Source organism: Zalophus californianus, chromosome 1 (genome assembly GCF_009762305.2).
Source record: "Zalophus californianus isolate mZalCal1 chromosome 1, mZalCal1.pri.v2, whole genome shotgun sequence".
NCBI classification, from domain to species: Eukaryota; Metazoa; Chordata; class Mammalia; order Carnivora; family Otariidae; genus Zalophus; species Zalophus californianus.
Window position 1 is genome coordinate 103,701,003 of NC_045595.1, and position 144,179 is coordinate 103,845,181.

Here is a 144,179-nt window from a genome sequence, read left to right on the forward strand (position 1 = left end):
AATATCTTATAGTAAAATGTATTCCCCATAGGTTTAAATGCAAAATGAGAACCCAACTTTTTATTACTCGTTAAATGAAATGTGCAGTCTTTTTCCCCTTTTAAGGTCAAGTATGCAGTATTTTGGAAAACAAACCATAAAAACATGATTAGAGAGAACAGAGGAAGTCATTATTTTCTCTAGTCATGAAGAATGCAGCATCATTCTATCAATCTAATGTATCTTTGTAACGGCGGTGGCAGCATGTGGCAGTGCTTAAATTGCAAATACAGTATTTAAGAAAAAGCTTGAATTAAAAGAGCACCAAGATGAGCTGGAAAATATCCACATGGATTAGATGATTTTTATAAATTCCATCTTCTTCCCAAAGACCCACTTAACATTGTATATTGCCATATTCTCTACCTACACGGAAATAATGCATTCATCATGGCCCAAATTATAAAGTAAATCCAAATGTACATAGTGAATGGCTAATGGGGAGAGAGTCCAAGTTGTGATATATGGTACAGGAAACCAAAATACCTGTGAAATCCGTGTAGAAAATGTTGAATCTGAATTGATAAATGTACATAACATCTCTCGGTTTAGTTTGGTCTCTAGGAATGATTTATAACAAAATCCGAAGATAGCAGGATGCACCTACTCGTGTCACCATCAGGACAGACTCTATGCAAAAACTTATCACAAAGACAAATATTTCAGAGTGTGTGGTTGCTGCAAAGCACAGCTTCACTGTTGAGGCAGTTCCAATGCAGCCTCAGTTTTGCAACAACAGCGGCTAGCTATCTGTCATATTTAGGGCAGTTCTGCTTTTGAGATACTCTGCTAGAGGCAGCTGGATCAACGTGAAACCAATTTGAAAAACATGTTTAGGAAAGTAAAGGAAATGACGTGTAACTTTATAAACACACCACATCGTACATGAGATTCTCACCAATCTAGCTCTATCAAGTCAGGTTATCTAGGAGGGAATGAATTTTTAAGCCACCATTCAGGCTCAGGATTTCATGTTTCAGGACTTAGTGATGGCTTCCATTTCCAATCTATCTTCTTTCAAATGATGTATGGCATTTGGGGCAGGCCCTGGTTCTCAATAAAAGAACAAGAAGGTAAATCCTACCAACAGCTTCACCCCCTACAATGCATAACAAGCAACATCATTCTGACTGAGGAAGAGCATAGAACAACTACGAGATTTTGCAAAATCCATAGGAGAGGACTTTTTGTTTTCTTGGTTGGTTGGTTGGTTGGGGCTTTTTTGTTTTGGTTTTTGGTTTTTTGCATACCAAGTGGCGATGTTGCAACCTTGTCTCATATACTAACATAAATTAACAAAGTTGCTTCAAGCCCTGACCAGTTTGTTTCTCACCCCAGTGGTTAACGTAATGAACAAGATAAATAGTCTGCCTAAGAAATAAAACTGACCTCATGGATAAGCTAAGGAAATGCCAGGCCCCACTTGTTACTGAAAACTCAGCAGAAACCTACACAGACCCAGAATAATTGGAAGAAGGCCAAAGGTGCAGGCGCCAAACAAACCGAAAATTCTCCTTCAGGCTTCAGTTTATTTTTTCTACACATTTCTACAAATCTCCATAGTAAGACCCAGGATTTGGCTAGTCACTGCTAAGTAAGAATGTTGATCCCATTAAAAAAAAAAATATTGGCATAAGAACATCAAGTCTTTTTATTTCTAAAGCAGTTTTTTCCGTACACTCTTAAACTAGATGTTCACCAGACTCAAAGTTGGTGGCCAGACTGAAAACTCGAACATTTATGTCTTCACTTTTTTTTAAATAAAATTTCTATTTGGCATTTTAGAATTAGTAACAGTAAGATTAATCTCACCTCCAAGCAAATTAAGAAGAAAATAGTCCCAGCTTTTCCTTTGAGCCATTCTTGGTTCACAGATCAGAAATCCATTTCTAAGGTGAGATGCAAAAGGGCAGATAGGACAACACCTAAGGTGTCCAGGTCCACAAAAATGCAGGTGTGCCCATGAGGAGAAAGAGTCTACAAGCTCACCCTACAACCTGAGCCATAGCTCAGAATCTGCGTTTAGCAAAGTAATCAAGAGCTGAAATAGTCACATAGACAAGTCAGTCTTAGTAACAATACTATGCACTGTATCAATCAGTGCTTTTATTTGTGTGAGATCATACTCCAACATACAAAATCTTAGTAGGTTCAGTAGACAATACTAGTATGTTGTACATTTTATTGGCCTAAATATTGTTGGCCTAAACATTGTTCTCACATGTTCCAAATGCTGCTGGAATCTGATTCCTTGTGATAATTTGATAATGTACCTTCAGGAGCCTGGTTCGATGTGCTGGACAACCGATAAATGCAAGCAAAGCTGAAGGCTCATGAAAAGACGGATCCGAGAGTGTCAACTCTTTGTCTCTCTTTGTCATTCTTAATGATAAAGTAAAGTTAAACTATACAACCAGATATGAATTTAACATTCATTCAACAAATATTTTTGCGTACCCAGCATTCCTAAATTGTTGGATATAAAGCACTTAAACATTAAAAAAAAAATACAAGAAACAACCTCTGCTATCACAGAAATTGCATTCTAGAAGAAGTAAGAAGATAATGAACGGGATCAACAAGTAAAATAAGTAGAATATAAGTAAATAAAATATATAGAACATATGAGCGGTAAATACTATGGAAAAAAATAAAGTGGGCAAAAAGATAGTGATTGCCAGGGTTAGGGGTGGGGCAGGGATTCTGTTGCAAATAGGGTAGTATCAGGGAAGACCTCATTGTGTGACCTTGAACAAAGGTAATGAGAAGTCAGCCAGGGTAATATCCAGGAGAAGAGCATTCCAGGCAGAAAGAATGGCAAATGCATGTGCAAATTTTGCAGTAATTATGTGGGTTATTACAAGGGTTTTTATTCTAAGTAACATTACAGTAGAATTTTTCTGGATTCCTTCTGAACAAGGAGAGATATACTTCTACACAAATATGAAAAGCCCCATATACATAAGTACATAAGTATACTTGTCTGTTATCCTCATAGAATATTAAAGGATAGTGGCAAGTTTGGGATGGGTCACCAAACTCCCTGGTTTGTAAGTCAGAGAAAGAGAGGCCCAGAGGGATCAAATGGTTTCTCAAGATCACACCCTTATCTGGGTGGCAGAGCCAAATCAGAACTCCAGTGTTCCCCACTCTGGAATTTTTTCTTACTTGAATTAATCATAGTAAAGCTCTGGATTCATTCAGAATTATGGTGGGAAATCATTGGAGCATTTTAGGGAGAAGAGGTCATTATTGGCTTTACTTTTGTAAAGGCTCACTCTGGCAACTCTGTGGAGAATAAACATTCTACATACATTTAGGGCCACATTTAGGGCAAAGGTGCACACAGAGAGGCCAGTTAGGAAGCTGCTGGGGTGTCCTCTACACCTAGAAAAATATTTGTCAAATCAATGAATGAACATAGATAAGTGCTTCACAAGAGATCAAATATTATTTCTTAAAAATTGTTTTTAAGAAACACTTTGCATATGCATTTGAAAGAGTTGGAAGTACCAAAGGAATAATAAAAATATAGCTCCTGGGGATCTGCACTTCTGGGAAGACGGAGTAGAGGTGCTTTTCCCTATTCCTCCCCACTAAGTACAACTAAAACCATGGACATTATATATAAGATAAAACCAAGAAGACTCTGAAAGATGGAGAGAAGCCAGCAGACTGGATAGGGACTTCAGGACCATAGGAAAAACATGATACTGAATTCCTGGGGTTTCTTTCTGAAGTTGAATAATATGACAACACAGAAACATCAATGGGCACAAACAAAAATTAGCGCCAACAAAAACTTGCTCTCTCTAACCAGAGGACTAGGAAAAGGGCAGCTAGAAAAACAGGACACTTTTAGATAATAACTGCTATACTCCCGATAAATTCCACAGAAAAAAACTGTGGCCTCACTCCCACCCACACCAGGCAAAGGCCAAACACAGAGCCTAGACTTCCACCTGCATGAGGCTGTAATGAGGTGCCTCAAAAGCGCTGCCAGGGTGCACTCAGTCAAGTAGTGAGCTGGGACTTTCATCTCCTCTGGCCAGAAAGAAGGTCCTCCCATAATGTCAGTAAAGACCACTGGGAAGCTTGGAATTCTACCCTCTCCTCTCAGTAGACACCACATGGTAAGCCCCCACCCCTCACTGCTGTAAGGTTAGAGCCCCCACCTCAGGTGTCAGAATAGGCTAAGTGGGAAACCTGAACTTGTAACTCCCTCTGGCAGCAATGAGGTAGCACCGTGCCTTCCCCTGACATAGTAGCATCGGAGAGAGCCAGATGAATCAGAAGGCTTAAATAAGATCTGCAGTCTCACAATATCATGTCCAGGCTCCAACAAAAAATCACTCATCACACCAAGAACCAGGAAACTTGAAACTGAATGAAAAAGAAAATCAGTAGTTGCCAATACCGAGATGACAAAGATGTTAGAATTATCTGACAATGATTTTAAAGCAGCCTGTGTAGAAATGTTTCAATGAGCAATTATGAACACCCTTAAAACAAATTTTTAAAAAATTAAAAACTTCAACAAAGGAAGAAAGACTCAGCAAATGAACAGAAGATATAAAGAAGAACCAAAAGGAAATTTTAGAAGTAGCAAATAACCAAAATAAAAATCTCAATGGATAATCTCAACAGCAAAATGGAGGGGACATAGAAAAGAATCATAGAAATGAAAGAACAATAGAACTCACCCAAGATGAAAAAGTGAGAAAACAGATGGTAAAAAATAAATAAATAAACAGAGCCTCAGGGGCCTGGAAGACTATTACAAAAAATTACACATTCATGTCACGAGAGCCCCACAAAGAGAGGAGAAAGAGGGGTCAGGGCTGGAAAAAAAAGTAGTCAAAGAAAAGATGGCTTAACACTTTCTGTATTTTGGCAAAAGTGATAAACTTACAGACACCAGCAAAACTATCCTAAAAGAATGGCTACAGGATGTTCTCTAAATAGAAAGCAAATGATGAAAGGAACAAACCTGGAACCTCATGAAAGAAGAAAAAACACAGTAAGAAAAAATATGGTAAATACAATAATTTCTCCTTCTCTTAAGTTTTCTAAATTATGTTTGACTGTTAAGGAAAAAGTATAACAGTATCTGATGTGGCCCTAAATGTATGTAGAGAAAATATTAAGACAACTATAAATGGAGGAGGGTAAAGTGACAATAGCAGTAGACTGTGAGCAGTTAGGTACACATAATACCTAGAGCAAATACTAAAAAAAAAGCTAAACAATATGATACACTCAAAAACACTATACATAAATAAAATACAACTCTTAAAAACTGTTCAAATGACCCACAGAAGTCAGGAAAAACAGAAAAATGAAAAACAGAGAGAACAAACAGAAGACAAAAAAAGAAATAAAACAAGCCCTAACCTAACAATAATGACCTTAAAATCTATATTGGTTTTCTGCTGCTGCTGTAACAAATTACCACAAACTTGGTGGCTCTAACAACAAAAGTTTATTATGCTATGGCTCTGTAGGTCAGAAGTCTGACACAGGCCTCCCTGGGCTAAAATTAAAAGCTAGAAGTCAGCAAGTTTGCCTTCTTCTATGAAGGCTGTATAGGATCTGTTTCCTTGCCTTTTTTCAGCTTCTAGAGGGTGTCTGCATTCCCTGGCTTGTAGCTCCCCTCTCCATCTTCAAGGCCAGCAAAGACAGGTATCTTTCTCACACTGCATCACTCTGCCCTCCTCTTCTGCCTTCCTCTCCCACTTGTAAGAACCTATATGTTTACATTTTGCCTACCCTGATAATCCAGGTATCTCCATGTCAATGGCAGCTTATTAACAACCTTAATTCTATTTGATACCTTAATTCCCCTTCGTTATGTAAGGTAATATATTTGTCATGTAAGGTAATAGGTTCCGGAAACATTTTCTGCCTAATACAAATGTAAATGATCTAAATATATCAATTAACAGACAGTAGCCAAGTGGTTTTTCAAAATATGACCTAACTATATGCTGTCTACAAGAAACTTACTTCAAATATAATGATATAGGCAAGTTGAAAATAAAAGGATAGAAAAGATATATCATCCGAACATTAAATCAAAAGAAAGCAAGGGTGGCTATGTTAATATCAAATAAAGTAGACTTCAGAGCATAGAAAATTACCAGAGACAGGGGCACCTGGGTGGCTCAGTCAGTTAAGCAACCAGCTCTTGATTCCAGCTCAGGTCATGATCTCAGAGCTGTGAGATCCAGCCCCTCATTGGGCTCCATGTACTGAGCATGGAGCCTACTTAAGATCTCCCTCTCCCTCTCCTCTGCCCCTCTTCTCCCTCAAAAAAAGAAAGGAAGGAAGAAAGGAAGGAAGGAAGGAAGGAAGGAAGGAAGGAAGGAAGGAAGGAAGGAAGGAAGGAAGGAAGGAAGAAAGGAAGGAAGGAAGGAAGGAAGGAAGGAAGGAAGGAAGGAAGGAAGGAAGGAAGGAAGGAAGGAAGAAAAAGAAAATTACCAGAGACAGAGAAGGACATTATATACTAAGAAAAGGATCAATCTACCTAGAAGACATAACAATCCTAAACGTGTATACACCAAACAACAAAGCTGCAAAATATGCAAAGCAAAAACTGATAGAGCTGAAAAGAGGAATAGACAAGTTCATAATTATAATTGGAGACTCCATCACCTCTTTCTCAACCACTGATAGAAAAGAATAGGCAGAAAATCAGTAAGGATATAGAACTCAACACCAGTAAGGAAAGAATCTGATATTTATAAAATACCCCATCCAATAATAGCAGAAAGCCCACATTATTTTCAAGTACCCATGGAACATATATCAAAATAGACCATATCCTAGGCCAGAAAATAAACCTCAACAAATTTAAAAGAATTGAAATCATACATAGTATGTGTTATGAACTGAATTATGTTTCCCTAACCCCCAATGTGACGTTATCTGGAGACAGGGCCTTTAAAGATGTAATTAGGGGCACCTGGGTGGCTCAGTCCATTAAGCATCTGCCTTTAGCTAGGGTCATGATCCCGGAGTCCGGGGATTGAGACCCTCATTGGGCTCCCTGCTCAGCGGGGAGCCTGCTTCTCCCTCTGCCTCTCCCCCTGTTGTGCTCTCTTGCTCGCTCCCTCTCAAATAAATAAATAAAAATCTTTTAAAAAGAATAAAGAGGTAATTAAAGTTAAATGAGGTCATAAGAGTGGGACCCTAATCCAATATGATTGGTGCCCTTATAAGAAGAAGAAGAGATGCCAGGGATGTGGTACACAGAAGAAAGGCCATGTGAGGACACAGTGAGAAGGTGACCATCTGCAAGCCAAGGACAAATGGCTCTAAACCTACCAATACCTTGATGTTGCACCTGCAGCCTTCAGAATATATTTCTGTTGTTTAAGCCACCCAGCCTGTGGTATTTTGTTATGGCACTGTCAGCAAACTAATCTGGTGTGTTCTCTGACCACAGTGGAATCATACTAGAAATCAGTAACAGAAAGATAACAAGCAAATAAATCTCCAAAAAACTTGAAAAATAAACAAGATACTTCTAAATAAACCATGGGTCAAAGAGGAAGTCTCAAAGGAAGGCAAGAATTTCACTGAACTGACTAACAGTGCAAATATATCAACATCTGCAAGATACAGGCAGTGTCAAGATGTAAATTTATAGTACTAAATGCATATATTAGTAAAAAGGAAAACTATCAAATCAATAATCTAAGCTCCCACTTCAAAAACATAGAAAAAGAAGAGTAAATAAACCCAAAGGAAATACAAGGCAGGAAGTAGTAAAGAGCAAAAATAAGTAAAAATATAGCTCCAGCTTTCTAGGAACATATAGCTTATTTTTAGGGAGATGGTATTTATAAGCAGCACAAAACAATGGAGAGCCAAAGTTTATAAAGGCCAAGAGGGCTCCAGAACACTTCTGTTTTTGAAGCTCCAGTATATTAAGAAATAAAAAATGCCAAAACAGAAGTTTTGGGGTTGTGGTATATTTTAAAGCTTTAAATTTTGTAAATAAATCTTTAAAAAAACAAGGAAATGCAGTAATTGCACTTCTCACAAAATAATGACATAAACTATGAACACACGAATTTAGAGTATACTTCAAGGAATCCAGTAATGGGAAACACGTTAACCGTATCCTAAATGTGTTCTTCATTAAGCCTGTCTTAGTACATGTGACTGTACCTTATAGTCTTATTAAGAAATAATATCACAAATCTGCATTCAAGAACCTACAGATCATAAAACATAAGATAAACCTCCAATTATTCTATTCTAATATTTCTGTGGAAGATGTCTCAACCAATAATAAGCCATTGAAAGTCACACTTTTTCCTTTGCCACTATTTGCAAAACCTGCACACAGCCAAAGGGTCTACCATTTGTGTTATTATCATAAATCTATATTCTAAAATTGCATCAGTCTTCTTGAGAATGACAGTCATGTCTATTACACATAAAAATGTCAGTATGCAAATTGAGCAGCTAAAACACCCAATTACCCAATACGCATGCACAAAATGCAAGTTTTGCATGTGAAAACAGTATCAAAAATATTCTGTGGTTGAGCTTAACAGAATTGTCCTTGAGGGAAACCCTAGGCATCTGACCATATGAACCAGGAACTTATTACCTCTACTTCCACTATCTCATCAGCCATTGGTTACCATGGAGGCATGTAGCCCCCATGGAGATCAATTTTGCCATTGGTTCTGTCTATTCCAGAACCACAAGGGAACAAATTTCAGTAAGTCAAGGTAAAAAATGTTATCAGATCAAGGGTCTGCCTCTGTGAAGCTGCTGTCTTGATTCCAAGCTTAAAGGGCATATTTGTCTACTTCAAGCTAGAGTAGATTGCAAGAGTTCCATTCTTCTATGCTGGCAGACTCAACTGATGGACATAGTCTTCCTGTAGATACAGTGGGAGGTTCATGTTTGGTTCACCAGGAGGACTCTGGGTGCAGTGGAATGGGCCATTTAAGTCTTTGTTCAATCGAGCATGAGTCATGTACTCTTAAAACAAGTCACTTCATCTCTCTGAGCTTCAATTTAATCATCTGTCAAATAGAAATACTGGCTCAACCTCAGAGTTATTGGAAAGGTAGAGCAAATTAATGTGTGGTAAAGAACTTGGTAGGTATCAGGCCCTCAGTAAATGTTAGTAATATCAATGATAGCTGTCTGTTTCAAGCAAGAATGCCAGAGGGGAGATATGAAAGAGAGCATCTTCCTGTTTCCTCAACTTGAGAAAATGGAAAAATAAAATGTCCACCCCTAGGTGGTCTTAAGGAGCTTAAAGATGAATCCTGGGTTACAAACAGCCTCTGTCACTATGAGTTCCTAGTTGATTTACTATCCCTGTTGCACTTTTCCAGTACCAGGAAAATGGAATTACCCCCTACTAAGTTTCTCACCACTGTGATAAGAAATCAAGAGGTTACTTAACCTTCACAACTGCCATAAGAGGTGAATAATAGTATTTCCATTTAAAAGACTGAAACTCTGAAAGGCTGGGAAACAGTAAAAATTTGACCTTTACTCAGTCTCACGCCAAAGCTCACGCCCTCTCCTCTATACCACACTGTTTTGTGATGCATTTCAATACCAGCATTAATATTCTTCTGAAAGTGACCCAAGTATCACTGACACCTAATATTTACTAAGTATTATGTGCCAACTACTTTCATACATCATACATTAACTTATATAATTCCCACAACAATCTTATGGGATAGATGAAGTTATTGTTATCCTCATAATACAAATGTGAAAATTGAGACCCAAGAAGTAAACCAGCAATATGCCCAAGGTCAAATGACTGGTGAGCATTGAGGCTCAGATTCAAATCCAGACAGACAAGCTTCATCCATGGTGTTCTTTTTTTTTTTTTTAAGATTTTATTTAGTTACTTGAGAGAGAGCGCATGCACAAGCCGAGGGAGAGGGAGAAGCAGACTCTCCACTGAGCAGGGAGCCCGATGCGGGGCTCTATCCCAGGACCCTGGGATTATGATCTGAGACAAAGGCAGATGTTTAACTGACTGAATCACCCAGGCGCCCCTATCGGAGGTGTTCTTAACCAGTACTCAAGATGGATGTACCAGATAGAACCATGATTCTCAGCATTTATCATATAACATTTTCCCCAGGGAGATATGGCCAAGAATTATGAACTTCATTAGAGAAACAAAATGATTTGCCCAAGATCATAGAGTACCAAGACCAGAATTTAAACCAGGACTTTGTTGATATTAATAATAACTACTATTTATGGGGAGCCTACCAGATGCCAGGCATGGAACTAGGTGCTTGATGTCTCAGAATGACCCAATCTAGTTAGTATTATTTTCTTCTTTTCATAGAGAAGAAAAATGGAGTCAATAGTTATGGAAATTACATGAATCCAGGTAGCCAGTAAACTGGGAATTTGGGATTTGAACCCATCTCTTTTTATCTCCAAATCTATGCCCTTTCCAAAGATCTCAGATTATTCCCTTGAGCCTCACTCAGTCTACTGTTCTCTCCACTATTTATAATTTATTGCTTTTACCCAAAAAGAAAGACTTTGTTCCCCAAGATCTTATTTCACAGAGTTTGCCCAGGTGTTTTTAAGATGAAATATTCCAAGGAACAAAGATCTTTTTTTCTTTATCAAATTGTATCTAGTATTATTTCTTATAAATTACTATATTTTTCCCTCAGAGGAAAATGTCCCCACAGATCTTGGAATTTGTGAAATACTCATGAAGTGCCGAAACCTTAAATTAGATGCTCTATAAGTGAAGTAAAATCACCTCACAGGAGTGGAAATTCGGTAGGTATTGTGATTAAGATATAAGGAACTGGAGAAATCACCCTCAGTTTGAAAGATGAAAGAGAAAATTTTGAATATCTGGTAGTTCTCACTAAAAAAGTAATATTCCTGGTCCAAAGATACCTTCACAATCATCTATTCCAGTACTCATTTTATTTGTCCATGCTTGTTTATGCAGAAAAAAAGATCTGATTGGAACATATAAAAAAGATAAGTGAACTAGAGCATTTAAAGATAAAAGATAAATAAGAACCATATAGAGGAAGGGAAGAGATCATTCCATCAGGAAACTAAAGAAAGATCATAATTGTACTTGGATATCAATTCCATTTTGGCAGCAAAGACAAAAACAGAAAGTGTTACTTCCATATGACAATTTATATTATGTAATAATGTGAACAGCTTATATACGTAAGAAAGGCTAAGGTAGTGCCTAGCATAAAGTGGGTTGCTCAGTAAATGTTTACTTCTTCCTGCTTCCCCCTTAAAAGAGCCTTTTTTCTTTATTTCACAGAAACTGGAGATTAGAAAGTAGCATCCCTTTCTCAAATAATATGGTTTTGAGACTATTTTCTCCAGGGAATTGTTCCTGGACACAGTTCTTTCCTTAAAATAAATAAATTAACTCCTTATGCTGTAAGATAAAACTCAAAATATGAGAGAGAAATTCTTCACAGCCTTAAACTGCTCAAAAGACTAGATTTAAGAAGAGAAAGAGGAAAGGAAGGGAAGAGGAGGGAGGGAAGGAGAGGAAAAGAGAGCAAGGTAGGATGTAACCATATAAAACTAGCATCTAATATGTGTGCATGTTTATAAAAGTGTAAGTAAATTTCCTCAAGATCTCAAGATGCAGTTGACAATATATTTCCCCGAAACACTCGAGATAACTCACCCACAAGCACCCAGCGACTCCAAGAAAGCCACACCCATTCACCTATAAATGTTGATGAGGACTAGTGACATAAGGTGGTGACCATTCTTAAGAGCTATATGCATTTGAGGATTTCAGTATTTATTCAAATAACTTTATACATTTTAAGTGTTGGTTCAATCACTCAAAAGTTTAAAGTTTTAATAAGTACAAAAATGGCTGAAGCATATGAGAGTTTCAGACCCCATAGGTGAAATCCTAGTGAAACAGACACAAGATGGAATCATGCAAGGCTTCCCGACTGGCATGCCACTTCCAAGGGCACAGGTGTGCCAGTGGGGGACAGGTGATCTGAGAAAGTGGCCCCTCAGCCTCAAGGCTACTGGATCAAGCGGCCTTGCTCCTTTACCCCAGTGTGTAAAAATACTATCATTTTCCATGTATGAAAAAGGATGGGAAAGTACCAAAAGAGACTATGAAACAGCAACAGTGAAGATGGAAGAACTGTTGTTGAGAAGAATTATTTGAAACAGAAGAAAAAAAAAATCATTGGAAAAACTAGTTTCAAATGATTATGGAGATGCAGTCAATTCAAAAGAATACAACAATTAGAACTATGACTTACAGTTGAGAGCATTTCTAGGCAAAATAATAGGGTAAAAATTCAACAAGCAAATAAATACATTAAACACTCTAATGATGGTAAAGTCTGAAACAATGACTTTATTATAAAGTCTGTATCTGGGATACATGCAGAAGCATATTTTGGTTTTGTTCAGTTTGGTTATTTTTCTTAAAACTGTACAACTCAAAACTGCATTTACTTCAGTGTACTCTAAGATGAAATCACCAAATGGACACAGTTACTCAACTTTTAATTATAGGTACAGCCAGATTTTAAAATGCATTATTTTTATTAGTAACTATAAAAATCTATTTGAATACAAATAAATATATATGTTATTCCATGAACTGATAAATAGTAGCATTTCTTATTTTAGTCAGTGTAAAATTAAAATTTTAGTCCTTGGGGCACTAAGGAAAACAAAAGACTGGCTAAGTTACAGAATTTTATTTAAACTTAATTTAGTTAATCATATGAAGGTTATTTCTTCTGGTAAAATACCTTTGAGAATGTTTACAATGGTTTGAAACCAAAGTACTTTCCTCATTTTCAAAACTCTTTATTCAATCCTAGATGTAGGGAAAACCATACAATTAAACCTCCTAAAAACTATTTTTATTTTTAAGGTATAGTGAGTCAAGACATAAAGTCTTCACAGCCCTTGCATACTTTTTGCATTTCTTTCATTATTTATTTTTAAAGTAATATCAAAACGGAAAGAATAAGATCAGTTAGTTCTCAAATCACAATTTTAATTGCTTAGTTCTCCCTAGTCCTCAACATCAAAGTATTTTATTTCAACCAATATCCAGATAATTACCTAATATTGGAGTTATAAAGTACCACTGGTATTGTTATTATTAATATTTGAGGAATTCTATGGAATTTTTAGGAATATTTGTCAGTTACTTCTCTGTTACTTCTACAGAAAATAAAATTAATTCAATAATTATCCTACAAGCCAGAGCTTTACTCTTAACATTCTAGTATGTTCTTATAAATATTTTTCTTACATGTCATTTCTATTGTTTTATATAATTAACATCCTATAATTTCATACCATGTTTCCTAACCTAACATTATAAGCATTTCCTATCTACTTAATTATATTTCAACTACATTATTTGTAATAGTTACATCTTATTCCATCTTACACTATAATTTATTTCAGCATTCCACTACTGTTAAACACTTTAGCCATTTATAATTTTTCATCACGAGAAACAATACAGACTTCCCTGGTCAAAATATTAAAATGTGCACTAATATGTAACAAAAAAATCAAAATGAAAAACTAGTTTAATATATAACCAGTTGTATAAGATAGGGAAATTCCTAGGTGCCAGAATCAAAGGGAAAACTAAAAGTCATAAGGACAAAGAGGAGACGAAACCACTCACCAGGGGTATGAGAATCAGATACAGGCCACAGGGGCCAGAGGCTGGAATTTTAACATGTCAGGAGATAGGAAAATAGAAGTCATACCCACAAGAGTCAGAACTAAACTTTGCATAAAACCAGGAGCCCTAAAAGGCTGTACTTTCTATTCTACAAGTTCTGCTTGCCAGCCTCAGAAAGCTACAAGGAAGCCGGCCGTGCATGTAGATTAAAGTTGAAAAAGAATCACGTTCAGGAAAGCAGAACACCAAAGATATGCCACTCAAGGGGACGAGGGTCATAGTCTCTGGGTATGGAAATCTCAACGTGAGAAATAATTAGAATAGTTTGTCCAAACCTGTAAAACTCATAAATTCTTAGAAGAGACAAATAGAAAATCATTCCAGAGGAATGACTCTACAGGAACAATTCCACAACCCAGGACACTGGGACTTTTGTGTAAACAACCCCTACTGAAGAACCACTGACAGTAAAAATTATAAGCCCTACACAGAAATGAGCTACACTGAAGCAGAGTGGGTAGATGCAACTAACAGGATCATTTGAACCCTAAGAATGGAAGATAATAGAGCAGTCCAAAAGAAACTTACAAATAAATACAAAAGCAAGTTTCAAATGATCAAAGAAACAGAGAAAATAATAGAAACTCTGTCAAGAACAGAAGATCATGCATTCTGATTGGCCTGCCTGCCTTGCCTATTGGTCTCCCAGTGGCCCCACACCCTTTCCTAAGAATCACTTCTTCAAAATAAACTATCTGCACACACATGCACATGGGTATATGCGTGTGCACACACATACACACAATTTTTTAAGAGATTTAAAAAAGAGATTCTAGGAATAAAAATATATTATCAATGTAATTTAAAAAAAAACTTTAATGTTTCAGTTCAAAAGTCATTAAGTGCTTCTGAGTAAGATGGGTGTCTGTGTAAGGTCACTGAGTGGGGGGTACAGCAGCAATGAGAAAAAAATAAAATGTATTGGAAATGAAGGTACCAGTGAAACTCATAATGTCAATATAGACAGTTTGGGAAGTAAATATAGAAGTATGTATTTATATTTATGTATATGAAGACAGAGAGAGGGACAGAGGGAGAGAGAATGTGAGAGAACTTGGGAATAATAGCAATGATTGCACTTAACACTCAGATCTTACTTTCTACATAACCATTCTCCACTGAAAGGAACCAGGGTTCCTTAGAAAAATGGTTGTTTCCAGAGCGGGGCAAAGAAAGTATAAGGTGAGCCTAGAACATCTCTAGGACAGAAAGTAAGAAAATGCTCAAAGAATCATGGAGAAATATCAAAGACACAAACACAAGTGTAAAGAAACTCCTAGCCAAATTTTGTACAATTTGAGCATCAAAATAATTATTGCAGGGGATTATAGTCCATTGCATAAAAGAAGAATTCATGAGTCCATGCTGATATAAATAAGAGAATATCTAAATGTGGAAAAAAAAAGAAAACTTTTCCCTACAGACTTCCAATTAATAAATGGAGATAAAATAAACAAATCAGCAAATCATAGTTTCACAACCATCAGAGTAATAATTAATTCGGCTAAGAGGGTGCCTGGGTGGCTCAGTCGGTTAAGCGCCTGCCTTCGGCTCAGGTCAGGATCCCAGGGTCCTGGGATTGAGTCCTGCATTGGGCTCCCTGCTCAGCGGGGGGCCTGCTTCTCCCTCTCCCTCTGCCTGCTGCTCTGCCTACTTGTGCTCTCTCTCTATCTCTCTGTCAAATAAATAAATAAATAAATCTTTAAAATAAAATAAAATAATTAATTCAGCCAAGAAACATCAATGGCTAAAGCTACTTGGTAAAAGTTTAATGATGAACAATGGTATATTTATATAGCTTCAAAGTATTTCTCGACAAAATCCTTATTAATTACAAAGAGATAAAGGGTACCTTTACAGTGGAAAATCCTGATAGATACCACCTTAATCATGATCATGATTACCAATAATGGGACAAATCAAAAGCATGTGCCACCTGATAGAATGCAATGAGAAGAATATGGTACGATTTCTGTAATATTACTATCAAAATATATAATGTGGGTCTAACCATGATAAAAACTGAAGGACATTACACAAAATAACTGGGCTATAATCTTCAAAAGCTTCAACATGAAAATCAAGGAAGACTGAGGAACTGTTCCAGACTCAAGAAGACTAAAGAGATCTGAAAACCATATGCAGTACATGATTCCATGCTCCACCCTTTGCTACAAAAGGCATTACCGAGATAACTGGAAAAACTGGAATGGAGTCTGATTAGATGGTAGTTATGTATCTATGTTAATTTCCTGATTTTGATGGTTGCTTGTGGTTATGGAGAAGAATTTCTTTGCAAGAATTACACACTGAAATAATCGTAAGTGATAGGGCATCACTTAATCTTAAATGTGTCACAAAAAAAGTTCTTTATCCTATCTTACAAGTTTTCTCTAGGTTGAAATTATTTCTTATTTAAAGAAATGGAAATGTTAGGGGCACCCGGCTGGCATAGTCAGTTAAGCATTTGACTCTTGGTTTCGGCTCATGTCGTGATCTCAGGGTCCTGAGATCAAGCCCTACATTAGGTTCCCCACTCAGCGTGGAATCCACTTGGGATTCTCTCTCCCCCTCCCTCTGCTCCTCCCTCCCACGCTTGCTCTCTCTCTCTCTCTCTCAAATAAATAAACCTTTTTTAAAAAATGAAATGTTAAACAGCAGAACAGGCACAACTAATAGTGAATTAATCGTTTGAAACCTAGAACAGAAATGATTTTAAAACAAGGGGACTAAAATATAGGACGAGACAAAGAAAATGGGGGGAGATTTCAGAGTTAAGGATTTGATATTGGCTCAGAGGAGAATAGATGTGTTGTTTAGAATTTTAAAAGGCACATAAATATTGAAAAGTAACAAAGTAGAAAAAGAATGAAAAACTTTCAAATTAGTAGAGGAAAAAGTGAAGAGTAACAAAAACATGATGAATCTTATAGAAAGCTGGATAAAGAATAAAGCCATAGAAACTGAATAAGTTTTATTTTTTATTTAAAAAATAAAAGTTAGCAACACCATCATAAACATCCTTAGATATAAAATACTATGTATGTGTGGGTTTGTATGTATGTATATAAAATCATGTCCTTAGAATTCTTAGAAATGGAATAACTGCTAAAATTTATATAGACTATTTCATTATAGACATAATAACTTTTGATTCATGAACAAGTAAACTAAGGTTTTACTTTACAAACCTTTTTTTTTTAATTTTTAACTGTGTATCTCTTAAACTCCACTTTACCATACTCCACCCTATTGATGATGCCCCAGCCACACTATTCGGCCAGCTCCCACAACATGCCAACCTCTTTCTTGTCTAAGGCCTTTGCATACGCTCTTCCCTCTGTCTACACTGATCTCCCTCTTTTCCCCACACCCCAACATAAACATGCTCCTTTCGGCCTTCCCACAATCACCACATTCCCAGAGGAGTCCTCTCTTAATTCTTCTTTAGGTAGCCTCTCCTGGAAGATCACCTCCCAGATGATCAGCTACACTCCGCAGAAAACTTTCCACAACTTTCTCTCCTAAAACTGAGGAATGTAGTGTCACCTTCTTACGTTAATTTTTACAGCAAAGTCCCTCTCCTTTGACACACTATATTTAACGGTTTTCTTTCATAAATCCATCTGCTTAGTGCTAATAAAACATGTAATAAAGAGGTAAATGACCTCTGTATTAATCTTAAGTACTGCCACCTGTAATATGATTTTTAAAACTATATTCTCAAATTACATAAACCCTGTGGGACTTATTGTCAATGTCTTTCATACATAAGAAAGCCTCATTGTGGCTGCCATATAACTTATGCAAAATGTTTTCTTCTCTTAAAAAAAATACCTTGTTATAAAGGGAATTTGTGAAATTAGTGCAGGTGAAAAAAGCCACACTAACAGTCTTTGTGACCTCACCATAAACCAAGGAGAAATACTTTCTTATAGCACTGATATACCTCACAGGAACTTCAGAATACCCACAGTTTTCCTGCTAACAATCAGCTACTACTAGTGAAAGCTTTTGTCATTCATATTTTTGCCATTTCCAGTTGGAAATGACCTGGATTTTGGCAAAGCAACTGGCTTTAAGGGTCTGATGGCTGCCAGGCATGAGCCGATGAATTATTAACATTACCAGACGTGACTGTAGCACTTCGGATTTTCAGGGTGTTTTACAATCCCTTTCCTTAGTCATACATCCTAAACTTGTGAAAGAGGCAGCTTCTGTCATTTTTGCTTTGCAATTTGGATGCTGATCCATGGAAAGGTTAAATAGCTTTTCCAGGGTCACCACAAGTTTTCCTGACAGAGCCTACTTAAGCATTCAGTGCCTCTGACATCGGGCTCTGGGAAGAAGGCAACAGATGAGGTGAGGAGAAGCCCTGCACGCACAAGAATGCAACACCAGAAGCACATCGCTGGGGACAGCCATTCTCATAAACCGCTAAAGACAACTATACCATAAAATGGCCAATTATGTCCCATTCTTGATAATATTAAATAACATCCTGAAGATTCCTGAGGAACAGCAAAACTATAAACTGAAACAGAATGGGAGAGGGGATGAAAGGAAGTAAACTGACTTTTTAAGTGTGTGCCAAGATATACTACTTATTTTCTATTTATACCATGTTGGTGCTAACATGTATAGTTTATGTTTACAAACACTAATGTAGACCTGATATATGTGCTTGAAAGCTTACGGCATTGTTAGACTTTCTGTCTAAGGTTCACAATAGGATCTTATTGTCAAAGGAACCCTCTCATTTTTCAGAGTAGTGCACTGTGTTCAGAAAAGTTAAGTGCCTTGTCCAACATCACACAGCTACCCACTGCATCTTGCCTCCAACTCCATGCTCTGTCCCTAAGCCATGTTATCTCCCTCTGGCCTTCCTCTTGTGGGCATTACTGACGACCTTAAATATGTGGAAAACAAGATCCATGAGGACATTTTAATTTGGGGAAGGGCATGAATAGAGGGAATCAGTCAGCAACAAGAGCTACTAGTTAACTGCAAGGGATTTGATGAAAATGCTCAAAATACCCTGAATCACATGACCTGAAGACTGTTAAGGAGAGGAACTCATCCTTGCTCAGTAATCACCAATCCCTGTGTACCTAATGCTAAGAACATAGACAAAGAGGAGGTTGATAACCCAGATTAGCTCTGGAGGCAAGCTCTGACCCCATCCTAGGTTCTTAGTCCTCATAATCATTTGTTTAATGAGTCTGTCTTTTGCACAATGGAAGGTGCAATAATGGCTAGTTTTTTTTTTTAAGATTTTATTTATTTATTTGACAGAGAGATAGAGAGAGAGCACAAGCAGGCAGAGTGGCAGGCAGAGGGGAGAGGGAGAAGCAGGTTCCCCTCTGAGCAGGGAGCCGGACACGGGGCTCGATCCCAGGACCCCGGGATCATGACCTGAACCGAAGGCAGCCACTTAACCAACTGAGCCACCCAGGCGCCCCTAATGGCTAGTTCTTATAGAAAACAAAGTAAAAGCATACAGATAAAATCTCTAGTCTTTGTTTATCCCAGACACTAACTTCTTTCCATTGCACTGTGGTTCATGAATATATTTGATCACAAGAACTTGGCAGCTCTTGGGAGTTAATGCTGCTTAACCTAGAGTAGAATGGATATCAAGGCAGGGTCTAGGGCTCCTGAACAGACTTGGACCTTCAAGAAATTCCTTTCAGTCACACCGTCCTCTAAGTATAGTCCAAACATGGCCCTTTCACTCCTGCCTTCAGCAACAAGCCACAGACTTTTCACAGTGGGATTTCGGAGTTTGGTTCATTTTCCCTTAGCCCTATGATCATGACTTTCTTAGCATGTGAACAAGTTCACTGCCTCTCTGCTAAATTCCCCAATTGGTCCCCAAAGAACAGACTTGGCACCCAAGGCAACATAGTTAGGCAGACCACAAATTCTCCAGAATAAGGAAATGTTGGAAGCAGATAATATATTCAGCTGAGCATTCTTCCTGGCAGTGTGAACAAGAGCCTCATTTGGATCGTAAAAGCTTAGTGGCAACAAAAAATGAGCATTGGCCTGGAAAATCCGCTTCCTCTCAGGCAAGACAAGGTAGGTAATATGAAAATAAGTTTTATGTATATGCTGAATCTATCTGCATTTAATAAGGGTGGGGGAAGGGGGATCACACTCCCAAATAGGCCACTTTCATGGAGTCATTCAGCTCCGCATCCCTTGTGTGTAATCCAAAGCTCTTTGCATCTCTGACTGCTTCCCAGTACCTGAGGGTCAAGTATCCCACTGACAGCTTGGAAATAGAAGCCAAAAAGATTTGGAGCTGGTGTGGGTGACTGTCGAGCACAGATGGCCGGTTATCAATGTAATCTGTGTATCTGGGAGGCAAGTGCTATAAGGAGGCAGCTGCTAAACCAAATGAATCAAGCCATAGTTTTTAAGAAGAGAGAGAATGTGGATTGGAAAAGGACAGAAGTTATAGATGCATGCAACTGTATAGGGCTATGATCTATGGTTAAAAATCAGGATTATATGGACTAATTGATTGAGGGTTTCCCAAAATGCAACACTATCCTATGGAGGGTCAGAGCAATAATCTATTTCCGGGTCGGGAGAAGGGGAGGAGTGTTGTGGGGAGTAATTATGCAAGTTCAGCTTTAACTCTCTAGGCCCATTGTTTTCCTGGTATGCCAGAATGTGTTATATTACTATTGATGCTCTGTGCTTTGGGATAGCAGGTCCAGGTTTAAAAAAAGGTATTGACCTGCCATTTTCCTATGGAGGGGGAGCAAGAAATGCTTTTACTCCATTTATTGATCACTTAGTTCTGTGGCTTAATCTGTAAAGCTGGGTAAATTCTGAATTTTCAATCTATGGTGTAACCCATAATGTTAGTGGAAAATGAGCCAACATTACTTTGTTCTGGCTATGTGAGCAGCACTGAACTCTAATTGTGTTGCTCTATCTAAGACCCAGAATGGAAACAGCCAAGATCAATTCATTTTGATAAATCAACTGTTTCTGATGGCCATCGACACTGAACTACAGCTGCTGTGTTGTTGTTTTTTTTCCTAACAAAATTATTATGAAGCAAGTGTGTTCCAACTATTTTTCACATTGTTTTACTGAACTAATGAATTGCTCTGGGAAGCCTGTTATGAAGAATTTTGATCAATTATCGCACACAAACTGGTTAAAAGAAAATACATCATAATTAGGCTAACAAATCTGCTGTGACGCTCCCTCTCCTGATGAATGAATTCCTTGGAGATGGGGGAGGGGAGGCACAGAGGGGTATTTTGCATTTTTCTAGTTATTGATTTTCATACTTTATAATATGATGAATTAGCCAACACTGGCTCACAATTGCTCTTTGTCCAGAGTTTAATGAAGGAAAAAAAATACCTTTTGGTTCCTTTAAAAGAAAATCTTCTCCTAGATGTGTGAGAGGAATAAGCATATGGTCTCCAGCAATACTACTGAGAACATTCACGTAGATCAAAATGAGGAAATGCATTTCAGCTGTCACTACCATGTCATTACAGCCCCTCTTCAACTGCATTTATGTTGCCAACAAGAATCCTCACCAGATCAAAATGATTGGAATCAGGCCCAAGACAGCTGTGGCCTAGATAAAGAAAACCAAATTATTTTCAGTCTCTTAGATACCGAGAAACAAGATATGTCATCGATGGCCAGTTAGTGATCTCGTTCTATACTTCAGTACTGCTCATCTGAGTGTGACATTTTCAGTACAGTCCTTGGACTATCATTGTTGGTTAAAGAGAAAAGATTCCATTTTCTTTGAAGCTTTTTACTGCAAAATTGGGGACTTGGACAGCAAGTGACACAGAGGAAAATTCAGGAGCCCATAAAAAAACCAACAATCCAATCAACTATAATTCATTATCAACTACAATTTCATTATTCAAAACTGAGGGGGCACTGTCTGCAAACATATTATAGACTAGAGACAACCAAATGACATCTGAAGTGTGACTATGGATTTCTTAAAATTTGACCTTACATATTACATAAAAAGAGGGAAAAGAACTAGATGAAGAGAAAGTCACCAGTCAAACTTTTCACAAAAAGTTTTGAGCAATGATAAGAAATTACCCCCTTTTATAGCTTCCTACGTTTAAAGACACTGTTAGCATTATGCTCTATGAAATACACAGATTACATTGATAATTGGCCGTCTGTGCTCAACAGTCACCCACACCAGCACCATGTATGATATAATTTGAACAAGTAAGATGTCTTTGGAGGACCAGAGCATTAAAAGACTGAAATCCCTAGTGACTTAGATAAGTGCTCCCCAACCTTTCTCACATCCTAGTATACATGAAGTTAATGTTTGCACAGGCAAGGCTGTTTGAGGCCCTGCCATGCTGGAGACTGAAAGAATAAATATCTCAGGCATACTGCAAACTATTCATATGAGAAGCTCTGCTGTCCAGCAGAGGTTCTTAAACTTTTTTGTGCCACAGACCCCTTTAGCATCTAGTGCTGCCTATGGAAACTTTTTCAGAATAATATTTTTTAAATACATAAAATAAAATTCATAGGATTGAAAAGGAAACTGATTATATTGAAATAGTTATAAAATATTTAAAACCAAAAGTATGATATAGTATATGTGCTTTTTTATTAAAGCATTAAAAAAGAAGATCCAGTGGCAAGTCTAGTAACGACCGTAATTTCAAAGTAGTTAAGAGTGTAAGTAATATTTCAAGGTATCTGTAATAATACCATTGTGATATGAAAATATTTGTTATTTCTATGAAAGACAAAGCCATCAATGTTGCTAATACTACAGTGATTTGTGGCTTATATTCACAGTTGAGGGAAATGCCAAATTTCTTTTAGAAGTGAGAGAAAATGAGGATGTAATTTTTTCAAATCCCAACTCATGGACCCCTTGAATTTTCTCCGTGGATCCCAAGTTGAGAATCCTGCCTTAGAAGAAGAAAGCTACAGAAGAGTCTTCTCTGTTCCCTTCTATTCCTCCCTTTCCCCAGACTTGTCCTGAATCTCTTATTCCCTTTCTCTGTCCCCTTTTCCTGCAGTTTCTATTTCTTCTCTGTATTTGTCTTTCCTTACTTCCTCCTCCCATTCTCTTCCTTTTCATTTTCTTTTCTTATTTTCCATAATCTACTTCTCAGTACACTCAGCACATGATCACCAGGAGCAGGCCCTTGAATTGGTCTGTTCATGGCAAATAGATGAAGTTTGGGCAAAAAGGGAAATGCACCCTGACACGCAGCCAAAGTATGAGATGGATGTAGCTTGCTCCAGGCCAGGCCTCTTCATCATAAGTAAAAGAAAGAAAGCAGCTTCCACAGCTCAGAAAGAAAATGGGCACTTATTTGCTCATTTTAGTCAATATATAATCAGTAAAGTTATCCAAACTCTAAAGTAGAATAATTACAGGTATAATTTTAAATATCAAATTCTTCCTATAGAAATTAAGGTTTCATTAGTTAATCCCATATCATAATTGAAATTAATACTAGCAAAAATAAAAATATTTCTGGACAGTCAAAAAGACTCAAAAACTTCAAACACTTAAAATTATTATCCACATACCTCAAATACACAACCATATTACTGGCACTCAAAAATGTAATCATACTTCACACACACAATTACCACCCTCCTCCTCAAATAATATTCTAGAAGCATCTTATATGCTTATTCTCTTAGAGGCCACTGAATTTTCTGGTCAGTGTTCTGAACCGCTGCTGAGTAATCCAAAAAACCATTAAGTCCCCCAATACGTAGTTAAAGAAAAATACTGAATAAATATGGAAACAATAGGAAAACAAGAGGCTCATGAATGAAATATATTTTTAAATTGTACTGAATAGATTAGACTTACCAATGAGGCAAGGGAACTCATTAAATGTTAAATATTTCATTTCAATAAAGCATGTGTAACAACATTTCATGTAATTTTGTGTAAGACCATCTGAACTATTCTTGCAACAAAAAAACTCAGCCACCTGGGTAGAAAACTGAAAAAAATAACAATAATTTATAAGAAGGCCAATTGGGGAAAAGCACTTAATACCATGCCGTTTAGCCAAAGAAAATGAGAACTATCCAATTACTTCAATGCTCTGACATGAAGCTTTTTGCATTATTTTGTTCATAATTTCTCATGAAGAAAAGCCCATCAGTAGGGAGGTAGAAGCATCTGTGTCAAAGTCACACCTAAATCTGCACACTTCTTTCTCATATGACTCATCCCTTTCCAGACTACATAAGTCTCCCTGCTTGTTGTTTCAAGTACAAATAAACATGGTGTCTCTGATTCAAATCTTGGCTCCTGACCAGTTGTGTGACCTTAAGCAGTTACTTTTTCCTAAGTCCCAGTTTCTTCAAATATAATATAGGAGTAATTCAAGGGGTGATTATGAAAATCAATATAAACAGTCCACATTAAGTTGTTAGTTCTGCACCTGGCAGAGTAAGTTCTCAATAAATAATACAGTGATAGTCTTTAGCTGACCCACTCAACTAAGCAGATAATATTTTCAAACTATGAAAAGGAAGCAGAACTGAATTTGGTTTAATGTGGCATGCCTTTTACCTGTATAGAAATCTATTCTGTTCCCCTTATATTTGGTGAAATATATACCAGTGGTGTGCCAATGGTGTGCCATTTTTCACACATTAAAATTGGTAGAAGTATGATTTTAACTTCAAGTGTAAGCACCTCTTATTGTGCCTAGGACTGTATCACCTGCCTTGATACAACATAAAAAAAAAAAATCACATCCACCTGGAGAGAGAACAGCTATACCATTCTTTCTGTTAGAATAAATTAAATTTTGTAAAGAGGGCACATATTGAATGGAGCACTGGGTGTTTATGCAAACAATGAATCTTGGAACACTACATCAAAAACTAATGATGTAATGTATGGTGATTAATATAACATAATAAAAAAAGAATAAATTAAATTTTGTGATTTCTGTATTTGAAATACAAAGTATATTGGCTTAGCCTGAGGATTTCCAAACCAATAATTTTTTAAAGTAATAGTAATCTTTAAAACTAGGAAAATGATTAAAATTCCATCTCCTTTATTCAGCCCATTCAAACATAATATCTATAAAGGCTTTGTGTTGTGGTAATAATCCCTTACTATTTCCTCTCTCTCCTTGGTCTTTTCATTTATTCATTTCCCATTAATCGTAAAATTGAAATAAAAAGAGAATGAATTTTTTAAAGTCACTTTCCATTCTGGAGCTTTGTTAATTTCTTCTAAGTGCACTTTAGTGCTGTTTAATTTGTATCTAGGGGTAGTGCACTATTACTGCACTATTTGCTTATTCCTCTAGATAGAAGCAATTAGTTGGGCTAGCCAAATCCTCCACCTGGCCACCATCAGCATATGCATAGCACCAGGAGAAAACAGGAGGCTGAGTGTTCCTTAGGGCCTGTTTCCTTTGGTATTCAAAACCCCCACTTCCTCCAGTGGGCCTGCAGTTGTGGAGGTGTATTTATGGAACTCAGATCTCTCTGATCCTAATCCCAGCAGATGATGAACATAGCTGTATTTTCATTCTAATATTTCAGTACCAAATTCTATTTAAAAGCTAAACTGACAAATAATGAAATCTTTAAAATGCACTTACTAATTTGGCATTGGTTGATATTTCTGATGTGTGTGTGTGTGTGTGTGTGTGTGTGTGTGTGTGTGTGTGTGTGTAGGGGTGGGTGGTGAGTGTTGTTAACACCACCCAAGCAATTTTCTGTGACACCAGCTGGGTGTCCTACAATTTAACTCAATTCTGACACTACCTGGAGATAGCATCAGATCCCAATATGGTTCTAGGGCTAATGGCTAGGTTAAGGGCTCAGTCCCACAAGACTGCCCCCACACCAATTCTAAGTCCACGTTGTCATTTGCACTTCTGGCCAACTGGCTATAGACCAGAGTTCCCATAGCCCCCTTCCTTGGGTTCCATTAATTTGCTGGAGTGGCTCACAGAACTCAGAGAAACATTACACATATTCAATTACCAGTTTGTCATAAAAGGATGTAACTCAGGAACAGCCAGAAGGAAGAGATGCATAGGGCCAGGTAAGTGGGAAGTGGGTCAGAGCTTCCATGCTCTCTGAGCAGGCCATTCTCCCTGAATCTCCACGTGTACGTCAACCCAGAAGTTCTCCAAACCGTAACCTTTTGGGGTTTTATGAAGGTTTCATTACATAGGCATGACTGATTAAATCACTGGCCACTGGACATTGATTCAACCTCTACCCCCTACCCCCTCCAAGGAGGTCAGGGAGGTTGGACTGAAAGTTCCAACCCCCTAATCAAGGCCCTGGCAACCCATTCGCACCCTTAGGTACATTCCAAAAGTCACCTCATTAGCCAAAACTCAGATGTGGTTGAAAGGGGCTTGTTTTGGATATCAAGACATCTTTATCACTCTCATCACTAAGAAATTCCAAGGGTAACTCAAATGTGGTTGGAAGGGGCTTATTTTGGGTATCAAGACATCTTTATCACTCTCATCACTAAGAAATTCCAAGGGTAACTCAAATGTGGTTGGAAGGGGCTTATTTTGGGTATCAAGACATCTTTATCACTCTCATCACTAGGAAATTCCAAGGGTAACTCAGATGTGGTTGAAAGGGGCTTGTTTTGAGTATCAAGACATCTTTATCACTCTTATCATTTAGGAAATTCCAAGGGTTTAAGAGTTCTGTGCCAGGAACAGGGACAACGATCAAATATATATTTCTTATTATAAATCACAGAATCACAATATGGATCAATGTTTGTTAATATTATATAAGAAAAGTCTAGGAAAAAACAGGAGTGATCTTGGTGTGGCTCCACCAGGATTATGTATGTCCACACTTTGGAAAATATAGATATTGTACTATGGTAAGATTGTCTTTGTAAGGCGACTGGACAACTCCATACCCCTTTAAATTAGAATTCGTTAAGTCTGAAGTGTAACTTGATATATACCTATGTGGAAAATGGCTTTCCTCTTAGATAATAGCATCATTAGTTTCTAGGCTTTCTTCTCAACACTTAGACTAGCATTTTCTCTAATTTATAAGATATTTCACTCCATAGTTGTCACCTGATGAGTGCTTGTTGTGATTCAGCAAAGTCTGAATTTAAAAATTAAATTATGCTTCATCTGGAAATCTGGTACCCAAGTGAGTAACCATTTTTAACTCAAGATCTATTGTGTCACATTCAACTGAAGCAAACACTAAACATCTTGTACAGTATCAATAGTGTGAGAAAATGTGCAAGAATTTTAAATATGTAGGACAGAGCACAATATTTTTTACTCCATATGAAGTGTTTGTAATTAACCTCATATTTTTATTTTTTTTTAAGATTTTAGTTATTTATTCATGAGAGACAGAGGAGGAGAGAGAGAGAGAGAAGCAGAGGGAGAAGCAGGCTCCCAAGGAGCAGGGAGCCCAATGCGGGACTCGATCCCAGGACCCTGGGATCACGACCCGAGCCGAAGGCAGACGCCCAACCATCTGAGCCACCCAGGCGCCCTCATATTTTTATTTTTGAGCAATATTTATATGTTTCTCCTTAGGTTTCAACAAGAGATGTAGGGTTCAAAAGAGCTCATCTTGGAGGTATTGGAACTTTCACCTTAGAGAACGATTCTTCTTATTCTCAGTCATATTTTTCCTGGTCTTAGAAGCTGCTAAATACCAAAGCCACAGGTTATTCAGGAAAAATGCCCACCAAGTTATTCCACCAAAGAGGCAAAGGGAAGCCCCAAAGATCCTTAAATCAAGTAACCAAAAGTTACAAATTTCTTCTCCTAAGGCAAATTAAGTTTCTTTAAATTAGTTGGGAAAATCATCTGCTAAACAGCTTCTTTCTTTGCTGTGTACAATTTAAACTGCTGTTCACATTTGTCATCTAGGTACTTAGTTTGGTGCCTTGCACATGGAAGATGCTACACAAATATCTTTGGAAATAATAAAAGGCTAGTTTAGTAATGGATGAGTGAATACCATACTCTGAATTTTAATCGATTGCTAGCAATTTATAGCAGAAATGTCCTGAGAAGTGTTGTTGTTAATGTTATTTTAACATTCGTCATCATAACATTTTCCCTATTCATGCTGTCAAAAGTGTGCAAATGTAGAATTAGGCTCTACATTGCTCTGCAGTGTAAAAGGTCAGGAAACAGAGCAAATCAAGATGGGGAAAATTTTCAATCTCTTAACTTCCCTGGTAAATTAATAAACTATCTGGCATGTTTTTCTGGATTTAGAAAGGTTTTAAAGCAAATTACTTTTTTCCTCTTGGTCCCTTTAAGAATCAATCTAAATCCCAGTTTTCAAATGTGAAATGCCCTTCAACCATAAAAGGACAAAAAGGGAGGGAATGAAATGATATACTCAAGGACACAGTTTTAAAGAATTAGATTGCTACATCACCTCACAGCAGACAGTCTGGAAATGACAATTGCTAGGCTTTTTGATGGTATTAGCAGAGTAGTAAATATAATGTATATGTCAATTTTATTCCAGACAGGAAGACTGGAGGTAGTTACCAGTGAATGACAGTAAATTGTACCAGATGCCAAGTAAATTTTAACAGCCTTTTAGCTGCGCTTCTCATATTCATATACTCATTAGTATTTTAATTTTTAGGTGCATAACTCAAAGTCTCAAAACAACCCCACGTAAAAAGAAAATTTCAAAGATGTCTATAGAACAACATCTTGCTCTTAAGACAAAAATCCATAGTTTGATCAAGAAATTATTCTGTCTCTACCCAAGAGAAATGAAAACAAATATCACACAAAGATTTAAATGTGCATGTTCTTAGTAGCATTGCTTATAATAATAACCAAAAACTAGAAGCAATCCAACTGCCCATGAACTAGTGAATGGATAAACAAAATGTGGCCCATCCAGACAATGAAATAGTATTCAGCAAAAAAAAGTTATGAACTACTGATAGATGCTACAATATAGATGAACCTCAAAAACATTATGCTAGATGAAAGAAGCCAGGGGCAAAAGACCCATTTTCTACTATTCCACTTAATTGAAATACCCAGAAAATAAAAACCTAAGAGATAGAAAGTAGAACAGTGATTACCTGGAACTTGAGGGTGGGAGCAGGAATTGCCTTCAAAGGGGCCTGAGAGATCTATCTAGGGTAATAAAAAGGTTTTAAAATTGAATTTTGGTGATAGTTACCCAACTTTGTCAATTTACTTCTTCATCAATTCTTAGTTTACATGACCTCTCAGTAGTTTGGGCCTTAGGGTTGATGCTATAATGTATTGAGATTTGGGGGGATGTTGAGATGGGTGAATGTATATTGCACCTTCACCTCTCCAAAGACCCCATCACTTCCAAATGCTTACTGCACATTTCCATTTGGATAACACACTGGCAGTTTACATTCATATACTGTATTTCATCAAATCTAAATCACCATCATTTATAAAATAAATCATTATTTTATATACATTGAGAAAAAAGTCACCAATTCAATTATGACATGGTATTCATTGTAAGAACCACAGCTAATTGAGACATATTAAAACTGGAGGGGGAGTGGTTTGCAGGGAACACTGTGCTCTGAGTTCAGCGACTTCCAGTAAGGAGGTGAAAGTATTTCAAGCAGCTGCCAGAGCATGAACAGAGGCACGGATGTTTGAAAATGCAGGGTCTGTTTGGATGACTATGGAATCTGGAATGACCAAAGGCAACTTGAAACAGATCTATTATCAAAAAGATCTAAACACTTAAGCAGGCTTTCAACAACTATCCATAATCTCCTACCTCTGAAATGTATCTCAGCATCCACATTCAAACACTCACTAAACACAGTCTCATTTCAAATGACAATGTACCATTCACCTCAGTCTTGAAACTACCCTCTTTTAAAATCACCTAGTGAGCAGTTACACATTTTTAAGAATTCTGTAACTCAGAAATAAGCAAATTACATTAGTTCTTTAAAATTCTAAATAGTTTTCTTTTAAAAATGTGTTAAGAATGAAAGAAGAAAAAGCACATAAACAAGGAAGAATGTCTAGTGCTTGTACAGATTTTAACTAACAGTATTAAGCAGGCCAAAGTCCAGAATGTTCTACAATCAATGGGAAAATGTCAAGGACAACAAAAATCCTTTACTTGGATCATAAAGTGACAAGAATTAGTAAGAAATGGGTCCATCTTCTTCACTTCACTTTTGGGAGATAGTATCATAACTAAACAAAAAAAAGGAAGTAGACACAAGTACACAGGTCCTGGTTGCTCCTGTCCCAGCTCGTCTTCACCTAGAAAGGGTAGAAGGAATTCAGCCCAGGAAAGATAACGAATAGTAAGAAGTATCCAGTCTATTTACTATGGTCACAGCCTCTAGGCTCAGTGGGACTGTGCAAGGAACTCAGTTTCCCTGAGGGACTAGAAGCACTTGGAGATCTTTAGAAGGAATGAATGCATGCAACGTTAAAGAAATAACTCTATTCAAGAAAAGCCTCCCACTCAGTAACTGCTGCCTTCTTTGTAGGCAACTTGTCACATCTGAGCTTCCACTCTTCAAGCCATGCTTAAGGATTTCTTTTGCCCTGGGTTGTTCCATTTCATCTCACAAAACCACAGCCACCTACGAGACTGCCAATCTCTCTCTCTCCCTCTCTCTCTCTCTGTTCTGCACAGTTCCAAAGAATAATATATTGGAGGAAGCATAATTTTCCTGCTAGCATGTAAGTACCTCATTGTTGCTGATACGGTCTTGTGATTTAACGCTTTAATAGGTTTTTATTATGTTGATGGAGCCATCAAATAGCCATGACCAATGTCTAATCTAAACATACTACACATATAACTGTTTCCTGATTTGTCTCTCCACCTATGTCTACAATCTTACTAAATTTCAAGGAAGCCTTAGCAGGACTTGGAAGCAAGCTAATCCTATCAGTGGGCCAGTGGTTCTCAACAGGAGAAACTTAGCCCTGAGGAGACATTAGGCAATGTCTAAAGACATTTTTGGTTGCCACAACTTGGAGTAAGGGAGATTACTGCTGGCATCTAATCGGTACTCTCAAGAAATAGTACTAAACATCCTACAATGCACAGGACAGCCTGCAAACAGAGAATTATCCAGCCCAAAATGTCAACAGTGATAACATTGAGAAAACCTGCAGTAGTCTAACAAAATGTTACTAAGTCCATGACTATAAAGTCATTCCCATTTGACATGTATTCTTGGTGTATAGAGTTACAGTACCTGCTTTCAAAGATTAAACAATAAATGAGCCAGAATACAAATCTGTTCTGCATACCTGCCATGCATACATTTAAACCATGTTCAGAGATCACCAGCCATCAGATAAAATAATGCATGTTAAAAACATTGTTGACTTTTTTAATATTATTCCCAAAATACATGTAAGCTATTAAGATGAATAAATCATTAACAACTCATTTAATAAGTGCATGAAAAAGGAGTTACTAATGGTTCCTATGCATAATTTTCATTTATGAATCTGTCTCCAGATTGTTTGTTGGCCCCATTTAAGCTTTATCAGCATTAAACATGATATCCCCTCACCATAACCAGGAAGAATATATGGAGTCTCTCTTTCGTATCAGGAGATCTGAGCCACACGCCTGACCTTACATGGCTGGAATGTATATTCTGGATTTGCCTAATGCCCATCATGTTGCTCCCTCACTATGTACTGATTTCTGTGAACATTTTGTTTGTTGGATAACATGCTTAGTAGAAACATGAGCAGATACATGGTTTAAAAAAACATGTATATATGATCCAGCAATTGCACTACTGGGTATTCACCCCAAATATACAAATGCAGGGATCAGAAGGGGTACATGCACCCCAATGTTTATAGCAGCAATGTCCACAATAGCCAAACTGTGGAAAGAGCCAAGATGTCCATCGACAGATGAATGGATAAAGAAGATATGGTATATATATATATACAATGGAATATTATGCAGTCATCAAAAGGAATGAGATCTTGCCATTTGCAACGACGTGGATGGAACTGGAGGGTGTTATGCTGAGTGAAATAAATCAATCAGAGAAAGACATGTATCATATGACCTCACTGATATGAGGAATTCTTAATCTCAGGAAACAAACCGAGGGTTGCTGGAGTGGTGGGGGGTGGGAGGGATGGGGTGGCTGGGTAATAGACATTGGGGAGGGTATGTGCTATGGTGGGCGCCGTGAATTGTGCAAGACTGTTGAATCACAGACCTGTACCTCTGAAACAAATAATGCAATATATGTTAAGAAAAAAAAAAGAAGAAGATAGCAGGAGGGGAAGAATGAAGGGGGGGAAATCGGAGGGGGAGACAAACCAAGAGACTATGGACTCTGAGAAACAAACTGAGGGTTCTAGAGGGGAGGGGGGTGGGGGGATGGGTTAGCCTGGTGATGGGTATTAAAGAGGACACGTTCTGCATGGAGCACTGGGTGTTATGCACAAACAATGAATCATGGAACACTACATCAAAAACTAATGATGTAATGTATGGTGATTAACATAACAATAAAAATTTAAAAAAACTAAATCTGTAAGAAAAAAAGAAAAAATTAAAAAACATGTATAAGTGAGAGAGTGAAAAAGGAAGAAAACTGGGAACAAAAAGAGAGAGAGAAAGAGGTTTTGTGTGTGTGTGTGTGTGTGTGTGTGTGTGTTGTTGTTGTTTTAAATCATCAAGGCTTATACCAGAGATGTTGGGGATTACTTCAGCTGTGTCCTTAGCTCTGACTCTGAAGCCCTGCCATTGTCCACAATTGGTGACCTGATCCTGTATTTCTCTTGATCAACTTGTCTGTCAGTTAAAATTTGCCATCAAACAAAAGTTTTACCAAATGCTACCCTTATGCCCATTGGACTTAAACCAGCTACTCTTCCCCACATTTTATACTCTGAATTAAATTGTGTGTGAAAATTACCTTTTATTGACTTTAGTAAGAGCCTTATACAAACAACTGAGGGCAGATTTCAACTGCCCACTGCCAAAATAGCCCTCTGTCCCATCTGTTGGTTGCACATATCATTAAGACTTTTATTAGCCTCAGAAATAGAGAACTCATTTTATGGTGTTAGCTAAAAATCTATGAAAGTCCTTGAAAAGCAGCTCTTACTGGTCCTGGTAACCACTGCATCTCAGCAAATGCTGCTAAAGAACCAGACTAGCGATAGATATCAAAAGTTTAAAATGCTTCTAAATGATAGAACCAAAATGTAATTTCATGTCTAGCAATTCATAATTTATATTAAACTGCTCAAGGAAAACCTATCTACTGTGCCTCCAAAAGTGGAGACTTTTTAAAATTTAAGTTTTAAAGGAATATTAAGAAAAATTCCTCAGAAACACTGGAAAGACAATGTCTTACAGAAATCACTATGAAGTAAAGACATGGCATAAGAGTCACCATCAGAAGAAATCAAGAACTTTCTTGGAAATGAAAAGGTTGTAAAAGGCTTAACCATTAGGGGCCCATGGAGAAGTAATGACCTTTTACCAGAAGAGAATAAAATCATGGAAGCCTAATATGGCTTTTTACAGTTCTGCTTACAATTACGCATTAGACAATTTACCCCTTGTGGATGAGTTCCTAAAGCCTGCTGAGATGTTGCACTCGGAGAAACGAATACATGCTGTTTTTTCTTCTGTTGTGGTTCATTTTTATTAAAACAAAAAACACACAACAACTAAAAAAAAAATTACACTTTTGCTGAATTTTACTCTTTCCAAGAAGACTGACAGCATGGATGAACATTTGTCCAATATTTGTAGTAAGTCCGACAATAAAAGACAATGGCTTACACATTCATGCCCAGTCAATGTCCTATGGGCTGGAATTCATAAAACAAAGGCAGCAGATGGCATACCTAAATTTAATTTGCTATTTGATTTATCCTTGTGTTACCATTCTGAAATGCAGACACTGAATGTTTTCTAACAGTGTTAGAAAACACAAGACCATGCTTTGAGGAAGTTTATCATATAATCTGATGCTGGATCATCAATCCTGAAAATGAAAACTGTAGCCCATCCACAGAGGCACTCTCCTCAGATTAAAGGGGACCTGTCAACAGCCAATATTCCATGTATCAGGGATGCCATTTCATGCAGTTTGGAATCACTCCTCGTGGCAGTATAGCAGTATCAGACACCATCAAAAGGAAAAATGTGTTTTTGATTCTGCTGGTCTAATTTGAAATTAGCGGGGATATTTCTTATGTTTCAAACTTACCTTCCAGTGTTTCCCGAGAAAACTGGTGTTTTGTTTGATTAATGTGATCACTTTTCCTTGTGTGTTCTTCTCTTGAATACTGTGCTACCGTCTTTGATTGCCCATTAATATGTATACAGATCAATATTCTAGGCTACCATATTCTAAAATGAAAACTTCTTGAGCCTTATGTTACTGCTGCTGGCAGCTGTCAAAATAATTCCTGCTGACATCATGTTTAACAGACCTGCCTCCATGTCAGATCAGCGTTGGGGAACAGCATGTAGTGCTGCAAAATTAGGTCATTAATTGTGAAGCAACCTCAACCCTCCTTGCATTTGAAGACCAAAACTTCCAAGGTAAAAGGAAACTGAACAATTAAAGATTCTGAATCTTTTTTTGAAATCTCAATCAAGGTATCAATTTAGATATTTAATTCTCAAAATTCTTTGGAAGGATTTTTAAAGCATGGTGATAAGATATCTTATCTTCAAAGGGACGGTAGAACATTCCAACATTAAAACATATCCCACCTAAAGGGTGAAAATCCAAGGGCGAATATCCACTGTACTGATTATCTTTCTAAGCACTTAAATGTCAATTTTTTTCTAATGACTCCAGGAGAATCTGTTGTCAACCTGTTACCCTCAAATGTCAACCAGACTGGTTGTCATAGGGTTAGCCTATCAAATGACTTCATAGTAAAATAATAGAAACACAAGCGTCTCAATGAGTTAGAATCTGGGAACAGAAAAAACAATCTGGTAGTTAGAACCAGACCGCCAAATGACAGCATCAGCTACATTATCTGTGTGCCTGGAGGTTGCCCTTCCAAACTAATTTTAAGAATAAATTGAAATTGAACTGGAGCCATGCAAAGTAGAACACAGACCTTTTCGAAGATTCATATCAGGTAAATATTAAACAGGCTGTCAGAAAATATCGATGTTTTCTTTTATGAATTGATCTTATGCTTTTATTTCTCTACCCATACAGCATTTTATATTATTAACATTTTATTTATTAAAACCCTGTCCTTTCCTCAAAAGGTTTTAAGGAACTCACAGCATTTTAAGAATAAAGATAATTCCCCTCTACCTTACAAATAGCATGAAACAAACATTTCTTGTATTTGAATTAAAGGTAGAAAGGTACATCTTCCTACAAGTTTGTCTTCAATAAAGTAAAGACATTAATATGGAAATATAACATTTAATTTATTCATTTAATAATTGGAAATACCTTGGAATTTCTTCCTAAAATACATAATCTAATACACAAATATCAAAATATTAAGATGGTCTATAAGAATTAACAAAGATAAATGTAGGTACAAAAACAAGTTGATTTATTTGGCACCATTCCAATTTACCTCCCCACTCTTCTGTCCTGATTAATTGCCCTCAGCAAGGAGCTGGAGCCTAGTTATGCTGTTCCCTTAATTCCTGTTGATGGAGTGTTGATATAAGGATAGAAAGAAAACCAACTGCCTTTGAACCAACCCATTCTTCAAGAGTTAATCAGTCATAACCTGTCCATTTTAATTATCTCCCAAATTCCAAAAAGAGTTTGTTTGCAGTTTCCAAATATTTGCTTGATTAAAGATGTTTTCCTTGTTTCAATAGGAACCTCAAATTGATGAGTCAGGTGGTAAGATTTATGGGATGAAGGAGTCCTGTTTATCTTCCAGTTTTCAAAAAATACTGGTCTGCAATTCAATAACAAACAACATTCCCCCCAGCTATATGAAGACTATACCCATTAATGATGATGATCGTGTTTAAAAACATATATATAAATATATATCAACATCGTAGATGCCAGAGAGAAAAGCCTGCCAAGAAAATGTTTACTAGCCTCCCTCTTCATATCCATAAAAAAGCAGTTTATTGGAATATTAAATATAATTACACAAAGCTAACAGGCCATTGGTGCTCCTGGATAACATTTTCTGGTTGTTTTTGCCCTCCTTAGAGCAATACCAACAGATAGGGTCATCAATCAGTTATACCCATCAAGTTACAGGGAAATTCTGGCTGCCTCACAAACAACCGGACAGTTCAGTTAAGATAAGAATTTGAGCAGAATTTTCCCTGAATTGACTGAACTAATCGGTTGTCTTAATTAGATGCAAACAAAAACAAAAGCTTTCCCTCTATCACCTAAAATCCTATTGTGTTTGTAACATCAGAATCAAGGCACCAAAGTTCTCCTTTCATAGTAAATGGTCTAGCAATGATGACAGAATATGATGATAACGATGACGATGATGATGATGATGATGATACAAGATTTCTGAAAAAATAATTTTTATATAAAATTTCTCCTATTTAATATCAACAGACACAAATACATGTACAAAGTACTCAAACTCCTCCAAGTCATTAAAATTGTTTTCGCTGACTTAACAGAAATTACATATTCTCTAATTTATCTCTCTTCCCATATATCATTCAGTCCTTTAACAGTGAAGAAGAGCCCTCCTCCACTGGTTCTATATAGCTTACAAGTTGAGAGAATGGTTTACCCAGAATCATCAATTGACCCAACTGTTGAACCCACTCTTTAAGAAGGAAGACGTCAAGAAAACTATTCCTTTAATATTTATACCTAACCACTTGAATGCTTGGCACAGCAGGGCTTGAAGAGCAAAAATCAAGTCCTTTTCATCTCTGGGTACTCCATAGCACTTAACCCAGTGACCTTAACATTGAAGTCACAATAAACTCTTTGGCCTTGAACAAAACAGACCAAGAATCCACAGAACCAAACTTTTAAGTTAATGTTATTCCATTTGTGAACTCAGTCTAGAGTTTTGCAAAATGTGTTCCTAAAATCACTGGTCCTAATTGATGCTGTTGAAGAAATATGTTTCACAGCCAAACATATTGGAATGTAACAATGGTCCTAAGTCTTCTAATTTTACCTAGACTTAACCAACCTGGCACTCTATTGTGAGATACATTTGGGAAATGCTGTCAGAGTCCCTTTTTGATGATTTATCATACATATTAAAGACTCTAAAAAGCCCTACACTAAAGGAGTTTGTTTTAGTGTAAAGCAAACACATTTGACCTCAGAACCCCTTCTTATTTAACACCATGGAAGGTGTTTGGAGAAATCTTTTTCCAGAAACTGAGACATCATATAGGATGAATTATAACACCATGGGGCAGTTTACAGACTCTCCAAAATCTCACGCTGTTACATGAAACACAGACACAAAGGTGCCTCTGGGCTTATTAATCACCAAGTTGTAGATAAAAAAGAATTTAAATATATAAACATGAGATGGGAAGCAGAAATTTTAATATCTATGGAAAAAGTATTACAATTAACAAAAACAAATTTTAATTACTAACTGAAAATCCTAATTGCCTTCCTCTTGCATTCACAGAGCATCAACTAAAATAAACTGTTTACTATGTTTAAAGTTCCAGGTACAACACCACACGTCATCCATAAATAATGATGTCCCCCTTTAGTGTATATTTGTCTTTCTTTTTACTTTAGTGTATCTTTGTCTTTCTTTTTAACTGGCCAAATCTGAACCCCTTCTCTAAGTTTGGAGAATGTTCTAGCTAAAGAGCAATATAAGGCTCCCACTTTGAAAGTTAAAATTCGAAATCCCACTTTCCCAGCCTCTCTAGAAGCTAGGGCACTGACCTAAGATCTTGACCTTGACTTGGGAGCTAGTGACATACACAAGTGAGGACTGCTCAAGATTCATCCTGGGAAGGGTGACAATAGCAGCAGTAATAGCTAATTAGATATTTTGCATGGGGTATATGCAAAGGTTCTAGGGGGTGGTCAAATGACTTAGGCTTGGCCAATCAGCACATCCCATCATCCTGACTATAGAATTGCCTCAAGGATAGAGAGGTGCATGTGCCAAGTCAGTCCAGTAGGATTTAATCTGAAGATCTGAGTTAAATTTTTGAGAAAAAACTATCTTTCCAATAAATATATATAGACACACACACACATATATATATTATATGTATATATGTGTATATGTATATATATGTATGCATATATACATGTGTGTATATATATACATGTATGTATATATACGAAAGTGTATGTGTATATATATGTATATGTGTGTATATATATGTAAAAACATAAATATCATCAACTGAACTTGCGAAGCCAGCACTATTGCTGAGCACTTCAGCTGCATGAATAATGAGTTTTCTCTTTCATTCAGCTAGTTTAGACTATGGTTGTTATGCATGATAGAATTGCCATAGACTCTCTCCTTGCAGGCCATGGTAGAGTTTCTGCAGTAGCTAATAGATCCTGTTGTAACCGTATTATTGCCTCAGGGAAAGTGAAACAGTCAATACTGAAACTGAAGAAGAAAGTTACCTGGCTTTCTAAAGCAGACACTGATGGTGTATGGAATCTGTTCAGCTGGTTGAGTCTGGTACCCTGGAGAGGAATGGCTGAGGTCAATGTTACAGATTGGTTGCATCATGCTGCTTAGAGTCCTATTGATACTAACCTTAATTAAACAGCACACTAAATAAATTGAATGAGTTTGGTCCTAGCCCCTGTCAGTAAGATTAATCAGAGTGACCAACAGAGTAGCATACTCATAAGAAAATTCACCAGAAGTCAAGAGCATATAGAAAAGGGTAGGTATTGTTGAGAGAATTCTCCATGGATCCCTCTGTTTCTGCACATCCTGTGACAGCTTTTTTTTTATTATTTTTATTGTTATGTTAATCACCATACATTACATCATTAGTTTTTGATGTAGTGTTCCATGATTCATTGTTTGTGCATAATACCCAGTGCTCCATGCAGAACGTGTCCTCTTTAATACCCATCACCAGGCTAACCCATCCCCCCACCCCCCTCCCCTCTAGAACCCTCAGTTTGTTTTTCAGAGTCCGTCTCTTGGTTTGTTTCCCCCTCCGATTTCACCCCTTCATTCTTCCCCTCCTGCTATCTTCTTCTTTTTTTTTCTTAACATATATTGCATTATTTGTTTCAGAAGTACAGATCTGATTCAACAGTCTTGCACAATTCACAGCGCTCACCGTAGCACATACCCTCCCCAATGTCTATCACCCAGCCACCCTATCCCTCCCACCCCCCCACCACTCCAGCAACCCTCACTTTGTTTCCTGAGATTAAGAATTCCTCATATCAGTGAGGTCATATGATACATGTCTTTCTCTGATTGACTTATTTCACTTAGCATAACACCCTCCAGTTCTATCCACGTCATTGCAAATGGTAAGATCTCATTCCTTTTGATGGCTACATAATATTCCATTGTGTATATATACCACTTCTTCTTTATCCATTCATCTGTCGATGGACATCTTGGCTCTTTCCACAGGTTGGCTATTGTGGACATTGCTGCTATAAACATTGGGGTGCACGTACCCTTTTGGATCCCGACATTTGTATCTTTGTGGTAAATACCCAGTAGTGTAATTGCTGGATCATATGGTAGCTCTATTTTCAACTTTTTGAGGAACCTCCATACTGTTTTCCAGAGTGGCTGCACCAGCTTGCATTCCCACCAACAGTGTAGAAGGGTTCCCCTTTCTCTGCATCCCCGCCAACATCTGTCATTTCCTGACTTGTTAATTTTAGCCATTCTGACTGGTGTGAGGTGGTATCTCATGGAGGTTTTGATGTGGATTTCCCTGATGCCGAGTGATGTTGAGCACTTTTTCATGTGTCTGTTGGCCATTTGGATGTCTTCTTTGGAAAAATGTCTGTTCATATCTTCTGCCCATTTCTTGACTGGATTATTTGTTCTTTGGGTGTTGAGTTTGATAAGTTCTTTATAGGTTTTGGATACTAGCCCTTTATCTGATATGTCATTTGCAAATATTTTCTCCAATTCTGTCGGTTGTCTTTTGGTTTTGTTGACTGTTTCTTTTGCTGTGCAAAAGCTTTAAATCTTGATGAAATCCCAATAGTTCATTTTTGCCCTGGCTTCCCCTGCCTTTGGCAATGTTTCTAGGAAGAAGTTGCTGTGGCTGAGGTCGAAGAGGTTCCTGCCTGTGTTCTCCTTTAGGATTTTGATGGACTCCTGTCTCACATCTAGGTCTTTCAACCATTTGGAGTCTCTTTTTGTGTGTGGTGTAAGGAAATGGTCCAGTTTCATTCTTCTGCATGTGGCTGTCCAATTTTCCCAACACCATTTGTTGAAGAGACTGTCTTTTTTCCAATGGACATTCTTTCCTGCTTTGTCAAAGATTAGTTGACCATAGAGTTGAGGGTCCATTTCTGGGCTCTCTATTCTGTTCCATTGATCGATGTGTCTGTTTTTGTGGCAGTACCATACTGTCTTGATGATGACAGCTTTGTAATAGTGTTGGAAGTCCGGAATTGTGATGCCGCCAGCTTTGTTTTTCTTTTTCAACATTCCTCTGGCTATTCGGGGTCTCTTCTGGTTCCATACAAATTTTAGAATTATTTGTTCCATTTCTTTGAAAAAAGTGGATGTTATTTTGATGGGGCTTGCATTGAATGTGTAGGTTGCTCTATGTAGCACTGACGTCTTCACAATGTTGGTTCTTCCAGTCCATGAGCATGGAACGTTTTTTTCATTTCTTTGTGTCTTCCTCAATTTCTTTCATGAGTATGTTATAGTTTTCTGAGTACAGATCCTTTGCCTCTTTGGTTAGATTTATTCCTAGGTATCTTATGGTTTTGGGTGCAATTGTAAATGGGATCGACTCCTTAATTTCTCTCTCTTCTGTCTTGTTGTTGGTGTATAGGAATGCCACTGATTTCTGCACATTGATTTTATATCCTGCCACTTTACTGAATTCCTGTATGAGTTCTAGCAGTTTTGGGGTGGAGTCTTTTGGATTTTCCACATAAGGATCATATCATCTGCAGAGTGAGAGTTTGACTTCCTCCTTGCCGACTTGGATGCCTTTGATTTCTTTTTGTTGTCTGATTGCTGTGGCTAGGGCTTCTAATACTATGTTGAATAGCAGTGCTGATAGTAGACATCCCTGCTGTATTCCTGACCTTAGGGGGAAAGCTTTCAGTTTTTCCCCATTGGGAATGATATTCGCTGTAGGTTTTTCATAGATGGCTTTTATGATATTGAGGTATGTACCCTCTATCCCTATACTCTGAAGAGTTTTGATCAAGAAAGGATGCTGTACTTCGTCAAATGTTTTCTCTGCATCTATTGAGAGGATCATATGATTCTTGTTCTTTCTTTTGTTAATATATTGTATCATGTTGATTGATTTGCAGATGTTGAACCAACCTTGCAGCCCAGGGATAAATCCCACTTGGTCATGGTGAATAATCCTTTTAATGTACTGTTGGATCCTATTGGCTAGTATTTTGGTGAGAATTTTTGCATCCATGTTCATCAAGGATATTGGTCTGTAATTCTCCTTTTTGATGGGGTCTTTGTCTGGTTTGGGGATCAAGGTAATGGTGGCCTCATAAAATGAGTTTGGAAGTTTTCCTTCCATTTCTTTTTTTTGGAAGAGTTTCAGGAAAATAGGTATTAATTCTTCTTGAAATGTTTGGTAGAATCCCCCTGGGAAGACATCTGGCCCTGGGCTTTTTGTTGGGAGATTTTTGATGACTGCTTCAATTTCCTTAGTGGTTACAGGTCTGTTCAGGTTTTCTATTTCTTCCTGGTTCAATTTGGTAGTTGATACATCTCTAGGAATGCATCCATTTCTTCCGGGTTATCTAATTTGCTGGCATAGAGTTGCTCATAATATGTTCTTAGAATTGTTTGTATTTCTTTGGTGTTGGTTGTGATCTCTCCTCTTTCATTCATGATTTTGTTGATTTGGGTCACTTCTCTTTTCTTTTTGATAAGTCTGGCCAGGGGTTTATCAATCTTGTTAATTCTTTCAAAGAACAAGCTCCTAGTTTCGTTGATCTGTTCTCCTGTTCTTTTGGTTCCTATTTCATTGATTTCTGCTCTGATCTTTATTATTTCTCTTCTCCTGCTGGGTTTAGGCTTTATTTGCTGTTTTTTCTCTAGCTCCTTTAGGTGTAGGGTTAGGTTGTGTATTTGAGACCTTTCTTGTTTCTTGAGAAAGGCTTGTATTGCTATATACTTTCCTCTTAGGACTGCCTTTGCTGCATCCCAAAGATTTTGAACAGTTGTGTTTTCCTTTTCATTGGTTTCCATGAATTTTTTTAATTCCTCTTTAATTTCCTGGTTGACCCATTCATTCTTTAGTAGGATGCTCTTTAGCCTCCATGTATTTGAGTGCTTTCTGACTTTCCTCTTGTGATTGAGTTCTAGTTTCAAAGCATTGTGGTCTGAAAATATGCAGGGAATAATCCCAATCTTTTGGTACCGGTTGAGACCTGATTTGTGACCTAGGATGTGATCTATTCTGGAGAATGTTCCATGGGCACTAGAGAAGAATGTGTATCCCATTGCTTGGGATGGAATGTTCTGAATATGTCTGTGAAGTCCATTTGGTCCAGTGTGTCATTTAAAGTCTTTATTTCCTTGTTGATCTTTTGCTTAGATGATCTGTCCATTTCAGAGAGGGGGGTGTTAAAGTCCCCCACTATTATTGTATTGTTGTCAATGTGTTTCTTTGCTTTTATTATTAATTGCCTTCTATAATTGGCTGCTCCCATGTTAGGGGCATAGATATTTACGGTTGTTAGATCTTCTTGTTGGATAGACCCTTTAAGTAGGATATAGTGTCCTTCCTCATCTCTTATTACAGTCTTTGGTTTAAAATCTAATTTGTCTGATATAAGGATTGCCACCCCAGCTTTCTTTTGGTGTCCATTAGCATGGTAAATAGTTTTCCACCCCTTGACTTTCAACGTGAGGGTGTCTTTGGGTCTAAAATGAGTCTCTTGCAGACAGCATATCGATGGGTCTTGTTTTCTAATCCAATCTGATAGCCTGTGTCTTTTGATTGGGGCATTTAGCACATTTACATTTACATTTTTGATTGCACCTCATTAATAGCCTTTTTGATTTCGACTTGGTTAGATTTTAGTTCTTTTATTTCTCCAGGAAAGGTTTCTCTAATAACTTCCATGCTTTTTTCAAGCCCAGCTAGTATCTTTAAAATCATGATTCTGAACTCTAGGTCCGACATCACACTAATGTCCATATTGAGTAGGTCCCTGGCAGATGGTACTACTTCTTGTTCTTTTTGTTGAGGTGATTTTTTTTGTCTTGTCATTTTGTCCAGAGGAGAATAGATGAATGAGAGAACAAAATGCTAACAGGTTAACAATGTCCCCAGAAAATATACTCTAATCAAATCAGAAAAGACCTGAAACCAGGGGAAAAGAAAGGGAAAGAAAGAAAAAAAAAAGAGGAAAAAAAACGATAAAAACAAACAAAAGCAGAACAAAACAAAAAAAAACCAACATGATCAAATATGATCAGGCTGGTGCATAGATCAGTGCCACACACTAGACTTTGGGTGTATTTTAGTCTGTTAGAAGAAAGTGCCTCCTAAAATTTTAAAGAAAGAAAGACTTATATATGTACAAAATAAGGGTTGATACGATGAAGGGATGGAATATGACTGTAAAGATGAAAATTATAAAAAATTTTAAAAAAGGAATTGATAAGAAGATGTTTGAAAAAAGAAAGAAGAGGATTTTAAAAAAAGGAAAGAAAGAAAGAAAAAAAAGGGGGGGAGAGAATGTGATCAGGCAGGAGACTAGAACAAAGCCATACACTAGAGATTTAGGGTATATTTTGATATGTTAGAAGAAACTGTATCTCACAATTTTAAAGAGAGAACAACTTATATACCTATCTGCCAAAAATAAGGGTAACTACTATGAAGGGATAGAATATGACTCTAAAAATGAAAAATAAAAATGTTTTTTTAAAAAAAGGGATTGATAAGATGTTGGATAAAAAAGGGAAAAAGAAAAATTTAAAAAAATTTTTAAAAAATTAACTTTAAAAGACTAATGCATCATGGTAAAAAAAAGCCATGAATTCTATGTGCAGTATTCCCCTAGCTCTGGAGTTCTGTCGTTCTCATTGATCGGTAAACTTGGTATTACGATACCAAATATAGAGTCGTATATGGAAAAAAAAAAAAAGCGGCAGAGGAGCGAGCAAAGCAGTTCGCGGGAAGGAGCGGGTGCTCGCAGTTCTCCTCGCAGACCCCCGGACCCACCTCCGAGATGTCCTATATGCTCCCGCACTTGCACAACGGCTGGCAGGTGGATCAGGCCATCCTTTCAGAGGAGGACCGCGTGGTGGTCATTCACTTTGGACACGACTGGGACCCCACCTGCATGAAGATGGACGAGGTGCTCTACAGTATAGCCAAGAAGGTTAAAAATTTTGCAGTTATTTATCTTGTGGATATTACAGAAGTGCCTGACTTATGAGTTATACGATCCGTGTACTGTCATGTTTTTCTTCAGGAACAAGCACATCATGATTGACCTGGGTACTGGTAACAACAACAAGATCAACTGGGCCATGGAAGACAAACAGGAAATGATAGACCTCATCGAGACTGTGTACCGGGGTGCCCGGAAAGGTCACGGCCTGGTCGTGTCTCCAAAGGACTACTCCACGAAGTACAAATACTGAGCTCAGCCCAGCCTCCGTGCACAGAAATGGTGTGCAGTCGTTTTCATGTGGAAATATTGGAAACTATTTAAAGCCTTAGAGAAAGCGTTTGGAGGAGAATACAAAGATGAAGGGGTTGGAGGGTCTGTGCAGTAAGGGTTGCATGGCCTCAACTCTCCGCCAGCCTGGCTGTTGTATTTTTATATTAGCAAATATCTGTAAATATCTAGCCGAAATAAATATGCAGTAGTGGAAAGTCATAATTGCTTGTTTCTTCTTTTAATTGCTTAAAATTAAAAGTCGTAATTGCTTCTTCTTCTTCTTGGCTGGCTGTTCGCGCTGATCTTCTGGGGGAGGGGCCTGTTGCCGCGGTTCCCAAATGTCTTTGCCGGAGGCGGAATTGCCCCACCCTTGTCGGTCTGGGCTAAGCAATCTGCTCGGGTTTGCTCTCAGGAGCTTTTGTTCCCTGCAAGTTTTCGGTACAGCTTTGGAGGACAAGGGTGAAAATGGTGGCCTCCCAATCTCTGTCCCGGAGGAGCCGAGAACTCAGAGCCCCGCTCCTAAGTGCACCCCCAGAGAAAAGCAGTCAGTCACTCCCGTCTCCCCGGTCTCTGGCCGCACTCTGTGCTCACCCGGCCTATGACCGAGCGTTTCTATCTCTGGCACCTGACCCTGTGTGGAGTCTCCAAACCCAGCAGATCCCTGCGGTGTGCTCCCGTGCAGCTCCTCCTGTGGGAGGAAGGGGCGTCTCCCCTGATCTGCCGCTTGTTGGGTCCCTGCTGGAGGAGCAGTGGCCCAACTGGGCCGCGGATCACGGTTTATGGCAACCCTGAGCTGAGAGCCAGCGTCTTGGCTCCGTCTCTGCAGCCGGCTTCCCCGCTCTGATACCTGGGAGCTCTGCCACACTCAGGCATCCCCGGTCTTTCTGTGACCCCGAGGGTCCCGAGACCACACTGTCCCACGAGGGTTCTACCCCCCGCTTAGCCACTGGAGCGACGTCCCTCAGCGGAAACGACTTCTAAAAGTTCCGATTTTGTGCTCCGTGGCTCTATCACTTGCCAGAAGCGGCCCACAGAGGCCCCCTCCCCCGTCGTCTATCCTCCCGAATATCGCCTCGGATTCATTTCTCTGCATGTCCTACCTTCCAGTAAGTGGTCGCTTTTCTGTTCAGAGAGTTGTTCTTCGCTCTTCTGTTCTTCGATCTCCTGTTGAGTTCGTAGGTATTCAGAATGGTTTGATCCCTATCCAGCTGAATTCCTGAGACCAGATAAAATCCAGGTTTCCTACTCCCCCACCATCTTGCTCTGCCTCTCACACCCCTGTGACAGCTTTTATTCTTGACTTTCCAAAAATGTTTATATAGCAAACATCTTGGAAGATAGAAATGACATCTCCCTTTGGGGCAAAGGAAAGTTCTGTTTGCCCTCCAGGACAATAAAGCTAATGTCTCCCCTAAGGCAATGAGCAGATTTGCTAGCAGCCCCCTCATGAGACTGAGAGTTTCCTAAACTCGGTATACCTCAACTGACACAAACCTCTGTACCCAGTATCCAGCTGGGACAACTTCATATCATCCCCCATGGGACGGGGAAATTAAAGGACTGACACAAACATAAAGTCTATGTTGCCTGCTATGTCATGCATAATAAAGCCCTTTGAGTCTGACCCAGAAGTTTCACATCTTCTGCCAGCATCTATGAAACTGGAAGGATAACTTTGTATCTTCTAAGTAGGATAAAATCTCAGACCCTTCCATTTTTTGACAAACACCCAGATAAATATATAGAGATAGCATGTGTATGACTTGAAAGACTAAATATTGTAATTCTACCAGTTCTCCCCAAACTGATCTGTAGATTCAGTGCAATCCCAATCAAAATTACAGCAAGATTTTTCATAGAAATTGATAAGTTAATACTAAAATATAAATGGAAATGTACTGTATTTAGAATCAAACTTGGAAAAGAATGAAGTTGGGGGATTTACATATTATTTGACCTTAAGACTTACTATAAAGTATGATAATCAAGACATTATAATAGTTGTATAAAACTGACAAATAGATCAATGGGACTTAATAGAAAGCCCAAAAGTACGCCACACATATATGGCCAAATAAATTTTGACAGAGAAACCAAAGTAATTAAATGGGTAAAGAAGACTTCTCTATATACAGTACTGGATCTACCAGATATCCATATTTTAAAAGTTTTGTTGATCCCTACCTTACACCATACATAAGACCCAAATGACAAAGCTCTTATAAGAAAATGTAGGCAAATATGTTTGAGACCCTGGGATAGGCAAAGATTTCTTGAAAAGAATGTAAAAGGCGTGAACTATGAAAGAAAAACATGGATGAACTGAAACTCCATCAAAATTTAAAACTTCTGTTCATCAAAAGATAGAATTGAGAAAATGAAAATGAAGCCCACATACTGAGAAGAAATATTTGTGATATATATTTCTAGTAAAGGACTTGTATCCAGAATGTATAAAGAACTGCTACAAAGCAATAATAAAGCCAAATAACCAATTTCTTTAAAAAGGCAAGGGACTGCAATAGATCCTTCACGAAAAAGGATTTACAAATGGTCAATAAATATCTGAAAAGATATTCAACATCATTATTATCAGGGAAATACAAATTAAAAGCACAAATACCACTGCATGCTCACTAGGATTGTCAAAATTAAAGACTAATAATACCAAAATGTTGGAGAAAATGGAGAGCTACTGGATACTGGTAGAAGCTTAAAATGGAACAACTACTGTGGGAAAATGTTTGGCAGAATCTTATAATGTGAAACCCTCACCTACATTAATATTTAACAATTCCACTCTTAGATATTTACCTCCCCCAAAGTGAAAACATATGTCAACAAAAATTCTGTACAAAAATGTTTACTGCAGTTTTATTCATAATAACACAAAATTGGAAACAACACAAATATCCATCAACAGGAAAATGGATAAACAAATTGTGGTATATTCATACAATGAAACATTACTTAATATTAGAGAACAAGCTAATAAGGCAAAAAAAAATACTAATATATCTCAAAAACATTATCTTGAATGAAAGAAGCCAGACACAAAGGAATATTTATGGTATGACTTTATTTACATGAAGTTTTGCCTGAAGTACAGGCAAAATTAGTATATGAAGCTAGAGATCCAAATAGTGATTGCCTGAGGGAAATACAGAAAGAGACTGGAAAGGTACTCAAAGAACTTCTTGGGGGGGGTGAAAATGTTCTATACCTTGACTGGGATCTTTGTTACATGACTGTGTGCATTTGTCAAAACTCATCAACTGTTACACTTAAACCTATATATAATTCATTGTATGTAATTCTCAATTCAAAATGAAAAAAAAAAATACTACCAAAAAAAGAATACAAAATGGATTTTATTTAAAACTCATTTAGCTCCAAACTATTCAAGGTCTCACATTCAAATTGAGATTATTTGCTCTGTATCCACAGGTGTTGAGAAAGATATCCTCTCGGACTTTACACAGCTACCAAGGCAACAACATTAGGAAAACCATTAATCAAAATTTGATAGTGCCTATCTGCAATCAGAAGAAAATAAAGAACACCTTGGACTATAAAAGCAGGTGAAACACACCCAAAGGACCTAGTCAGTCACAATGTTGGTGTTCTTGCTTCTTGTGACTTTGGCCCTAGCATCTGCTCACCATTCTGGTGAGCACTTTGAAGGGTAAGTAAGCAACTCCTTAAATGAGTAAGTCCTCTTGCTTGCTATCCCCAAAATTTGAATGCATTACCCAATTTTAAATTTTCTCTTCTTTTTCTATGTCACCATTCAGTGAGAAGGTGTTCCGTGTCAATGTTGAAGATGAAAATCACATCAACTTACTCCATAAGTTGGCCAGCACCACCCAGGTAAATAATGATCCAATAATATAGGTTTGCTTTACACTTACTTTAAAATCATAGAATGCACTGTGATTCCATCAAAGGAAGAATGACTAAAATCTTAACCATAGGAAGGAATAACTTGAAAAACATTTAATGCCACAATACTTTCTTTTTCTGCCTAAACTAGATTGCCATAGCCCTATAGTATTATAAATCCATGATAACTTCTTAAGGAGCTGACAGGACATGACAACTGGATGAGATGGAACTGTCACAAAGGTCGCAGAACATCTAATGTACAGTCACTTCCCTTCTAAGGCAAAAGTGAAGAATGATCAACTTGGATATTACTGAAAAACTGGGCTTCTGTCCAACTTGAAATTCATTTCCACATCCCATGTATCATCTGTTCCCTTTGATTTTCTTTCATTCCAAATCAAACAGCTTGAGTTTTCATGACCTTGATTCAGGACCTCTTAATGATATGACATGACATGAAGGGGTGGGGGGGAAAGGAGGTAAAAAGCCATGAATGATTTTTGTATTTTTTTACTTTCAAGAAACCAAAATCTCTATGCTACTTTAAAAAATCCACTGTATATGGGATGAGAACTGATCATTTTAATTATATATGTACATAGCAGGAAGCTATTGCTGACCACAAATCGTTCACTTGGGCCAAACCTGTTTCTTCATGAAATATAAACCAAAAACATAATTTTCTAGCCCCCAAATAGCCATCTGTCTATATCTATCTATCTATCTATCTATCTGCCTACCTATCTTTTTTTAGGTTTTTTTCTTTTAGCTTTTAAGGTATGGGGGGGAAGAAGATACAGTATCATAATCTGAAACAGATTCGAAAGTCTAGAATTGAAAGAAAATAAAAAGTCATTGATTCCAGCTTTCCACTCAAATCTGGAATTTCCTCCGTAGAAACACCATCCCTAGTTGCCAGCCCTAATAAAACCCGTTTGAGTACCTCCAGGGATGGCTGAAATACTGTTTTTCAGAGTAGTCCATTTGCCTTACAAGTCCATTCCAGGACTTTAAAAACTACTAAGTAGTAGCTAAAAGTACTAAGTTTAAAAGTAGTAGCTAAAAGTAGCTAAAAGCTACTTTCTCTAACTCTAGTCCACTGGACCTAGCTGAGCCAAATACTGTCTCACCTCTAAGATTTATTTCTTCCAGGCCTTCTATAATCTCTCTTAGCACAGGTTTATAGACACCTGATCATTCTGGTCACCTCTGGATATAGCTCAATTTTTCTGTCTATATTTCCTTTTTAAAATGTAGCTTTCTGAAATGACAATGGACCTCTAGGTTTGCTCTGATTAATACATACTACAGGACCATTGCCTGTCTTCATCTGTAAAGCAGACATTTATTAATGGGGCCTGAGATTCTTTTCAACATCTTGAACAGTTATAGAATAATCTTAGGTTATAACAAACATATTGGCCAATCGAAACCATTAGGTTATTATTTTTTCACATGAATCACCCTCAAACAAGGTATTATTTCTTCTTGCCTATTTATTTTTTAACCTAAATGCAGGATTTTAGATTAACCCTGTTAAAATGTATCTTTATAGCCTGTTTTCAGCATGTTGAGATCATTTTAAAAATGAATTCAGTCATCCAGGGAAATAATTCATCCCCCTAACTTTGTGTCACCAGCAAGTTTGACAAGCATGCTTTCCCAACTTTTATCTTTGTCACTGATAAAAATATTAAGTTAATCAGGGGTCACCACAGAATTAGAGGCCTCCCTCATAGTTCATTCATTCAATACACATTTATCATGAGTTTCCAGTGTGTTAAGTACTGAAAGTGATGCATTAACCAACTAACCTCAGATAAGTTTGTTCAAGTATCCACATTACTGTTAGCTGTAGCTAACACTGTGCTTTCCAGCTTATAAAGAAGAATACAAATGCAGAGACTTGGTCAAATATTTTGCTAGGATTCAGATTCAGCATTCTATCAGGCTAGTGGTCTCTTTCAATAATAGGATGAAGTTAATTAGGCCTGACTTACACTTGCTTTAAACCATGCTGGCTCCCAGGGATCACAGCTTCCTTTCCTGAGCATTCACAATCCATCTGCTTCCAGTTTACTCTGCAGCTTTGCCAGAATCCATGCCAAGCCCCAGGAGCTCCTGCTTCTGGAATTCACCTGTTTTCCTATTTATGAAATCCAAGGTTTACCCCTCCACTCCTTAGTGATTCCTTCAAGCTCTGATTCCTCCAAGAGTGCTGAGAAAGTTCTGCAATCACATGTGCAGTTATTTTTTTAGATACCTAAAATTCAGCATTTGACAATGGTCAAGAGCAGAGAATCTGGACTCAGACTCCTGGATTGAATTCCTGGCTCTACCACTTGATAGCTGGACCTTGGACACCTCTCTGGGTCTCAACTTTCTCATTTGTCCAATGAGAATAGTATTTACCTTATAGGATCGTTGTGAGATTTAAAAAACTTAATATAGGTAAATCACTTAGAAAGAACTTATGTAATGAGACCTATATAAATATTTGTTATTATTACCATCTTTAGAACTGGAATTTTGAATGCAATTTACATGGCCAGTATAATCCCTTCTCTCCTCTTCCATTTTAGGCCTCAATGTTCTCTTTCCAAAGAAGGTATTTCTGCTATAAATCCTAACATGTGAAAAATGTTTTACTTATGGTAATTTAACCTCTCAATAGAAGGAGAAGAAACAAGGGATAGTGTCCCGCCTCAAAAAGACAAAAGTCAAACGATAGTTAAATAGAGTAACTTTCTCTCTTCCAGCTGCAAACATCAGGCTTTAGCTCCAAGAAACGGGACTGCATGTTTCTTCTTTATTCATTTTATTTCCAACATGAATGAAAGGATTTTTATTCTCCTTAGCAATCTTGCAAGTGCTGCATATTCTGGACTGTAGCCTTCCTGATAAGATCATTACAAGGGCATCTAGTCTTTGTATTCATCCTTGGCCATATGTCCTTCCTCCCAGCTTTTGAACATATCCTTTTACAAGCTGAATGTACTGGAGAGCTGTGACCACATGGGACTCTGGCAGCCTCCCCTTTTCATCTGTAATTATATAGTAAGGGTTTTATTTCATCTTCTTGCAATCAGAGTTGCACTTGTTCCTTTATTGGAGACATTAACCATAAAACCTATTCTCTTTTCTCTGTACTTTCTTGAACTCTGTTTCTCTATGGTAAAGTGCATGTTCAGCTATGCCCAGAGTAATGTGGTTACAGTCTTCCAGTGTTCCCATCACCCCCACTATACTTTACTACAAGTTCCTCCCTGCTGTCTGGAACTAAGCCTCAATTAGAAGTCACTTCTTCTTCCAAGAGGAAAAGAAAATTCCATTAGATAAATGAAGAGTCTATCAGATGTTCAACTTATAGTCAAATGCAATGTGAAGAAACAAATTTGTGTAAATTTGTAAGGAGCCAAAGATCCCCAATACCAATATTTATTCTCTTATAAGCCCAAAAGAATGTATAGTGCATACACTATTTTATCTTGCTTTTGTGCTGGTTTCTTAATTTATTTTAAGAAAGACTCTTTAGTTTTTAGCCAGCTGGCTGATTAAGTTGACATTCCCACAGTGCTATTACATAAAGATATTCCTTTATCTTCCAACAAACATTCTTTATGATTTTTTGTAACTCAGCTTCCTGGAATTACAATTTTATAACCTCAGTTTTACAATTTATTAACATATAATTCAATTCCCCATATCTCATATCATGTTTTGCTCTATTTCCATATTTCAGATATAGATCTCATTCACAAGGTCTTGGTAATTACTGAAATGTATATTTATCTCCTTGTGATAATATTTTGAGTTTATTTGTATCCATACTTGATACACTGGTAAACATCTATGAGGCTATTGAGTTGCGCCTGATTTTTGGCTCCATTTCTCCTAAGAAGCACTGGGAACTAACTCCATAATATAGTAAGTCTGCATCACACTTGTAAAACTTCATACTGTTGGATGTTGGTATATTTACTGACCAATTTTCTCCATGTCAAACTGAAATCTTAAGGTACTTCAGGTTAGGTCTACAAGTTTTCTGTCAAACATTTTCATGAGGGCACCTGGGTGGCTCAGTTGGTTAAGCGACTGCCTCCGGCTCAGGTCATGATCCTGGAGTCCTGGGATCGAGTCCCACATCGGGCTTCTTGCTCAGCAGGGAGTCTGCTTCTCCCTCTGACCCTCTTCCCTCTCGTGCTCTCTATCTCTCATTCTCTCTCAAATATATAAATAAAATCTTAAAAAAAATTTTCATGAGATTTCTCTACCCCATTTCTTTTTTAACTAGGAACATTTTTTATTCACAGCTATGAGACTCTACCCCATTTTAAAGAATCCATCATTCTCACTGCAGAATCTTAAAAGTCTCTCTCTGTGTGTGTCCTTCTCTCTCAGTCTCTCTCTCTCTCAGTCTCTCCCTCTCCCTCTGTCTATATACATATACATATAGAGAGAGATGTATATGTAGATATGTATGTAGATATGCAGATAAATATAGAGAAAGAAAGAAATCGATCTCGCAATATTTAGGAGAGCCAAGACCAATAAGCAAGAAAGAGGTTAGGAATTGTGTAAAACTAATGAATCACAGACCTGTACCCCTGAAACAAATAATACATTTTATGTTAATTTAAAAAATTAAAAAAAACACTAATGATGTACTGTATGGTAACTAACATAAAACATAATTTAAAAAATAAATAAGAGGTTAGGAAAGGCAACTTTTAACTTAATATAGCAAAGAAAACCCATTCAGAAAGCAATTAGGCTATTCTGAAGTGGTACTAGATGGACCCAAGATTGTACTAGAACCATCACCAAGACATTAACAGGTATATGCTGCTCTAAGTGAAAAGCTAGCATCTTAATATAGATTCTTCAAAGCAAAATCTTAGACAAAGATTTGAGGGCAAAGATTTTGTGTGGGAAGTACAGGGAACACTGGCAGAGAAGTGAGGAGTGATGTAGAGAAGGGAAGGCAGCCAACAAAGGGGACACTATTAAGACAGCTACCACAGAGTATGACTAGAGCTTAATCCTACAGAGAACTCTAGGAAAGGGGCAAATCACACACCTTAGAATTATCCCACCTGAGAAATGAGGGAATTGGAATATTTAGATATCCATTTTCCAGGCTCACTGGTTGAGCATTTCTCTGGAAAGAGTTTTCTTTGCCACCTCCTGCCTGCTGCAAGCTGTTAGCTTGGCTTTTGCCAGCTAGGGGAAAGAGCTTTCAAACACAGAGATGCAGATCTTGGCAGTGGGGAGTCCCCTGAGTACAATGAAAGGTCCCAGCATTATGTATGGGTGGGTCATTGTCAAGTTGCCTACAGATGCTTGGAGGACTTTATGTGCTTTACCAACTCTAAACCTCTGTCTCTATAATAAAGATACACATCCCTGTCCCATCCCACCTTGGAATGATAAGTATTTATTAGATACACAAATTCAGAGTTAACTTTTAAAAATGTGCTTTCTCCCATAACATGCTTGTCTTCAGTGTCCTTCTATTTACAATGTTGGCTAACTAGAATTCATCACCAGCCCCTCACTTTCTCTGTTCTTATCATGGCATGTCTTTATATTTCCCCCACTAACTTTTAACCTTTCATCTTTATCCACTCATCTATGACTCACTAGATCACAATGTGTAGCTAATCCTTATTAAATCATCAATACTATCTCCTTTCAACACCTTAGCGACAACCAAGCTCACATTTTTTTTCTGGAATTCCTTCTGATATTGTCCCTATGTCCCTGCATCCTACTACCCTGACATTCCCTATGGTCCTGACTCATGACTCAGTACCCACTAGACATCTACAATGGTCTGAAGATTACCAGGACAAGATATAGGTTATTGGATTCTCCACAGGCAAGTGTGTCTGAAATTGAGTCATCTTAATATCTTACCTAACTAGTTTCTATTAAACGACCTCTAAATCTTGCCTAAACTCCCTTCTAAGTTTCCAAGCAATGGTCCTAAGTATTACCTGTCACACCTCCAGCCTGAGACTAGCTCATAAACACCTACACGGGGAATGGGTGAGACACAGGGGCAGAGAAAGACCCACTGTCAGGCTCACCTCAAGCTTGTAGGACTTTGCTCAAGGAAGAAACAAGAAATCAGAAACCTGAGAGAGGCAACACATCCTTGGTTAATGTTTTTCCATGGAAAAAGGAGATTTGAAATCACACATCCACAAAGAAAAACATTAGAATTATCAAATATGTTATTCTGTTATTTTTGTGCATAATTTTCTCCAAAATCTCCCCCGTAAGGACAGAAGCTGTGTTTGATTCACTCATTAGTGTATTCCTAGTCTCAGGTATAAAGCCTAGTACATAGTAGGTCCTTAATAACAGCTGATGAATAACTGAACAAGTGAAAATGTCTGGATCTTTGAGAGCATTTTGTTTTTGGCCATGATGCCAAGATGACCACTGGGGAAAGATGCATCTTCCTTTCCAATATATCTTCCACAGGTCAGAGATGTAGACCCTTGTTCTTCACATTACTGTGAGTGCTGAGTTCCAAGTACAAATTAATAAAATAAATCAATCAAAAAGTAAAAAGGAAAGCTCAATTTCTTTCTATTAAGCTCTGTGGCTCTAGTAATTCATCATCATTCATTCAGCACATTTATCCATTACCACAAACTCTGCTATCACAATAAGCAATTGCTCCAGAAAATCAATAAATAGAAAAAGAACCATTATAGAATACTGCAATTAACTAACATTATGGGAAATAATTATATGTTCTTCATGCTTGATGATAATCAATTAAGGCCATGTATGTATGTGTAAACACTTTTATTGACATCTAACTGCTTGGTCCCAACTCTTGTTCACTCAAAGGAGACATTTTTAAGAGATTTCATGGATAATTTGAGTTTGAAAATAACTCAATGGAGTAGAGTAATAGTGTGCTTGCTGATGATAATTTACCCATTGAATTATAGGTGTCAAATACAATATATCTTACTCCTTATTCAGATTGACTTCTGGAAACCAGATTCTGTCACACAAATCAAACCTCACAGTACAGTTGATTTTCGTGTAAAAGCAGAAGATATTTTCACTGTGGAGGATTTTTTGGAGCGGAATGAACTACAATATGAGTAAGTTTATGTTTTATAGCTATCAAATTCTTTCCTATATATGCTCTCATCTGAGCCTCTGAATAACCCTGGGAAAGTAAAAGTAAGACCAAAACCATGGCTTCCCTAAAGCCCCACAAATAGGTCATGGTGAAATTGGCCCTAGATTCCAAATCTTAAGACTTTAAGCCTGGTAGATATTTTGTTTAGTTCTTATTCCAATAAAAAATTGGTTTTGACTCTTGAACCCCAGTTTAGCAAGATATCTGACCTGCTACTGGTTTACAAATGATATATAGACTATAAGCCATTTGGTTTATACTCTGTTATCAGCTAGACATAGTTTTAGTCCCAAATAATATCAAGTCTTCTTTCCAAGTGAGCAGCCAGACCTATTATGAGCTATAAGGACTCTTCATGCTCCTAATTTTTTGTGTGTGCACACCAGACGCAATCAGTATTTATTTCAACTTAACCAATTATTCATATATTTTCTTATAATTTGATTTTTTTCATCATGATAAGTGCACTCTTTAATCTCCATCCTTTATTTCCTCCACTCCCCCACCTACCTTCCCTCTGGTAACCATCAGTTTGTTCTCTATAGTTAAGACTCTGTTTTTTGGGTTGTCTCTCTCTCTCTTTTTTCCTTTGTTTGTTTTGTTTCTTAAATTCCACATATGGTACTTGTCTTTCTCTGACTGACTTATTTTGCTTAGCATTATATTCTCATACTCTATCCATGTTGTTGCAAATGGCAAAATTTTATTCTTTTTTATGGCTGAGTAATATTCCATTGTATATATATACCACATCTTCTATATCCATTCATCTATGGATGGACACTTGGGCTGTTTCCATAATCTGGCTATTTTAAATAATGCTGAAATAAACGTAGAGGTATATGTATCCCTTTGAACTAGTGTTTTTGTATTTTGGGGGTAAATACCCAGTAGTGTAATTCCTGAATCATAGAATAGTTCTATTTTTAATTTTTTGAGGAACCCCCATACTGTTTTCCACAATGGCTGCACCAATTTGCATTCCCACCAACAGTGCAAGTGGGTTCCTTTTTCTCCACATCCTCGCCAATACTTATTGTTTCTTATGTTTTTGATTTTAGCCATTCTGATAGATGTTAGGTGATATCTCATTGTAGTTTTGATTGCATTTCCCTGATGATGAGAGATGTTGAGCATTTTTCATGCGTCTGTTGTCCATCTAGATATCTTCCTTGGAGAAATGTCTGTTCACGTCTTCTGCCCATCTTTTAATTGGATTATTTGCTTTTTCAGTATTCAGTTGTATCAGAATTCTTTATATACTTTGGATTCTAGCCCTTTATCAGATATGTCATTTGCAAATATCTTCTCCCATTCCATAGGCTGCCTTTTAGTTTTGTTGATTATTTCCTTCACTGTGCAGAAACTTTTGATTTTGATATAGTCCCAATAGTTCATTTTTGTTTTTATTTCCCTTGCCTCAGAAGACATAGCTAGAGAAATGTTGCTACAGCTGATGTGAGAGAGATTACTGCCTAAGCTCTCCTCCAGGATTTCTATGCTTTTGGGTCTCACACTAGATCTTTAATCCATTTTGAGTTTATTCTTGTGTATGGTGAAAGAAAGTGATCTAGTTTCATTCTTTTGCATTAGCTGTCCAGTTTTCCCAATACCATTTGTTGAAGAGACTGTTTTTTCCCATTGTATATCCATTCCTCTTTTGTCAAGGATTAATTGACCATATAATTGTGGGTTTATTTCTAGGTTTTCTGTTATAATCCATTGATCTATGTGTCTATTTTTATGCCAGTACCATACTGTTTTAATATAACTTGAAATCTGGAATTGTGATACTTCCAGTTTTGTTTTTCTTCCTCATACTCCTTTAGATTAAGGACAAGATTAGGGTCACACTGAATGGTTCTTCTGTCCTTTGACCCCCCACAGCCCCACCACTATTTCTAGTGATAGAAGTCATGGAGAGAAGGACTAAAAGAAAGGAAAGTGATTCCCCAAAGGCCTAGAACAGAATTGGCTAGGCTGATCACCCCATGTCTCCTCTCCCCAAATACCACACTGGTCCATGTAAGCCTTTCCAGATGAGAGTGTCTTCCTAAGTAGAAGCAGTTGTCCATTGTTGATCCAACAAACAGATAATAAGTGCCTACATATACCAGGCACCAAAAAGGATAGATATGGCCCCAATCTCTTCAGAGGAAAACAGACTTTAAACAAAGAATTGCAAAACTGTGTAACAGATGTCAAGAAGAGTAAAGAGCTAGAGATACAGGGGAACTGACCAGCTCTAGGCAATCAGGGAAGGCCACTAGAGGAAATGAGGCTTCAGCTGAGACAGTTAAACTTTAGCCGGTATTAGCCAAAGAAAAGGAAAAAATCATACTCTAGGCAGAGAACAGACTATATGGTAAGCTTAGAACTAGGAGAGACCATGCTAACCTGGAGGCATTTGCACTAGAGGTAAGAAAGAAATGAGGTTTTTCTTTCAAAATAAAGTTCTTCCTCCAGGGAGTGGATCAGTAAGAAGCAAAGAGGCAGTGTCAGGTTCCAGTCCTGAACATTCAAATGTTTATCCAACAACACCCCACCACAAGCTCAAGTCTTCATTATATTTTGAGTAAATGTAACTTAAAATTTTTTAACAGAAATTTTCTCTTGTTTTTCATATCTTAAAAATGATATTCTACTTAGAATAGATATCTTAGAAACGATATCTTCTAATGAAGATGTCAGAATTGTTACCTATAAAGTCTGTACCTCATCAGGAGAAGTGGTACAACATAACACAACAAGTAAATGCTCTGGGGAAAAAACAGGCCAGATTCAAATCCTGGCTCTGCAACTTCCTAAATGTGTGCCCTTAGATAATTTGCTTAATTTTTCTGACCCTCAGTCTCCTTATCCATAATATGAATATATAATGCCTCTCTCAAAAGACTGTGAAGATGAACCAAAACAATATGTAAATAAATTGCAACTGATATTACTATTTCTATGGTCTACTATTGTACAAAGAGGGAAATGATACATTTCTTAAAGGTCAATAGCAATTTTTTTAACCCCATTATCATGCTTCATATAGCTTAGCTATCTGCTTCTGCCTGAGGGAAGTGTCAAAATGTGACCTTAAGAATTGACTGTCTTTTTAAAGCAGATATAACAGTTAAGTTTCAAAATTTGATTAAGATTCATGTCTGTGACTTTTTGCTCTTCTTATTACACTAGCAAGTACTTCTAAAATCCTAGCCTTTAGGAGCCTTCAGTAATATTTTCTTAATGACAGTTCCTTTATAATTCTTTGAGAAAAACAAAAGGAAGATCAGAGACCATAAGCTAACCCGAGCTACTTAAATGATGTCCTAATTCTACCTATATCATAAGCAGTAAAATGGCTTCTAATCGCATATCAATCTCCCTTTATCAGGTGGAAAATTCACATCCTTTTTTAGTGGATAAACTTTTTGGTAATTGGGTATGAATGTTGTCTCATCTAGAACATAGGATATTCCCTGAGAGCTAAGCTCTTGTTAATTTTTGCTTCTCTGTTCACTGCTCAGCACACATGTAGCCTACAATTTTCTAAATATTAAATAATAATAAGTCCCTAGAAATCCTGGAGAAGCACACTAGCAATATCCTTGCTGGGGCTGTAAGCAGTCCCTATGCACCCCACTATTACCTCATATGGTAACTTGTATTTTATGCTTATGCTGCACCCTTAGATACAGAAAGACTAGGAACTGGATGGTGCAAATCTCCAACCTACTGTTCTGAAGCTGTTAACAGACCTTTTGGTAGACAGGCTTTCACAGAATACCTTCCTACAAATTGCAGGAAGGTTGTCTTTGCCCTATGCAATCCAGGGAGAGACGGATTGTTACTAATATAACTTCCTATAACATTATTCTTCTGTGTATTTCAGATTAAGACAGGAACGTGTCCTTGGATAGCAATGGGTACATAACAGTCTTCTTCACTAGCAATGGTCATGTAGTAGAGGAACTAACCAAATACTCCTTTTTCAAGAATCTATAAGGGGGGGAAAAAGTGAGTCATGCCTCTCCTTCTCAGACATTCTGTTCCTTGTTTTGTTGGGAGTCCCTGTTATCTAATTCGCCTGCATGTTTATTAAAAAGAAGTTGGGTAGCACTATAAAAGGAACATATAAAAGTATAAAATAGTGTACACGCTTCTGTATTTTGGAGCTGTAATGCAGTCCCTATTACATTAAGAGGCATTGTTTTAATCTCCTAGAATAGAAGCTCATTATTTAGTAATAATATTTGTAATATAGCTAAAGTAGTGCTTTGTCCTAAATCTAATAAAATCAAATAATCACAAGGCTAGAAAGGATCATTTGAGGTCAATCCCCCGCCTTCAGGCAAAAGTCAGCACCACATTTCAACCACATTCTTTTTTTTTAATTTTATTTTATTATGTTATGTTAATCACCATACATTACATCATTAGTTTTTTATTATGTTATGTTAATCACCATACATGACATCATTAGTTTTTGATGTAGTGTTCCATGATTCATTGTTTGCGTATAACACCCAGTGCTCCATTCAACCTCATTCTGATGCTCTTTTGCAACTTACTAGAGGGTACTTTTACTCCTGGGTGTCATCTTAAATTTAACAGGCTTTTTTTATGCTTCTTTGTCCTAATTATTGATGTAAAGGTTTAATAGCTAACATAGTAATAACTTTAGCAGAATGTCTCATCTACCAAACAAAACACTAATCCATATATAGTCACTTATTCTCCTAAATTATGTGAATTTGAGTATTAGGTGCAGAGAAAGGATAGCAATATTCTGTGGACAGTCTATTGCCCCCTCTACTCAGAGCCTGTTCCTGATAGATCAGAGCATCCCATGGTTATGGTCTTAGATCCAGTTGTCTTGAGGCTGTGGAATGCCTGGGAGCATTTAAGTGATGATTTCTTTTCTCTGGGGACCCACTAACAAGCCATGTGACCTAGGTGATATTGTACTAGTTCACTGACAATGAAAAATCTTATTAAAGAGAAAGTAGATGTCATTTACCATTTTCTCTTGGAGTTTTAGTTCAAGAAAAGTTCAGCCAGAAAAGTTCATCCTTGTTACACAGCATTTGTTGTTTCAAACTCATGATTTCGGAATAAGCTGTTTTCTTTAAGATTTTGTCGAATTAAGTTGAATTTGCAACGATGTGGATGGAACTGGAGGGTATTATGCTGAGCGAAATAAGTCAATCAGAGAAAGACATGTATCATATGACCTCACTGATATGAGGAATTCTTAATTTCAGGAAACAAATTGAAGGTTGCTGGAGTGGTGGGGGGGTGGGAGGGATGGAGTGGCTGGGTGATAGACATTGGGGAGGGTATGTGCTTTGGTGACCGCTGTGACTTGTGCAAGACTGTTGAATCACAAATCTGTACTTCTGAAACAAATAATGCAATATATGTTAAAAAAAGAAGATAGTAGGAAGGGTAAAATGAAGGGGGAGAAATCAGAGAGGGAGACGAACCATGAGAAACTATGGACTCTGAGAAACAAACTGAGGGTTCTAGAGGGGAGGGGGTAAGGGGATGGGTTAGCCTGGTGATGGGTATTAAAGAGGGCACGTATTGAATGGAGCACTGGGTGTTATGCACAAACAATGAATCATGGAACACTACATCAAAAACTAATGATGTAATGCATGGTGATTAACATAACATAATAAAATTAAAACAAAAAAAGATTTTGGCCAGTCGATTTTTTTTGTTTTTAGGTTTTTGTTTTGCTTATTTTGCTTTAGTTTTGTTTTTTTGTTTTTAGTTTTTATGAATGTTATATTTGAAAATCATTTTCCTAATCTATCTATTTTAGGTGTTTCCTGGAGTTTATGAAGTTTATGGTAACCAGTAATTTCAGTTTAAATTTTTTTCATAAACCTTAAAAGACAACTATGACCAAGGCCTACAGATTTGAGTCAAGTCACTGCATTTTATTACTGAAAAGGACATTTAATACCAGCTAATCAAATGCCCCATTCTAAAAACTATAAAAGTAAGGTCCAGAGATTAAATGATTTTTCTGAAGCCAATTTACAAGTGAGGCAAAACTATGACCCCTGACCTTTTGATTCCTAATTCTGGATTCCTTCTCCTTCTGTCCTATCCCCTAACAATCCAATTAGGGTGTTAAATATAATTATAACACTTACTATAATCATTGTTATAGTAACAATGCTAACTGAAGCAGGCAGAATGGTGGTCCTGCCCAAAATGTCTACATCCCAATCCCCAGAGTACCTGAATATGGCACGTTGCATGGCAAAGAGGAGTTAGGTTTGAAGATGGAATTAAGGTTGCTAAGCAGCTGAACTTAAACTATTTTAAGATTATCCTAGATTGTCCAGATAGGCGCAACATGATCACAGGGTCCTTACAAGTGGTAGAGGGAGGCAGAAGATGGGGTCAGAGTGATGTGACACACAAAGGACTTGAGCTGCTGTTGCCGGCTTCAAAGTTAAAAGAGATGGGCAAAGAGCCAAGGAATGTGGGCACCTCTAGGAGCAGGAAAGGGCAGGGAATCAGATTCTCCCCTAGAGTTTCTAGAAAGAAGCACATCCCTGTTGACACCCTGATTTTAGCCCACTGAGACCCATGTTGGACTTCTAACCTACAGAATTGTAAAATAATAAATTCATGTTGTTTTACACCACCACGTTTGTGGTAATTTACAGCAGCCATAGAAACTAATACACCAACAAAGTACTAATGGCTGCTCAAGGAGAAGCCTTGAGCATATGTTCACTGGGAAATACTCTTTCCACAAGCTAAATTTTTAAATCTGCTCCTTTTCCCTTTATTTTTAATACCACCTTAAGTCAGTTAAGACCTTAAGATAGTATTTGCCTCTTGCTAGGAAGAAAATATCATTTAGTATTAATTTATTGCATTTTCCATAAACAGACACAAGTTCATTCCCCAGTTAACCAAATGAAGGAGAGACCAGGAGGGAGGTTCAGAGGATGTCCCTGACATACTTCATCAGAATGCCCTTGGGGCAGCCACAGGAGAAGTAGACTTTTTGATGTGTGGCTGCAATTCTCTGTGTGCAGATAAAAACATTTCAAGGTTTGACTGTGGATAATAGAAGTTTCTGAAAACTAGCTTCTGTCCATAATATTCACAATGCTGTGATCAAGGACATTAATGTTCATAAAATTTCATCCTTTCAGAACATACTTTCCACTCAACAGTAGCAAAGACAAATGAAGTCACACATGTCCACATCTTCCGGCCTGCCTTTTATAATAGAAACTTTCACCTGAACAATCATTTATAGAAATAAGCAGGCCTCAAAGGTCTGTCACCAATTTTCATAATACCCTGCTTCAGAACCGTTCTTTGGTTACTTTAAACCAGCCAAAAGACAAGCAAGCAGAAACTAGTTCTTTAAACCCAGCATTTTTTGCCTAATAAATGTTTAGTTTATTAATATTTCTGAATTTCCACCTTTCAAGATATTTTTCTCAAAACCTAGATAAAGGCCCTCAAGTGACCAACTGTCCCAGTTTACCTGGGACTGACTGGTTCCTGGGACATGAGACATGTCATGGGACATTTAGTGCTAAAACCAGGAAAGTCCTGCGGAAGAAAGTCCACAGATAGGGCTCAAGTGCATACTTTTATGTGGCAGCCCAAGGCCCAAGGCCCTGTTCCAGAATGCCCCAGGTACCAGAGGAAACCATTTTCTGAATTTAGGGTCCAAGGACACTTAAATATGTCTAGTTTAGGCTGAAAAAGGGCCTGCCATGCTTGCACTCTCCAGTGATATATTCACTCTTTGTGATGAGCAGCTCAGGTTGAAGGGCATCAGGAACACTCAGAGGACACATGTGACTCCATGGAGAATGTATTGCAGGATTTCCTAAAGCAGTGACTCTGGTTTTTTGCATATGTTCACTGGGAAATACTCTTTTGTTCACAGGAGCACTTCCTTTGGTTTATTACAGGGTATTGATAAGCAACCTGAGATCTGTGCTGGAAGGTCAGTTTGACAGCCAGGTCCGTGCAACTGGACACAGTTATAAGAAGTACAACAATTGGGAAACGGTATGATATGCACATGATTTAGACAGACATTGCCGTGGGAACTGAACTAAGAATGGCACATTAATCCACAAATGGTTGCATTGGTAGATAGAGGCTTGGACTCAACAAGTCACCAGTGAGAATCCGGGCCTCATCTCTCGCAGTGCCATTGGAACCACATTTGAAGGACGCACTATGTACCTCCTCAAGGTAATCATTTTTACCCATGACCTTGCCATGTCTGAGGGCTTTAAATCAATGAATTCTAACACTTTAACAACTGTTTCACAGACATGCTCATCCCAAACATTGTTATAACTCTTTCCCTGCCTACATGCCCCAGGGAATCAAACAGATTCCCCAGCTTCTTTTATCGTAGGTGGATTTTTAAATCATTATTTTGATTTATTCAAAAGAAAATGCAATAAAATAAGAGAAGTCCTATAAATTTAACCACATTCCTGTAAGCAATGTAAATGATCACCTATCTTGATGAAATTCTTCTCTCCCAGATGTTGTTTGCAAATCCATTTCCTAAAGATGTTCATAAACCTCACATCTATCAGACAACATTACAGAGCGTATCAACGATTTGTTTCTGTCATCCTCTAATGCCATTTTTGTCATGTAATTCTAATAAAGAAAGTAAAAAGACAAGGAGTAAGTGGGAGAGAAGGAAAAATTCTTACAAGATTAGCAACAATCATGATTACTTCTAATTACTCATCCAGTTGTCTTGGTCATGTCACCTAATAATAGCAGCTGAAAATAACCTCCACGTGAGTACAATTAAGCAGGGCAATCAGCATCTTCTGAAAATATGAGCTTGTCAAGCTTAATAAAAATAATAAACAGCCATGTAAGCTTTCATCTCAAACATTGTGTCTAGAGGCAAGAACATACTGTGCTAGTATTATGTTTTAATTTAATCATGGGATATATCTCTTGCTGCTGTCAAGTTTCACCTGTTGAATCCAAAGCCCAGACGGGTAGTGAATGTTAACCCCTGACTGTGATGAATCACAATTTCCCTTTTCCTTTTGTTTGCAATAGGTCGGCAAAGCTGGACCAAATAAGCCTGCCATTTTCATGGATTGTGGTTTCCATGCCAGAGAATGGATTTCCCCTGCATTTTGCCAATGGTTTGTGAGAGAGGTCAGTATGTAGAATCATTTTTGGCTGAGGGAAGTAGAAAGTATTTTATTTAAATCAATTTCTTATAATCTAGCTATAATAAAAGAGAGTAACAACACAGAAAAACCTCATAATTCCACACTACATCAAAAACTAATGATGTAATGTATGGTGATTAACATAATAATTAAAAAAATATTGAGACAAACCCAAACTGAGGGACCTTCTGCAGAGTAACCAGACCAGTACTCTTCAACTGTGTCAAAGTCATGAGACAAGGAAAGACTGAGGAACTCTCACAGATAAGAGGAGACTAAGGAGACATGGCAACCAGTGCAATGTGGGATTGTGTACTGAAGCCTAGAACAGAAAAAGGATAATAGTGGAAAAACTGGTGAACTCTAAATAAAACATACAGTTTAACTTATATTATTGTACCAGTGTTACTTCCGTCACTTTGATCATTGTACCACGGTTAAGTAAGATGATAACATTAGGGGAAGCTAAGTGAAGAGTATGTAGGAACTCTTTGTATTTGCAACTCTTCTCTAAGTCTAAAATTACTTCAAAATTAGAAGTTTAAAATATTGAGGTACTTTTAAAATATAAGCACATGATTATATACACTATACTGTATTTTGTGTGAAACACTTCTGTATCTATTTGTCATGGTCTTGGTTTCTAGACATGTTATGTATCCAATTATAACCATTTCACTTCAATGGATATCTCACCATCTGCCCTCTAGAAGGAAAAAAACTTTTTTTTAAGATTTTATTTATTTATTTGACAGAGAGAAAGATAGCAAGAGCAGGAACACAAGCAGGGGAGCGGGAGAGGGAGAAGCAGGCTTCCCGTGGAGCAGGGAGCCCGATGTGGGGCTCGATCCCAGGACCCTGGGATCATGACCTGAGCTGAAGGCAGACGTTTAATGACTGAGCCACCCAGGTGCCCGAGGAAAAAACTTTTATCACTACTTCGGTTATCTCCAAGATTAGACCATGGTCTAATGGTTCTATAGCTCCTCCAGCCTAAAAATCACTTATTTTATCATGTATTATTGTAATAAATACACATGTATAGAGTCACAAAAAGTATATAAAAAGTATTAATACATAGAAGACTTAAATATTTTAAAGTCTATTCAAGAAAGCCTAGGAAAGAGTTGAATTTCCGTTTAATATGATCCTGGGGCTGAGGAACTATGACTAAGAGAACATAATAAATGAGCATGAAGTCCTTCATTCATAGAGAAATGTCCACATTACTTAGTAGGGAGAACTAGTCTCTTAACAGGGTTCCCTACTCAATACAGAGGAGTAAGAAAGATACTTTCACATTATGCAGCCTGGAGCCTTGCAGAGCCACCCAAAATCCATCAGTGTGAGCTCACTTCATAATGGAAGGCTTTCTCATTCTTCTTCCTTATTGGGCACTCTCTCTAGTGAGACCATCTATAGGCAGTTTCACAAAACTTAAATAAATTTCTAGATGATATTAGAAACATACAGCCATCCATAGATATTCCTTACTTACTAAGAATAGGTCTTACCCTCATATCCTACTTTGAAAAAAAATTGCAGTACTATTACAAAATAAGTGAATATATGTATGTTTCTTAAAAGTCTATAATTTTATTAAATCTTTGTTCATCTTTAAAGTAAAAAGTTAAATAAATAATTATGTGAGTTATATATGGATATAATAGAATATCCTGGAAACAGAATTAAAAAAACAACTATTTTAACCAAAACTATGGGTAATATTTTGCTAACTGCCTTTTAAATATTAGTAACGTCTACCTCAATAGGGGACACGGCTTTCATTACCAAAGTCAATATTCATCCAGTTTATGTAAATTTAAGTAGCATCACGCATTCTATTTTTCCATGACATTCTCTTCCTAATTCATACATAGGCTATTCGCACCTATGGACATGAGACCCACATGACAGAACTTCTCGACAAGTTAGACTTTTATGTCTTGCCTGTGCTCAATATCGATGGCTACGTCTACACCTGGACCAAGGTATATGAACCAATACTGAGAGAGACTGATGAAATTAAAACCAACTCACTTTCTTTTATACTTGGTCTAACCACATAATCCACTTTCAGAACCGAATGTGGAGAAAGACCCGCTCCACCCGGGCTGGAAGTAACTGCATTGGCACAGACCCCAACAGAAATTTTGATGCTGGTTGGTGCAGTAAGTATCTGACCATTTTGCAAGCATCTGTTGAAAAGCACAGGAGGAAAAATAACACAGGAAAACACAACAGTGTCCAAAACATGAAAAAATGTAAAGTTTTATATTTTAGAATTCTAACTTTCTGAAAGCACAGACGATAAACAGTTTATTTATTCATTCAAAAAAAATGTATTGTGTGCTCTATTGTGCTCTCAACTGTGTTAGATGCTAGACACACAAGACTGAGCTATCCAGACATAATCCTACTACTTCAAAATGTATAATCTAGAGGACACAGTCATTAAATAATTATTTAAATGAAATGGTGATATAATTCTAATTTTCTGATTCAACTCTCAGAAAATGATTACAGTAATAAGGAAACTTCTCATGGATATTAGTTTGTCCCCTACTTATTAATCGTTCTACACTATATTGATCTCACTTTATATTACTACACAGGGACACACTGATGATTTCACATGCAATTTTTACCCCATTAGCTTAAAAATATACCACCCTAATCTTGTGACTAAATGCATGCATGCTTTATAATATATACATACATTATCATAAGGACTCCTGTGAAAACAGCTTATTTTTAACTTTCTAATTTGAAAGTTTGAAACATGCCTTGTGATAACTTCTGTAGGTGACCATTCCATTAACAACCTGTTTTTCTAGAAATCGGAGCTTCTCGAAGCCCCTGTGATGAAACTTACTGTGGACCTGCTGCAGAATCCGAACGAGAGACCAAGGCTCTGGCTAATTTCATCCGCAGCAACCTCTCTTCCATCAAAGCATATCTGACAATCCACTCATACTCCCAAATGATGCTCTACCCTTACTCCTATGATTATAAACTCACAGAGAACAACGCTGAGTTGGTAAGTAGTCATGGTAGTAAATATGGTATTTCACTGTTGAGAATTTTTAAATCCTATTTCTGAGAAAAAATTATAATAACAATTTCTAAAGATTCCGTTATTAATTTCTGATAGTAGAAGCAAACAAAACTTACTACAGATTTACAAGGAATCTGGAATTGGCTAGGTAAATTAGCTTTTTAAAAGAGATAGCATTTTGATACAGGAAACAGTTCCCAACATGTTAAACCAGTTTAGTCACTAATCTTCAAAATGACAATAGGTACACTTATTCCTGCTTCACCACAATACTAACTCATTTGATGATTTCAGATGCATCTGGGATAATCAACAAAGTAGCTTCATCTCACACACAATTAGAAAGTCAATTTTGTCAAGTTGCCTTGAGCTGGATTTGACAGAGGCAGAAGCATGGCAGATGTCATTAGGAATTTGGCCCATTTGGTTGATACTGGGTTAAGTGATAAGATCCTAAAATTGCTTATTTCACTATTTGATCAGGTGAGACACAGAAATAAAGCAATCAATGAACAAATGATATGAATGGGTCCTTACTAGATACAATGCAAAAAAATTTAAGTATCCATGACTAAAAAAACTACCAATCTTGTTAGAGAATCATGATATAACCACATGAAAAGTTAAATAAAATAAGAGTTTTATGACATTCAAATTAACAAATATCACATATCAATCATAATTTTTTTAAATCAGTAGGTTTGAACCCTTCAAACAATATTTTTTTCTAATTTATGAAACATCTGGCTGCCAGAAGTTGGAATCAGTGATCTAAAAGAACAAGTGTAAGATTTAAAGCATTTGAGTTATGCCCCAAAAAAAAAAAAAAAAAAAGTGTTCCGCTTAGACAATGACATAGATATTTGGCTTACCTAAATGCATAAATTTGAAGACCCAGTAACTTTAACAACTGGAAATTGTTTTGTACTTTCAGTCTTTCAGAGACCAAATAAAACCTGTAACGCTATAAACATTTTGTGAAGAGCAAAACGGAAAAATAACTCAGCCTCTTAGAAAATTGATATCTAATAGTTGGCCAGGTCCTTCTCATTAAAAAAAAAAAAAAAAATGCTATTGCTTCCCATTTTCCTTATCCAGAGCCAAAAAAACAAAGGAAAACATCATTAGTTGGAACCTTTAACTATTTCAGTTTTCCAATTATGGTCCATCTGTTAAATGTTCCCAGTGGGTGCTCACAGTCCAGCCATCCCAGAGATGGGTGTGGTCAACTCCTCATTTCGATCCCAGATTTCAGTCCCAAGGAGAGAAGGTGGAGCTATGTTGTTTGCTTTATTCATGTGAATATGTTAAATTGTACCACATCAGAAAAGAAAAAGACAAAGCCATAATAACTAAGCACTAATGAGTTAATAAATAAAATATTAAAACTAAAATTATAAACCATATTAAGTGTAACAATAATATATACAGTTTGCTTAATATAACTAGTTTAAAACACAAATTCTAAAAGACAAAAGCTAACAGAAAAACGAAGTGTTCTCTGGAAATGAGCTGCTTCACAAAGTTTCAATACCTTTTCCTATTTGGGAAATAAGTTAATTCTAATTCACAAAGTGGAATAAACAGAATTATATCACAATAAAATATTCATAATCTATTCTCAACAAAAGCACAAACCATAAAATAATCTTATCTTGGATGTTTAATTTTGTATTCACAAAACTAATAAATTCAAGAAGTACATGCTACTTCTTATCCTTTCCAAGCATGTTAAGATAGGTGGCTAAACCGCAAAAATTATTTGCACTTATATCACATTAATTGATTTAAAAGTTACTTTAATTTCCAATAATTTTTTCCTATGATTAAGCTTTTGCTTACCATCTTAAAAGAAATATTTAAATCCCACTAGTGAAATCTAAGATGAATATTAATTTGATTAGTCAATTCATTGAGAATCTGAATTTAGTTCAACACCCCAAAGCAATTTAAATCTTTTGAATAACTAGAGATCCTTTCAATCTTTTTATTTTGCATAATTCCAATTCACTTACTTCCTAAGCACATTTTGCTGGAACAATTCATAACTGTAGTGTTAATAAGCGTATATATATATATGCTTATTATATATATATATGCTTATATATATATATATCCAAAAGAGAATTTGAGTCTCTCATAAAGAAAAATATTGACTTTTCATGGTTTTTATTTGTAATGAGAATATTAAGAAAAAAAGTGAAAGTCTTGATCTAGGCATGATAAATATTCCATCCAAATCTAATGCTTCTATATGAATTTTCAACTAGAAAAATGCGACCCTGCTGTAGAAAACTAAAGGTAGGAAAAGATTTATAAGATGTATTCTTGGCACACCACATTATGGATAACTCAGAATTTCTTAAAGTAATGCTAAGTGGGCTTTGTCTTACCCAGAATTCAGTGCATAGATATAGATATGATTCTTATTTATCTTAAACTTACAAAACTTATAAGATTATATTTGTAGCAAAAGAAAAATGCTTCAAGGAGACTAAGACTAAACTGAAGGAAATGATTCTGTACTTCTATTAGCATTCTCAGACCAAATTTAGGACATACATACGAATCTTTGATATCTGGGTCATGATAAAAATATATGTGGCTTCATTTCTGAAAGATCTTACATGTACATTGCCTGAAATTATTCATATCATGAGACAACCTTTAGAGGGAAGAAAGGCAGAGATGAGAATGCAAAAGACCAATGAAGTTAAAGAACAGAAGTAATAGCATGGAGTATAAAGAAAGCTACCAAAAAATATATCTACAGCAGATCAGGAAAAAGTATGAAAGATCATAAAAATACCTTACAAAAATAATGCTTTTCAGTTTGCTAACTGCTTTTACACATACTATATTATTTAAAGAAAGAATACAAAGTATACTGTGAGTTTCCAATGGCTTCATACGCCTTCTAGTTCCTCAGTGTTGACTTCTTCAGTATGAAGCTATCACTATCTTCACAGCAAGTTTTAAGGCCCACAAAAAGAATATACTTTACATTTTCAAAATTCTGAGGAATAATGAAATACTGAATTATATGACCTCGTTTTGGTCAAAGTCTCCTCTTATTAAGGACACTTAATTGAAAACGTTCCCAAACCTATCCATATCTTTGCACTTATTGAGCATGGAAGAAGCTCCAAATCTTTGGTCTGCCTTCCCCTAAAAAAGGCCTACGTGGCACTGTTAATAATAATTATTATTATCATCACAATACCATTTCTAAGTCCAAAAGCAAGAATGCAGGATAATAACTGGTCAACTAAGTATCTTGACCCATTCCCCAGACTGACCAAATTGGAAGCTGATATGCACTCCACTCACACCACATTTCTACATTAGAAGCACAGAACTTTACAGCTGGAAATCTTGGAATTACTCTGGTTCTCCTTTCTCATTTTCCAGCTGAAACAATGAAGGCTCGGCTAAGCCAACACAGTAATACAGGCAGCCTTGGGCCTAGACCTATTGGACCCTGAAGAATTTCCTAGACTGCCCCAATTTCCAAAGACACCCACACATATTTGTGTGGCCATGTTCTATGCTGGTACCCCAGGTAGCCGTTTTGCAGAACATTCATCAGATAGTCTTTCATCCCACAAATACCTTATTACCTCTGTCCCTGGACATTGCAAAGGATTTGCAGTGGTCAGCTGAGATGCCTAACTTCCCAGGACCCAGTCTTCATGATCCTGGCCCTATGCTTTCATGGCCATATATTCACTAACCAGGAGAAAGATGACAGTCTTTCTGAAAAATTATTAAACTTGACCAAAAGATAAGAATCCATTTCTAAAGCCGAACACCTTCCAGTCCAGTGGCACCTCCCTACCTCTTAATTAAAATTGGAGTTAATGAGCCCCCAAGAGAGAAATCCACTGCTCCACCCAAGCATGTGAGCATAAAGCAAGACCATGATTAGAGATAAACATAAAAATCAGAGGGAAGAAACGTTGTGATTAGAAGGTGGATAATTGCAGGGCCATGTGCACACCCGATCACAGCTGTCCCCATGTCCCTGCCTAATAACAAGAATAACAAGGCCACAGTCCCGCTGTCAAGCAGGTTACCAGCAGCTAAGGTAGATAGGACCTGAGGCACAAAACAGCCATGACAGGTATTTTCTCAGAACTTTTAAATTTCACTTATAATATTAAAAAAAAAATCAGATGGCAACTGCAGAATTTATTTAATTAGAGAAACTGGTTGTTGATTTATCACCATACATTTTAAGAGACTTCTTGGCCTGTTAAAATTCTCCTACAGAGGCCTGGTCAGAACACAGCTCATCAGACAATTACCAGAAATTTCACTGAGTACCTATTAAGTGATTTTTGCTATTAAGATAGGATCTTCTTGAAATGGTAAGACTCAGATATCAGAAACCATAGAAGAGAAGTACAGAATTCGGAGTTTCAAACTAAGCACAGTAGTGGGAATTTAGGGCAGGAAAATGGTAATAGGCAACGAGGTTAGTCAGTGAAGGTTACAGAAAGAAGAAACCCCATTTATTCTGGGCCCTGAAGGATGGGCAGGATTTGGGCGACAGAGGCCAGAAGAGTGCATTTTAGGCAGAGAAAAGAGCCAACAAATGTCCAGCAATAGGATTGAAAAATAGCCTGTCTCCAGTGTTCCTTGTGAAGAAAGAGTGGAAGGGAGGTGATGAGATTACCGAGAGACTTAAACGTCACAATGAGTCCTGCGTCACGGCAGGCTCTGGAGCCAGACACCTGGTAAATGGGACTGCAATACAGGACTCCCAGGTAGAGATGTGGATTTCAGATAAACAACAAATAATATTTAGTGTAAGTATTTTCCAAACATTACAGACTTATACTGAAAAAGTATTCACTGTTTATCTGAAATTTACATTTAACTAGGTACGCTGCGTTTTTGGCGAAGTCTGGCAGCCCTGCTAGTAGAGGGTATTTTAGCAGCATTGACCTAACAGCAGTGTTTTAAAAGAGACACTTGTACTATCATCAGCAAAGAAGAGAGGCATTGAGAGCGCCTTCGAGATGAGTTGTCTCCCTTTTTAATTCTTTCTCCAAAATACACTCATGTTTACCGTAATTATGTCTTTTACCTGACTTCTTTCAAACTAATTTTGCCCTCTCCCCTACCGCCTAGGAGACATTTGGCAATGTTAAAGAGACGTTTTTGGTTGTTGTAACTGTGGAAGTACTATAGGCATCTGGTTAGTAGGTAGAGGCCAGAGGATGCTGATAAACATTCTACAATGCACAGGACAGCCCCCACAACAAAGAATTCTCCAGCCCACATGTCAAGAGTGCCAAGGTTGAGAAACCCTGCTTTAAGATAAGAGCGGAGTCACATTCCTGGCTAAGGGCCCCTGGCTTTCACCCTCCTCACAAATAGTTTACAATGTTCTGCAAATCTGAAATGCAAGAGATCCAGTACATTCCCATTATACAGCATTTATTTTTAATATTTTTAATGTTTATTAATATTAAATTAATTAATATCCACACACACGCACACATAAAAATGCTCTAGACTTTGCAACTTCAGCTGACTCACATTTAACATATTCCTTGAATTTTAAAGAGCTTAAAAATATGCATGCAGATCAGCCAAAGAAAAAAATTGCTTTACATCCGTGAAAGCATTCCCACACTCCCCATGGGCTATGCCAAGATGGGCAGGCCTGCTCTCCCAAGCCAAGCCTTTCCCTAACTCCTTGCCCTTCTCTAATCTCGGGCTTTGCAACCAGAGCCTATGCTTGTTTACTCTCCTGTTTTTCTCAGAAACATATTTGTTTTTTCAAATCCCAAAGGCTTTCTCCTCAGTGCCTGCTTGTAGGCCTTCCGGGCTTCTCCTCTCGCATCAAAATTATAAAAGTTAAATTCTTCATTGTTCCCTTGGTGTAAGTTACCCATTATCACAGAACAGAAGGAAGGAAACCGCAGTTAAAGATCATTTTGAGGCTTCCATTATCACATGTATTCACCCAGAGGAATAATTAAACTCAGAACTTCAAGTTAGAAACAAAGTTCTGGAGAAAATTTCTTCGAACTGGCTTATACCACATAGTCAGTTTGGAATTTTTGTTTTCTTGTACTGTAATAATGGACCAGTGGAGGATTAGATGAGGCAGCCCCCCACCTCCCATGACACTGGCTTGCAATGAGGACCATGAGCACGGCCATGAGACAAGGGCTTCCTGATCACATGTTACCTGGGAAGGCAGGTCAGTGGAAAGAACACCCTCGCCCTTATTCATCTTACCAGCCCCCTGGAGCTCAGAGCCTGGGAAACATTACACTAGTTGGTCTTTTGTCTCTTGGGCTTTGAGTTAGATGTGACATTTTAGACTCTCTCTGTCTTTTGCTCTATGACCAAGGCCTCTTTTTAAGAAAACAGGTGACAAAAGAGAACATGCATAAGACATGGTAGGAAACTCATATCTAAGGATTAATAAAGGCTGGCCATGTTTGGCCTTGACTGAAAGCAAAGTTTTCTCTGAGGCTGATTTATATTTAGCTTCCTTCTGTTCTTTACAATTGGTAAAACCAGCTCCAGCAACACTTCTTTTGAAGTATTCGAAGGCCACAAGGAGAAGTGAAAAAGAGCACAGGATTTAAAGCAAGAAGAACCTAGCTCAAGTCAGCCACTTATGGGGCTGCATGCCCTTGGGAAAGTTCTTTTATCCTCTCTGAGTTTCAGTTCTTTTATCCGTAAAATGGGGATAAAAATATCTAGCTCTTATCAAGAGCTCTTTGTAAAGTCTAAGGTTTTATGTAAATGTTAGTTCTTATTTTGAACCCATTGAGCAAGGATGTAAGATGTCCCTCAAATGACAGGTTGTAAAGAAAGTGTCTGTAATTGGAGTTTCAAGATGTGGATCACGCTTTCTGATGTGCTATTGCTTCTGCGGGTCTTTCGTCAGCTGTCTTAGTCCCTTTTTACAGAAATGTACAAGGGAAAGGAGTTACCACTCTAACATTTTAGCAAATGCAGGAATTATCTCTCTTTTACCAGTCCTGGCTGGGGTCAGTCACCCAGTTTGGTTGGAACATTCCCACTGAGCGTGCTGCCCCACGTGGCATTCCATTCTGCGAGAAAATTCTATGCCGATGAAATGTGGACAGATAGTGTTGGAAAGATAAATGAGTAACATTTGTGAAAGTATTTGAACTCTTCAAAAGAAAAGACCCACACTGATTCCAGGGATTTTTGTTAAGATCATGGGAATTTAAAATATGATACTTTGGTCAATTAATGTCTGTTCTGATTTTTTTGTCTCTTGGCCTCAGAGGGGCAGAGAGAAAGGGTCCACAGACTTCATTTTTCAAAAAACTAATGGAAATAAGTAAAACGCACAGCAGAAGTCATTGTGTAAATGTAGCAGCCCATCAAGCATCACTACATGGTACCAACCACCTTCCCCACAAACATCCCCTATCTCCACTCACGTATGTCACAGCCTTTGCAGAGCTCAGCGTCCTACACACCCACCCAAATCAGGCCCATCTGTAATGCCCGAGTCCTAGGATAAGACTCAATCAACCAACCATGTGCTAGATGCTATACAATCTGTTGAGAATACAAAATAAATAGCCAAGAACCCCTTCCCACAAGGAGCTCACCTGGGAGGCAAATAGATGCAAAAACAACGGATTACAGAACAGAGTGACAGGAACTCTGATAGTGGTGTTAGCCTTCACAAAGGAGGGGACATCGATGCTCCCCAAGAGATTTAGGGGCAGCTTCACAAAGAAGGTGACACTAAACCTGAATCTGGAAGAACAACAGTAAATCTCCAAGTGAACAAAGACGAGAAGAGGATTCCAACAAAGGGAGAGGATACCCAAAGTGAGGGAGGTAAGGAGAGGCAGGAACAGGTGTATAGGGAAGAAGTTCAGGGAAACCTAGCTCAGAAGGAACACGGAATGCACAGCAAGTGATGCAGACTGAAAGAGAAGGGAGGGGCTGGCTCACACCCTTAGGCCAAGAAAGGAAGTTGGACTTCAAGAGAAGGTGAGAAAGCCACTGAAAGATGTGGTGATGAGGTGACACTCAGAAGCTGAGTGATGAGGTAGACATCAAGAGGTTAGAGCAAATGAGGACAAGGAGAGTAAAGGCTGACAGAAACTAAATGTTCCTGCAATGTGCACCAGTGACAGCAACATATTAACATCCTTTTTAAACTAACATTAATCTGAAATATTGCGGTCAGCACCAAAGGCAGAACAGTTGCTGCCAGAAGATGCCTAGGAAGTCCTAGAAAGCGTTTGGTTATCACTTTGAGGAAAGGCAAACTGAATATTTTTGTGTGGCCCTAACGGTAGTTAAGACTAAAATGGTAAGTTATAAGTCAAAAGAGATAACAGATCGCAAGCAGGCCCCTTCAGTTTTGTCAGATAACTCATATATTAGGTCACACCAATAAACATATTAAGTGACTTGAAGGTCAACAGACACAGGAGTTTAATAGATAACTTCAATGATCTTCTTGTCCTAAATCTTTTCTAGTCTTCATAACTGCTCATGTTTGGAACTAATATTGCAGAATCATCTTTTTTTCCCCAGCTTTATTGAGATATAATTGACATATAACACTGTGTGAGGTTAAGGGGTACAATGTGATGATTTGATGCACATATATATAGGGAAATGTTCAACACATTAGTTGACACATTCTTTACCTCACATAAGTACCATTTTGTTGTTGTTGCTGTTTTCTTGTTCTGTTATTGTGAGAACATTAAAGCTCTACTCTCAAAGCAACCTTTAAGTATATAGTATAGCACTGCTAGTCATAGTCATAATGCTGTACCTTAGATCCCCAGAACTTATTAGAATTGTATTTCTAACTAGAAGTAATAATCCAAGGCTTAAAGGGGGAGGTGGGGAAACCAGAGCAGATGAAAAGCCTCGGAGTGGTAACTAGGGAAGGAACAAGAGTTCTTTAGAATCGGAGGTTCTGCCTTACAGAAAAATAACTACAGATGTCCTCAGATGAATGGCAAGTTAAGCAAATTATAGAATAGTAGAAAAGGTACTATTTACTTACCAAAAAAATTAGCACCTCACCACGTTTCACATCTCCACAAGATGGTTTTTAAATCTATTCTGTGCACTATGCAATTGTTAATTGATTATTCTCATTTCCATCTGCAATAGGCCTTATATTAAAGGGTAGAGAGAAGACTTAGCTCTAGTGGGTTGGTTAGAATAAGATTAAACAACAGGAACTATATATTTAGATCACAACAGTAAAGATTCCATGCGGTAAGAGAAAGCATATATTAGTTTACCAGATGGGAAAAACAAAGGGAAGTAAAACCCTAAAATTTTCAAGTTACTGTTCCAAAACTCTGAGAACATTAAATTAGTTCCAAGAAACTGATTACACCATTTCAGTGGACCACAATATCATGACTTATATTTTATAGTTATTTTTTAAATTTTCTAATTTACCACTTGGTTAGTGAAGCATTAACAATTTGGGAGCTGGAACTTTGAAGTTTTGTAGACATGCCCTTGTCAGTTTAACATAAGACGCTACTAAACTGGTTTTGATATTAGAACAAGGACTAAGGGAACTTGCTACTTTGTAAAACTAGGAGTATTTTGATTTCATCACCAACCTCATCACTTTCCAAGCATATGTACAAGACATAATTATGATGCCAAAGTATGAAGTATAGCTAGTTTCATAACCAGAATGAATTATGGCTAATCCTCCTGTGGTAAACAATCAGGTTTTCAAATCTGCATTCCCAAGACATCCAAGTCAGGCCTTACTATTCGAGTGATTCATTTAAATATGCAGTATGTCAGTGGATGTTGGGAAGTTTACAGCGCAGGGGGGCTGGGGGTACAGAGCCCTTGCCCTTGAAGAGTTGGGGGGCAGGGAGGCAGAAAAGCAATGGGTCTTTTGAGAAAATGAAGCGGCTTCTTAAAGAAAAAAATACACATAAGCTAATATTTGCCGCTTTTTTAAAATTCTGAAATTCAAATGTTCTTCATTTTGAAAGAGAGTAGATGTTGTCTAATTCTTCAGTCTAAAAATCTTCCAAGCTGGAACCACCCTCATCCCTGGAACTGCCAATTTCTAAGTATTTCTATGTTGGCAGAACACTGAATTGAGTAACCAATCACTCATATGTGTAGTTTTTAATACTCCTGCCCCAGCTCATATAATTCTATCTTATCCTGACTTTATAACCTGCCACATTTCCAGGTAGTTTTTGTTTTGTTTTGTTGGGGGTCATTTTGTATGTATTTCATTTTTGTTTACCTGTATTAGGTAGAAAACCTCAACCACGAAGACCTCCTTGTCTCCTGCTTTTCTCTTACAAGCTCCAGAGACAAGACAGATTTGCCAGACTAATCCTTACACATAACCTAATTCCTAATACACAGTGACATTTTATGAAATCAATGAATGTGATATCTGGGACAGTTACAGTTTGCTGTAGTCTCTTTAGCCTAAACCAAGGCTTAAAAAAACAAAATGTATAACAAGCCTAAGGAAGAATGCCTGGGGAAAAAAGACACACTAAGTTCTATGTAAATAAAAAAGAAAAGAAAGTAAAAGATTGTCCTCTGACTAAAATAGAAGTTATTGCTAGGACCCATACTTTACTGCAACAATTATTTAAAATGAATGTAAAGACCTAATTCTCAAATAAGAGGGTAAGATGCTAATTATCTTCAGAGTTCCAACAAATAGTTCCTGGACAACCACTAAGTAGTAAGCCTTGGCCTGGACCCTGAAGACATGGAGATAAAAGACAGAAAAAGTCACTGAGAACTCAGAGGCCAGCAAATGGTGTTGCCACAGTATGACACATTCAGAGGGAAGCCCAGAGTGAGTGCCTGGAGAGGGCATTTAGGGAAGACATATTTTCACAAGAATCGCTTGGATCCTACGACCAGGTTACAGAGAAAAATTGGATGGGCACCGAGGAGGAATAAAACTAACCCAAACTGTGTCTTATGCCTCTTCAATGTCTTAAAAATAATGTACAGATGTTTGTTTGTCAGTGTGTGCTTTTATTTATTTACTCACTAACTGCTGGTTCTCTTGCAGAATGCCCTGGCAAAAGCTACCGTAAAAAAACTTGCCACCCTGCATGGCACCGAGTACACATATGGCCCAGGAGCTACAACAATCTGTGAGTCTTGGCTTCAGAACTGTGCAACGAGACCACACGCCTAAAAAGGCGACAAATGGTTCCCAGAGCCTTTCCTTTCAGATCATTTAAAGCATGTGGCTTTTGCCTGACAGTGAATTTTTTTATATGACATGTCATCAGTTTTCTGTTCAGAAAAAATATCCCCTCCGACCCAAGCAAACACTTGCGCTCAGTCAACATCCATTGAGCAGCCACTACTATGTGCCAGGTCCTCACTAGGTACTAGGAAAGAAAGGAAGGGGGGATGGAGAGAAGGCAAGAGAAAAGGAGAAAGGGAAGTGGGGGAACCAGCACAGTCTTCGAAGAATCCACAGAAAGGCAGCGGGAAAACTAAATATAGGGGTGCTAGATGTTATGACAGCGGATGCACAAGGAAAGAGCACACTCCAGCACCAACCAGCCCATCCCACAGCATCGGGGATGACTGCCCAGGATAATGACCCAGAAGCTTTACCTGGAAAGACAATTGCTGAAGAAAAGTATAAGAAGGAGTGTTTCCCTGACTAAACAGACTGCAGGTGCGAGGCCTAATTCAGGCTCAAGCCACTTTCCAGGGGTAGATGTCAGCCCCTCTGACCAGTCACTCGGTGTGTTCGAGCCAAGTGGCAAGAGACACACAGCAAGAGAGTTAGGTAGGGGTTAGACCCCAGATTTCACTTAGATGCTGCAGAGTTTAAATTTCACTGGGAAGGCACATTATGCAGGCCGCGTTTTAAATTTCTACTTATAATCTCCTTTGCCTTTGTATGATTTCTTTTTGCCCCAGATCTGAAAGGACTAGAAATACGAGGGAAAAGGCCCAGTCCTGTTATCACAGGGCCTCCCATGCAGTCGGAGAGGCTCCAATCCTGGGTTTTGTTTTTTTTAAGTTTTATGTAGAACACGGTTTTCTATACTTTTGTCCTTTTTTTAACCTGCTCTGAATTATATGGGGTACAGTGTTTTCCTGAGGGGTTCTAGCAGAAGTAGCCCACCTATTCGTATACTGTGAACTTCTTATATGTTTTATGCAGACTAGTTCAGGGAGGGTTCTTTTTTCATTATACTGTAAACCCTTGGAGGACAGAAGTCCCATCTTTCCTTGATTCCGGCATCTCCAGAGGAGAGCCCACGGCCTGCTGCTCAGTGAGGGCTGTACAACCGTTGACTGAATAAATAGATGAAAGAATGAATTAATGAATGAACGAACAAATGACCTAGTGACTTAACAGATAGAAAATCTACAAGGCAGTGACATAGTAACTGTTACTGATTGAAGAACTGAACAAATGCCTAACCTCGGCCAGCCCATCTGCTAGGCTCTGAGGAAACACAAAGGCCCAGCCCTGCCCTCAAGGTGCTCTGATTTCATCAGCGCTATTTCCTTGGGGTTTGGAGTTCGCTCCTATCACCAGTCATCATGCAGCCTTACCTATTTTCCTAGGAAACATTCTTTCCCCGGAAATTATCTATATTTTGTAAACAAATTACATATGATACAGTTTACCATAGCATATAAGTGCACTGAGAAGGTTATGTTATAAATTACATACTTCCTGGGGTATTAAACACATCATTGCCATTAATTAGGCTTAGAGGTAAGATTGGACTGATTTTTTTAAAACTGCCCTCCGTATCTTTTATAATCCAGTTTTCTAGAAAACTGGCCTACCTATAATATTTTGTCCAATGAAACAGTTGTAATTATAAAAGAAAGCTGGCTTTTTTTCTTTTTTTTAATTTCCTTCCTGGATTTAGTGTTTTTGGGGTTTGTTCATTTTTTTTCCTGCTCTTTGCACATTTCAGATCCTGCTGCTGGGGGCTCTGATGACTGGGCTTATGACCAAGGAATCAAATATTCCTTTACCTTTGAACTCCGGGACAAAGGCAGATATGGCTTTGTCCTCCCTGAATCCCAGATTCAGCCAACCTGTGAGGAGACAATGCTGGCCATCAAGCACCTTGCCAGATACGTCCTGGAACATCTGTACTAGGAGAGAATCCTGACAGCCTTACGGCAAAGTGCTCACTCTTTGTTTCTTTTCTATCCTAAATTCTTATTTTTGTCTGCCTGAATATTTTCTAGATCCAATCTTTCTTTTAAGCCGCTAGTCTTTTAAACGACTTGGATCTTTTAATACTGATCATAATAAAAATGAATCATTTTAATTAGAACCTGACAGATTGTCTACTTCTTTGGGGGACAAAAATGATGTGAATCAGTGACTAAGCAAGCCACCCACAGGTATTGATGTGGATCAACTATACAGGAGTTAAAGTCCTCAGGGTATTTGCCAACACCGGAAGAGTGCAGAGATGTACAGGTTATAATGGGGGCTTATGAGGAAGAAGACATATAAGGGGAAATTGAGGAAATTGTAGTGTAGGTGAAAAGACCCCATCTTGCTTCAGCTTTCATCTCAGCTCATTTATTTTATGAGCTGTCTACTACATGCCAAACACTGCTAAGCAATTAGGGACAGAGCAACGAGAAAGAAAGACAGTTCTGCCTTCAAAGGGCATTTGGGAAGACAGACATGAAATAAATAATTAGCTATTTCACTAATTATTTACTAATCCATGATTTAATTTACATTCAGCAAGTAAGTGCTAGACAAATTACACGAAAAGAACATATACCAGGTCTACCTCCCTGATGTGGGGGAGAAGGCTCTCTCAGGGAATGCTGGAACCTGAAGAATAAGTCACAATTATCTGGATAAAGGGAGTGCCCCTTGCCAGCTCTGATGCAGAACCCGTAGGAAGAAAGCCAGAGAGGAAGGAACCTAGACAGTTGAGGGAAGAAAGCATGTACAGGGGCTGAGGAGGGAGGGAAGGACTATTAAGCAGAGCTTAGAGCTTAAGGGTTTGGAACATTTGTCTAAGAACAATGTGAAGCCATGGAAAACAATCAGTTGCAAATGACATAATCAGAGTTTTTAAAACAGCAACCAGCTAAGATGGAAAGCAGACTGAGGTAAAACAAGAGGGTGTCAGAGGGTGTTAACAAGGAGACCTGTTACAGGAAGGTGATACAAAGCAGATTGGAGGTAAAACAAAAGGGTGTTAGGCCTTAAACAAAAGAGACAAAAATTACTCCATGACTTGAAGTTTCCCAGAATTAGAACTGAACATGCTAATGTCAGAGACTATTATGCAAAGTTCAAATTTTAAAATATAATAATAGGTATTTAGGTACAATTTGGGAACATCTCTTAATTTAAAATCTACTTTACTATTCTATTTACTTTAAAATATGAGCTCATTGTTTTCTATGTGGATCCAAGGAAAATAGGATTCCATAGCTAGCAAAACATGTTAAAATATCTATGATAGTGTTCTATTCAAAAGAAGAATCCTTTGAAGTCACAGTGGTTTGGAAGTTGTCAAGCCAAAGAATGATTAATTGCATTAATTGTCCACTAGATGGTAGCAGTGCAGCTGCTACAATTTGTCAAGCAATCCTCTTCCTAATAATTTAGTAATATATCATTTAAATAGACACTTAAGAGCAAAAAAAGAAATTCCCATGAATTCTCAAGCAGTATTGATGATAATAAAAAAATAGATGTAATTTAGCTAAATTATCTTTCCCCGTTTTATTTAAATTATACCCATGTTGGGAATTGGAGAGCTAACTCAACCACAGTTACCTGAGTGAAGTTATCTTGCTGGACGTATATGATTCAATCCATAGATAGTTCCACAAGACTCCCATACTCCACCTCTAGCAGATAACATTGACCTCTAAGAAATGCTGTGTGTGACCCAAAGTTCAAAAGTCATGTGTGTAAACCATAAAGAACTATGTCTCTAAATTGAGTACTTTAAATTAGAAATTAGAAATGTTCAAAAATTCCAAGGAATTTTTTCAAAAAAGATAAGGACCAGGAAAGTAAGTATGTAAATATTCTCATTTAAAATCCCTTGCATCCAAGATTTCGTGCACCGGAAACATTTTTGCTATATCTGGTCGACTGAAAGTCAACAGCTAGCTGGCTAGGAGTGCCACTTGCCTGAGCTGAACTGAGCTAAAACAAGGAGAGATGTCTGCTTTAGTCCTTCCCAGTGCAATAATACCATATGACCTCCTGCCAGGCAGACCAGAGACTGCCAAGGTTTTCTGCCCAGCCTTGCCCACCCAGGAGCCTCTGACTGTAAGGGCACCTCTCTCTTCGTCCCTCCTTTAAATTATTCCCACACTGAGATCCCAGGACAGGCTCTGAGCCCTTCCTCAGTCCCAAGCTCTCATTCCCCAAACAGTAATTAACCAACAGCACAGAAATGGCTCCCTGAATTTTTCCTATCTCAAAACGGTCTTGCTACAACATAGCGAGACTGGTTTTCCAGTCTGGAATAAGGGAGTTCTTCATATCTAGAATAACATCCAATGGATTCACCTGCTTTTGCCAACTAACATATATGAATTGCTCAAAGAAAATTTCAGGCACAGAAGAAAAACAGAAGGAACCATGACAGCTAATGAGGTTATTTGGGGGCCAAATGGGGTCTTGATGATCCTCTTAAGTCATCTCATTTGAGCAGGTAGTCACTCCCCGCCCCCCCAGCCAGGTCTGACACTGCCTGAGCCACACACCCACATCTTTGTCCAGAAATGCCAACTTCCCTTCAAATAATGAAGACAAGTTTCCTGCAGCATTTTGCAGGGCAGCTTCATTTCAATGTCAAGAATCCAATATCCACAACTAAAGGCAACAAATTTTTCTTTCAACATACCCTTTATGAGATATCTAAAGGTATTCCAGAAGCTGATTGGATTTGATTTGAAGATGAAGAAGTATTTGAAAGAGTCTAGTAAAATCACAAGAGAATTTTCACTTTCATTTTCTAGGGTATCTCTTTTATAGTGATAATGTTTGAAAATATGCATAAAATATAGTTTAAAAATAAAGCAATATTTTATTTTATTTTTTTAAAGATTTTATTTATTTATTTGAGAGAGAGAGCATGAGCAGGGGAAGGGGCAGAGTGAGAGAAGCAGACTCCATATTTAATAGGGAGCCCAGTAAGGGACTCAATCCCAGGACCCTGAGATCATGACCTGAGCCCAAGGCAGATGCCCGACTAACTGAGCCACCCAGATACCCCTAAAGCAATATTTTAAACTGTGGCTAGACATATACTATTACAAAACTCCTAGGAATACAAAGATCCAGAAGGATGGAAAATTATTGTTGTGTGAGGCATTCAACTTTAAATTTCTTTTTAAAGAGATTAATTTGACCTATGAAACAACACATCACCTTACAAAGTCAATCCTAAAATGATATGCTGTTCAATAGCCATTCATCCTATTCTATACATATGCCAAGATCTTTTATAAATTTTGATGCAATAATATAAGATTGCTCAGAACTATGCCTGCCAAGAAACCATTTGTTCTGAGAAAATGCTTCGGAATACTCTTGAAATCCATCTTTTGTACCTGTTCTTCAGAGGCTAAATAAATTGGGGAGGAGTGGGAAGTCTTAAAAGCATCACATGTCGATATCCTATTCCAGAAACAGGGAACTGAAATATGTAACAGGTATTAAGAAGTCCAAGATTATTTATAATCAGAGTCTTATCCCTGAGAGATACCAGGATCCTTCACACATTTACCTGGATCCCCAAATAAAACAGAAGTGTCCTTCATACTTGACTTGAAAAATAGACATACAAGATCTCTCCAGAGTTTTAAAACTGGTCACACAGAAAAAGGCCTTAAGAAAACATATAAGAATGTTAGAATTAAAGGTGATTTCTATTTTCTTCTTTCAAATTTTGTTTTTGCTAAATTATTTCCAATAGGCATTTATTCCTTGAAGAATCAGAAAATAAAACTCCAAAAAGAAAAGCTGTAACACAAAAAAAAAATTTTCCTGAAGTAGTCCACATTAAAACAAATACAGAAAGATATTTCACCCCTAAAGGATACTGCCACCACTTTATTTATTTGTCAGAGAAAGAGAGAACAAGCAGGCACATGAAGGGGGTGGGGCAGAGGCAGAGGGAGAGGGAGAAGCAGACTCCCCACGGAGCAGGGAACCTGATGCGGGACTCGATCCCAGGACACTGGGATCATGACCCGAGCCAAAGGCAGACACTTAACCGACTGAGCTACCTAGGCACCCCCACAGCCACTGCTTTAATCTACCACATGATACATGCTAATACTCCAGTTGACAGTGGTCAACTATAAGTCTGTTTACAGAACCTGGCAATTTTATCAAGTGCTTAGAGGGCACGAGCATATATTTTAGCACCTACCATGCACCAAGTCCTTCACATATGCTATCTCATTTAGCCCTCACAGCACTTGCCAGAGTCCAATTTGCATCTCCATTTTTCAGATGAGGAAACCAAGTCCGAGAATGACTAAGCCAGCTCAGGGTGAAGGAGCCACTCTAAGGTTACATGTTTCTAAATGCAACATCAAGCTCTTCCTTTTCCTCTGTACCTCTACCAAATATATCCTCAGAAGGAGTGGAGCAACCATTTGCTTAGGGAGTTTCTAGTGCTGATGAGCTTGTCCAATGTCAAGAACGTGAAGGCATTTGTAAAACCCTCCTCTCCCTTACCTGCAGGGAGAGCCCCTGGGGATATGTTCTAGGGCACACCTAACACAGAGAGAGGGACGAAGCTATTGCTCTTGTACATGTAACATGGGCATCTCCCCAACACTACTATCTTGATAATAAAAATATATAACCATGACTCTGGGAAGTTTCCTATAGGACGATCTATATACATTTGTCAATGTGAAGAAGTAGTTTTTAAAAGGAAATTCTAGTAAGTTATCTGATTAGCTAAACTTACTCACTCTGTTAGATTACCTTAATTCCGAGTAGAGGTGATGCCTTCTTCCAAATGATCCATGTTCAAAATTAAACACCCCTCAAGAGACTATTTAGAATGCTCTATAAATGACTTTCATTAATTCAACTTTCTGAAAGCATTTACTGAACCCTGTATCCAGATCCTAAAAAGAACAAGCCAATGAACAAACACTTGAGCAACCATATAATTGTGCCTTCTAGGAGTCCTCAACTTGCTTTAGAAACAGGGGTTATCTCCGAGAACAGAGGCAGGAGAAGGAGAAAGGAGCGGGGATGTGATTGCTTTAGCTCTTTCTGTAACATTTACTTCTTTACAGAGAGGTACAGAGAAAATAGGGCAAAAGTATAAAATCTAGATAGTAAATACATCAATATTTTTGAGATTATAGTATTTTTAGCATATTCAAAATATTTTGTAATTTACTAAGTTACAATGTAGCTTCAAAAACGTATTTTATGTTATTAAGGACCACCCATCAAGCTTCTGCCATCAGATCCCCAAATTCATCTCCGATTCCAAGCGTAAATTTAAAGTGATTTCTTCCATCATTCAATTCAAACATATGGAAAAGCTGCATTTTAGAACAAAGAACGGAGCTCAAATCTCAACTCTGCGCATGTACTAGCTCTGTTACCTTGGGCAAGTTATTTCCTAAAAAATGAGTTTGCCCGGCATCTGTAAAATGGGTATTCCCAATTGCAAAAGGGTAGCGTGAGGTTGGATCTGCCACAAAATGGGCATTCAGCGTTAGTGTTGCCATCCGACCCCTCCCTCCCCAACTAGAAAAACATTTCGTCCACCAGAACCCTAAGAGGAAATCAGCTGCTCCTCCAGATAAGAGCTGAGGCATAAAGCTGGCAGAGGGTCTTGGGGCAGGCAGAGAAGAACCATGAGGTTCATCCTGCCTTTGGGTTGGATCGCTACCATCCTCGCAGTGGCTCCTGTCCGCTTTGACAGGTAAACCTCCCCGCCCCGCGTTCCAGTCTCTGGACAGAAAGAGGATGAAGGCATGCTTCTTTACAGCTCACTTGTTTCATCTTTTTACATTCTTAAAGGGAGAAGGTGCTCCGCGTGAAGCCCCAGGATGAAAAACAAGCAAACATCATAAAGGACTTGGCCAAAACCAACCAGGTAAAGCACTTAGACAGTTATTTTCGTTAGAAAGAAATCTCTGTTCTCTAAAAGCTGCCTCTTATGAATTTTACTTTTAATACACGCGGGGCTTCCAAAGACAAAGAAGGGGGAAGTGGCAGAAGCTACTTGGGTAAATCAGCCGATCGCCACTATAGTGCTTCCCTTGTTTTTGTTTATTTTTTTCCCCAAATTACCACTCCTGTTTTCCCTCCCAAAAGCTTTGCAAACAACAGTTTTTTCTAGGGGAAATTGTGAAATAAGGAGGCGGGCTTTCTTGACACCTTCCTGGGGGCCTCTTTCCCCTCCCTGCCAGTGCCTTGCCTGCTCCATCCTCCTCTCTCCCACCCTGATCTCCACCAGGGGCATAGTTTCTCTCAAAGTTACGATAACATCAAGGTATTGGTTAACTGGTAACATCAAAGTAATGGTTTATAACACCAAGATGTGACCCTTCCCAAAGGTAGGTCCATTTTAAAAGGAAACTTTTGACGTTTGATCACTCTTTTAAAACCCAGTGAGCTAATGTGATCATTTTATCATTTATTCAGTTGCTCCCATACACAAGGCACACTGTGTCAGCCACCTTATACGTATCATATCAAACTCTCCAACAGATTTTTAGTGTGAGTGGCATAATTAAACCCGCTTAAAACAAAAGAATCAAAGTTCCAAGACAGTTAATTAAATGACCAAGATGACACAGCATACTTAAATCCAGAACTGAATCTGAGATTTATTCTAGTCACACACCCCCACATCACCACATCAAACTAACTGAAAGCTCTGCTCTTCTAATGTCCCAAATGTTTTTCAAATCCATGCTTTCCTCTTCATTCCCTTGCCACTGCCAAAATTATGTCTGCCCTACCTTTTACCAGGACTATTTCAATAGCCCCTTATCCAGGGTTCAGGTTCTAGTCCTGCCTCCCGCAAAGCCACGTCTGCACTACAGCCTGACTGCTCTAAAGCTTGACGATTATATTCCTCCATTTGAAGGTTTTTAGTGAGAGGCAGCCTGGTATGGAAAAAGCATGGTCTTCAAAGTTTCAAATACTAGCTCTACACTAGCTCTGTGGCCTCAGGCAAGTTACTTAACCTCTCTGGATCTGTTTCCTCCAATGTAAAGTGAGGATAATAATCATACCTACTTCCTAAGGTTGTTATAAAGACTAAGTAAGCTAATAATTGGGTGACGCTCAGAAGGACGCCTGGCCATAATAAGCACTGTAGAAGTGTTTTCTATTGGTATCGGAGTGACATTTGAAGTCCTTCATGATCTGCCAAACTGCCAATCTCTACTGTCTCCTGCTTGTCCAAACCTCTCTCTCACTGTTCAAGCTCCATGAGGTCCAAAACGTCTTTAAATCACACTACATCTCTCATATGTCCAATTTATGCTGTAGCTTTCTGATCAAAATAAACCAATAAATATTGGTTGGCTTATAGCAGCCTCATATAAGCACATAACGGACTGACCTAGAGGTAGAGTGGGATTCAACTTCAAAATACCCAGGTGGACTTAGACATGTCTACAAGCTTGGAATGGTAGGTAGGAATTGAGCATTTCCTTCACATTTCCCAGGTTGGGGAACGGTACTTCATTTGATTTCACGATGGAGTATGATTTTGAAGAACAACAAGAATTGGAATCTTCTAAAAGTTATTTTAACCTGAATGCTATCCTTTTAGACCCATTCACCAAATTTCTGAAATTCTCAGCCAGAGGAAGAAAAAGAGAAGGGAATCAGCAGCTGTCAAATGCCTGCAGGTCCCAGAGTTCATATCCATTTCACATTCTTTACAACACTCCAAATGGAGTCCTCTTAACCCTATACTTTAGGGAAAAGGACTAAAACTCAAGGAGTTTTAGTATCGCCCAAGGACATACTACTAGAAAAACGATAGGGCTGGAGATTATTACGCCTTCTGTTGGACACAAACCTTCCAGAATTCCAGAGTTTACAGGGGAAACTGGTTTTGAGGCCTGACTCAGGGGCAGGGTGAGGGGAGCCATATTTTTAATCTATATTCCCAATTAGAGACAGAGTCTATGGCTAAATGAATTGTGAAACAGCCCCAATCAACCCCAAGATGGTAGAAGCAAACAGATTAACTAAAAACTTTTTTTTTTGCATTATAGATACTATCTATGTCCTGAAAAAGTGATCAGTACAAATGATCTCTCCCATTCCCTAATATTCAACAGTATATTTGCACACTCTCATAAGCTTATTAAGAGAAGGGTCCATACCTTAACTACATTGAACCCAGATTCCTTTTGTAGTGTATGACACATGTGTTTCTTAAGAAATATGTGTTGGGTGAACAAATAACTGTGACTAACATTGAACTCATCTCCGCAGCTTGACTTCTGGTATCCAGATGCCACCCACCACGTAGCTGCTAATATGACGATAGATTTCCGAGTTAGTGAAAAGGAATCCCAGTTCATCCAGTCTACCTTGGATCAAAATAAAATGCACTATGAGTAAGTCCTACGAAATATTCAAACGTGTTAGACACTCAGAGTTTGGAGTATCTTGAAACTGAGAGGGAAGTACTGTTCTTTAACTGGGCCAAAAAAATGAAAGCTCTATGAGATAAACATTTACAGTTACTTTCGAATAGGCTATTGAGGCAGGCTTACAGAAGTTATGAGATCAAACTGAGCCACTCAACTTCCATCTTTTTTTGTTCTGATCTGCAAGAAGGGCAATCACCCACGTCTGCCATCTCCCAAAATCAGCTCCTAGGAAGGACATTGTGCACTTGTGCAGGCATGGATAGTTTAGCCACACTCATCACCTCTGACAGATAATCAACACAGAGCTCAAGAACTGCTGGTGACTTCTAGCATCAAATTCTTGAGAATTTGAATTCTCCCGCTGTATAAAAGGAGACCCAAATAACTGTGCTCATCTTGAGTCAGAGATGTGGGAATATAAGATATATAATAAATAATTCTTTATGAAAGAAATTCTTCCTCAGAGAAAGCAAAAGCAATGCAACAGAGTAAGACTTAAATCCAACAGGAGAGAATTCTCAAATGGCCAAAGATGGAGAAATGAGTCATTGTGGTCCCATAGAGAAATAAGGGAAAATTAGAACTCACTGAGCACCAACCATGGGCCATGCACAGTCTGGGCCCTGGGGCAGTGATCAAGGGAGCCCAGTGAGGAATATCACAAATCCACACATAACATAGAAAACAAAATGTGTTTGATGTACTGAGGGGTCCTGTTTTAACTCTACCAGCCCTTGTCATTCCAGCAATACCCTTTACTGAGCCCCTCACCATTCAAAACACTGCTAAGCACTAGTTCTTTCTTTCTGACTTGCTATTTCTTGCCTCTGCTACCCAACACAGAGCTACAACTAAAAAAGCCTTTGTATTCTGTCTGAAACATATCATGTCATATTGCAGAGCAGGATTTACTGCTGCTTATCACGACTTGATTGTGTTCTTATTGCTACAATATCCTTAATAAATATAAACTCTATTGAAATTAAGGAAAGACAAATATAAGAGAAGTAAAAAAATCCTTATGCGTGGCTTAATGGCTTAAAGAGTAGCAGGCTATTACTTGTGATTGTTGTTAATGATTGTTCTTGCTGTCATTTCAAGAGGGTTGTGAAACAAATGTAGAAATTAATAATTGAGGAGCACATATTCAAAATTAATTTCTATCAAGATTTAACCCTTTCTAATTAATATATCAATATGTGCTTTTCTATGTTCTTACAAATTTACTATTAAAATTAGAAAGACACTTTATAAATGGACCTTCAAGGTCTCAGAAACTAGAGTGCATTAGAGACTCTCTACTTACACTAAGGTTCAGATGGTCTTGATTCTTTCACCTAAAAGAACTCACTCTTCCCCCTATATATCCTCTGGTGCCTGTGTCTCTTGATTCACTTCACAGCCAGTCTTCTTAAATGTGTGCCTCAAGTATTATACTCTTTATTTTACTTCATTAGTATAGACCTGACCCAAATTCCTGTGATCAACTAATCCGTACAAAGTATCCAGCCCAAGCTAAAATAAATTTTAGCTGGTCAATTTTGTTTAATTTGATCTGAACAGCAACAGAAAAATAAAGTATTAGGTTTTCCTTAATATCCTGGTAATGTAGACAAAAAGCTAGTTGCTTGACATGAGTGTGGACAATGGAATAAATCACTGTGACAGAAGATATCCAGGCAGGTGGCACCTCTCTCTCCTCTTTGGACCTCTAGTCTCTCTTAGGCTGAAACAATTCTGACTCAAACAGAGGTGTAAATCCAGATCCTCACAAATATAGTGTGTTTTTCACTTTGTCTTATACCAAAATACTTCCTTGTTACCTACATCAAGAACCAAAGTGTTAAAATACAAATAAAAATTAGTTTTATCTAATTAGGACATGATTTCTAGAAATTGGTCCAAATTAGCCACGTTGTGGGAAAGCCACATAATTAGATAGTTACCTTCCTCAGAAATATAAATATGTAAAGTGATCTGTGCAGACAAGGACTATTTAAATCTTGTCTCCAAGTACTAATTATATAGATAATTTTATTTGCATATTAATTATATGTGTTACTTGGTGTCAGTCAGTAGTAAAAGAGTGTTCTAAGAACAGAAACATCTGGTGGACCCAGGCACCAGTCTGAACAAAACCACCTTAAGAGGCTGGTTTGACACAATGATTTACTTAGACACCCTTCATTAGACAGTGCATATAAACCACCATTTAGTTTAAAGTATCTGTGTGTGATTTTTTTTTAATTTTTAGAAAATTAAATTACTAAGACAGATTTGATTTTAAAGTAGCATGTTTGCTCCATTTTTATTTACTCTTTTACAAAATCATAAAAAACCAAGTCTGAAAAACAAATAATACCTACATACCAACAAACCTGAACAGACTGGTGAATAAATGTCTATAAAGAAAAGCACACCCAAGGGACGCCTGGGTGGCTCAGTTGGTTAGGTGACGGCCTTCACTCTGGTCATGATCCTGGGGTCCTGACATTGAGCCCCCATTGGGCTCCCCCTGCTCTCTGGGGAGCCTGCTTCTCCCTATCCCTCTGCCTGCCACTCCCCCTGCTTGTGCTCATTCGCTCTCCTTGTCAAATAAATAAATAAAATCTTGGAAAGAAAGAAAAAGAGAAAGAAAGAAAGAAGAAAGAAAGAAAGAAAGAAAGAAAGAAAGAAAGAAAGAAAGAAAGAAAGAAAGAAAGAAAGAAAGAAAGAAAGAAAGAAAGAAAGAAAGAAAGAAAGAAAAGCACACCTACTGGACTGAGTCTATAGGAGCAGACACCATATTTAGATTCAGTAGTTAAAAACCCTAGTGTTTTTACTAAATTTTTTACATTTTAGATATTTGTATTTCAGATATATTTTAGATTATCTTTTCTTTGATCAAAAGTTAAAATTAGAAAATAAAGAATTATTAATGAAAGGTAATTCAGAAAACAACTACTAATATATATGGTATAACACTAATAAAGCAAAACAAATGATAAAATTAAGTGAAATCTTAGTAAGATGCACATAAGATTATATGGGAAGTACAAAAGAAATCTATATCAAACTGACCCATCTATACCAAACCAACTCCTTGACAGTTCATATTAATGTCTAATTACCTAATAATGATCAGACACAAATTCATATTCCAAGTGTATACACAGTCCTATCAGATAAGTATTCCAATCAAATAAATCATTCTAATGTCTTGTCCCATTCATTTTTCCTTTTGCTCTACATTTTTACATATTACTTGCCCAAGAGTAAAAGAGGTATGTTGATACCTGCTACAAACTGCAAAGAGATAGGTGTTGGTCATGGTGGAAAGCAGACAAGTGCAGTAAATAAGAATGTGGATTCTCAGTGAGGCTGTCTGGGTCCAGTCCCATTTAAACTACACGTTAGGTATTTAAACATTGACAATTTACTTAACTTCTCTTCACCTCATTTTCTTCATCTCTAAAGTGGTGTTTAATAGAGGTTTCATGAAGATTGACTGGGACCATAAAATCGCCCTTTGCCTGGTTCCTTTACTTCTACTAATGCAAGTGAGGGAAAGCACTTACATGGGTGTTTACATGAGTGTGCACACACATATGCACACATACACACTCTACAACAGAGGATAACTAGGGGCTATCACTAGATGCTCCCTTTCCCTCCTAGTGAATAAATTAGTGCCTTAAAGTTTATTATCCAACACAGAGGTGTGCCTCAAATGTTGGGAAATCCATGTCAGTAAATGCCAAGTTGGATACACAGTAACCCAATAAGGGAATTACTGGAGACAAATGGGATCTTGTGGAAACTTGAAATCATGCTTTTTGAGTAGCCCCTATCCTACTGGAATGTGGGCATAGAGGAGGGGAGGCAATCCAGACCTCTAGTTTATAAGACACCATAACAATGACTCTGCATCCCTGGAATATGCTTCCCCATCTCTCTCTCTCTCTCTCTTTCTCTCTCTCTCTCTCTCTCTCTCTCTCTCTCTCTCTCACACACACACACACACACACACACACACACACACCCCAGAGCCTATGGAAGTCACATACATTGGCTTCCCCATCTCTCTCTCTCTCTCTCTCTCTCTCTCTCTCACACACACACACACACACACACACACACACACACACACACACCAGAGCCTATGGCAGTCACATACATTGGCCTCCATTCTCCATTTATTTGTTACTCTTTAAAAGCAATAGATGGAGGGAGCCCTGAAATTATCAGAAAAGGATTCATCTTCTCTGAACTTCTTACCTACTTCCTGACCTTGGGACACAGCCTTCTAGGTGAGCTTTGCACAATACTCAGTAGACTAAGAAGACTACAGGTCTGAGGGCAATACCCAGGGATTTCACTCCTTGTCACTGGAAGCACTGTAGTATAATGGCTCACAGCTGGAAAACTGAAGTGAGACACCTCTAGGTTCAAATCCCAACTTCTGCATTTTTACAGTTGTGTCAACTTTGGCAACCTCTACCTAACCTTTGGGGGTGATAATGGTACCCAATTAATAGTGATGATGTGAGGATTAAGTGATAAAATGTAAATACCATGCTGAGCTGAATGCCTGGTACATAAGAAAGGTTCAATAAACATTAGCCATTTATATCATTAAATCTTCAATGATAATTATTTATCCTTTCATCTACATTTAGGAATTTCTTTAACAAATTAAGCAAATCTTGGAGTGCTAAAATAATATTTGGAAGAAAGTAATTTGGTTTCATCTGCTTACGCCTGGCTGCTGGTTAGTGGAAGGGCTCATGAAAATAACATCTGGCCCTAGTTCTTAATATCCAGCCTTAGGCTTAATTTCTAGTCCCTATCAGTAACAATCTGGCACCATTCTGATGTCCTCATGCAGCTGCTTTATGGAATCTATATCAATGGTCGTATTTTAGCTCACGCAATTTTCTTTTGCTGCTGTTATCACAAGAGCTAAACTGATATGTGTAAGTCTAAAAATATTCTTAGATACGAGCTTCCTGTGACTAATTAATACTGCCTTATGTTATGAATCAACCTCCGGGACCATAAATTTCTTTTTTGCTTGGTTCTTCTATAAATGCAGGTAGAGCAAAAGCTTCATACCCTCTTTAGAACTTAAAACAATTAATTAAAGCAATTCATTATGTCTATAGTGACCACCCAAAATATAATTTCTAACCCCCTCAGGCTTCATGAGCTTTAGTGCAACATGCCACACCTGATTCCAAATCTGGTGTCATAATTTTTCTTCTGAGAAATCACAGATTCATCATAAATCAAAAAGCCAAGCATACAGTGAATTAAGATATAATGTGCATAATAATGTGTTTGTCAGTAATGTTAATGGAAATCAATATTCATGAGTAGTGCTTGGTGTCATGTGCTAAATAAACTCTAATTAGAAGTATACCTCATTTATCTTCTGTCTCCAAACTCAGATCAGTCAGTCAATCAGCAAGAAAAAACCGACAAGTAGAGTGGGTGCTACAGTGTCACAGTTCATTATCGTAAGAAATTGAAGATATCAGAATCAAACAACTACATACCTCCAAAGCCTGGGTTAAAGACATGTTAAGTCTGTGAAGTGGTTGTCAATTTTGTGACTCAACTTCACTGTCATACTGAGCTTCACTGGGTACCTATGGCTTGCCCATCAGTTCCCACATTTCAATTCATTTCATCTTCACCAAAATCCTGGCTGACATGTTTGGTTCCTCTGTAAAAGTGAGTAAACTGAGGCTCAGAGAGACGGTTAACCCATCCAAGATCACATAAAGTATTAAGACAAGACAAAATGGGGTTGGAATCCAAGAATGGCCACAGAGTCTCTTCCCACCAGATCACTACTTCCTTTTATGATTGGGTTCATGGAAGTGAAAGAGTGCATGATACTGTCCTAAATGATTAGAATGCATGATAAAAAATAGACAGCATCCTCCTACATAGGACTTACTGCTAACAGAAGGAAAATACATATGCATTTCATCAGTGATAGTAATGCCTTTTTTTATAAGAAGTCAGTTGGAACTATGATAATCCAAATAAGGAAACTATTCAAATACAACATCAAACAATTCTTGATTTTAAATATTTCACTGAAATATTTTTATTATAAGCCATCGATCTCTATCCTGAAAAATAAAGTATAGTGAATACTATAGTTTAATTTGGTTGAGGAATTACCATTACCAACACGAATTTCCACGATGTGCTATAAAAGAATGATATCCTTAAGGGCTATTCACATGATTAAAATATGCTGGGTCCCATGACCCCTGTGTTTGCTAAATCCTTCTGTCAATGTAGTTTATTTTCCCTTTTTTTGCTTTTAACTACCTCCTACTGATAGCATGCTTGCTTTTTACAAGTCATTTTACCTATGTCCAATGTATTCCTTATGATGAATGAAGCTTTTTGTGAGAGTGTTTGTTAATCTCCGATGGCTGCAACATTATATTAACATATTAAGGAATCTAATAATAAAATTCAATGCAACTAGACACCAATGGACAATAATAATTTGATCATATCAATAGATACCACCATATTAATCTCAAATGACAATCAACATTATATGTAGTGGTGAAAGACAGGTTTTCTTACTAAAAGCAGAAAAAAAATAGAATACCCTCTTTCACCACTATTATTTTCCATTGTTCAGAGAGTTTAACCAATGCAATAAAGCAAGGGGAAAAAAATAACTATTGGAAAAAAAGTAGAAAGTAAAATTTTTTACAGAAGAAATAACTACACTAAAACCCTAAAAAAAACCCTAAAGGCATAACTAAAAATTTCTTAGAAGTGAAAAGATCATTTTTTAACTAATAAGATGGCTAATAGATAAGTGTAACCAAAGCAATAAGTTTTTTTAATATATGAATAACCAGTTCAAATGTTCAGTGAGAATAAAAGCCACTCACAAGACTAATAAAAATATATGAATAAACAAAATATACAAAATTTTACTGAAGAATCAAAAAGCTTTATCATGGTCCATTATTAATAAGGTTCTTCTCAAATTTATTCCTAATTTAGTACAATTCTAATGAAAAGCCTATATTTTTCTAATAATTCTCATAATTTCTAAAAATGATTCTGACCAAATATTTATTAAGAACAGGTAAAATTACTCAAAAATTTGGAAGCAAGAATAGGGAGATAGTACATTAAATATTAAAACTATAATTAAATATGGTCTGCTTCTTACACAAGAGTAGGAAAACAGATCAGTGGAGCACAATAGAAAATCCCCAAACAGACAAAATATACAAAAATATTTGAGTACATATAAGATGACGGTGGCATTTCCGAAACATAAATCTTAAAGTCAAGCAAGGTTGCATTCAAACTCCCAACCCCAACACACACTAATTATGGGTATTTAAGCTTTCTAAGCAACAATGTAAAATGGTGATAATATTAACAAGATAAAAATAAAATAAGGTATGTAAAGCAGGACCTGGCCCATATGAAACAAATGGATGTTCAAGTGAAAATGTCAGGCAGGCGGCTGGATGAACAAGCCATGGGAGAAGTAAGGGAAGAGCCAGGGGCGTGGGAGGTTCAGGGGAGAGTCCAGAACTGGGAATACAAATGTGGGCAATCATTAGAGCCATGGAATTCAATGAGATGAGATGTGGTAACTCAGGAATAAAGATGAAAATAGAGAAGAGGGTCGAGGCATAAGAGCTCTGGGTCCCCAATTAGCCTCCTAACAATTCTTCCCGCCTCTTATTTCACCCTCTCCAAATCAGCCTAACCATTTTCTAGCTCTGTAACTATGGACAAGTTATTTAAACACTTTGTGTCTCGGTTTTCTCACCTGTAAAATGAGGACAATAATTTCATGTGAAGATTAAATGAGTTAATGTACATAAGGTGGTTTAGATCAATGACTGGGACATGGTGAGTACTAAGTAAGTGCTTACTATTACTGTTATTCAAGTTTCTCCCAGCCTTCAAAGTATGAAGTGATACGGAATGGTCAGTAAATTTGTGCATAAGAATATCCACTATTGCCTGTGTTGTGTGTATGTGAATGTGTGTGTGTTTGAAGAAAGTTAGAGAATGACTATAGATCAATGCTGACCAACAGTAGTATAATGCAAGCCCCATGCAAAATTTTAAAGATTCTAGTAGCTACATTAAAAAAGTTAAAAAGCAACAGGCAAATTAATTTTAGCAATACAGTTTATTTAACCCAATATTATGGCTTCAAAATATTATTTCAACATGTAGTTAATATAAAACTCATTAGTGAGATGTTCTACATAATTTTTATACGAAGTCTTCATAATGTAGTGTATACTTGACATAACGGAACCTCTTTTTTGGACAACCCCTATTTTAAATGCTCTATAGCCATGTGTGGCTGGACTACCATACTGAACAGCACAGCTCTAGATAAATGGGAAGATCTGAAGCCAGACACATGACATTTCTAAAAGAGATGGTTAGAGAATAACAAAGATACAGGGCAAACTTGATCTAAGATAGAGAAGAAGAGAAAATTTCTGTAAATGAAAGATAACTGTGGGGTTTTTTCTCCAGTAAGTGTGTATTTTATCATTCCGCTGTCAAATAGAATCTTGATTCATGATCTACAAGAAGAGATTGAGAAACAGTTTGACGTTAAAGAAGATATCCCAGGCAGGCACAGCTATGCAAAATACAACAACTGGGACAAGGTACAGTATGAAGTGCCTGTACTTCAAAAAACAAACTATAACCCTTAACATTTGTTCTCATTTAGTTTCTTTTATTCTAATTCCTCAAAATTGGTTTTGTTCTTAAGATTGTTGGTTGGACTGAAAAAATGGTGCATAAGCATCCCGAAATGGTCTCTCGTATTAAAATTGGAACCACTGTTGAAGATAATCCACTATATGTTCTCAAGGTAAAAATAATTCAAGAACTACTGATTGTTATTATTTTGGAAAAAGATGAACTTAAAAGTTACTTTGTGACACAACTAGTGAATTTTGAGACAATAAAAACCTTATAATTTTTTTGAAGAACATATAAGCTCCAAATGTCCATTCAAAAATAGAAGTGACAGGTGGTTTTAGGTGGAACCAAGAAAGTCCCTGAATTAACCATTTGTGGGACACAATGGACAAACTCCGACAAATATCTTATCCCATATCTTTATTAGAAGAGTTTATGAAATCCCTGGTGTATAAAACAGTTTTCCACCCATTAAAATTCAGGGAAGCTGGTGACTAAATGTCATGAAGAAAAGAGAAGTTTAAGTATCACAGAATCATAGGATCCTGGAACAGTACATGAAGCATTTCAACCCTATGTTGATGGGGAATTCCCTTCTATAATGGACCTGACAATTACCGTTCAGCTGCTGCTGGATTTTTCTACATCCAAATACATTGTTCCCTAAAGCATGCCCTTAATAACTGGGAAGTCCTTCCTTACCCTGAATTCCCAGCCATTCATCCTCTCCAACTACCCAAAACAAATCTAAATTCTCTTCAAAATGACAGCCCTTCAAATATCCAGCCACTCTTCCTCCTCCCCACTGCAAACACAACTACAAAATCTTTTCCACCTGAAGCTAAACATCCCATTTATGAAGCCAGAAAAACAGAAGGAAATGGCAGAAACAGAAACAACATATAATCTATTTCTCAGACCAAAGGATGTTAACAATAAAATAAGAAAAACAATATATTGTGATTTTTTTGAAAAACCCTAAAAGCAACTCTGACACTAGGAAAATTTTTTAAAAAAATAGACTATGTAAGAGATTATGAATTATGTATAGACATTTAAGGATATGTACCATGGTTGTCCCTGAGAACAATATGTGCATGTGCAGTTATTCAACAGAAGACAGGGAAAGAATTGCTTTGAGCATAGGAATGAGTTATGGACAACAAAGGAACAATGTGTGAGCTCATGCAAAATAATATCTCAAGTTTATTTTTAAATAGATTGGGAAAAGGGATGAAAGAAGAAAGGCTATTTTTATGGATTGTGGCATTCATGCACGAGAATGGATCTCCCCAGCATTCTGCCAGTGGTTTGTCTATCAGGTAAGTGAATCGGAACACTCATACAATTCTCCTGTGATTGTCAAATCTCCAGCACTTAACTGAGTGGCAACACCCCTTTCCAAATGAGTGCAGTTCCACTGAACTAGAAGGGCCCACATTTGGTGCTGTCAGGAAATAAATGCTCTGGATTTTACTCATCATTGGGGTTTTTATAAAACTGACACCTTCCTTCAAACTTCTTGAATTCCAGCTGACAGTTTATAAAACTAAAAGAACTTTTTGGGGCTATGATATGGTTTCTCCTATAGTGAAGTATGGACAATCTGAAACTATCTTTTGGGGCTAGGATATGGTTTCTCCTATAGTGAAGTATGAACAATCTGAAACTATCTTCATATTACAACCTATAATCTTGGCCTTTCTTCAGTGAGCTCAAAGCACAGACCTTGAGTTCCTGTTTAGATCTTTAATTGGCCGATCATGCATTTGGATTTTCATACTTCATTTTTTTTCCAAGGGAAAAATAACTCATTTTTTTTAAAGGTAAATCCAGCTTGTGAGTTGTTCCTCTCATTCTAACCTATTCTGACTTCTACCATCTTTTAACTTTCTCTTTTCTGCCAGCTTTTACATACAACACGCTGATGTAATATGCATGACAATGCCTTTCTGGGCATGGAGGCTTTAACTAGGAATGAATCTGCCAGTAGAACTGATTTATCCCTGCAATTCTTTTAGCTCTTCCAGCTGAGGGCCAAGAGCTCCCCTTACTCAACCTATAAAGGAATACATGTGACGGGGCTACAAGAAATCCCTTGGCTCTGGAACAGATATACCTGGAAGAGATTTTCCAAGAATGAGATTTTAGGGAGCCATAGGAAGTATAGATAATTACAGAAAATTCAATCTGATTGGAGAAAAGGAGTTGATTGGTCAATCTAGTGCTTGAGTTTTTTAATAATAGAGCATTTTTCTTTAATCCTATTTATAATTAATTTATGAATCCTCTCCAATATTTACATATTCCTATCTATATTTACCTAAAGGATGTGAGGGAAAGAATCCATTTAAAGCAAGGTGTACGGCTAGTTTTTCACTTGGCCTCCATTCTTCCTATAAAACATATCTTGCATGCTATATGTGGAATGCTACAGTCTTGACAATTAAATGATCCTTTAAAGAATGGCCCATTCAATTAATTTCACTAGTCTGAATAAGTGACTTTTATATGGGTCACTTATTTTTATGCTATTTAGGGGAAATATGTTTGATATCATGTGACCTTGGGCAAATGACCAAAGGAGTAGTAATTACTATTACAGCCACAGCTTGCCACATGGTGATGAACTTTACATCAATAGCCTAATTTTTTCCTACTCCTACAGGCAGCCAAAACTTATGGAAAAAATAAAATTATGACCAAACTCCTGGACCGAATGAATTTTTATGTTCTTCCTGTATTCAATGTTGATGGATATATTTGGTCATGGACACAGGTAAGAGACCATAGTCTCTTGTTTGCACTTGGACAATATAATATTTACTGACTTCAATGCACATTGATTGTTAAACATTAAGTTTAAGGTTTGAGTAACCAATTAATTCTAATTTAGAAAAATGTAATTTTAAGAATCTCAATTTCAAACTAAGGCAAGCATGATTTCCTGGTTGCATAGGTGTCCCTGAAATAATATGAAATTTCTGCTGAAGCTAGTAATGAAAAAAATGAAATAGAGCAATAATTATAAAAGAAATGTATGTTATATGGTATGGCAAAAGCACCTCCTACCTAAAAATAAAAGTCAATTAAAGACATTCTGAACACTGATGTCAAAGCAAAATGCACTATATTCCAGTCTATCTGTAATAGAATTTGATGTGGAATAAATGTATCAAAAAATAAATAAAGAGTGACAGTTACCTGTCTATCTGTCCTTAACTGGATGCATTATTGACCCATTGTTGCTAAATAAGATTAATACTGAACTTTCAGACAGATACTATCACATTCAGTTCTTTTCTGAAAATTATGCTCCAACAGTCACAATTTGGCCTGTTTTATATCTGAAATCTATAAATGATGAAGGATGTAATGAAGTTGTAATTTAAATTATAGGTAATTTCAGAACATTATTGATCATTTTCTAGTACCGAGAACTAATCAACAGTTTTTAAAGCTTACTAAATTATTTTATCAAGGCCTTAGAATATTAATGTAAAAAACAATGTTTCTGAAAATATTACAAGTTATAGGAAAACAATATATTTTTCTTTATAAAAAGGAGCCTCAGGTTAACTAGGTAGATTTCAAATAAAGCCGTAGACACCTGCAGAGAGGGTCTGAAATGATCAAATTGAAAAATGCAAACTGATCTGGTGTAAACACTTCCATCGTTCAATCCTGCAGAACCGCATGTGGAGAAAAAATCGTTCCAAAAACCAAAACTCCAAATGCATCGGCACTGACCTCAACAGGAATTTTAACGTCTCGTGGAACTGTGAGTAGTACACTTGATCTCCAGGAAAATAGCTATAAAAGTGTTCAGATTAAACCACTGACTTATTTCAGTAAAAATATGTATCTCCTGAGTGTTAATTTTCTAATCTAAAAAATAAAAGATAATCATCCCTACTTTAGAAATATTATGAATGTTTTGTTATATGGGAGGAAGTGGGGGGTTGTTTATCAAACCATCTCTTACTTAATATATCTAGCTTGCTAAAACTCAGGCATAATCCAGATGCACAAAAATTTGGATTATCTGAAGAGAGGTCTCAGGTCCCTCCTCTTCCTGTCTGATAAAAGCTGAGAAATACCAGTGGTTAAAACCAGCATACAGATAGTTCTTCAGATTAGTGAAAAGAAATAGCTGGGGCAAAGAAAGTGAAAAGGTTTAACAGAAATGCAATGATAAGCAGAGGCCTGCTACATCGGATGACACTGTAGTTGCTCCACAAATTTGACTTCATCATTACATACATTCAAGGAGAAATTACCACTATCCCAATTCATAAATTTTTTCTTTATTTAATTTGGTTGAAAATACCACCTCAGCTTTTAATTTTATTCTACCATAGTAATTATGATAATATCAGCTAACCCTAAGTGAGAGCTGCCTGATGAAATGGGTTGAAGAAACTCAAACTCAAAAAAGGTAATTCACACCAGTCCCCAACAAGTTGGAGTGGAGCTGAACTAGAACTGGGGTCTATCTGGCTCCAGGCCCTGGGCTGCTTCTGGTGTATTATTCCTGTAATCCTGGGAAACAGAGGCAAAATAAACAAAGCTAAGAATATTCTAGTGGGCTTGGGTCTGTCACATTCTGAGTTGTGTGTACAAAGTTGGTCTGCAATGACTTTGACACCAGAGACATTGAGGCAGTCCTATAAACCTGGGAGATGAAAATGTTTAAAACATTTTGTGAGTCCATGTCAGAAGAGGCAGGAGCTTTTCTGATGGGGAGCAGACTATGATCTCACCTAACCATGTCCATTGCAGCTTTTCCAAACACCAAGAATCCATGTGCGGATATCTATCAGGGCCCAGAACCAGAGTCCGAGAAAGAGACCAAAGCTGTCACTGACTTCATTAGAAGCCACCTGAAATCAATCAAGGCCTATATCACCTTCCACTCCTATTCCCAGATGCTATTGTTTCCCTATGGATATACATCAAAACTGCCACGGAACCATGAGAACTTGGTATGTAGAAAAAAACCTGCAGTTATGCACTGACTGGCCATTGACTTTCACGAACAACTGTTCTTTATGAACAGCTGCATGATGTTGAAAGAATTTCACATTTTAATACCAAAGGAAAGAACTAATAAAGTTTACCTTAAAGTTTATCTTAGAGTTAAAAGTCATAATTCCTAGATTAATTTTTCATGTGACAAAAAGAGATAAAATCTTTCAATGTGATTCTAAGATAAAGCCAGTAGGGAACAATATCTAGGCCATCCAGACTAGAATTCCATTACTACACAGATTGTTATATAAACATTTACCATACACATACCTGTAAAACCACATGCAGCAAAAGTCTAATAGAACAGCAAAGATATCTATTTCTGTCCCTAAAACACCATATTTAAGAAGATCCACTGTATTTTTATCCTCCTAATCAATTTGGAAATAATATTAATTCTGTTACTATCCAAAGAAAGAACACGACGAATGTTTATGAAGCTTCCTCACTGAGAACACACTGTCTTTCAAGAACTAAGATCCACTATGCATCCTTTTCCTTTGTATGAAACCTAATTTGATCATGTTGGATTAAAACAAACAAACAAAACCTCTGCACATGGGTTCCAGTGCATCACAAGAACCTGCAGTGTGAATATCCATTAAAAAGGGATATTTTTAATTGTTATAAAAGAAAAGAAATAAAGCAGATAAAGTTCAGTGTGCCAGATCCCATGCGGGACTGATAAATACAACACATTCAGTAAAAGCTATGGTTCCAATGCTGCCTCTTATTTTTAAAAATAATTTTTTAAAAAGAAGTCACAATTGTCATTTTGATTTCCATCCATTGTATTCAGCATGACAGCATTTAATTTCAGTTGCAGCAGAGATTTGAACCAGTCATTAAAGCCATCTGTATATATACAACAAAGAAAATATACAAGCAATATGTGGCCCATAGTCATATATTTAGCCAATATAGTTAAGACTCTGAACCCATGAGTTTGATTAGTTCAAGAAAAGCTACAGCAATGCAATTTCAGTCTGCCCTTAGGAAAATGGTATTATGGATTAAAAATACAAATACACACAACAAACCATTGTGAGTAAAGAGTTCTTACACAGCAACTAAATTAATTAAGAAAAAACTTATCTTTTTGTTATATACATTACACATACAAACTAAAAATCTTCATTGAGGGTACAAATATGTTAGTGACTATATTCCATTAAAATTCATTCCAGTAATCATTCTCATAGCATGAAACACTAATGTGTATTAAAGGTCATGAAATGCATTCACCCTGGAAGAGAAACTCTAATTTAACAACTATTTTAAATAAGAGTCAACCACATTTCTTCCCTCAGCATGCTAAAATCCAACATGGAGAAAATTCTTTGGCAATGTGGTGCCCATAAAACAAAGGAAGCAGGAACATGGGAGAAACTGATTTTGGAAGAGACAAGTATCTGCAGCCAAAAAGTATATGAAAGGAAGTAGAAAGAATATGTTTTTTAGAAGGAAGGACAAAAGGAAGAAAGCAGGGAAGTGGGTGGTATAGGGAGAACAATGAGGGAGGAAGAAAGAAGAGAGAGAAAAGAAAGAATAGAATCCAAAATGAGATATGGCATCACTATTTATAACTGATTTCACATTTAGAATTCTTCACAATGACAATATAACTTACCAAAAATAAATTTCTCATTTAACCATTGATTTTATTTTGATCTTCAATTGCCAAATGACCAGTAAAATTTCCTTTTTTTGATTCCCAACAAATTAATAACATTTACACAGTTTCCTATCATTCCAACTCTAATTTCCCTTTTTTTCCAGGCCAAAGTTGCAAAGATCGGCACCGATGTTCTAGCAACTCGATATGAAACCCACTACATCTATGGCCCAATAGCATCAACAATCTGTAAGTTTTTCCTAGTATTTACTGTGTTATTTTCCCTAATTCTTTTTATAAATATTAAAAAATTTCAGGATTTGTAAATTAGGATTAGGACACGTAGAATTGCTAACTTAAACTTCAGTTTTAATGGATGATTCTGAATTACATGTGAATCTAGGGGATACATTTGCCGTTTCGGGGGATAAGATTTTTCTAGAAACAAATTATACAAGGTTACAAGGCCAGTAGAAATTGTTAAATCAAGATGAAGTTTTGGTTTAATTCATCCACCTTCCTGTTCCCCACCCACATTTATCCTCACAGGAACTAACAAGAATTAGTTGGAGCAAACTCAACAGTTTTTGTTGGTGGTGGTGGTGTTGAATTGGACAGTTTTCCCTAGCTCCTGGTAGGAAAATGGGCAGGCCAAAAGTTTCAGCCACTTAGATCATGTAAAACCAGTTTCATGTCCTTCTCACCAGCCCCTTCCTGTTGTGTTAAACTAAAATGTGTATGGCAGATTAAGAAAGAGGATGTAAAGGTTCTAGTTCTGTTGCTTTTGTTTTAGTGTCTAAATACCACTTCTTACTCTTCACTATTTTTAGACTTTCTTTGTCTTTGTGCATTTTTTTTAATTACTGACAGATTTCTGACAAGTAAGGCACTATGCTTGGCCCTTGATTTCACAATCTCAATTAATCGTCACAACATCCTATGAGGTAGGCTGTACTTGTAACTGGCTAACCTGGGACTTAGTTCAACAAAACCAAAACCCATGATCTTGACACTGTACATAATGCTTTCCCATTTGGTTTCTGTAGCTAAAATAACCAGGTTTTTCTATTTTTAAGCAATGAAAAGAAATTCAGTTTGATTTTTCACCAAAGACCATTAATTCAGACCTTGGGAAGTAAAATCATTTTTTCCCTTATAGCAAGATCCCACTGATGTTGGTTTAGAAATACTTCACTAAAAATTGCCTTTTCTCCAAATCATTTCCCAGCTTCAATTCTTAGAATTGAAGAATGGAAAATTCCCAATGAACTGCTTACAAAACTTTAACTTCTAACAAAAGCATGGATTACACCTCAGATCTCTTCTCAGACCACAAAATATATAGCCCAGTGCAGGGCATGGAACAACAGCAGAATTAATTCCCATAAACTTGCTCAATTAAAATAGCACCCTGATTGATCCAAAAACAGTGAATATGGATTGAAAACACAAGACTAGACTTGACTTAGCCTGCATCACTCTCTAGAGCCATGACATCCAATATTTTTAACCATTTGTTCAAAGATTTTATTTATTTATTTGAGATAGAGAGAGAGAGAGAGAACACGAGTGGGGGGAGGGGCAGGGGGAGAAGCAGACTCCCTGCTGAGTAGGGAGCCTGACGTGGGGCTCAATCCCAGGACTCTAGGATCATGACCTGGGCCAAAGGCAGACACTTAACTGACTGAGCCACCCAGGTGCCCCTAACCTTTAAACTTTTCATGAACAACCCACCACCACCAAACACATATACTTATTTCCATTATGCTTTTTAAATTTGTGGATTGAAAAAAAGAAATATGTATGTGTGAATCCACGGATTCCTTGCAATAATTCTACCTGGCCACATCTTATAAACTACTTCCTCAAACCAAGCTAAAAGTATAAACTTGGAACTAAAGTCTATAGCCTCAATAATTGCTAATCACTATGGAATTCAAAAATGCCAAAATCATCACATACAACTTCCAGAGCCAACTTATTGGAAGTTCCTTTGATGGAATTAGAAAAATGACCAAAAAACCAGACAAGTCCCATTCCCAGAGAACATTCATCAGCAATCACCTATCAACCAGTCTTTGTTAAAAGGCTGAAGAGAAAGTATAGTGACACAATCAATCACGTGTATCCAAACAGATCACTTGCTGCAACATAGCCATGCTAGAGATTCATTACACACACAAGTGGATGAAAATGAGCTTTCTAAAAAGATGATATACTCAACTATGTAAGTGGACCAAAAGTGAGCAAAGAATGAGAGGACAGACTAGAACAGCAGTTTAAAATGGCAGCCTACTTAGTGGATATTGAGAAATTGCAGGACCAGACAAGCTAGATATTTTTGGCAGCAAAGAACAAAGGGTTCCAAAGAGGAACACACTTTGCAAATAGCAACTAGAACATCAAAGGATTATTGTTCTGATACTTTCCACACATATATATGCAATGTGTATTTACATATATATGCAAATTATGAGCACACTAAAGCTATGCCTGGCACTGTATCACAGTCAATTTAATGAGCAAGAATTTATGGAATGCCTCCATCATAGCCCAGAACTTTGGAGCTTTGAGAGGTAGGTTAGAAGAATTAAGACATAATAACTGCTCTCAAGAAGTTACATTCTAACTGGGAGAAAGAGATAGCCAAAAATACCATGGCTGGAAGCCATCATGTATCACTTTCAAAATGGGAGGATAGGGTGAAGAGGAATTACTCTTCTGTACAACTCTGTAGTAGTATCTTAAATTTTTTTAATTATATTAAAAGATTTTTTTTAAAGAAATGCAGATTTAGAAAGAATTGCCTCTTCCAGACAGGGCTGCAGCAGCTTGATAGATGTTTAAAATTTTTAGGAGTGACTGCTTTAATAAAACATCTGATTGAATTAATCAAACATTCATGAGAAGCAGGGGGTAACAAAGTGTTGCTGACTTGGTAAGAACAGAAAGTAAGGGCACCCCACAATTAAAGTTTAGTCATTCCAACACCCTGGTTGTCACTTAACAAGTCCCAGGATGCAGGGAAAGCATCTATAGCATTTGCTAGTGGTTTTCTCCCTTTGATTTGATGGAGACCAAAGAAAGGGCTGAGGGAATATTTTTAAACCCAAATTATGGAGAGAGCTCTGGCCTCCAGAAAAAACAAGTTTGCAATTTGAACCTAAGAAGCAAATATAGCAAATAAATAAAAATCATAAAATTTGAAACCAGGAGGAAATCTAGGAGATGATCTAATTCATGGTTCTCAAGCCTGACTTCCCATCAGAATCATCTGAGCTTTTAAAATATGTGGATGAGTAGGCCCCACCCACAGAAATTCTGATTTCATTAGTTTGTGGTGGAGGTCAGTCACTTGCATTTTTTTAAAGTACCCAAAGTGATTCAAAGATGAAACTAGGTTTGAGAACCGCTGGTCTAAGCTCAATCCCTCATTTATAGACTACAAAAATAAGATACAGAAAGATTTTATCAATTTGGAGAAAAACAGGAACAAAGATCAGCGTTCCAGACCAGAGTCAAATGGTATGCCAACTACTTTGTCACAAAGCAGCAATATTTAGATGGCACAGAAACTGATGTAAAAGATTGTGAAATGTTTACATTTGTATATTGATGACCTATCCAATCCTTATCATCTTAGAAATAACTGAATATAGTATCTAGTTAGTAAGAACAGTTCACTGAATTGATAGGAACAGATAGCTCGCATCATTAATATCATGCCTCTGTGAGTCACATCATAAATTAAAAAGTTACTTTCTTTTTTTTATTATGTTATGTTAATCGCCATACATTACATCATTAGTTTTTGATGTAGTGTTCCATGATTCATTGTTTGCGTATAACACCCAGTGCTCCATGCAGTACGTGCCCTCTTTAATACCCATCACCAGGCTAACCCATCCCCCCACCTCCCTCCCCTCTAGAACCCTCAGTATGTTCCTCAGAGTCCATCGTCTCTCATGGTTCATCTCCCCCTCCAAATTCCCCCTCTGAAACAAATAATACATTATATGTTAAAAAAAAAAAGATAGCAGGAAGGGAAAAATGAAGGGGAGGAAAAGTTACTTTCAAAGTGCCTTTCTTTTTGTCTTCCCCACACACCAAATTGCTAGATCTGCTCCTGTATCTCAACCCGGTACTCTTTTCCACACTCTGTACCACTTCTGCATTTTGAAAAACAAATTCAAGACCTCACATTTGTAGCTCACAACACCCAATCTCTATCTACTAAAACATTCAAGCTGAGATTATATTAAGGCACAACAAAAATGCAGAGAAAATATTTCAATTTATGCCCACACACCTCTAGCTTAGCTCTTGCTTCAAATAAAACGTTCACTTAGTATTGACATAAAAGTGCCGATCGTTATGTTTAATGCATGTCAATAATGCTTTTTTCGAAAAACACACGTTAAGCCACCAACATTATGTTATGTAGATTCCTGTGGGCTGAAACTGAATTCCCAGTTTGGTTCAGTTTTATTTTGACTTGTTTTGATTGTATTACAGTAAGTTCCTTGCACCTAATGTGCCTTGAAAGGCGTAGAATTTTTTTTAATGACAATATTTTAAGAAAATGTTGTCAACAACAAAAAATTATCTTTTAGAACTCAAGACTTTTTACTGGGAGGACTATACATTGACATACAGTAGGTAGTATAGTACAATGGTTAATAGCACAAACTCTAAAGACATGCAGCTTGGGTTTGATTCCTGACTCAACCATGTACTAGCTACTGTCTTTGAGCAAACTGTTCAATCCCTCTGGGCCTAAATTTCCTCTTCTGTGAAACAGCAGTTAGTGCTTAAATCCTAAGGTCGTGATAGGAATTTATGAAATGAGTTAACATACATGAAGCACTTAAAAGGGTGCCTGGTATTTAGCAAGTGGTTATATTTTATAAATATATACACATATTTTAGTAGGTTTAGATGTAGATAAATAGAAGGCTAAGTATCATGTTCAAAATATTAAGATCTATAAACATGTATTCTTACAAGTAAAAAGCTTTCAGTGTTGCATTTATTTTATGCCTTATATAGTTTTTGTTTGCAAAGTTAAGGTTTTGAAGATACAAAAAGTGGTATCAAAAAAGAAAATGTAGGGGCACCTGGGTGGCTCAGATGGTTAAGCATCTGCCTTCAGCTCAGGTCATGATCCTGGGGTCCTGGGATCGAGTCCCGCATCGGGCTCCTTGCTCAGCGGGAAGCCTGCTTCTCCCTCTCCCCCTCCCCCTGCTTGTGTCCCCTCTCTCGCTGTCTCTCTGTCAAATAAATAAATAAAATCTTTAAAAAAAAAGAAAATATATTACACTCAATAACATCACACAATTATGAAGAACCACAAATTTTATATATTCTCAATAGCCACTATTAATCTTAATGAGAAATTTCACATAAAGCAAATTTGTCAAAGTGAAATAGCCACACTCTTTAACTCTTTTAAATCACAATAGTTTACTTAACTGCAAATGGGGAGCTAGTACAGCTAGAAATTGGCCAAGTTTATTAAAATGCCTAGTACACTCTAAATCATCATATAAGACATAATTCCTACTTACCCTACCTCTATTGCTACCAAACTCTTACTTTATGTGCCTTTTTCTAATGAACTTAAACCCAACTCTAACTAAAAATGACAGCTTTCTTGATCACTAAAGCCAAAACACTTACCTCAACTCACAGGCTCCACAAACTCCCTACAACACTGGACCCTGTTGATGTCCCTTCTTCTTGACATTCCTTGGCCTTCCTTAACAATGAACTCTTGGATTGCCTCCTCCTCCTTCTTTTCTACTCTGTCTCTGCTGACTGCCTCTAAAAGTAGACATTTTCAAAAAACAAAGGTACACTACACACATACCACACAGAGTTCTCTCTTCAGTTCCCTCCTCTTTCTGCTTCTTCCTCATCAGGGAAGCACTCTCTATCATGCAGGCTAGAGTCCTCATTCACCACCTAGGGGCACCAGGTGGCCAAGATAAGGGGATCACTTTCCACCCACGTAGTAGTTACCTGCAGCAACAATGGGAAACCAGCCGCACTAGGGGAACCAACCAGACCAAAATAACCATGCAAAGATTTTGAAAACCATATTGTCACTGGAACCATAAGTCACAAAAGAAGATCAGGGCCTGCATGCTAAATCTAAACAGGATGAATGACTGCTAAAGTAGATTTCAGTTAAGATTTAAAATTTAACATAATGGACAAAATGTCCAGGATAAAAGGAAAAATCACTTGTCACAGCAAAAATGAGGAAAATCACAGCATGAATGAGAAAAGACAATCAAAAGATGCCAACACCGAGACGATTTACATGTTGGAATTAACTGATAAGAATTTTGAAGTCACCGTCATAAAAAATGCTTCAACAAGTAATTAGATAGCCTTGAAACAAATGAAAACACATAAAATTTCACCAAAAAAATGCAAGATATAAAAGGAACAGAATGGAAATCACAGAAATAGAAAATACAATAACTTGAATTCTTAAAAACTCACTGGAAGGGCTCAGTAGCAGAATGAATATGATGGAGAGAAGAATCAATTAACTGAAAGACAGAATAAGAATTCAGTCAATCTGAAGAGAGAAAACAAATTAAAAAAAAAAAGATAAGCAAAGCTCCAGGGACCTGAGGTGTAGTGACAAAAGATCCAACATTCATATCATCAAAGTCCCAGAAGAGGAGAAGGAGAGTGAGAATGGAAAAAAATATATGAAAAAATAAAGACTGAAATTTATAAAATTTCCTAAAAACATAAACCAACATACCAAAGAGCTAAGTGAATGCCGAACAGGATAAACTCAAAGAAATTCACATCGAGCACCTCATAATTAAAATTCTGAAAACTAAAGACAAAGAAAAAACTCTTGAAAGCAACCGGAGAGAAACAATCTAGAGGGGAAAAACAATTCAAAGGACAGATTTCTCATTGAAACCATGGAAAACCAAAAGGAAATGAGAATATTTTTCAAGTGCTAAAAGAAAAGAACTATCAACCCTAAATTCTATATTCAGCAAAAAATCCTTCAGAAGTGAAGAAGAAATGAAGACCTTCTCAGACAATGGAAAACTTTAAGAGAATTCATCACCCAAAGATCTACCCTTTAAAAATGGCTAAAGGAGGCTCTCCAAATAAGAAAGAAATATAACAGGAGAAGCCTTAAAACTGTAGAAAGGAAGCAAGAACAATGGATTAGGTAATGAATGAATGAATGAATGAGTGAGTGAATGAACAACTATCTCTTCAAGATGGTGGAGTCACAAAATATAACTCCATTTGATGTGATCCTCAGTGCACGTACAGAAGTACTCAAGACAATTATATTTAAGAAGTAGGAAGATAAAAAGAACCTAAATGCAAGTAAGATTTCTATATGTCACTTGACATGGTAAAACACTGATATCAGCAGGTGACGGTAAATTATATATTTATATTGTAATATCTGGAGCAACCACTAAGAAAACTACACAAAGTGATAGACTCAAAAATGTTATTATAAATACATCAAAACTGGGGCACCTGGGTGGCTCAGTCGGTTCAGCATCTGCCTTTGGCTCAAGTCATGATCCCAGGGTCCTGGGATCGAGCCCCATGTCCAGCTCCCTGCTCAATGGGGAGCCTGCTTCTCCCTCTCCCTCTGCAGCTCCCCCTGCTTGTGCTCTCTCTCTGTCAAGTAAATAAATAAAATCTTTTAAAAAAATAAAACAAAATGAAGATAAATCAATACATCAAAATGGAATCCTTAAAATGTTCATTTAACTAGAAAAAGTAAATAAAAGAGAAATAGAAGAATGAAAAACAGATGGAACAAATAAAAATCAAACAATAAGATGGCAGATTTAAGTCATATCAATAATTTACCTAAAGATATTAAATAAAGACAGATTGGCAGAGTGGATTTAAAAAAATACAATTGAATAATACACTGCCTGCAATAAACTCATTTTAAATATAAGACAGGTTGAAATGGAAAGGCCTGAAAGAGATATATACCATGCAAATGTTAATCAAAGGAGAAGTGGTCATATTAAATATCAGATAAAGTAAATTTCAGACCAAAGAAATTTGCTAGAAACAAAGAGGGACATTAATAAAGACAAAAGGATCAATCCACCAAGAAAATATAATGATCCTGAATGTGCGCAAGCCAATTTCACCTATAATATTTCTGCCAATACCTTCAAAATACATTTTCACAAGCTCCTTCCTAAATGTGGCTGATGCTAAACATCCTTTTGTCTTCCCTCCTTTATCCTTTCTCTTCACCATCACTATCCTCTCTGAGTTCCTATTTCTGTTAATAATGTGTGGATTGTTTTCAGCCACCCAGACTGAAATCTCAATCATTTTTATCAGATTTTGTGACTCTTCCATTCCAATGTTTCTGACATAAAGCCCTCAGTGCTATTCCTAGTGTGGTGACCCTACACAAGTTCAGGCTTTCATTTCACAATACCTCCTCACTGGTCTCTACTCATTCCAGTCCAGGTTAACTGTCCTAAGTGCAACACTAAAATAACTATTATTGCCTCCCAAACAAAATACCTGTCCTGATTTATCAGGTTTTCTGAGCTTTGCCCACAAACTCTCACTGCTCCATTTGTTCCAGTCCAGCTGGATCTCACTGGTCCCTAAAAAGGCCTCCATGCTTTTCCATCTTTGTAGCTCACTGACCAGAATGCCCTTCCTCCATGTCCATCTGGAAAAATACCTTTCTAGGCTCTACATCATGAAGGTGGTATTTAGTGGGCACTGAGCATGAAATGTCATCATCCTCACCAGACATACATAATGTTTTTTTAAATCTTCATAAAAGATTGTACCTTTCTTATGGTACTTACATATTCTGCCCTGTCTCTATTGATTTGTGTCTTTGAATTCTCTCCCCTAAACAGTAAGTTCCCAAAGACACCAATATCATCTTTATCTTTGTACCCTGCACAGCCACCCTCCACAGTGCCAAGTGAAGTGCACTGTGCATATTAAAGCTTTAATAAATATTTGTAGACTATACTTTCAGGGTTCATTTCTATAGTTTGTTGAATAGTTTAAAAGCCAACACTCTTTCTACCAAAATATTTCTTCCCTCTTTCTTCAACACAGCTTTGAGTTTTCATCATTCAAACCTAAAACATTAATATTAGTTAAACTCATTACCTGTCCTAGGAACATAAATGATTCTAGATACAAGAAAGTAGGTTTCTTATTATGCAAAGCAAAATATACATAAATGCATTTATAGTATATATATATATATATATGTACTTGTATAAACCTTGTATGTACATAATTTATAGATGTCTGTTTAGATTTTCAAATAACATTCTTAGTAAAATCTCATAAAAATTGACATTGAAAAGTTGGATTAAGGGTCTAAATACATCCTTAAAATAACTTATTTAAGCTTTCATGGTCTTTTAACTATAAAAATCGTTTATCCAAGCAATGTGAATAGAAAGAGACCTGAACTATTAGAAAGAACGTACTTTTACCTAGCTTGTATGCATGATTTTTTTGTTGAGTTTTCAGTGACCAGAGGCCCCTCCTCAGTTGGTTTCCACAGCTCCTTGCACTTGCCCAAACCACCTCCATCTGCAACACTGTGTGCCCAGGAAACAAAATCAATTTAGAGTACTGACCCAAGCAAAATGTGATTTTGGAAATGCAGCACATATTTAAAATATGTGGTGGATCCCAAAACCATGATTATGTTGTACTCTACACTCTATACTATGTAGACCACTACTGCCATTAATTACTGCAATTAATTGTACACATAATTATTTTTTACTGCTAATTTTACACCAGTGAATTTCCATTTCAAGAAAAACATTAGCATTTGTTTCTAATTAAATATTTATTGCTTGTGTTTTACAGACCCAATGTCAGGTTCTTCTTTAGACTGGGCTTACAACCTGGGCATCAAACACACATTTGCCTTTGAACTCCGAGATAAAGGCAAATTTGGTTTTCTCCTTCCAGAATCTCTGATAAAGCCAACCTGTAAAGAGACCTTGCTAGCTGTTAAGTTTATTGCGAAGTATATCCTCAAGCATACTTCCTAAAGAAGTGGCCTCAGTTTGGAATAAGCCAATTTATCCTTCTTTGTGCCTTTTACCAGAAAGTCAATCTTCAATTATCCCAAGATATAACTTCCACATTACCTGAAGAGGTCCCTCTCTTGCTCACTTAAGTCCTATGTTAATTCTTTTTGCTTTTATTTACTCTTAATAGCACCTTAACAAATAGCTCTAAGTGAAAGCTTTCAACTATCTTTCTTTGCTCCAAATAAAGTTCGAACCCAGAAAAAGTATATTTTGAGTATTCTGAAACATGATACACAGTGGGTCACAGAAAAGAAATGAGAACCTTCTCCAGAATCAGATTTTCCATGTGGCTTCAGCATTTCATGTAATAATATAATAAAATAAATTGTATTCCAAAATGCATCTTCTGTTTTTTTATAAACTATACTCTCTACATTTCTCTATTAGCATTAATAATCAAGGATTATTGTGTCTCATGCAGTTGGTTAATAAGAAATAATATCTTCAATTCAAAAACATATTTGCCTGCATATATATTTCTTTTTAATAGAAGTAGACATTGTTTATATCTTCACAATAGCAAAAGGATGTCCTAGCAGGAAATAAAGTGGTTCATACAGAGATGAATCTCAGTGCTTCAAACAATCAATCCAGTTCTCATCAACATAACGTACACTAAATTCGAAATAGTTTAATTTAACCTGCCATAACCCAAGGAAACTACCTGCCAAAACATCTCTTGGTAGTTACTGACACAGCCAAGACAGTCTGGTCAGATGTGAGCCCTGCCCTTATAATAGATGGGGGGAAAAGTCTGGAAATGTAGTACAAGTGTAAGAGAGAAAGTCATGTTGACCAAGGACAATCGGAGTAACTTAAACTTTTATACTGCTTATAATCCTATTGCTTAAGATAGAGTTACAAAATATCTCCCCTCACCCTGCCCCCAGCATCATGATTTTTCAATGCCTCATCATGTGACTACAGCAGTTCCTACATTCTAGAAATCCAGAACACAGATGCCTGACCAGAATTTGAGGGACAAGTAAAGAGTTCCTTGACTTCCTATAAACTGACTTCTCATAACACTGGACAAAATTTTTGAAGATCCTCAAAGATCCTGAGAAACCAGGAAAACCAATAATCTGGGACATTCCTCATTAATCCTTTAGGGGTCCATAAAAGAAAGAATGCCATCAAATCTACAAGGTGATGAGTATTTCTGATAGTTATGAGGTAGGTAAAAGTTTCCCATGCAAAATTGTCTAGAGGAAACCAATATAAACTAACAAAATTGCTTTAGAGGTACAGGGGGGAAAGGTGAGAGAGTCAAGAAAGTAAAAGGCAAAACAGTGGTTATGAGATTACATTGCCTCTTATTAAAAAAAAAAAAAAGTTGGGCTTTCCTGGACATGGGAAAAGATCATGGACAGAGAACCCTTCTTGATTCCACCACATGGTTCTCTCAGTACTATAAATGAATCTTTTACCATTAATATAGAAAAGGTAAATGGGAGTTTTTCTAAAAAAGAATATGTATTGGTTCCAAAAATCTGCAATGAAACGTGGTAGTATTAAACTGATGTTGGTTTCCCAAGATACAAATAATACAAAGCAGTAGCAGTAAGCAATCTTAGTTGAAACACTCATTTATTTGAGCATCTATAAGAAACAATGGGGTTCAGAAACTCTGCCTGACTTTAGAAACTTCCAGTTGTCCTCTAAAATCTATTCTTCCTTCTTCCCTAGTAATAAGTCTCCTAATTCTGAACTGGCACATGGCCACTCAAAGTCTCAAATTCAAAACTTCCCTTTCAAAACGAGGTGGCTCTTCTTGAACTGTTCTGGCCAGTGAGTTGGAAGAACAAACATCATGTGGCAAAGTCTAGGCAGCTAACTTCAAAGACCTGTAGCATATACACTTTGGTCCTTCTTCTCCATCCCTCTTTCTTTCAGACTGAAATAGGATTGTGATAACCGATGCTAAGCAATCATCTTGAACCATAAAATGCTCTCAAGAACTGAAGCAAAAAAATATGATAGTAGAAGCCTATGCTCATGACAATTAGCACAGCAGTTCCAGATGTGTCCTGGGTGGAAATCCTTGGAGAGTAATGTGTTATATAAAATTACAGGACTAGAAATCAGAAGGAATTTGGGTTAGAATCCTGAATCTACCACCAACAGATATCCAGTAAGACACAATCACCCTTGGCCTGACCTGCTTATCTTCTAGATTTTTGTTAGTATCTGAAATAATAAATGCTCACCAAGGTAAGCCACTAATTTCCATTTTGTTTGTATTTGGGATAAAGCACACTTATCTTAAAGAGAACTGGGTCAGGTGGTTTCTAATTGAGGTAGGCGTTGGGTGGCACAAAATCAATGGCACAACTGCTGCTCTCAAGCTTGGTTCTTCCCCAAGGCTCTGCTACGATGGGAAGCAAAGTGACATGCGCCTGTGCATATGTACATTTTCCTGTATGCAAAGCTTTCAACAAATTTTTACAGTCTAAGGGTCACTGATCCTCAAATGTTTAAGAACAATAGAAAACATAATCCAACATAATTTGAAAAAATATTTGCATACATCAAAGTAAGTATTAACTCGAACTCAGGGAAGTCAGAGTTTGTGTAGTAATTTGCTTCTTTTTGTTGTTGTTTGTTACTATGGATTTTTTTCTGTTTGCTTAGCAATACTCAGAAAAAAAAATATACAAAATATCTATTACATTTCTAATTACCAAAACCAAGAAAATTAAATATCTTAAAATTTAACAAAATTATTAAAGCTTGCCAATTTATTTGTAATGGGGAAGTCCAGGAGTCTAGTGGAGAAGTTCCAGAACACTACTGGAGCAAAAATATTTGAGTCTGGACACACTGGAGAGGGTAAGAGGAACAATTTTACTTTGCCCACATCACCTCTCCTGCAAGGTGGCACAGCTCAACCCAACAGGGCTCTCTTGGCCTGTAATTCTTTCCCACAGAGGAAAGGGAGGGATTGTGTATGAGCACCTGGCTTCCACAGCTGTGGGGGATGCTGCCAAAGAGGCCCATTTATCTCTTGCCTCCAGAGTACTGAGTCATGAGCTGCATGACTGGAAAGCAATCAGCAGTTGGGAGGATAGCAGCCAGGGTTTGGAACATATCTAAGGGACATGGATGCTACTAACCCTATCAGGAACTCCATCATAAGGCCCACTGATGAGTCATTGAGACACCTCACCCGCATATCTCCCATCTAGCCACAAGCACCACAGTGCTAAATGCTCATCACACACAAAGACCCACACCCCATGGCCGGCTCCCCGTGAGTTCTCCCAAAAGCAGTGAGAACAAGCTTTGGCACACAGACAGTGAACATGTGCCAAAAGTTGGCCTGAATCTGCTGGCCAAGGAGCAACCACAATCTTGAACATTTAGCTCTGCCCTTGGAAAAGTCAAAGGGAGGCTAACAGCACCCAGCCTGGTGCATTGCAAGATCAAGACAAGGCATTCAAGCTTAAGAATTCTGCCACAAGAGGGAGCAAGAAATGTGGAACAAGCATATCCACAGAAGGTCTGAAAACCTCAGAATCTCCAGCAGGACTGAAAGAAGGTATTTCTTCCTCAAAGTCAGTCAATAGAGACTGGAGGAAGTGATTGCTACTTCAGATGTGAAGACAGAAACATAAGACTTCAAGGAACATGACAACTCAAACAAACATGACATTACCAAAGGGTAACAACAATTTTCCAGTAGCTGACCCCAAAGACATGGAGACCAGCAATTTACTAGATAATTCAAAATAGCTATTTTAAGGAAGCTCAATGAGCTATTAGAAAATGCAGAAAGATAATTCCTCCCCTCAAAAAAAAAAACAGGAACACCAAAAACTAATGATGTAATATATGGTGATTAACATAACAATAAAAAATTAAAAAAAAAAAAACAGGAAAATACTACATGAACAAAATGAGAAGTTTAACAAAGAGATAGAAATCATAAAAACAGAACCTAACAGAAATTCTGGAGCTGAAGAAAACAATAAATGAAATGAAAAATGCAATAGAGAGCATCAACAGAATGGATCAAGCAGAAGGAAAAATCCATAAAATAAAAGACAAGAACTTTGAAATTATCTAGGCAGAGGAAAAAGATTTTTTAATGAATGAAAAGAGTGAAGAAAGCCAATGTGAATTATGGGATACCATCAAGAGAAGCAATTTGCAAATTACTGGAGTCGCAGAAGAGGAAAGGGAGAAAGAGGTAGAAAGTTTAGTTAAAGAAATAATGCCTCAGAACATCCCAAATCTGGGGAGAGATTTACCCATCCAAGTTCATGGTCAGCTCAGAGGTCCCCAAATAAATTCAACTCTAAAGATCTTCTCCAAGACACATTATAATAAAACTGGCAAAAATCAAAGACAAACATAGAATCTGAAAAGTAGCAAGAGGAAAGAAGCTTATCATTTATAAGGGAATCCCCTTAAGTCTATCAGCAGATTTATCTACAGAAAACTTATAGGCCAGGAGAGAATAGGATGATATATTCAAAGTGCTGGAAGAAAAAACTGTCAACCAACTTTATCCAATTAAGTTTTCCTTCAGAAATGAAGAAGAGATAAAAATTTCCCCAGAAAAACAAAAGCTGAGGGAGTTCATCACCACTAGATCTGCCTTATAAGAAATGCTGAAAGGATTCTTGAAGGTGACATGAAAGGACTCTATCAGTAATATGAAAACATAAAAAAATATACAACACACTGTTAAAAGTAAGTAATCAAATTCATAATACTCTAATATGGTGTTATATTAACCACTTAACTCTGGTTTTTAAAAAAAGGTTAAAGGGGCACCTGGATGGCTCAGTTGTTAAGCGTCTGCCTTCAGCTCACTCAGGTCATGATCCCAGGGTCCTGGGATCGAGTCCCGCATCGGGCTCCTTGCTCAGCGGGAAGCCTGCTTCTCCCTCTCCCACTCCCCCTGTTTGTGCTCCCTCTCTCGCTGTGTCTCTCTCTGTCAAATAAATGAATAAAATCTTTTTAAAAAATTTTTAAAAAATAAAAAAAGATTAAAGACAAAAGTATTAAAAATAACTACAGCTACAGTTATTTGTTAATGAATATACAATATAAAAAAAGGCAAACTGTGACATCAAAAACATATAAGATTGGGAGAAAGGAAGTAGAGTTTTTGTATGCTATTGAAGTTACATTGTTATCACTGTAAAAGAGACTGTTACAAGATAATTTATGTAATCTTCCTGGTAACCACAAAGCAAAATCCTTCAGTATACATGAAAGATAAAGAGAAAGAACCAAGGCACACCACTATGGAAAATCATGAATTTGCAAAGGAAAACAGCAAGAGAGGAAGAAAGGAACAAGGAAACTATAATACAGCCAAAAAAACAATAAGATGGCATTGGTAAATACTTACCTATCAATAATTACTCTAAATGTAAATGAAGTAAAGTCTCCAATCCAAAGGCACAGAATGGACAAAAACAAAAAACAAGAACAAAATTAACCATATGCTGCCTATAAGGGACTCATCTCAGCTTTAAGGACACACACAGGTTCAAAGTGAAGGAATGGACACAGTTATTCCATGCAAACGGAAACGATTTAACTCAAAATGGATTAAAAACTTAAACATAAGACCTGCAACCATAAAACTCCTGGAAGAAAACATAAGGTAAAGGCTCCTTGACACTGGTCTTGGCGATGATTTTTTGGATATGACATCAAAAGCACAGCAACAAAAGCAAAATAAATAAGTGGGACTACATCAAACTAGAAAACTTCTGTAGGTAAAGGAAAAGGAATAATCAACAAAATGAAAAGACAACCTATAGAATGGGAGGAAATATTAACAAACCACCTATTTGATAAGGGGTTAATAACCAAATATATAAGGAACTCCTACATTCAATAGCAAAAAAAAAAAAAGCAATCCAATTAGACTGAGAAACTGAATAGACATTTTCCAAAGACATACAAATGGCCAACTACTAAATGAAAAGATGCTCAGTATCACCAATCATCAGGGAAATGCAAACTGAAATCACAGTGACATATTACTTCACACCTATTACAATGTCTACTATCAAAAAGACAAAAGATAACAAGGGTTGGCAAGGATATGGGAAAAAAGGGAATCCTTGGGTACTACTCATGGAAATTGGTGCAGCCACTATGGGGAATAGTATAGAGGCCTCAAAAAAATAAAAATAGAGCTACCATATAATCCAGTAATCCCACTTCTTGGTATATATCCAAGGGAAATGAAATCAAGATCTCAAAGAGGTATCTGTAGTCCCATGTACACTGCAGCATTATTCACAATAGCTAAGACATGGACACAACCTAAGTGTCCATCTATGGATGAACAGATAAAGAAGATGTGAGATACATATAATGTGGGTGTGTGTATAATATACATGTGTGTATATATGTGTGTAACATATATGTATATATGTATGTGTATATATGTGTGTAACATACGAACATCATTGCAATGATATTCACATACATACATACATATACATTGGGATGTCATTCAGCCTTGAAAAAGAAGGCAATCGCTATTTGTGACAACCCAGGTGATCCTTGAGGGCATTATGCTAAGTGAAATAAGTCAGACAGAGAAAGACAAACACTGTACGATATTACTTACATGTGGATCTAAAAAAGCCAAACTCAGAGAAACAGCAGAATAGCTGCTGCCAGGCGCAGGGTGGGGGAAATGCGGAGATGTTGGTCAAAAGGTACAAACCTCCAGCTGAAAGATGAATAAATTCTGGGGATCTAATATAGAACATGATGACAATAGTTAATAACACTGTATCATATACTTGAAAGTTGCTGAGAGAGTAAATCTTAAATGTTCTCACCACCAAAAAAAAAAAAGGTAATTAGGTGAGGTGATAGAGGTGTTAACTAACTCTATATAATATATACATGTATCAAATCAGCAGGGTGTACGCCTTAAGCTTACACAATGTTTATGTTATTATAACTGAATAAAACTGAGGGGGGAAAAAAGAAAAAACTATGCAGCCCTTATAGATGCTGTGATATTTTCAACTGCAGTGTTACAATATTTTGAGGCATCTTTACATATTCTCCCTGAAAAAAAATGAATCCACTGAAATGGGAGAAGAAGCAGTAACGCTTAGGGAGGAAAGAACTTACAGGAAATTATATGAAGTTCAGATTACCTCTAATTACAGAAGACACCTCTTTTCATTCAAATAGCGACATGCAGAAAATTATGACTAGAAATCAAATTAGGCGTAACAAATATATGCAACCTTCCAAATTAAAAACCACAACAAGGGGACCTGGGTGGTGCAGTTGATTAAGCATCCCACTCTTGGTTATGACTCAGGTCATGATCTCATGGTCATGAGATTGAGCCCCGCGTTGGGCTCCACAATCTGCACGGAGTATGCTTAAAACACTCTCTCCCTCTTCTTCTGCCCCTTCCTCTGTTCATTCCTTCTCTTTCTCTCTCTCTCTTAAATAAATAAATCTTTTTTAAAAATAAAAAAATAAAAACCGCCATAAAAGCAACAACATTTACTAAATGGTGCAGTTAATATGAATACATGGCAATACTTCAGAGATTACATCTTTACACTTCTTTCTCCTCTTCGACACAACTGTATTTTCATGATTAAAATACCAAGCCATTTTTCTGTAATGAGTAGAAATGAGTCATAATAGCATCTTGAAAATTTTGGTAGCATATAGCCTACTGTCAGAAATTCCTTAGGCAAAGCTTTTGGGAGACTCTCTTGCATTTCATTGTCACAAAATCCATTATATCAGGACAGATCTCAGCCTGCCTGAGTAACATCGATCTGAGGGTTATAATTTTGTCATAAACATTTATTCTCACATGAACTTAGCATAAAAGGTCTCCGTCCAGAAAATAGGAATTGAAATTGATATATTATCACTTGAACTGCTTTTTTGCTCACTTATCCTTCAATTACAAGCCTTAAGTTCACTGGTGTCAAGAGAGGTTAAACCAGAAAAAAATGTAAAACAGTTTTTGAAATATGTGAGGGAAATTTGACACTTAATGTTCCAAATGCATTATTATTGCTCTGGTATCACTGAAGTGTGCTATTGATTCACTTTACATTGTGGATTAAAGGCTTAAAAGACTATTCATGAAACAAAGGGAAAAAAATCCATATGTATCATTTCATATATAAAAGAAATTGCAAGAACTCTGTTTTTTTTCTTGTTTAAAAAGTCTCCAATTTCTTTTTTTTTAAATCTCTGCTTTGCAAAACTTAAATTTCAAGAGGCAATTAAATTTTAACGGGGCAAAGACAGGGGAGGTGAGAAGGGTAAGTTTTGAGAACTGCAATCATACTGGCAGTAATGATCATATGAAAAGTAACATTTGTACAGCACTGGATAATTTAAAAATTGCCCTCACAAGCATGTCTGCATTCGATCACAGCAACTCTATGAGACTGAGGCTATCATTATCCCCATTTTATATATTAGAAACCATGGCTCAAAGTACTTAAGTGATTTGCATATATAAAGTTGCAAACTGAAACCAGATCTTCACACTTCAAAATTCAAATTCTTTTCATTACACCACACTGTCCAATGGTCATCATTTGTCCCAAAGGCAAAGAGAAAAAGAGGTTATCTAATTTCTGAGTCATCAATTTAGGTTCTAATTCTCCAACTTTGCTAAAGGTATATCATCCTAATGACCCATTGGACACTCTTCTGGATGGTCTGGACCAGAGAGTCTCACACTTGAACGTGCACAGGAATCGCCTAAGGAAGATTAAAGTATAGACTGCTGAGCCCCTCCACCAGAGTTTCTGAAACAATAGGTCTGGAGTAGAAGAGAACAATTTTCATTTTTAGCAAGTTCTCAAGTAATGCTGATATTGCTGGTCCAGAAGCACACTTTGAGGAACTGATAAAGAATAATTCTAAATTTTCCTTCTATTTTTCAATGATTGAGATTTTTTTCAATAATTTTAGTGATCTTTATTGAACTGTGCAGTTTATTTGCAAAAGTAATTTACTCATGGGTTTTATCTTCAATTAAAATTGTAGGCAAATCAGGGGGGTGGGGGGATGGGTTAGCCCGGTGATGGGTATTAAGGAGGGCATGTATTGAATGGAGCACTGGGTGTTATACGCAAACAATGAATCATGGAACACTACATCAAAAACTAATGATGTAATGTATGGTGACTAACATAACATAATAAAATAAAATTTTAATAAATAAATAAATAAATAAAATTCTAGGCAAATCAAACAGATGAAATTGGGATATTTCCATTTCAATTCTTATCTTCTATAAAAATGTAAGTAGCAAAATCAAGCATTTGAATACACTTACACATTTCAAATCCATTACACATTAAAATGCAGTTTTACAATATATACATAAATAAGTAAGTATAATAAAGGGTCCCTACCTTAAAATTTTGTTGATTCTACAGATTTTAAGATAACTAGCATTGATTTATTTTATATTATTTATATTTATATTTTATATCAATGTATTGAATTTTTAAATGTTTTCAGTTTTTATGTTAAATGTCATATCCAAGTCCATTTTTAGAACGAAAAAAAAAAAAAATGTGACTTCCCCTGAGGCCCAGGCTCCCTAGGGCTACATCCAACTAAGGAAACTCTGGTTTGGAAACCACTGTTAAGTATTTCTTTGGCAATAAGCAGTAGCTTTCTTAATAGTAAAACTGAGCTGAGCAAATTCTGTGAGAAGTATTTGTAGAAGTATTTTTGGAGCTAAGAGCATTTGTTTCATGAAGACTAAAGGAAGGATTCCAGCTGATATGGTTCTCCGGCTGTCACATAAAAAGCTTAGACAGGGTAATGGGATAATATGAGGACTTTCTTATGTTCAGGCATCCCTTGATGTTGCCACTTGACAAAGTTCACTTGTGTCCACTCCAACTAATTTTTTACAAAGGCAGAGAAATGAAGAAAGGTAAGGAACACCTGTCTGGTTGTTTTGGCAGAAGACTAGAAAGAAAAGGGTCAAGAAGAAAAAAGTAATAAAATCAGATTTTCCCTAGCCCCTTCCACAAAATCCCATCCTCTACTAAAATTATATAAATATTCTGCCACTAAGCCTCATCTTAATCTGTCCACTTCATTTAATCTACAAAAAGCAGACTCTGAGATGAGAAAGCAAGTCTTCTAGATGAGTCACCTTTCCTCAGACCTTAGACCAGGGCAGCCTCATGATTCTTCCATGTCCAGTATATTCCTGTTTACCTATTTTTTATGAACTTTATGGGGGTTGAATATCTTGTATTATTTTATCTTAATCTAAACCAAATACGCTTCTGGTACGCATTTTGAAAGACTACATAAGGATACAGCAATAACGTTTGATTGTACGACAGATGTAATGGAGCATCCAAGGACTATGAAGTCACTCAAAGGCAGATTTGAATAGAGGCTTCACCACTTACTAGCCTTGGCCTATCTGGGAAATTCAGTTAATGATACCTATGTCATAAGATTATTGTGAAGACTTAAAAAAAACCCAAGTCCTTAAATACAAGGGTGACCAACTCTTCTGGTTTGCTCAGAAATGAGGGGTTTCCCAGGACAAGAGACTCTCAGGACTAAAACCACTGAAAAACCCAGTCCTGAGAAAACTGGGACAACTGGTCACTGAGTTGCACTAAAATGTTTCTCAAGCAAAAATAAATTAATATTAGGACTCCCCCTCTCCCCTTCCAATTTTCTGAAAGCCATTATCACCAGATAAAATATATATTAAAATGTATTAGTAGTTATCACTTTGCTGTTAGGTGTTAAATGATTCACGTGGGTTATATCAGTTTTTCTTTAAATGAACTCTTAGAGCCAAATGCCATTTTAATCATCCCCATGTTGACAGATGCCAAAACAAAGACACAGAACAGCTAAATGTCCTACACAACAAGGTCATAGGGGTAATAAAGAGTAGAGCAGGCATTCAAACCCAAGCAGTCAGATTTTCAAATGTGTACACAGCTCTTTCTACTCAGTGTGGTAGAACTGGCATCACCTGAGACTTAGTGAAGGAAACTAAAGTTGAACTAAAGTAGAACTTGCATCAGTAGAAGTAAATTTAAACACACTAAGTAAACTTGAAACTCAAACTCAAACAGTGCTTTCTTATAGCACAGGTTTAGGGGGTTTTCCTCAAAATATACCTGCTTAGAACACGACCAAGACTATCCCTTTTTTCTAATACAAATGCATCACAAAGCAGGAAGGGCAGAGACAAAAATATCACAGCATTTTGAAAGAAACTTTGAGCTGATCTACTTTTTGTGCTGTTCAAGTTCCTGGATTTCACATAAAACTGAAAATAGGAGGGAAATTCATAATTAGGAGACTTACTTATGTTTAGCACAGATTTAGAGTTTTGAATATAAATACAAATTAACAAATATTTAATGTTCTTTTCAAAAACAAGATCTTAGCAGTGATAGTCTATCAAGCACTCTTACCGAAAGCTGAAAGCACAGCAATAAAATCTCATTCCCGGCTGAAACCAGACACACAAAGTCAGAAGTGATGAAGTCATTATCATTTGCTAGATTAAAAACACTCAGTCTCAAAAACAACTGAGACCCAGTTCAAAATAACAGCTTCAGTCTATCAGAGTAAATATTTTATGTGCCAAAATATGTTGGGTACACAGTCTGTACCAAATTATGTGTTTAATTAGCTGCATTTCATCAGATGCCGTTATACCAAGGCTACCTCCTCATATGCAATAATTTTTTCCATATAAAGTGAATAAAATAGTCACTGGAAACAAATGCATTTAGGAAATAAGAACATAATTCTATCTTCAAAATCCCTCAGTTTAAATCTAAAGATTTTTCTCACTTTTTTTTAAATAATGCATATATTATTTTTTCCATTAAATTTAAATTGAATCCTTAAGGCTTTAGCTTCAGGTATCACAACTGACATATTAGGCTATATTAGAAGGAAACTACATTTCTAAAGCTCCGTGCCAGGAACTTTCATCATTATTTTATTTAATTTCCCAATGATGCTATGCAATAAGTATAATTAACCACCATATAAAGGAGGAAACCAAGACTCAAAGAATCTAAGAGAATCACCCATGGTTTTCACCAGAGGGGCTGCATCAGGATTTGAACCCAGGTCTGAGACCCAAGCACATTGCCTCCCAAAGGTGACCATAGTCCTGGTGGTACATCATTCAAGGCCTCTAGAGCTGAAAGCAAACTGTTTCCTATCTAACATGTGACAGTTTAGGGACAGCATAGACTCACAAGAAATGAAAAAACAAAACGAAGATTTAATATTCCACAGAGCCACCTTAGACCCCTATCTCCAAGCCACCATAACCCATGGTAAAATGTAACCAGAGTAAATGGCACAAGTCTTCCCTAGTGATGAAAGGTGTTGGGGGAGGTGTGCAATGGTTCTTCAAAGTGCAAGTCCACCTAGGAGTCGGTCAGCATCATCCAACAAGCCAGGGATAGCAATTTCCCCCCAGCAATTCCCCAGCACAGATGATACAATGGCTTGGACCCAAGTACATGGACCTAACTAAGTATATCTGGCTGCCCCAAAGAGCAAGCCATGAGGTTCTCCTCTTTATGGATTCCACTGCATCTATGGCTCTTATGCAGAGGTGCCAGGCATTCCAGAAACTATCCTTTCCATACACAAGTAAGCCAGCAAGCCTCTTCAAGGACACTGCTAAATGTCAGTCACCCACCTCTTTGGCAAACATAGCATTTGAATCTACATTCAACCTCAATCCCGCAATCAAGTTGCCTGCTTTTAAGGTATATAGATTTCAACCGACTTCTCGGACATTTGGTGATCAAAGAGGAATAAGATCACATTTTAAAATGACATTTGCTTGGGGAGTCCAGCCTCCAAAAAGAACGTGTCCTAAGAGCCCTTATCAAAATTTCTCCCCCAATTCAAATTTATTACTCAGACCTGGCCCCCTCGTGGAGCCTTTCCAAAAGGTTCCAGTCCACGCAAGCTCTTCTCTGTCTCAACTGCTTCGAGTCTGAGTTACCACCTTGGTAAACTTCCCCCTGTGGAGGGCTATTCCTGAGCATGCATCTATACTCCCCAGAATCAGCCACTATTGCATGGACTTCTTATTTATTCCCCACAGCACCTAACACATCTATGACACAGTAAAAGATAAAACCAGTCCTGGCAGGCTGCTTCAGCAGGGCCCCTGGGATGGCAACGCCTAGGTGGAGTGACCACAGTGCAGAATCTGATGTGCAGAAAGATGATGAGGAGTAAACAAGCTCTGTTAAGTGAACACATGTCAACAGATTCACTAGGGTCTGATTTCCAAATAAGATTGCCAACATATTCATCTACCACGGGCTGATAGGGGTTTGGAAGGAAACGGAGAAAGCACAGGAGATACACTTGGGGTACACAGCATCCATCCCAAGCAGCTGTTAAAGAGGCAGAAATGCAAACAGGCTGGGAGAATAAATGTCATAAGATCACACTATGTCTCAACTTTATGCGTTTTGAACTAGCAAGTAATATGGAAAAAACAAAACTAGCATATCCTTCCCAGTAGCCAACTCTCAGTTTTCATCACTGCTCTTTCCCTTTACTCAAAACAATAAGGTGTTTCTGCATTTCTATCTCAGAGAAGCCTGGTAATTGGGCTGTGGGGGCAGTAAATGGCCCAAGGGTGAAGTTAATAGCCCTAGAGGGTCAAGTGCTTTCAGAGAGCACTTCCCTTTTTTTAAGATTTTATTTATTTATTTTATTTGAGAGCGAGAGAGAGTGCACATGAGAATGGGGAGGGGCAAAGAGAGAGGGAGAAAGAGAGAGAAGCTCAAGCAGACTCCGTGCTGAGCCCAAGATGCAGGGCTCGATCTCACAACCCTGAGATCATAACCTGAGCTGAAACCAAGAGTCAGATGCTTAACTGACTAAGCCACCCAGGCACCCCTTTTTTTTAAGATTTATTTATTTATTTTAGAGAGAGAGCAAGTAGGGGGAGGGGCAGAGGGAGAGGGAAAGAGAGAATCTCCAGCAAACTCCCCGCTGAGCTCAGAGCCCAAAGTGGGACTTGATGTCATGACCCTGAGATCATGACCCTGAGATCATGACCTAAGTCAAAATTAAGAGTTGGATGCTTTACCGACTGAGCCACCTAGGCTCCCCCAGAGAGCACTTTTTAAATATGCTCTCTATGTACCCACATCCTTATCTCAGGCTCTGCTTTTAGGGGAAACCAAACTAAGAGGGCAATCAAGACAGGAGAAATTGCCAAGTCATCCAGAAGAGCTGAAAAAGAGGTTTTTGTGAATAATTTATGTACCATCCAAGATTATCCTTAAGGCCCTAAGTATCAATTTGTCAGAAAGTTTTTGCTGACTATGAATAGAAGTTACTTAATTGCCAGTAACCTGTGACTCAATTGAGTAAATTAATAAAACCATGTGTTTGGTCAAATAGAAAATGCTAAAGAAACTCCAGTGCCAATACTGTCACTGCTAAAGATGCTAAAGATAACACCATCATGACACAGGTTATAAAAAGTAGCCTAACTCTGTAAAGCTATGAATAATTACCAATAACAAGATTATTTTTATATTTAATATTTTAATAGACTTTTTTAGGTTTTTTAGAATGATTTTAGGTTCACAGCAAAACTGAGCAGAAAAGAGAGTTCCCACACACCCCTGGCCCCACACATGCACAGCCTCCCCCACCAATACCTCACAGCACAGTGGTATATTTATTGCAATCAATGAATCAACACTGACACATCTCTATCACTCAAAGTCCATATATACATTAACTTTCACTCTTGCTGTTGTACATTCCATGGGGTTTAGATTTAATTTTAAATTGCAAAATGGTATACAAAAATGAGATCTTCCCCCCAAGATGTCATAGTATGTACTCAGAAAACAGATAGATACCCACTGAGCCAGCTAAAAGTCTTCAGAATAGATACCTAGGAGCCCTAACACAACCCACTGATCAATTCTTGTTGCATCGCAGAAATATGTATCAAGAAGAATAAAGAATAAGCTTATAGAGAAGTGCAGAACTTCATGGTCATTCCCACTGGCACAATTCAACCACGGTAAATCCTTACACACTGAATCCACAAACTATTTAAGTACTCTTTGTGAATGGAATAGAAATTGACATAAAATTAAGACAACTCGAGCCAAACTGGCAGAATGTTTGTTAGCAGCTTGGAAGAAAAGACAGTAGGTAATGATGGAGTACTCTTTTAAGAAATGACCCATTACCAATGCTCCCAATGCCTCCTGATGAGTGGAAAAACTCACACTGAGAACTCTAAGTGGAAGAAATGATTCAGAGGAGCAAAATTCTGAATATGAAGTGATTTCAGGAATAACAGTGGATTTATTGTGCTCATATTTACATTTTTATGTATGTACAATTGTATGTGCAGGTGTTTTAAAACCTATCTAATTAAGTCTAAAATAGCCTTTTCTAAAAGTATGGAACAAAAATCTTAGGGATAAAAAATTTTAATCTAATTAGTAGCTCTTTTTCCTTTCTTAGTGACACAGCTGATGGCATCTTAAATTCAGTAAAATATGACAAGTGCTTACAAAATTATGGGAAGCTCTGGGGGAGCCAAGGTAAGGGAAAACTACCACTGGCTTTCAGAGATCAGAAGGTTTAAGGAAGCACAGAAAACCTCTGATGATGATCTCTGCTGCTGGCAGCACCAAAGCAAGTGATTCTATATAAAGAATGCCCACAACTCAAAGTAAACCTCATGTCTGCCATTGCCCTTCAGCTGCCTACACGCTGACAGGCAGAGTGGACCCCATGCCAGACTGTGCTCTTATAAGAAGGCACTAGAGAGGGATGCCTGGGTGGCTCAGTTGGTTGAGCGACTGCCTTCAGCTCAGGTCATGATCCTGGAGTCCCGGGATCGAGTCCCTCATCGGGCTCCCTGCTCGGCAGGGAGTCTGCTTCTCCCTCGGACCCTCCCCCCTCTCATGCTCTCTCTATCTCATTCTCTCTCTCAAATAAATAAATAAATAAAATCTTTAAAAAAAAAAAAGAAGGCACTAGAGAGCTGGTTCCTTCTCTCTGCCTGTCACATGAGGGCACGGTGAGAAAGCGGCAAGCCAGACAGAGAGCTCTCACTGGAACCCAAGCATGCCAGCACCCTAATCTGAGGCTCCTAGCCTCCACAACTTGTGAGAAATAAATTTCTGTTGTTTAAGCCACCCAGTCTATGAGATTTTGTTATGGCAGCCAAGCTAATACATTAGGCTTCTCTCCTAAAATGAAGTGCAATCAGCACTTTAATATCATATAGGGGATGGCGATGATGGTGAGTTAACAAGAGACAATCTGCATAATTGCTTTGAGAATTATGATACATAAGATTATTGTTCTCAGTTCTTCACTCACTCCTTATAAAGTTACACATCTACGCTCTTTCCCACATGACTTTGTAGTGCCTCCCACTGTGGGTAAAGTACATATATCCCAACCTACTGCCCCTGCACTTAGCCATGTGATTTGCATGAGACAATGGAATTTTAGTAGACGTGATTCAAACAGGAGTTTTTAATATGTTTGTGTGGTTTAGCCTGCCTACTTACACTTCGGTTGTCTGCAATAGGAAGACCATGCCCCAGACAGCCACTGGCACTGGAGAAGCAGACAGGAACCCAACCCACAGCCCAGAGCCAAGGTCAGGCAATCTTGGAGCCCAGCTGAGCCACAGACAACCCACAGACCTACGAGGGAGAAAACGAGTGTTTATTATTGTAGAACCCCAAGATTTTGACATTATTTATTATGTAGCAAAAATTACTGCAAGAATTAAATATATATCTGAAACAGTGCTTGGCACATATTAACCATAATTATTTCAGGAATCTTGTAAATTATATAGCATGATGTAAGCAATATATGTAAGCAATGTATTCAGAGTTTTTGTTTAGAGATAATAGCAGGTATGAATAGCAAGGCTTCAAAATGTAAAAAATATTACATTTTTACATTTTCTATATCAAATTATATCTAGTTTGAGCACTAGACATTAGGGTTGGCAACAAGTCTAATAGCTCTCCTTTTTCCATCCCCCATCCCTTTCTTGCATGGTACAAAACCCCCAGGATTTATACGGTTCCAAACAGAGGGGGAGGGCCAGACTTTCAGACAACTTGTGGAAGTAAATGGATTTCAAAAAATATTTTGTACCTTTCTGGGACAACTAAGACTTCAAACTATATAAGTAATACATGCTCTCTACATTGCTCGAATCTAAGGGAGTAAATGTCACCCATTGTCTTAATTTATATTTATATTCCTAATTACTTAAATTAGAATTAGAATTAGAATTAAAGAGGATTTTACAGGGCTATTTGGAAGTAATAGTGGTTTTAAAAAAAAGGAGATGGTCTATCACCATTTTAATTTAAGGTATCCTTAAAAAATGTAATCAGAGTAGTGTAAAAAGACAGAAGAGAATTTGTCTTAAGTGATATACAATAAGTTTGTGCATATGCAATTAAGTATACATCAGAATAAGTATACAGAAAACCATTCAAAGAATAGCAGCATTCTTTGAAGGGCAATTTGGCAATACTTATCAAGAGCCATAAAGTTTTTATATCCATGGACCTTGTAATCTCATTCTTAAAACAAATCTAAACCAATAAATCAAAAGACAAAAGATACACTTATAAAGATGTTATATTCACCTCTAACAGTGAAAATTAAAAATAACCTAAACCTAAGAGAGCCTTGGTAAATTTTGGTATATGATTTTTAAGAATATTATGCAATATGTTAAAAATAAACACTGTAGAACCATAAAAATCAGCAAGAAGAACAAATCAAAATAACTACACTCAAAATAATGTATGGTTAAAAAAAACTGCATCATAAAAAAAATGTGATTGCATGTGGCAAAAAGTTTGGAAATAGAACACAAAGAGTTTGGGTAAAATATTTTACATTCTACATTTTTATTTATATTCTAAACACCTTTTGTAAAAATAAAACCATGAGAAAAACTATAGGTTACTTCGTGCTGAAAAAAAAAAAAATGATGGTCCCTAAAAATAGTAGCAAAGGGTAGGTGGATCCATTTCCAGATCCTACTAGGCTAGGAAGGGTGAACTGGCGATTGTTCTTGACTCTCTCTCCCAAGACCAACCAAAAACACCAAGAAAGGTATGAGAAATCCCTGAGATGAAGACAGAGGGCTATTTTGAACTGATGTGAGAGGAAAAGACTAGCTTCAGGGAACACAAGAGGCAGCCCAGTAGAGTGTACAGAGGATAGAAAATAGAATAAAATAGAAAAGGTACTGTTGGGATGAAGAATGTCCACCCTACACCCACAGCAACTCAGACTTGGTCCAAGTGATCTCAAAAACAAAGGAAAATCAATGGCAGGAGCTACTGTGACATGGTGTGAAAAGCAAAGTAATGACTCCGGTTAAGTTGCTATGCTTAAGAAAGATCCCCGCCTAAAGCTGCTCTTTCCTGAGGGGCAAAGAGCAAAGCCCTACATTAAGTTCTTTTTTTAGGGTGAGGAGAGATTAACTCAGTTTTTCACTGCCTCAGCCTCTGGACACAAGGGCTCATGCATATACCCCACTCCCACCCCCTGAGCTACTTAAGATGACAGAGGCAGGGGTCTGACTTTCCCCTATATGCTCTGCTTGACAGAATAACCCCAGGAAAAACAGACCCATAAATCGATAGGATAGGATATTTAAGGAGTACAACTATCTGGATTTTTAGATTCCATCAGAAGCAAAGATACATACACCAATAACTTTAAATCAGTTTAATGAAATTTGGGGGGGGGGGGGCTGTTACTTTTTTTTTAATTTTTTTAATTTTATTATGTTATGTTAATCACCATACATTACATCATTAGTTTTTTTAATTTAATTTAATTTTATTATGTTCTGTTAGTCACCACGCAGTACATCATTAGTTTTTGATGTAGTGTTCCATGATCCATTGTTTGCGTATAACACCCAGTGCTCCATGCAGAACGTGCCCTCCTTAATACCCATCACCGGGCTAACCCATCCTCCCTTCTCCCTTCCCTCTGAAACCCTGTTGGTTGCTCAGAATATTTTTTAAAGGAAAGAATGCATCAGTAGGATTAAAAATTTATTTAAAAGAGTGAAGCAGATATTTTAAAGACAAGATTATAATAGTTGAAATAAGGAACACAAAAATGATACACTTCAAAAAGAACATTGCTCAGAAAAGAAGGGTAAAGAAATGAGAAATATTAAAAAAAAATTCAATAGGCATAAGGAATAGAAAGAGAAGCGCTAAAATCCAAATCACAGAAAGAGAAAAAATTTGAAGAGGAGTAAATATTTGAAGAAGTAATGCAGATAAATGTTCAATTTTTTTAAAGATAACAGGCCCAAGACGGAAAGAGTTTGTAGAGTGGCAAGAAAGAGAAAGAAAGAAAAATCCACACCACATTATATTACAATTTAAGAATAAGAAAGATAAAGAAAAAAATTCTAAAAGTTAACAAAAAGAGAAAAAGCATATCACATCAAAGAAATAAGAATCAAATTATTCAGAAGCAACACTGCCCTAAAGACTATGGAAGTAGAATTTCAAAAGTATTGAAGGAAAAGAACTTAAATTTAGAACTGTATATGCAGCCCAAATATAAATCAAATCTCAAAGCTTGATAAACACATTCTCAGGAATATAAGGCCTCAGAAGATTTACCATGCAAAAATCCATGATGACAACGGGGGCTGGGGGAAGGATGTTTAAATAAAAGGACAAACGAGATGCTGCAAGTGATATGTGAATGAAAGAGATTAAGTACCTTGGTTGTTATGTTAAAGTTGGTTGCTATATTAAAGAGAGGGAGAGAAAGAAATCTATTATCAAAATAAAAGAGGAAATATAATAACCCTATTTAAAAGCTTAGTACTTTGAGGGACGCCTGGGTGGCTCAGTTGGTTAGGCGACTGCCTTCGGCTCAGGTCATGATCCTGGAGTCCCGGGATCGAGTCCCGCATCGGGCTCCCTGCTGAGCAGGGAGTCGGCTTCTCCCTCTGACCCTCTTCCCTCTCGTGCTCTCTATCTCTCATTCTCTCTCTCTCTCTCTCTCAAATAAATAAATAAAATCTTTAAAAAAAATAAATAAATAAAATAAAAGCTTAGTACTTTGGGAGTTAGGTTCTCACAAGGTATGGAAGAACTCAAACTGTGGTCCAGCAAGCTAGCCGGTCTGTAAACTGTTTGTCAGTTCTTAACAAGTTTCTTGCACCGAAGTGTGTATCAATCATGTCACTAAAAACACTGCTTAGTTCAGGTAACATGATTTTTACATAAAGACTTTCTCAATGAAGGGAGCGGTGCTTATTTTAAATTCTAGCAGGAGGGGCACCTGGGTGGCTCAGCTGGTTAAAGCGACTGCTTCTGGCTCAGGTCATGATCCCAGAGTCCTGGGATCCAGTCCCGCATCCGGCTCCCTGCTCAGCGGGAAGCCTGCTTCTCCCTCTCCCACTCCCCCTGCTTGTGTTCCCTCTCACGCTCTCTCTCTCTCTCTCTCTCTCTCTGTCAATTAAATAAATAAATGAAATCTTTTAAAAATAAATAAATAAATAAATAAATAAATAAATAAATTCTAGCAGGAAGTCCTCATCTCATTATGGATAAGTAACAATTCCCAGATGAGCATTTTGAGTAGACACAGCTATTAATTTAAAGGAGAGAAGGAGATGAAGTGGGTGAAAATAAACAGAAATAGAGGGGGAAAAAAACACAGAAATAATAAGTTGAGGCATTTTGAACTGGTCCAAATATATTAATAGTTAGCAGAAATATTAACTAGATTTTAAGAGATAAAGTCACAGCTTAGATTTTATAAAATCTAAAATATGCTTTTTATAAAAGATATTCCTAAAGCATAAGAACACACAAAAGGTAAAAATAAAATGATAGAAAATCAAATATGAAGCAAATATAACCAAAACAAAGTTGCTACGGCTATTACTAACTATATAAAACAAATGCCTAGTAAAACGTATTATTAAGGATAGAGAATTCAATTCACTACTTAATGCAACTATCCAAGAAGATAAAGTAGTTTTAAATATGTGGTTACTAATAAAATTGCCTGAAAGTATATGAAGTAAATTTTATAGGAACTGCAAGGACAGAGTAATAAATCCAGCATCATAGTGAGGGATTTCAGCACACCTCTCTCAATTATTGAGAAGTCAAATAGAGGAAAAAAAACAGCCAAGATATACAAGACCTGGATGACATAACTAAAAAATGTAACCTAAGGAACATCTGACACTTTGAATAAAAATATTCTCAAGTACAGATGACTATAAAAATTTATCATGAATTAGGCCATAAAGCCTCAACAATCTTACCCAAAAAAGTATGCAATTACATTAGACATTAATACTACAAATACAAATTTTTAATTCCCACTTATTCAAAATTTATTTTTCAAAGCCCTGATAAATGACTCATGGATTAAAATAAGGTCATAATGGAAATTTTAAAATATCTAGAACTGATTTAAAATTTTTTTTATTTTATTTATTATCTTTTTTTAGCAGAATAATCTCAAACACATTTTATTGAATAGAGTTTTTTTATTTTTTTCATCTTTTTTTTTTCTTCCAAGTTTTTATTAAATCCTATTTAGGTAACATACAGTGTAATATTAGTTTGTGGTGTAGGATTTAGTGATTCATCACTTATATACAACACCCAGTACTCATCACAAATGCCCTCCTTCATCCCCATCCCCTATTTAACCCCTCCCCCAACCACCTCCCTCTGATAACCATCAGTTTGTTTTCTATAGTTAAGAGTCTGTTTTCTGTTTCATCTCTTTTTTCTTCTATGTTCATCGTTCTGTTTCTTAAATTACACATATGAGTGAAATATTGTATTTGTCTTTCTCTGATTGACTAAATTCACTTAGCATAATACTGTCTAGTTCTATCCATGATAAGTATACTTTTTTATCATTTTTTATTAAGTTCAATTAGCAACATATAGTATATCATTAGTTTTTGATGTGGTGTTCAATGATAGAACTGATTTAAAATTTTTTAAATTATATATCAAAATTTATGTGATGCAAGAAAAGCAGTGATTCGAGGGCAATTTATAGCCTTAAACAGGACTGTTGAAGGAAAAAATTGAAAGCTTCAAAATTAATGAATTAATTGTCCATCTTAAGAGATGGGAAAAGGGAAAACAGGATAAAACTAAGGAAAATACAAGATAAGAGATAAGAAAACAAAGAATAGAGAAGACTAACAAACATAAAATGCCAAAATATGACTATTTGGAAAAACTAACAAAATAAACTTTGGCAAAATTAATCAAGATAAGTAGAGAAGAAACACAGATGATTTTATAAATAAAGACAATTATTTCAGGAAAAATAGGAGTTAAAATGATTTTAAAAGACTTCTACTTCCAAACAAGACAGAATCAGGGACCAGATTGACTCATCTGCCAGAAACAACTAAAAAAAAAAAAAAAAGCCCAAATAAATGGAACAGTAGTTTTTAGATATTGGTCATTACACAATTGACAGTAAGTGAGGCCAGAGAGACAGGAAATTTGAAGGGAGCCCCACAATCACCTAGGAGAGTTTTCAGACTTCACCTCAGTAAAGATCTGTTGTATCTGTAACACACTACTAGCAGGGATGTAAATTAGTGCAACCACTTTGTTAAAGAATTTAGCATTATATTCTATAGTTGAAGATTTACACAGCCTGTAGCCTAGCAATTCATTCCACTCCTAGGTATTTATCAAAAGCAATTCTAGCACGTAAAACGCTGTTCATATCAGCACTGTTCACAATAGCAAAAATCTGAAAACATCACTAATGCCTATCCACAGTAACCTGGATGAATGAACCATGCTATATATACAGAGCAGGCAGAACTAATTAACTACACAGGGACTTGTTGCCATAAGGATAACTCCTATCAATACAGTAGTAATGTGGGAAAAAAAGTACCTAAAGAATAGGTTGAACATGATACTTTTTGTAAAGTTAAAAATAATTAAAGCCTATATTAGAATAAGTAAAAAGAGGGGCACCTGCGTGGCTCCGTGGGTTAAGCTTCCAACTCTTGGTTTTGGCTGAGATCATGACCTCATGTGAGATGGAGCCCCAACTGTCCGCTTGCTCAGGGGTGTCGGCTTGAAGAGTCTCTCCCTCTGCCCCTCCCCCTACGGGTGGGCGCACACAAGCAGGTGCGCGCCTCTCTCTCTACAACAAATAAATACATCTTAAAAAAATAATAATAAGTAAAAATACAATTTATCCATATAAAAAGGAAAGCAGCTCCCACTTCCAGGAGCTTAGCTGTATTTTTCCCTATTCCTCCCACTAAATATAACTAAAAACCCTGCATATAATGTATAAGACAAACATCATGCTGTACATTACATCCTCATGACTTACAAACTGTTAGTTTGTACTTTTGACCCCCTTCACCTATTTCACACACCTGGGATATGCCTGGAGTATTGGTGACTCCAGCCAACAGAGCAGCACCCAGTAGCCTCCGCCTGCTGGTTCTTAGAGTTTATCATAGAATTTTCTCTTCACCTACTCAATCATGTCTTCTTACATAAGCAGTCAGCAAAAGAAGACATGTCTTTTTCCAGAGACCAAGAGATCTAGTTTTGCCCGCTACAGTTTCTTCAGCTCAGCCAGTCGCTAAACTCACATAGAAGCCACCATTGTACCCCATGGGGAGACAATAGAGAAGTTAAGAATGAAGATCAGAGTCAGGGGCTTCCTCAGGCTTGTCAGCTGGCGTGACATGACCTCCTCCTGGCTGCGAAGAGCTTAAAGATTGACAAGACACCTGAAAAGATAGATGCTCTTGTTCATCAGTAAATCAGCAGTCATGGTGCCTAGGCTATGGAGGTTCTTCAAAGTCTGTACCTCTGTAAACAAGGTGCCATGTCATGGTATTCCTGGCAACTGACCTTTTCAGAATGGAGATATGGTGAACAGACATCAGGGTCTATTACAACAGCTGCCCTGGAGACACTCAGAAACATTTTTGGTGGACAACAGTGGACGAATGTGGTAACCACTCAGTGGAGGCTGCCAAGAGGCGTAGAGATGAAGCAACTGCAGTGCACAGAGCTGGGCTCCCTTCTCTGTAACTGCAAACACAATCGGCCACAGAACTCATCAGAAAGGTTTGCAAGTCTGTCCTCGATTTGTGGGGTCGCGGGGCAGGGAGGACTTTCTTCACCTCTGCAGGATGGATGGGGCCAAGTCTTTGCACGCAGCTGTCCCCCGGGACCCACAGCAGCAGCAGGAAGGGGTGGCAGGGGCCACTGGGGTCACCACGTCCAGGTCCTGGTCTGCATCTGTGAACCCCGACCCGCCGCACTTCCTCCGGCCCAGCCGGGTCCCACCCGACAGAAGCAAGAAGCTGTCCAACTTCTTCCACCGGCAGTCGCGTTCCACACACTCCGGACCCACCGCGTGCGCACCTCGAGGCTGGATCAGCTACAAGCTCTTCCAGCGCAAAGTTTCTGCGCTGCACCTCGCCCGCATACCCATCTACGATCGCCTTTGCGGGTTAAACCGCATTCTCCAGGGCTGCTTTCGCGGGGTTGCCTCCCGTATGGAAATTGCTTTTCATGAGCACAAAGAGCACCGCCTTACATGGTTTCTTCCTCCTGGAGTTGAGACGCAGAGATCTCCTGCCACCTCCACTTCACTGCCTGGTGCAGGAACTCCTCTACTTCCCTCTCCAAAAGGACGTTGGGGTCCCAGAGCAGCTGGCTTTCTATCTCAAAAATGTTCTTATTCTAACAGGTATGAAGTAATATCTCATTGTGGTTTTCATTTGCATTTCCCTGATGATGAGTGATATTGAGCGTCTTTTCATGTGTCAGTTGGTCATCTCTATGTGTTCTTTGGAACAATGTCTGTTCACGTCTTCTGCCCGTCTTTTAATTGGATTATTTGTTTTCTGGGTGTTGAGTTGTATAAGTTCTTTATATATTTTATCAGATATGTCAGTTGCAAATATCTTCTCCCATTGAGTAGGTTGTCTTTTAGTTTTGTTGGTTGTTTACTTGGCTGTGCAGAAGTTTTTTATTTTCATGTAGTCCCAATAGTTTAATTTTGCTTTTGTTTCCCTTGCCTCAGGAGACGTATCTAGAAAGATATTGCTACAGCCAATGTCTGAGAAATTACTGCTCTCTTCTAAGATTTTTATGGTTTCAGGTTTCATATTTAGGTCCTTAATCTGTTTGGAGTTTATTTTTGTGTATGGTGTAAGAAAGTGGTATGTTAACTACACTGGAATTAAAATTTAAATAAATACATTAGATAAGTAGATAGATAGTTCTTTATAGATTGAAACTTTAAGAAAAAATTTCTCGCCATGGCGGTTCAAATGCAGGTTGCTGAGGTCTGCTTGTATAGCATGGTATACAACATGGTGACTATAGTTAATAATACAATATTGCATATTTTAAAGTTGCCAAGTGAATAGATCTTAAAAGTCCTCACAAGAAGAAAATTTTGCAACTATGTATAGTGACAGGTATTAACCAAACGTATTGTGATCATTTCACAATATATATATAGAATCATTATGTTGTATGCCTGAAACTAAAAAAATGTTACATGTCAATTATACCTCAACTTTATAGATAAATAAATAAGACAACATTAGAAGACTTGAAAAGTGGAGAGAAAAAAGTAGAGCATCTAGGGATATGTTGGGACCCACCGAAGGCTGGTGAGTTTTCTGGGTTTTGCCTTATATATACCACCCGTAAAGCTGAAGAAGCCAGCAACATAGAGAAATGGACACAGAGAAAAAAAGTCAGCAACATAGAGAAATGGACACAGAGAAGAAAAGCCCCAACAAAAGCCTACTCTCCCTAGCCAAAGAACCGGGAAAGGGACAGCCTGGCAAGACAGAAAACGTGTAGGCAAAAACTGCTGTATTCCAGCAAAACACCACAGAAATCTGTGACCCAACCCATGCCAGCAAAGACTGAGTGAAGAGCCTACACTTCCACCCCTCTACCAAAATACACTCCCCCCCCCACCATCCCACCAGGCAGTAACAAAGAACTCCAAACCACTAATAGGGGTGATGTCAAAAACAAAAGAGTGGAGAACCAGGACTTTCATCTGCACCATGCAAGAATGTGGTCCCCTATGGGTTCAGGGGAGATAAAATGGGGAACCTGAATTTTTCTTTCCAACCTGAGAGTAATAGGGTGCTCTTTCCTCTCTACTGTGTGGTGTGAGAGGAAGCCCTGGGGAGATTCAGGCCCTTCCTCACTACCTAGCAGTAATGAGGCCGACATGGTTACAGTGGAGACCACATGAGAAGCAGTAATGAGGTATTCATGCCCCTCTCTGCCAGAGAAGTATCAGTGGAGGCCTAGTAAGGAGCCAGAACTCCCAATCCTGTCCAGCAGGAGGATTGGAACAGCCCCCTCAGGTATCAACAAAGACCTCAGGTAGGGAACCTGGATTTCTACACCTACCTGGTAGTAATGAGGCAGGGCCCTCCCTTATTTGACCAGAGAGATATCAGAGGAAGCCAAATAGAACAGAAGGTTTAGAAAACCCAGAATCTCATAATGTAATACCCAAAATGTCCAGGTTTATTTGAAAAATCACTTGTCAGACCAAAAACAATGAAGATCTAAAACTGAATTAAAGAGATAGTTAGTTGAAAAGACAGAGATGAAAGTAATGTTTAGTATTATCTGATAAACATTTTAAAGTAGCCATGATATAAAATGCATGTGCACAATTATGGGCACATTTGAAACAAATGAAAAATTAAAAGTCTCAATGGAAAAAATATAGTATCAGCAAAGAAGGTAAAAAGAAGAACCAATGGAAATTTTAGAACTCAAAAAAAATTTTTTTACCAAAATAAAAACCTCAGTGGATGGGATCAATAGCAAAATGGATGAACAAATAAAAAATAGAATAAAATAAGTAGAAATTAACCAACCTAAACAACAGGAAAATAAGTAGACCCAAAAAATTAACAGAACTTAAGATACTAATTCTACAATATCTCTTCTAATAAGAAGGCATAGAATAGAAAGGGAAAGGATACTTTCCAATTCATTTATGAAGCCATATTAGCCTGATACCAAAACCACAGGCAGTACAAAAAAAGAAATCTATAGGCCGATATCCCTGATGAACATAGATGCAAAAATCCCTAATAAAATATTAGCAAATAGTATAGTATATAAAAAGAATTTTATGCCATGACCAAGTGGAGCCTTACAAATTCCCAGAAGAAAAATCCCAGGATTATACCAATGGATACAGAAAAGACATTTGACAATTCAATACTCATTCATTATAAAAGCTCTCAGAAGAAATAAGGAGAGAGGGGAAACTCCCTCAACCTGATAAAGAGCATCTTAAAAACAAAAAAGCCTTCCAACATCTAATATTATATTTATGGTGAAAGGCTGATGCTTTCCCCTTAAGATTAGGAACAAGACAAGGGTATCCAACCTCACCACTCTTATTTCACACAGTACTGAAGGCCTAGCTAGTACAATAATGTGAGAAAATGAAATAAAAGTGGGGCACCTGGGTGGCTCAGTTGTTAAGCGGCTGCCTTCAGCGTCAAGTCATGATCCCGGGGTCCTGGGATGGAGCCCCGCATCAGAATCCCTGCTCCACGGAAAACCTGCTTCTCCCTCTCCCACTCCCCCTGCTTGTGTTCCCTCTTGCTGTGTTTCTCTCTGTCAAATAAATAAATAAAATCTTTTTTAAAAAATAAATAAAATCTTTAAAAAATGAAATAAAAGCTTAAAGATCAGAAAGGAAGATATAAAAGTGTCCCTATTGCAGAGGACATGATTTTCTACGTAGAAGATCCCAAAGAATTTCCAAAAAAAAAAAACCTCCTAGGACTAATAAGTGAATTAAGTAAGGTTGCAGGATACAAGATAAACAGAAATATCAATTAAATTTCTATACTCTAGCAATAAATACATGTGGACACTGAAATTAAAAATATTAAAAATTTCACAAAACAGGTGTAAATCTAACAACACATGTATACGACTTGTACAACAAACTACAAAACACTAATGGAGTAAATATTTAAATAAAAGGAGAGTCACACCATGTTCATGGATCAGTAGATTCAACATAGTAAAGCTGTCAGTTCCCCCCAAATTGATGTACAAGTTTAACACAATTTCCACCAAAATCCCAGCAAGATGTCTTGTAGATGTAGACAACGTTATTCTAGAGTTCATATGGAAAGACAACTATCATAGCTAAAACATGAACTTCACCAATTGTACTCCTGGGCATTTATCCCAGAGAAATGAAGGTTTATGTTCCAAAAAAAAAAAGCTTTACACAAATATTCATAGGAGTTTCATTTGTATAGCTCAAAACTGAAAACAATCCAGTTACCATTTGTTGGGTAAATGGTTAAACAACTGCAGTACATCCATACCATGGAATAAGACTGAGCAATTAAAAGGAATGAACTATTGGTACAGGCAACAGTGTGAATGAGTTTCCAGAGAATTACACTGAGAGAAGAAAATTCCCAAGCCCAAAATGAAGGGTTCCATTTGTATAACATTCTTGAAATGACCAAATTGTAAATATAGGGAACAATCTAGAGAATATCAGCGCTAAGGAGGGATTGAGGACCAGAGGGAAATTAGTGTGACTACAAAAGTGCAACACAAATTATCCTATCCATGATGGAAATATTTTATATCTTGACCGTATCAATGTTAACATCCCGGCTATAATGTTGTAGTATAATTTCTCAGGATGTTGCCACTGGGGGAGTCTGGGTAAAGGGCACAAAGGATCTCTGTGTTATTACTTCCAACTGTGTGTGAATCTCAAATTATCTCAAGACAGTGGTTGATTTTTTTAAAGAAAGAAAAACAATGGAACGATCAATACAGTTTCAGAATGATGGTAATCTTGTGTAGAGAGTCAGGGAATAGAGATGGGGAAGAGCATTTAGTTAGTTGTAGGATTTTGTCAAGGGCCTTGCTCATATTTAGGGTAGCAGGTTTGCAGGGGCTTATCACCGGATTGATGATAACTAAGTAAAT

At 37.3% G+C, this 144,179-nt stretch overlaps 2 protein-coding genes and 1 pseudogene across 3 annotated transcripts; all 3 read left to right on the top strand.

Moving 5' to 3' along the window:
• Positions 1–19,778: 19,778 nt before the first annotated feature.
• CPB1 (carboxypeptidase B1) lies at positions 19,779–81,261 on the top strand. Of its 2 annotated transcripts, none has more exons than XM_027584266.1 (11): positions 19,779–19,869; positions 48,413–48,488; positions 55,509–55,633; positions 63,627–63,726; positions 63,814–63,915; positions 64,759–64,860; positions 66,758–66,868; positions 66,958–67,048; positions 67,715–67,917; positions 79,004–79,088; positions 80,895–81,231. In XM_027584266.1, exons 1-11 carry the CDS (start codon positions 19,835–19,837, stop codon positions 81,080–81,082), a joined length of 1,218 nt encoding a protein of 405 aa, XP_027440067.1. In that variant the 5' UTR covers positions 19,779–19,834; the 3' UTR covers positions 81,083–81,231. The 2 variants fall into 2 exon arrangements, with proteins under 2 accessions (XP_027440067.1, XP_027440066.1); XM_027584265.1 differs by lacking the exon at positions 19,779–19,869 and adding an exon at positions 48,178–48,303 and having other exon boundaries at positions 80,895–81,261.
• Positions 44,181–44,598, top strand: LOC113916956 (annotated as a pseudogene).
• Positions 81,262–86,781: 5,520 nt separating the features above from the next.
• CPA3 (carboxypeptidase A3) lies at positions 86,782–115,399 on the top strand. Its single transcript, XM_027584263.1, has 11 exons — positions 86,782–86,885; positions 86,984–87,059; positions 89,426–89,550; positions 98,162–98,264; positions 98,372–98,473; positions 99,525–99,626; positions 100,973–101,083; positions 101,995–102,085; positions 103,087–103,289; positions 105,115–105,199; positions 114,842–115,399. The coding sequence occupies exons 1-11, from the start codon at positions 86,818–86,820 to the stop codon at positions 115,027–115,029; spliced, it is 1,254 nt and encodes a 417-aa protein (XP_027440064.1). The 5' UTR covers positions 86,782–86,817; the 3' UTR covers positions 115,030–115,399.
• Positions 115,400–144,179: the final 28,780 nt, after the last annotated feature.

Excerpts from the sequence above, each read along its gene's own strand:
- CPB1 (XM_027584265.1), top strand. The coding sequence starts at position 48,233 with ATGTTGGTGTTCTTGCTTCTTGTGACTTTGGCCCTAGCATCTGCTCAC. Across the intron at positions 66,869-66,957 it reads ACGTCTACACCTGGACCAAG|AACCGAATGTGGAGAAAGAC; the intron begins GTATATGAACCA and ends ATCCACTTTCAG. Across the intron at positions 67,049-67,714 it reads TTTTGATGCTGGTTGGTGCA|AAATCGGAGCTTCTCGAAGC; the intron begins GTAAGTATCTGA and ends CTGTTTTTCTAG.
- CPA3 (XM_027584263.1), top strand. The coding sequence starts at position 86,818 with ATGAGGTTCATCCTGCCTTTGGGTTGGATCGCTACCATCCTCGCAGTG. Across the intron at positions 101,084-101,994 it reads ATATTTGGTCATGGACACAG|AACCGCATGTGGAGAAAAAA; the intron begins GTAAGAGACCAT and ends TCAATCCTGCAG. Across the intron at positions 103,290-105,114 it reads CACGGAACCATGAGAACTTG|GCCAAAGTTGCAAAGATCGG; the intron begins GTATGTAGAAAA and ends CTTTTTTTCCAG.